The sequence below is a fragment of the Amblyomma americanum genome, chromosome 9 (genome assembly GCF_052857255.1).
Source record: "Amblyomma americanum isolate KBUSLIRL-KWMA chromosome 9, ASM5285725v1, whole genome shotgun sequence".
In the NCBI taxonomy this organism is placed as follows: domain Eukaryota; kingdom Metazoa; phylum Arthropoda; class Arachnida; order Ixodida; family Ixodidae; genus Amblyomma; species Amblyomma americanum.
The window spans coordinates 146,144,733-146,287,872 of NC_135505.1; the positions used below are offsets into that span (position 1 = coordinate 146,144,733).

The 143,140-nt window shown below is 47.8% G+C and overlaps 4 protein-coding genes across 8 annotated transcripts; 1 reads left to right on the forward strand and 3 right to left on the reverse strand.

Moving 5' to 3' along the window:
* Positions 1-40,994: 40,994 nt before the first annotated feature.
* Positions 40,995-70,996, reverse strand: LOC144104770 (phospholipid-transporting ATPase ABCA3-like). The gene is made up of 14 exons (XM_077637950.1): positions 70,847-70,996; positions 69,605-69,760; positions 66,873-67,083; positions 64,788-65,040; positions 64,009-64,061; positions 62,888-63,332; positions 60,272-60,693; positions 56,917-57,042; positions 56,221-56,403; positions 52,850-53,340; positions 50,308-50,495; positions 48,392-48,565; positions 46,397-46,616; positions 40,995-41,414 (listed from the first exon to the last, which is right to left on the reverse strand). Exons 1-14 carry the CDS (start codon positions 70,889-70,891, stop codon positions 41,154-41,156), a joined length of 3,228 nt encoding a protein of 1,075 aa, XP_077494076.1. The 5' UTR covers positions 70,892-70,996; the 3' UTR covers positions 40,995-41,153.
* Positions 70,997-71,967: 971 nt separating this feature from the next.
* Positions 71,968-109,303, reverse strand: LOC144103766 (phospholipid-transporting ATPase ABCA3-like). Its single transcript, XM_077636420.1, has 10 exons — positions 109,091-109,303; positions 105,369-105,811; positions 101,988-102,317; positions 98,578-98,666; positions 81,563-81,712; positions 79,275-79,518; positions 78,573-78,764; positions 75,670-75,848; positions 73,258-73,386; positions 71,968-72,135 (listed from the first exon to the last, which is right to left on the reverse strand). Exons 2-10 carry the CDS (start codon positions 105,667-105,669, stop codon positions 71,968-71,970), a joined length of 1,782 nt encoding a protein of 593 aa, XP_077492546.1. The 5' UTR covers positions 105,670-105,811; positions 109,091-109,303.
* LOC144104768 (uncharacterized) lies at positions 94,219-97,445 on the reverse strand. 2 transcript variants are annotated; one of them, XM_077637948.1, is made up of 3 exons: positions 97,186-97,445; positions 96,215-96,412; positions 94,219-94,812 (listed from the first exon to the last, which is right to left on the reverse strand). In XM_077637948.1, exons 1-3 carry the CDS (start codon positions 97,250-97,252, stop codon positions 94,325-94,327), a joined length of 753 nt encoding a protein of 250 aa, XP_077494074.1. In that variant the 5' UTR covers positions 97,253-97,445; the 3' UTR covers positions 94,219-94,324. The 2 variants fall into 2 exon arrangements, with proteins under 2 accessions (XP_077494074.1, XP_077494075.1); XM_077637949.1 differs by lacking the exon at positions 94,219-94,812 and adding an exon at positions 95,373-95,988.
* Positions 109,304-110,933: 1,630 nt separating the features above from the next.
* Positions 110,934-117,114, forward strand: LOC144105712 (uncharacterized). Of its 4 annotated transcripts, none has more exons than XM_077638818.1 (4): positions 110,934-111,644; positions 111,815-113,669; positions 113,840-114,074; positions 116,797-117,114. In XM_077638818.1, the coding sequence occupies exons 3-4, from the start codon at positions 113,949-113,951 to the stop codon at positions 117,055-117,057; spliced, it is 387 nt and encodes a 128-aa protein (XP_077494944.1). In that variant the 5' UTR covers positions 110,934-111,644; positions 111,815-113,669; positions 113,840-113,948; the 3' UTR covers positions 117,058-117,114. The 4 variants fall into 4 exon arrangements, with proteins under 4 accessions (XP_077494944.1, XP_077494942.1, XP_077494941.1 ...); XM_077638816.1 differs by having other exon boundaries at positions 111,815-113,264; positions 113,435-114,074; XM_077638815.1 differs by having other exon boundaries at positions 111,815-112,859; positions 113,030-114,074.
* Positions 117,115-143,140: the final 26,026 nt, after the last annotated feature.

Genomic DNA, 143,140 nt, shown 5'->3' on the forward strand with positions numbered 1-143,140 from the left:
AAACACCATGGCAGAAAAATGCAAAGGCTGCAGTGATGTCGCTCGTTGAGGGCCAACTTTACGGCGGGGAAACTTCCCTTGACAATGGAGCAAAAGCTGTACAGAGCCGAAATACTCCCTCTCTTCCTAGTCTGCGGAGTATAGTGCCTGGCTGCAGGTTATAACAGTTTGTAGCGAAATCTCGTTATTTAAGGCACGTTTCTAACACAGGGGTCAAATTTCAACTTCGTAGAGTCGAAACAAAAACAGTTTGGTTAATTATAGCGAATGTGCTTGACACGTCTTGTTGCTTGAAGCTTCCATAGATGGCGCCAGCTTGCAATTTAAAACGCAGTTAAACAAAAATAAAGAAAAGAAAGCCGAGTGTGATGGGAACTGCCTCCACCCCGTTTGAAAGGGAACGCTCCTACCTTCCATCCATCCATTCGTGAAGCAACCCCGCAGAGCGCAAGTACAGTGACTAGTGCAATGCCCCATGATGCCAGGAGGAGGAGGAGGAGGAGGAGGAAAACTTCAGGAGCAGGACGCTCCGCTCTATACAACCCTTCCTTCATTGCCAAAAAAGTTGTCGCCGGGTATAGTCGCAGCGCAAATATAACAGCTAAGAGACACCTTTAGCATCCCGTGTTACCGTTACCGCGGGTTACCGGGAGCCCGCCCACCGCCACTCCACACGCGCTGATTAGTCGCGAAGCGGCTGCCGCGCGCGCGGCTACCGGGACAGTGGCGTCATCTATCGCCCTCAAGGCGATTTGCGCATGCGCACTGATAGCGCGCGCAGCAGCCGGGTACCTGGCGCCATCTGTTGCCCTCAAGGCGATTTGCGCATGCGCACTGATAGCGCGCACACTGACAGCACTGATTTGCGCATGCTGACAGATCGCGAAGTGACTGGCACGCGCGCAGCTACCGGGACAGTGGCGCCATATGTCGGCCACAAGGCGATTTGCGTATGCTCACTGACAGATCGCGAAGCGGCAGGCGCGTGCGCAGCTTCCGGGTACCTGGCGCCATCAAGGCGGCTTGTGCATGTGCACTGACAGCGCGCGGGCTCCCGGTACTCCGGTAACGGTAACACGGTACACGGTATACTAAAGGTGCTTAACGAGAAACACCAAACAGGAAGGAGACACGACACGAGGCTAACGCGAAATCATTATTGCCCAGCACTGTGCAGTAGCAATCGGAAAATAGAAAAGGTGGGGATCAACGAATAGAAGGGAACAAAACCAAAGGCTCCGCGAACTAGCATACGAATTTTAGGGCTGTGATATTTTTTTTCTGGCATCACAACGAGTACCCTCTATTGCCATTTATAGATACCTACATATTTAAGATTGATGCCGTAATTTTTGCACTATTTGTAAAATAGTTATGATGGCTCGAAGTGTTCCCCGTGTACGCGACACGTGATGAAATGAAAAACTATGACAAGTGAGAAAGGCCGGCAGCGCAAGTTATGAAATCAGAACTACTATCGAACCGATATGATCCCGTAGTCGAAATAAACGAACCTGTTCTATCGGCTCACAACCTCAACAGTTCAGTGGCTTTTGGCGCCCGAGTTCATGATCTCTGTGATTTAAAGGGACGTTTGAGGCCAGTCTATCGACTCGCCTTTTAGCGAAAATCTCTTCTGTGTCTATTTTGGGGTTCCGACGTCTAAGCCAAAAACACATTTATTCTTGAGAAAGTTGCATTTAAAACTTTTTACGCCTCTGGCGACACATGCGCAGTTTATTCCCGAATTCGACCGCTTATGACGAGACGTGAATTTCATTTTTTGGGTCCTTTCTATAGGTTATAAAAACAGTTTTCGGTGAAAGTGAATTTAACTTAAATTTTTCCAATCTCCATTTATTGAGCACTAAGGCTTTCTTATTTCATTTTCAACCCTGGCTGCCGCCACCAAGTTTACTCACTTCCTATGAAAATCGAGATATGGAACGCGGATGTTGTTGACATCGCTTGCAGACTAGCGCGCCGCCGCGGTTGCTCAGTGGTTATGGCGCTCGGCTGTTGACCCGAAAGACGCGGGTTCGATCCCGGCAGCGGCTGTCGAATTTCGATGGAGGCCCGTGTACTGTGCAATGTCAGTGCACGTGAAAGAACCCCAGATGGTAGAATTTCCGGAGCCCTTCAACACGGCTTCCCCCATAGCCTGAGTCGCTTTCTGAAGTTACACCCCCATAAATTAACTAAACTTGCAGACTGGCAAGTCTTCTACCTCCACAGTGATTACTAATCTACGCAGACACGGGCAAACGGAAGTGTATGGCAGGCGTAGTACAAGCGGGCGAAGCTGGCGTCGAGCGGTCACTTACGGGTCGCGGACCTGGAGGTCTTCTTCCTCTTGCGCGGCGCATTCTTCTTGGAGCGCTTCTTGGGCTTCGCGGGGTCCGCGCTGGACATTCCCCGTCGTTGGGCGACCGACCTGTGAGTGGCCGCACTGTGTGAAAGCGGAGGACCGGAGTCGACAACCCTCGTCGCGCAAATCTGCTCCTTCTGCTTATTCGCAGCGCCGCCTCGTGGTAACTAGCGCTTCTCTTCGTCTTCTTCTCCGCGGGCAGAAGCGGCCGTTTTTCCGCCGTGAAGGTGATAGGCGAATGAATGAATGAATGAATGAATGAGTCAGTGAATTGGTCGGTGAATGGGTCGGTGAATGAATGGGTGAATGAATGGGTGAATGAATGGGTGAATGAATAGGTGGATGAATAGGTGGGTGAATGAATAGATGAATGAGAAGGAAGAAGCTCAGTCCTGATTTCGAGGAGCGGAATGAGGGTCAGGGATTAAAGGAATAGAGGGGACAGCGCTTTCCGATTATGTTAACGTTTGTCCGGCAGCGAAAGACGTATTTATGGCCTAGAAAATTGGGTTCAAAAAATTATTCCCTCTAGTCGATTGAAATTCTTTTCGTCCTTACAAAAAGAACGGGTTGCCACAGCTTCGAATGGAATGACGGTATGGTAGTGATCCGAAACTATCACTATACTACCGATACTATCGGTAGTTGAGTCACTTTATATTGAATTATCGATCATAACAAAAACAATCGGCAGTACTATCGACAGAATAAGATGATCGCTCCATATTGTGACTTGCGCGCACATGTTGCGTCCATGTGACCACCCGTGAAAAGATAATCACAAGTCTCTATGACTTCAAAATGTTCTTGTTCGTGACAGCATGCAGCAACGGCTTGGACAAGCTCATAAAACCTAAGTTTTTGTAAAACTTAAACTGCCAGACAATAACGAGAACTTGGACATGGTATATAATCTCTTATGCGGCACTTCGTGCAAGGGAGCGAGTGTATTCTGATTGTTTACTTATATTCAAGCGAAGGTACCTACTCCAATGGACGCACGGAGTGTTGTGTCCCGCTTGCAGCGCTCGCTTGTGGCTGGTCGCTCACAGCACCCATTCACTGCCGCCTTCCCCCACTGTTGCCCTCAGGTTTTCCCAATGAGCTGTAAAAGCAGGCCAGGGACATTGTTCTCCTGCAGAAACTTGCTCATTTCGGTCATCACAGCTTTTATATCCAGAAAATCAACTGCGGAGTTAATGCCCCTGAGTACAGCGTGTTCTGCAATTAAACGTCGACGTAGAATCCTTCTTTCAGGCGCCGCGGTGGCTGTGTGGCTATGGCGCTCGGCTGCTGGCCCGAAAGACGCGGGTTCGATCCCGGCCGTGGTGGTCGAATTTCGATGGAGGCGAAATTCTAGAGGCCCGTGTGCTGTGCGATGTCAGTGCACGTTAAAGAACCCCAGGTGGTCGAAATTTCCGGAGACCTTCACTATGGCGTTCCTCATAGCCTGAGTCGCTTTGGGACGTTAAACCCTCATAAACCAAAACCATAAACCAAACCTTCTCTGAGTTGAACCGGTGAATTGTTCGAGCTCAAATATCGGACAGATATGACGTATTATCGGCGCCACAGGTGAAATTGCTGAGAGAATGGCTTGTTTTGTTTCGTCGTCGCCACGGACGATGCGAATATGCAACTCCTTCTGATCGATTTATTCCACTAGCCCAAACAAATGGGGTATAAAGCGATTTTGCCGACCAAATGCCATGTATGTGCGAAATTCGTGCTTGTAAAATCCTTGGGGTTAGTTGAGAGAAGCATACTACGGAGCACGTTTATTTACGGAACAGTCTGTATAAAATTTCCATTGTCGCTGATAACCGTAGCCGTGGCCTGGCGGTTTGAGCATCCGCCTCGCATTCGGGAGGTGCGGGGTTCGATCCTCAGTGCCACCGGGTACCCCATGGTGATACAATGGGTGTACAAGCTTTCACCTGGCCTGACGCTCGGCCTATTCAGGGTGAAATACTTGTGAAATGGGTCGTTGACCCCACCTTGAGAAGAAGAAAAAAGCTTGTTCCATGGAGCTCTTCGTCCACTGATGTCCTTGCGCCATAAAAATCAATCATCATAATCATGTTTGCCAATGGTAGCGGGATCCAACACAATGAAAGTGGCAAAAAGCTGCCGCGTCAAATCAAGAAGAAAAAGAAGCTTTAATTCAGAAATAGAGCACGATGTGTACACTGGTCTTGCAACTAAGAGGCACCAGATTAAGACAGACTGCGTCAGAAGCCCGTAAAGTAATGAATGATGCTCTGCGTGAAGGTCAGGCTAACATGGTGCTATTTTATGCACAGGTAAAGCACAGTCGAGTCAGTCGTTCGGCGTTCAGTTCCTTTCCTTCTTTTGACTGAAAGTACGTTTATTTTGCCTAAAAGCGAGTGCCGTGGGCATTCCTTATAATATCAAGGCAGCTTGATTTGTACTGACTGAAGAAACAGTAAAGACAAATAGATCCAACATTATACTTGCACACAGTTGTCTGCGATGTGCCGGTTGGCTCGAGGGCTAGATGGAATTCAAGCGGTGTACTAGCAAAGAGCGCCGAAAAGGCACTGTTTAACTATCGAAGTCTAGCTGCCCGGGCCACGAATAATCGTAATTCTCTTCGGCTCCTTCTCTTTCGCGCCGACATGACGTAGCAGGCCCACTCGGCACCGAAGCCCACCAGGGAAGCGCAGACACCGGCCAGGTAGAGGTAGAACACCCCGTGCACGTCTTGGATGCCGAGTGCATCCACGTGGTCCTCTTCCTCCTGCAGGCAGCGGGTGTAGTTGATGACTCGGGTGTCGATCATGCGCTCGAAGATGTGGCTGTCGATCATGTAGCGGGCCCTGGGTCGGAGAAGAAACAATGGCACCGAGAAAATGAAATAAAACTCATGATTCACCGTGCTTTTATAATGCAATAGCACCGTTGGCCACTCTATAAGGGGCGCACCCGCTCAGCTTAGCTATGCATTAGGGTCTATTCCAGTCGACCTTCCGGAAGCGGGCCGAGTGGGTGAGGGAACAAACGCGGGTTAATGACATCCTGGTCGAAATCAAGGGGAAGAAATGGCCTTGGGCAGGGCATGTAATGCGAAGGCAAGATAACCGCTGGTCCTTAAGGGTGACGGAGTGGATTCCAAGGAAAAGTAAGCGTAACAGTGGGCAGCAGAAGGTTAGGTGGGCGGATGAGATTATGAAGTTTGCGGGCATACGGTGGGCGCAGCTGGCAAGGAACAGGATTATTTGGAGAGGCATGGGAGGGGCTTTTGCCCTGCAGTGGATGCAGTCAAGCTGATGACGATGATGATGAGTCGACCATCCGAAGCAAGTTTTCTTACTGCGCGAAGCCGACCAGCGTGTTTTGAAGGGGGGATTGGGATTCAGGTCCTGCATTTTGATTGGGTCCCGACGGATATCATCATTCCTCGCTGGTTCGGATGGCTGATCCTGATAGCCGATTGGGATACGCTATTAAACAGTGATATCTGCATTAAGTTTTTTATGCGCTGAAAAGAATGATGAGTCAAGGGATCGTAGCGACTAATGTAAAAGAAACTGACGGTCTCAACTTTGGAAGAGAGAACGCGGACAGTGCAGATTGAAGCGAGAAATACTTAGCAAGAAAGTGGACTTGTGTAGGGCAGGTAAAACGCGAACCGGGTAACCAGTGGTCTCCTGCTATAGCAGAATGGAAAGCAAAGCACAGGATGCGAGGTTGCAGGGGATCACGTGGCGCTATCACTTTGCAAGCTGTGTCAGGACAGGACGGTTGCGGCTGGCTCGAGACATGGGTTATTCGAGACAGCACAGAGAGGCCTTTCTATTTCAGCAAACTGGGGATTGTGATAGCGATTGTTGTGGGGATGAAACATTTACAGAGACGTGCTACTGTTTCTCAACTGGGTTAAGGATCGCGCCGGTATATTTCTGATAGTGCGTAGCGGTTTCGTGCTATCCAAAATAACTGTCCTAAATGCGGAATTGCGGCGCTGGTAGCATCCTAATTTGGCGGAAACCTCCGGCTGTAGAGCGTAACCTTGAAGTCTGGGTGCAAGAAAGCGCCGCTAAGATTTGCAATTTGTTTTATGTATATGTATATGGCTGTGCGCCCCCTTGTCATCTTCCCTTGATAACGCAATGCATATTATCTTATTAAACGAACTAGGTACACAAGGTCGTTCTCCAAGAACTTAAGGGTGAGCGATCCCACAGGGTGCCGCGTTGTTTGCCATTATGAATAAGCACGTTATCTGGAACGTTTCATGCCGTGTAAAAACGGCAGTGCCCTCTACATTACGTGCAGAGGTGGCCGCTCGCCATGTCATTGCCCATCTGGGTGTAGAGGTAGTGCCTGAGCTAACAACTGTCACATTGCTGTGAGCTGCGGTCATTCACCGCTGCTATATATGTCCGTTTTCCTTTTTCTCCCTCCCTCCCTCCCTCCCTCCCTCTCTCTTCTTCATTGTAGGGTAGCGAATCTGGATCTGATTTTCATTTACATGCCAATGCCGCCCCGTTTTCGGCGGTGCAAGCTAGTCCGCTCGGCACGTGACAAAGAAAAGGAATCAAATAAAAAAAGCTTATTTCGTGCCGGTCCATATACTGCTCTGGCTGTTCTCATTCTGTTCATATACTTTATTCTCTCTTCACCCAACGTGACTCATACTCTCGTACACGACTGCCTCTTGCGGGATTCCGGGGCGTCTACGCTTCCTAGGTTTTCTCGAGGAACAAGAGACCTAGATTCCTGGGTAGTTGTGAAGAGGTGTGCAGGAGTTTACATTGTATAAACAGAGCAGCCAAAATTCGTATACTCTCGCTCTACTATGCTTTGCGGCATGTGCTCTCAGCAGTGCGAACATGCAATACGGCGAAAGCCGTTGCTCTGAGCCCACCCTGAGCTTACTTGTTACTGAAGCCCGTTATACTTTTTGGCAGCGATCAAAAGGGCCATGAGAAGAATAAAAGCTCATCGTAGAGGGAGGGATGGAAACAAGAGAAAAAAGAACTTAATGCAAAGCTGCAGGAAAGGCAACAAAAAGCAGAAAGCCAGAGAGAAGGAAGATTCGCGGATAGCCGAGGAGGGAGTTTCGTGGCGCCGTCGTTTAGCCACTGCAAAGGAGAGTACAATGCTAGGGGAACTTTGCTTGTAACGGGTGCTGAGCCCGCTGCAGGTGTAGCACTGTTGGCGATGCGGAAGGAGCTCGCCGCGCTCTCGGTCACGAGGTTCAACGTTGCCGTAGAGAAGACTCATATCGACATCGACCGTGAACAGCCCTCGCTGAATATTTTAACCTATCCAGCCTAGTTTAACCAGTAATTTTTTTCGATCGCCTCCCACCCCCACGACACACTTAGCTCATCATTTCTATCCTCTGTCTTCCTTTTCATCCCCTCCGCAGGTGTTGGGTGGCCAATCCGACGGCCTGCCTGCTTGACCACTCAGACTTTGACTTCCTTTTTTCACGCATCTTCCCTAAGCCTCGATTACAAGGCATTCGCTTTATCACTTAATGTTTCAGAAAACCACAAGTATCATAACCCTCTCTTGCTAGGGCATTAATCTCTGGTGGTACCTCTTCTCGATGGCTTCTCGCACTTCTGGCGGAAGGTCCTTGCGGTGGAACATGCCGACCGAGGTGAGGGACAGCGGATTTCGCACCACGTGGAAGCGGCACCGCCCTTCCCGTTGACTGAAGCGCGCGTTGAGCAGTCCCTTGAGGTAGGTCAATGGCAGGACGAACACGTGAGTGCGGGCCTCGACCATGTCCAGTATGGACGCCGCCACTTGCGGGGACGTGAGAGAACCCCGCACTGGCTGCAGCCGGGGCAGCAGGCTCCGGAACGTAGGGTGTTCTGGGCGCTGGGGAAAAAAAATTACTCAGTACAGTGAACTACAGCGCTTCTGTTATGTTTCTTTAGCAATGCCGATAATCCACTGCATAATTGCGTCCGGATATTGTCGCCAAGTGTTCTGGCAATATTCAAGACTTCCTGAATGCTAATTTTTAGTTTCTTTTGAACGATGTTCACTCTACCGACGTACATGCAAGTCGTAGAAAGTATGAAATGAAAATTGGTTTGGGGGGAAAGCAAATGGCGCAGTATCTGCCTGACATCTCGGCGGACACCTGAACCGCGCCGCAAAGGAAGGGATAAAAGAGGGAGTGAAACAAGAAGGAAGAAAGAGGTGCAGTAGTGCCGGGCCCCGGAATGATTCCGACCACCTGGGGATCTTTAACGTGCACGGACATTGCACAGCACACGGGCGCTTTTAGCGTTTCGCCTCCATCGAAACGCGGGCGCCGCGGTCGGGTTCGAACACGGGTACTACGGATCAGTAGCCGAGCGTGCTAACCACTGAGCCACTGCGTCGGGTCAGAAACTATAGCAATACATTATTTTTTAGACTTCTCCAGTACTGTAAACGCAATTAAGAGAATGGACTCAGGTTGAACATCGTTATGACGAAGTTGAAACGGTCCGACGATTACTTCGTTATAGGCGTAGGAACTTCCAAGAGGAATCGTCATTCTTTCAGTAAATCCATTATTTTGTTATAAGCTGCTTCGTGATAAGAAGATTGGACTGCACTTGCGAAGTAGAATGGAAGATGCATGGTTTCTCCGTGAGCAACATAGAAGCGTATGTACATATGCCAGTACATCTTTTCGATCGTGTTTGTATCTAAATTGTTCTTGAGCACCGATGAACGAATTTTATTATTTTATTCATGGAGCATAGACGCTGTTAAACACCACTACTAGGCTCTTCACTCACCACGAAACCGTCAAAAACGTTATTGGTAAGGTGTTAGTAGTGCAGAGGCATACATTACAGATGGTTCCAAATCTAGCGTCTAGGCAACCACGAGCATGAATCCGTTTTTTTGGATCTTAGCTTTCTGCCGTTCTTGACATTATACGGAAGTCATCCACTCATCGCTACAACCGAATCCTCACGTTGAAGAAGCGTTCGTGGACGCTGCCCTTCTCGGCGGCGATCCGGAGCGCCGGGAATCGCAGCAGGTCATCCACCGAGTCCACGTGGTCCTCCAGGTCCCTGACGAGGAGACTCCCCTTCAGTTCCCCTCCTAAGCTGGACATCAGCACCAACATGGCCAGGAACCAGAAGCACAGCAGGACACGTCCGAACTCGCTCGACGTCTTCTTGTTGCAACCTGCGATTTAGAATTTGTCGTGGTTCAGTGTAAATGCTTCCCCACGTCATCAGTAGTCCTATTTGCAGGCAGGAGGATTGGATTTGCTTCCACGTACCTTGCGGAAGCATGAACTGCAGATACACCCACAGCCGGTCCCAGTAATCGCCTAGCCCAGCGGCGACGCCAACACCCGACGAGAGCATCGTTAGGAGAGACTCGCCAAGCGTCGACACGAGAGCCACAAGAAACCAGCTGAGAAAGATCGCCATCCACACCTGAAAGACACGATAATGCGCGTTCAGCGGGGTCTCAGTCTTCCTGGTCATATCAGGGCCTCTTCTTTCACAGTGACAACGCAGACCAAAGTCTACAAGAGCTGAGGGAGTACATCAGTACGCTAGTCAAAGTTTGGGCGCAATGTGACTTGTCTTCATTTGGCTCCGTACGAAGACAAATCGCTGTTCCGAAACGCTGCCTAAAAAATTAAATGCCCCCCCCCCCCCCCCCCGATTCTTGCTCAATTATGCTGTAATGTAATGTATCCTATCTTCCTGCCCTGTCTCCGCCGTGGTTCTCACACTCGAGGCGCACACGGGCAACCGGCAGAAACAGTGTGGCAAAGAATGCATCCATAAACTTCGCTACTATTTTGCTGGCCGTCTGCTCGGTTGAGGGTTAGCCTTCGGTAATATCATTAGCTGTTCGACCAACCAATCTGGCGAGGCGTACGCAACAATTCGCCGTCAATAAACTGTAAACGCACTGTAGCGCATTCACAGATCATTGTCCACTGGTGCAGTTCGATTCGCAGCAGAAGTCTTGGTTTACAGACAAGACCGCTGCTGCAAAGTTGCCGACTTAAGGCGTGGTGGCTGATACATCTGTTGGAACCCGAGGCTTAGACGAAATAAGCGTAGAATTTGACACTGTACATGAAAGTATCCACTGAAGCACTGGGCAGCAGTGCACTCAATGGGATTCATACGAATGCTCGCCTCATGCAGAGCTGAGTAATTCCGCACAGCTGAGTTAAAAGCCCGCTGTCGTTTTATTTGCACTAACCCTAAGATCCAAGTAGAGTCTATCAGCAAACATAATATGCATGTGAGATGTGAGGCATAAGATACCGACAGTTATGTTTGAATAGAATGCTTGAAACATATGAAAAATTGAGTATTACAACGAGCTGAGTGCTCTTTGAAACCACGTCCTTTGCCCCCGATGTTTTTTCATCATAATGCATTACTGTCCTGTGCCGAAAGCAAAAGTGTCAGAGCAATAAAAGCTGCGTTTTTACGGAGGAAAAACGCTAAGGCGCCCGTGTGCTGTGCGATGTCAGTGCACGTTAAAGATCCCCAGGTGGTCGAAATTATTCCGGAGCCCTCCACTACGGACCTATTCGTTCCTATCTTCTTTCACTCCCTCCTTTATCCCTTCCCTTACGGCGCGGTTCAGGTGTCCAAAGATATATAAGACAGATACTGCGCCATTTCCATTCCACCAAAGACCAATTAATTAATAATAATAAAAAGGCTTCGCGTCTTCAACCTTTTCCTGAAAGGCGTTGACGAAGCTGAAGGGATCCACGGCTTTGCGCGGGTGCGGCGCCAGGATGGTGGAGTAGCCGAACACGTAGGGGTAGAAGTTGGACGCCTCCAGGCGCTCAGCGATCAGACCAGCCGGGCCGATGAACAGATCCACTTCCTGCAGAACACCAGTAATGACTGATGGGATACCTCCTCTTTCTGTGCATGAAATACTGACCATGGTCCAGGCTGTTAGCGAGTGATATTTGATAAGCCAAGATTAAACATCCAGAATAACCACTGATGTTGCTCTCTCACCACAAATCGTCGGTGAAAAGAATCAGGGCCTTTATCGAGCCGAATCCACTGACGTGCCTGCTGACCTGGGACTTCGGCGTGCGGCGTGACTTTCTGCGGATTGGAGGTTGCCTGTTATTACTCTATACTGTGACTCTAAATGTTAACTGCAAGTATCGTATGGTTTTCAAAAACTTTGGTAGGTTAAACTACTAAGCTTTCTTCAAAACTCTGCGGTGATGATGTTACTGCCTATTAGCCAATCAATATTTACCTGGGTGACGCCGGAGGCCTTGTTTTTTTAGTCAGGATTGGCTAATGCCTTATGCTTTGCTATTTATTGCCTCAACGCGACTCAGCCTATGAGGGACGCCATAGTGAAGGTCCTCAGAGATTTCGACCACTTGGGTTCTTGAACGTGCACTGACATCGCACATTACACATTACACGGGCCACTAGCATTTCGACCTCATCGAAATTCGACCGGCGGGGCCGGGATCGAACCCGCCTCTTTCGAGTCAGCAGCCGAGCGCCGTAACCATTGAGCCACCGCGGCGGCTTCGCGACCACTCAATAATTTAACTGCCTCCTGCCAGAGTGCTCAATTTGCTAGTCATGTGGGAAGGTTGTCATGATGCCACAAGGTCACGTGATTCAGGTGATGCACGTAGGTTACAGGAGCCGTGTTTCCAGGTTTAATTAAATCGCATAAAAGAAAGCGTGCAGTAACAAGCCTGGAGCGCTCCGTGTGTGTGGTTTAATTATCATCCGGCGCTTATCAAAGTTGCATTCAGTTCCGCTGGTGCTTTAGACGTTCCGAGGGAAGAACTTTTCATAGTAGTTCAGTGCGTGGAACTATATGCGTTAAGTATCGGTGCGCTGCTCTGCGCGGTGCCTGAAGAAGACTGATGAGCGTGGGCGGACCTTTGCTTCAGGTTACGCAGCTGTGCCAACCTCTGTTTAGAAAATGTTTATTTGTAAACATATCTACCAAAACGGAGCAGAAACAGCGGCAACTACACTTGTCATAAACACATGAGTCCATGAATAGATGCCGAACCCAAAACGTGACTAGTATAAGACGAAGTCTTTATATCCAAGACAAGTCGCGCACATGTTGTGCACGTGTGAGCATGTATAGGCAGCTGCTAGCGTCGTGGTAACACCTGTAAGTAATCGCGTGTGCTATGTGGTTGCTATTGGCCTTCTATTAAATGAAATTTCTTGAATCGTTTCCTTTCTAAAAACAGCTCTTGAACATTGCGAATAAAAAACATCCGCCACAGCGGCTAAGTGGTTAGAGCGCACGGCTTCTGATCCGGAGTACCCGGTTTCAAACTCCACCGCGGCGGCCGCGTTTCGATGGAGGCGAAACGCAAAAGGCGCCTGTGTGCTGTGCGATGTCAGTACAGCACGTTGAGGATACCCAGGTGGTCGAAATTATTCCGGAGCCCTCCGCTGCGGCACCTTTTTCTTCCTTTTTTCGCTCCCTTCTTTGTCCATTCCCTTATTTCGCTATTCAGATGTCTGCCGATACGTGAGACAGATACTGCGCCATTTCCTTTCCCCAAAAAACAAATTTAATTAATAATAATAATGATTGGTTTTGGGGGGAAAGGAAATGGCGCAGTATCTGTCTCATATATCGTTGGACACCTGAACCGCGCCGTAAGGGAAGGAATAAAGGAGGAAGTGAAAGAAGAAAGGAAGAGATAGGTGCCGTAGTGGAGGGCTCCGGAATAATGTCGACCATTTGGGGATCTTTAACGTGCACTGACATCGCACAGCAGACGGGCGCCTTAGCGTTTTTCCTCCATAAAAACGCAGCCGCCGCGGTCGGGTTTGAACCCGGGAACTCCGGATGAGTAGTCGAGCGCCCTAACCACTGAGCCACCGCGGCCTGGTAAATTTAATTTTCAATTTTCAAAAAACAGACAGGCGTAATTTGTAAGCTTATGCTGCAGTGAAGCAAATTAACGCGACTCTAACGCGTTGTTTAACGGTGCAGGGAAATCCACTAACATCAAGCGTCTGCCATTTTCCACCTGACAGCGAAGAGTTGACAACATTGTAGGATCGCATGAATGTATCGGAAATGAATCGGCATGCTCATTAAGCAGCTAGTGCAGGTTCACACACCTTTCTCTGCAGCATTCCGATGGCTCCGGTGAAGCTTCCGTTCACTTTGTAGCCCCACTGGCCATCGCGGGGAACAGACAGCACCGGGCTGTTTTTGAACAGCAATAACACGAAAAAAATTAGCAGACTGTTTAGGATATGGCTGAGCGTGGAATATCGTGATCGTGCAGCAGCACTAGTTACGCTGAGCACTTACTATTCTTACGTGCTGAAAGAATTTGATCTAAAGGCATTTAACATAAATGCCTTTGATTTAAATGCCTTTGCCCGGAAGGCATTTACCATGAAAGCCTCACTCTAAGGCCTATACCCGGAAGGAATTTACCATGAAAGCCTTCACGCTAAAGGCCTTTACCATGACGCCTTTATCCTAATGGCGTTTGACCTAAAGGTCTTTACCACAAAGGCCTATTATCTATTGACCTCAAGAACTTGACACTGAAGGTATTTACCCTCAAAGCCTTAATTCACCCAGGTATACCGTTCCCCCAGGCCTGCCAAGTGTACATACATTGCAGGTTGCTCACGACTCTGTGGGCAGGTGGGCGGCCTGCCACAAAGCAGGATTCAGGAACATACGTATGGGCGTATGTACGAAATCGGAAAATGCGCCTAGTAGTGCTGAAGCCTGTTTCACATGGAAGCGAAAATGCCAGCGAATCCTGTCGCCGCGACGTAAAAACCTGTTTCGACCCGTCGCGGCGGCTCGGCCGGCCAGAGCGAAGGGGTTCCAACAAGTTGGAAATTTTCGCAGTGACAGCGCGATAGCTCCGCCCTCTGACCAATGACTGCACGGCGGAAAAGCCACGTGGCAAGAAGAGGATTCGTGCGGGAAAGACAAATGTTTCACTACACGTGCTTCCGACACGCTCGCACGAACTTTAAAAAAATTTTATTGGCATCAACATAAGAAGTAGTTGATATTTAACAAAGAAGAGTTCTTTATTCCTTAACAAAATTTTAGCAATCTTGGGAAAATAATGCATGAATATTGTCCACGTTGATGGTTGAAAACCACCGGAACCAACCGTGACTCGTATTCTTTGCCAGCAACACTGGGATTCGCAGCGGCAGTAAATGCTCTGGAGCGACGCATGTGAAACGGAACCTTGCGAAAAGCATCGCTGCGCCGAGCCGCTGGTCGCTCAGTTCGCTCAATCGCTTGCATGTGAACCGCCCTTAACGCACTGAAAGACTGTAAAGCGTTCAAGTATATTACATCTTGTTTACCAAAAATGCTCTACGTAAGTTAAAAGCAGCACATGGAACTTTCAAATGTCATTCGAGTCTGATCATGCATAAAAATAAATTAATAAGTTGGAAGACAGCAACAATCTCGCAAAACCTTGGGAGAAGGAAACTGTGCAATTTGCGTTTGAGGAATGGGATGAGCGTGTACATGAATGCACTTTCCCCCTTCCTTATACCGCCACCCCTTACACCCCGCCTCATCACACTCGCATACAGGCGATTGTGAGGGTGACATTGTGTAAACGACTTGCATGCAAATACCTCAGACACGAAACACGCGACAGAAACCGAACAGTAGCGCAGTCGGGGCTTACTTAAAGCAAAACACTTACATATGGGTGGGCCGAACTGCAAGGAAAAGTTGCCCTTAGACTGCTTGGCAGGCCAGCAACAACTGCCTTGGAGCGGCGACAGCATTCGTTTCAAAAAAGGAAAAATACTGGAAATAACCGCATACTTAGCGCTACGCTATTTGCCCCAAGGAAGAACTATTACGTTTTACTGGAATTGGAACGAAACAGCGCGAAAACACGGGACTACAGAAATGAACAGACACAGCGCTGACTTACAACTGGGTGTATTTTGTGCGAGAAAGCATTAAATACAGAAAGCAAGCACAAGAAAAACAACACACTACTGATATCATTTGCCAGTATCCAAGAAAGCTGCTTCTTTCTTTGATAAGTGAAGAGACGGTTCGCTCAAGCATTCACCTCGTCTGTGGTGGATGATAAAAGCTTCATATATCTTCATTTGTATCGGGATTTTATACGTGCGTAGCACTCAGCACTACACTAAATGAGGAATGCAACCACATGTAGTCACGTGTTTGGGAATAGCAACAAGTTTGCTATTCAAGTCATTTGCATGCTCTCGATCTATCGTTAATGCAACGACAGGTCTGCATCCGTAAGAAGGTCCCAAAGATTACATTTTGGAAATCGTCGCTTCAGTGCTGAAACCACATTTATTTCAACGAGTGGATTTTTGGTGCATGCACATTCTTTGATGCCCCTTGCTGTGTAATCATCCCCGGTAGAGCGATAGCGTCGCCGGGACTACCGCGATAGCTGGCTATGAGATAAATCCCGCCGCTCGGCCATCGAGCCTCATTTCACTACGGGCCGTAATGGAGTAAACCACGAGTAAACCAGGCCTTGTCTGCTGTTCCTGGACAAAAATTTACATTGGCGACGACTGTGGGGTTCTGACCAGTTCTGCGGCAGGGCAACAAGGCGATGCGTGGTGGCACCTCGAGCCCTTTGACGAGTCTTCGAGCGACTGGCCGTCGTACGAGGAGCGCTTGACGTTGTTCCTTCAGGTCAACCGTATCGCCGTATCGAGGTCGACAAGGTACATGTTTTTTTTGTCTCATAGGCCAAAAGACGCACAGCCTCCTCAAGTCGTTGACCGCGCTGGAATTGCTGTCAGGTAAAGGTTTCGACGTGTTAAAGAATGTTCTAGGTGACCACTTGTCACCAGAGCCATCGGTAATTAGCGAACGCGCAAAATTTCACAGAAGAGCGCAACTCAAGACTGAATCGATTTCCGAATATGTTGCACAGTTGTAGTCGAGGGTTTGACGGCATACCGTCTGGTCAGGAATCATGTGAAGAGAAGTGCTGGTAACTGGCCAAGGGCCAATAAACGTGGAAATACTGACGTTTCGGGAGCAGTCCCGAAGGAGACGTGGTGCTCTCGAGACGTCAAAATTTCCATATTTATTGACCTTGGCCAGTGACCAGTACTCATCATCATCATGTTGCACAGTTGCGGAAATTGGCACGGGCATGCAAATTTGAATCCGCCCTAGATCAGTCGCTGCGGGACTGTTTCGTCTGCGGTCTGCGCAGAAAATACATACAGCGCGTGTTGTTCACGGAGGATAACACGCTAACCTTCCAGAAAATTGTGGAATGAGCACTAGCAACGGAAGCGACGAAAAAGAGCGTGGCCGAAGAGCATGCCTCTAAATCGAGCGTACCGGGCGTTCACAAGGTCAGAGCGGCCGGGGAAATTAATATGACGCGGCGGGATTGTTACCGCTTTGGGTAGGCGAAACATGTAAGCCGAATCTGTCCGCACATCGCGGACACCTGTTACAAATGCGATAAGAAAGGATACAATCAGAGAGCGTGACAAGGTGACAAGCAGTGAAAGACGGAGGGAGCACTGCGGAGCTCGGTGAAGATGTTCGTTCCCGTTCAAGCTTCTGTTAGCAAGAAGGAAATTTTGAAGCAAAAAGCTTCGCTACGCTAGGTAAAGTAGTCGTCGCTTTGGCCGGAGAATTAACTTGAACGACCATCAGCCCAACCAAGGATAGCCGTTTATGACCATATGTGGTACAGTTATGGTGTCAACCCCTTGACTCCTGACCTTGACCCATGACTTTTAGTTGACCTTTGGGATTGGGTGACCTTTTGGGTTGACCTTAAGAACATTCAATGGGTGATGTGAAGCCACGTGATGACATCCGATGGGGGTGCCGTAAGACTGTGATACCACTTCATAGTCACGTGGGTATACATAGAACGGCTGGCGCGAGCGTGTAGCGGAGCTGCCAAGGACGAGCCTCAGACGTTTAGCAAGCGTGTTTGCTTTTGGCTGAATTCCAGGGTTAGCCAAGTTAAGCCACGGCCAATTTTTTTTCGCCCGGACTGGATCCGATAAAAACTTCGATGCTTGCACGAGGCGTACCCTTGCAAACGGAGCTGGATACGGCGGCTACTGTGTTCGTCCTGTCTTTGCATCAGTTTCCTCAGATGTTTCTCTCGATCAAGGTCGTGCCAACGACGCTCAAGGTGCTGACGTTCGAGGGAGCCGTCGTTAAGCCTGTCGTAGTTGCTCACGTTGCCGTGCGGTACGGACGGCAGAGGGCCCAGCTGCCTCTTTACATCACGAGAGAAAGGGAATGCCGGGAATGTCGGCAATGGTTGCAAGCCTTGCGGCTCGACTGGAGCCGCATCTTCCACCTGAACGCTAATCCCAGGTCAGACGGCTCTGCATGTTCCAGTCGAAGCGCCAGGCTGCGGGGCCTTCTGGACACGTACCCGAGTTTGTTTAAGGATGACTTGGGGACAATTGCAGAAGAAAGAGCAGAATTGTCACTAACAGAAGATAGCGTGGCTTAATTTATGAAGGCAAGAAGTGTGCCTTTTGCCTTTGAAACCTACACTCGAGACTGAACTTAAGAAGTTGGGAGACTTGGGAGTCATTTCACCAGTCACGACACGTCAATATACCACGCCGGTTGTACCAGTAGTCGAGAAGGACGGTGGCATAAGGCGATTACAAGACCACCCTCAATCTTTGTCTTGAAACTGACCATTACCCACTTCCGAGAGTCGACGAGTTGTTCTCAGCACTCGCAGGGTGCCAATAAGTTTCCAAGATTAACCTCAACCGAGCTTATGAGCAAGTGATAATGTCGGAGTCCTCAAGAAAATAACTTGACCCTAAGTACTCAAAGCACTTTTTTGCAGTAAACAGGCTGCCGTTCGGAGTTTCGTAGGCACCTTCCATTTTTCAAAGAATATTATGGGCACAATGCTGAAAGACCTGAAAGGCATCAGCTGCTATTTGGAGGACGTTTTCATCACCGGAAGGACGTCGTACGAGCATTTTACAAACCTAGAAGGGGTCCTAAAGCGCTTGACGGAGCGCGGAATTCGGGTAAAGAGAGAGAAGTCTTTGTTTCTCCAAAGAGACCGGCGGTATCTGGGTCAAGTTACCAGCGCAGCAGGTGTCAGCACAACGCCAGAGAAGATAGAAGCGCTGATGAAAGCTGCCGCGTTTACAAGCAAGCAGCAGCTTCAATCGTTTCTGGGCATCGTGAATTACTACGGGAAGTTTTTACCACGATTGTCTACTATGGCGAGTCCTCTGTACAAGCTGCTGCGTCGCGAGCAGACATGGTTTGGGGATGAACCGTGTGAAGTGGCGTTCGAGGAAATAAAAAATGCGTTGGCGTCATCCTGATCCTGGTGCATTATGCCCTGGTAAACTATTGCAAGAGGCATGTGACGCGTCCCAGTATGGCGTGGGTGCAGTGCTGTCTCATGTTGCTGAAGATTGAAGCTCTCGCCCTGTGGCCTATGCGTCGCGCACACTGACTGACGCCGAGAAAAAGTAGTCAGCTAGAAAAGGAAGCGCTTGCCATTATTTTTTCTATCAACAAGTTTCATTTCTACATGTACGGAAGATGCTTCACGTTGGTTACGGATCACAAGGCATTACAAAAATTCCGGGGGCAGAAGACCGGCATTCCACTGATTGCGGCAGCACGTTTACAGCGATGGGCTGTCACGCTGTCCGCTTACAAGTACTCTCTGGTGTACAAAAAGTGCTTGTTCACAAGCATAGGCTGGCGATCGGTCTTGCAAGATGCGAGCGTAAAGCCATTTTTCGACCGACGTTTGCAGATCAGCGTGCATCAAGGGTTCCTCGTGTATGGCATGAGGGTTGTTGTCCCGTCCCCTCCGCGAGAGTCCGTGCTTGACGAACTGCCCCCAGGTCATCCCGGCATCGCGCGGAGCAAAGGACTGGCTCGCAACTACGCTTGGCGGCCGTCGATTGATGCAGACTTGGAAACAAAGGTACGAAGTTATCAAGCGTGCCTGGAACAGCGGAATGATTCATGTAAGGCACCCCTGAATCCTTGGGCATGGCCGACTGCACCGTGGAGGCTAATACACCTGGACTTGGGAAAGTGAGGAAAAATCGGGCGAGCCACATTGTAAATGCCAGCTCACGTCAACACAGAAACTTACGTGACGTTCAGTCCTCGGGCGATGAGTGCCAAGATCTCGGCCACCGGTCCAGACAGGTGGTGGCCGTTGTCATCCTGGAAGGCCTCGATGAACGGGAACATCTGGACAAATCACGCGCCATACAAGAGGGATGGAGGTGAGAACTGCTTCTGCGCTATTCGAGTTAATGCTCTCGGTCAAAAGGCTCTGCGGTTTGGTGTACATTATGATATGCGTTGCGTTTTTGATTCTTGGTGCTGTTCTTTCTACAGGGGAGGTGTTGCATATACCTAATGCTTGGGATGATCCCCACAGAAAAAAAAGGCACACCGACTACGTAGGAACAAAATACATTGCAACAAAGGAAGGAAAGACAGGGTCGGTCTGTATCGTGGGGTGTTTTTATCACTGTTTTGCTTGCCATCTTCGTTACTATTCAGAGTTGAGTCGTGCATCGCCAAATCAATCCGAATTGAACGCGATGAACAGCTGCCTTTTTTTTTTTCAGGACTAATTTTTACGGAACGAGCCTAGACATATACCATAGTCGCCTTAGAAAATTTTAATGCAGGCTTGTTTCAAGGGTAGACAGATTATTAAAGTTTTCAGCTAGAACAATTTCTAACACACCCAAATAGCTTCGCTCTAGGTGCGATAGCTGCTAACTTGCAATAAAATACGGTTCGTAGTGCCTCTGTAAAGCGTGCTCTGCCGCCTACAAAACTTTGTGGAAAAGCGAACTTCAGCGCTTAGCGTTGATAGGTAGCGCCGAATAGCTGCGGCTCGACCAAGTTAACCTGAATGGATTCATTTTTTTTCCTTTTGCACATCACCACCCCGCATCTCGTTAAGAATCAAATTAAATCAAATTTTATTCATCTTCTTTTAGTGCATGGGTTTTTTCCTGTCCAACCTAAGCGCAGCATGCTTTGTTGTTTAGGATGTACTGTGAATCACCGAATGTGTAGAAAAACTCATATACAAAACAATGACATTAGGCACACTAGTATAAGCGTGTTATGCAACAATTTTGTATACATATTTGGCAAATAGGAATACAACTCAAACGAAAACGAAGCTTACCTTTTCTGATCGCCTCAGGAGACACAACCGACATACAGTGGTGGTTATTCTGCACTGGCAATAGCTATGACGCCGCTAAATTAAGTTTATCCTGGCACAACAGCGTGGTTTGAAACAAAAATTTCTCCCTCTGGGAGAAACTTCCCAGTATAGCCGCTTACAATACTGCGACTAATGCGCACTTTCCCGCGTACCGCCAGAGATTGCTTTGAGACTTCGCACCAGCTAAGTTACTGCAGGAAGAGGCTTATGAAGAAAAAGTGTGGGGTAGTGACAAGTAAGGGCAGCACGAATGGGTGATTTGTGTAAGCGCTTGTTTGACGATCACAACGTGGCCACAACGACAGCGAATTTCACATAATCGCAATACAGCGACGAGTGCGTTGCGTTAAAGGCACTTCGAAGTTTCTGAAAGTGGCGCAGCTAAAAGGAAATATTGGCTATTGTCAAAGCAAAAGTCTCGACATCGATTGCAAAGCTGAAAGAAAATGACCGTAAATTGAACGCAGGTATGAAGCAATAGCGGACGCAGGGCATGCAGGCTTTGTTCAGGCACTTAGGATTGAATGCAATGGCTCTTCTTCAATGCTCGAAATATTGTCTTGGCGTAAACAGCTCGTCGCTTTTCCGTGGTTTTGTGCGCCTAATCTGCAGGGGTCGTGAAACAAGTAGGTCACTTCCTCACGTTTTGGTAGACGACTCGAAGGTATCCCTGTTCCGTGCTCGCGTTAGCCGGCGCGTCAACTTTCGGGAAGAACATCTTTGATTAGCCTTGGATGTCCTGAAGCTGACGTGACGGTTGTCGAGGTAGTGCTTTGACAGGGCGCCGCGGCGCTTACCCTGGCCCGAACTGACGCGCCACCTACCACGCGACCAGGCGTAGCAGCAATGTCCAAATGACGCTAATTTCGCTGTTCTGCTGCCTGTCGTTTTTTGCTCAAGTAAGGGCTTTGTTTACTGAAAGCTGCTATGAAGCCTGGGAAGTGCTTTTGGTAGGCAGATATCTCCGCTGAAATCTGGCGACTTCTGAGGTCATTATAGTAGTAGTAGTGGTCCATAGGAACAAACGGGCTCTTTAGACAAACTCGTCCATACGTTTTTTTTTTCTCCTCTTGTTGTCGTTGGTGTGTCTCGAGACCATAAATCCTTGTTTCTAACCAAATTAAGTACCCTCTTCTCTAGTAAGTTTCATTCCTAATGCTTGGGTAGTTAATTGTGATGCCTTTCCGTTGTTGAAAACCGGCCACAACTTTCGAATATTCTCCGAAGCAGGTCCTACTGTACAGTTAGATTGCAAGCTTGAATTTGGCGAATGACATATGAATGTCGTTATACATACGGGTCATTATCTGCAGTGTGGTTAAAGCTGCAGGAGGTAAGATTATTGACCGCTGGCCTACTATCCCTTCTTCCAACAAGCTCTTGTTTTGCGTGCGTGGCTGAAATAGCAAACATTTCAAACGCTACTGCGCACACTCCGTTATGAATCTACGTACCCCATTAGACAGCCCAACATTAGACAGCCAAAAAGGAAGAAAGGGCTCAGTGAAAAGGTACGTGGTCGGATTCCCTGCTGCCAGCTTCGTCAATAGTCATCTGACGCACAGGCCACAGTAACAAAGTGATGTTTTGTGGTACACAAGTCTGCTAAAAGTGAGGGCCCAAACATTGCGTTGAAAGTGCGCAGTTGTGGTTTTCAAGAAAACGTCACGTCACATGTTGCTAAACGCTTCAAGCGCTTTCGCACGTCATTTACGTCAGCCAAGAAACCTGCCCTGCAGCGTCCTTTCCGTTGTTATTGCGTGAGCAGTAGCTAGAGAGCACTTATGCAAAAGAGCCTTCCAAACCATTATGGTACCTTCAGCACTTAGACAAAAACAATAAGTTCGCGTTTTCATCCGCTTCGTACACCGATGAGTTCGAACTCGTACAGTGGGAGGGGCTAAAATGATAGGCATCATGCAGACCATGAGCTTTAATGACTCCTCTGTCCGTCGATGAAGGGCGCTGCTACTTGCAAATGGCCCCATTACATTCTTGGCATTGCCCACCGCAGCGATCATTATAGCCTAATGAAAACGTACGCCTTCTGCCCCGGGAGACGTATTAGTTCTCGGCCTTCATCATAGAAGCGATGGTCAGCGATAGGTTACGAAATGCGCCTCTTGTCTTCTGGCCGACGACGTTTAATGTCAAAGCGGTCGTTTACTTATCATTTAAATATCCTTCATATGAATCGTCTTTAAATATGTTCTTCGAAAGGCGCTGACGGAACATTATCTGTTTTTTTTTTAACCAAAGCCTTGTTTTTGATTTTCTGCGTTAGCTGTAAGACAGTTTGAAAGTTTCGACTCGTTCTTACTTTCTGTTTTTCTTCTCGTCCGAATTTCGTTGTATTGGTCCATGCGCTCCCCCCAGCGGACGCCAAAAAAACACAGACGAACGCGAGAAACGAACTTGCGCACGAAAAAGCTCGAGCCGCTACGTCTCCCTTCAATGGTTTAGCGCGAGACAGCCCCTAAAGTTGTGACGTCATGGCTATCGACCAATGGCAGCTCGCGCTGCCTTACGATTTGGCCGCTTTTAGAAAGACAACCCGAAAAACATGAAGTCATGAGGAAGTGACTACAAGAAGGGCAGTGCTGAATTCACCACCGAGTTTGTTTATTTCACTTGACATTCACGCCAGCAGGCAGGCTCATAGTTCCGCCCATTGGACGAGGACCAGGTTGTCCAGCTGAACTAGAAACGATACTGAGGTATCTTGAATGGCAACCGAAGTGAAACAAACACTCGCTCGGAGATTTGCGAAGTTCAGCGAAGCGTTCGTACCGACTAACATTTACTATGTCCTTTCCTGCTGGAATTTATTTTCTCAGCGCCCTCTTTAAAACAAGATATGCACAGAACTGTCTCGATCAACTAGTGCACTGTGAACACTAAACTTTATGCTGCGAAATCCCCAAAATTAGGGAACTTACGAAACTCACCCAGCTTGCAGTTTTAACTCAGGTTGCGTATTATGGCTTACGTACGATTATTCTGAAAATTAGGGAGTAGTTAGAAAAGAAGAAAAAAAAAGCAGGAATTAACGAATAAAAGAGATGCGAAATAATGGTTCGGAGTAGGAAAATAAATTCTGAGTAGCTAACTTACTCGTGCTAAGTTTAGAAATTATTTGAAGCCATGCTCCTCTTTTTTCCCAGCAGTCTTGATGCCGTGTGCTTGAGCGAGAGTCGCCATCACGTTTTTAGGACTGCTAGGCGACGCTCTTCCGTAAGTGTCCGGGGAGAAAAAAGTTGCAGCGAAACTTAGCGGGGTCTCCAACATTTAGCTTAAACGGGTGAGAGAAATTTTCGGCATGGTATAGAGCGCAAAGAGGGCTGAAAGTTTAATACGGATTTATAGAGTGCACGAACAGAGGTAGAAGAAACTCTCGAAACGGTTACCGATGTTTGCGGCGGTGACGTCACTTTGTTCCGACCACTTCGCGTGTCGCGTTAGCAAGGCGCCTTGCAGTGACGTCATACGTCACTGGCTGCTGGATCACAGGACTAGAGCTGTCATGGTCTTAATGACGACCAGGACAACGCGTCATTGTTTCATTTTCATCTGTGGAATGTCGAGCGCGCCATTTAGAAGTGGCGATTTTTCTATTCCTGTGTTACGACAGAAATGACAAAACAGCGGTGACAGATACTGCACATCAATACTTTGGTGCAGTAGTTGGAGTGAAAAAATAAAAATAAACGCGTAATCATAAAAAAGGGAGTCATAACGTGGCAACAGTGAACTAATCAACGTGCTTGTAAGACGCCTGCAGCGAACACTATCGGATAGGCATTGTAATATATAATGGGAACGAAATATCATATGAGAATACAGTAAAGGAAAAAGCAGCTCAAAAATGCCCATTTGCCGTTTCTTTTTTCAGGCATGCTGATTTGGCCGCACTTGATAGATATAAATACATTTTATAGCCTGGTGCTCCACTGTGATTTCACATACGTTTTCAGCTTGTAGCACAATAGATGACAAGCTGCGAAATACACTACTGGTTTCGTACGGCTGTCGAGTAGGATTTCTCAGGCGGTCACTGGCACCGTTCTAATCGTGCACACTTGCAAACTCCGGCAAAAGCGACAACGTTGTCGTGGATATTGGCTCCAGTAAAGAACTATAAACTTCGTACGAAAATTATGTCCCGGCCATTTCTTTTTTTTATTTGAAAAAGTGCCATATTCTGCTTTGCCTTGTGATAGTCGTACATCGGTTCTCTGCCTAGTTTTCTATGCGTCAACAGCTTTTTAAACTCGCAACACCATCGCTTCTCGCAACGAACCTAATTTGTGTGTGCCTCTTGCGTATGGTATTGCGTGCAATGCCATTCATGGTATTGCGTTCATGCTTGCTGGCTGTGGTTTATTTTCCGCTGTCCGGGAAATCCCTTGATCAAGAGGCAACAGTTAACCAGCTCCATAATTACTGCCATCAGCCAAGCTAAGCTCGTTGCAGGACAGAGCTGTGTGTTACTGCAAGAAACTCTCTTCCCTGTGCCTTTTTCTGGGGCCTGGTACGTTGCCTTTTCGTTGACAGTTCGTTACGAACTTTATAATTGGAGGTTATTACGTTATGAATACCTTAGGAAAAGTTAGTTTCAAAATAACGATATTTCGCAATTTATTTTCTGTTTTGTCTTATGAGGTTTAATGTTCCAAAGCGACTCAGGCTATGAGGGTCGCCGTAGCGGAGGGCTCCAGTAATTTCGACCGCCTTGGGTTATTTACGTGCACTGACATCGCTCAGTAGACGGGCCTCTAGCATTTCGCCTCCATCGAAATGCGACCGCTGCAGCCGGGATCGAACCCGCGTGCTCCGAGTCAGCAACCGAGTACCAGCCACTGAGCCCCCGCATGGCGCATATTTTCTAATTTTGTTCCAGTATGTTTATTATTTCGTATCAGCCCTTATGTCAGCATCCGCGAAGTATTGCTGGCCTTTAGAACTGATCATGTTAGTATAACTCCGTGAAGGTGCTCTACGACCACGATTGTCCGTTTTCGGTTGTTGCGATTCTTCTGACCGCATGACGTGTTTGGGCGGTGCCCCCGCAAACCCTCAATCATGCAAGTTTTATCGGTGTTGCGTTTTTTATGGTTTTGACTTGTTTCTGCGAAGGAAGGCTCAGTGCATTTCTTAAGCCTTCACCAAAAGCTATCACTGGGTTTGCGACGAAATCTTCATTGTGCAAATCGCTAAGGCAGCAGTCCGTGCAGTTGGTACTCCTCTGTTTTGATGAAACATGGAAGCAAAAATTTCAATCTTTCTTTCTGCCTCACAGCAGAAACGAAGGGAAATCGTAGGCTGGAGTGAATTTAATTTTGGTATTTTCAGGCGTATGTTCACATGAAAAGAGACATTTATGAAGGCAGCTTGTATTTTGGCTGTAAGGCTTTTCAACTTAACAATATCAGCAATCCCGGCATGAGAGAAGGCGACGAATTATCTAGCAAAATTAGCTGAATCATAACATATAGCGAAACTAAGATATTTTCGTGAATTCTGCAGCTTAGCCATATAAAAGGAGTTCGTTGTACAAATTAGAGTCAGTACATTATGCGGATAAACCGTTACAAGCGTGTATTAAAATGAAAACCTGTCCAGTGGACACAAACTTTTCGGCTGAACAAACTCAAGTCGACGAAAATGAAAGTATGACGCAATTTTTTCATGGATGCATTGTGTACATCGCAAGTGCAGTGAAACGTGCCACAGAAAGACAACTTTATTTGCTATGGCGCCTGCTTGCACCGAACTCTTCGTGAATAAGGCCCTTGAGCATCGCCACCAAGAGTAGCAGGCCCACTCGTCACCGAAGCCCACCAGGGAAGCGCAGACACCGGCCAGGTAGAGGTAGAACACCCCGTGCACGTCTTGGATGCCGAGTGCATCCACATGGTCCTCTTCCTCCTCCAGGCAGCGGGTGTAGTTGATGACTCGGGTGTCCATCATGCGCTCGAAGATGTGGCTGTCGATCATGTAGCGGGCCCTGAATAGAAGGGGCAGAGGATATGCACTTTCTGGAAAGGCTGAGAAAACTGAGACGACCAAAAGCAGTCTAAGAATAACGTTCGCGTCCTCTGTGCCAATACAGCGTAGATATCTGTCGATTGGTGTCAGTTATAGTTATGTCTCTGTTGGGTTTCTTAAAGCATTGGCGTGGGCCGCAGGTAGTCTACCACTATGTGAAAGCGCTGCTGAGGTCAGATTAGGGCGCCAGATTCTTGACTTTTATCTTAGAGTTTATTTAATAGTACGTTCTCACCAATTAGTGAACACGTGACTTCAGAAAAGTTTTTCAGTGTAAATTTCTGTGCGTGTGTGATCAGACAGGCAGTGCTTGATAATTTGGGCGAGGAAAAATTTGGCCATCATTATCCCAGTTGCGTTTCTGGGCAACTTCGTCAAGGAGTAAGAGTTTGGAAGCGCTATTGTAAAGAACAAAAACCACAAAAAGAGACTGGACAGAGGTAGGTGACAGCACAAGTTGTACCAACACTAGCACGCTAACGCTAGCGCGCTAACACTAGCAGCAACTGTTTTTGTGGTTTTTATGCTTTACTGGCTTGCCAACTGGCCTGCAGTTATGCCATCCTAAGTGTGAAAGCGCACCTGGTTGTGCGGCAAGTCGACTGCTCAATTAGGTGCCTTCTTTCAATTTCCTTTGCTGTCTGACGAATTCTTAGCGTGTTCTGCACTCTCTGGACAACGTAATCCGCTGCTGCTGCAGGATATTGATTTAGGCGGTAGGTTCAGGCGGCCTCTGCAAGTCTGTGTTGCCTTCATCCTGGAGATAGCGTTTTGCTGTGCTTTATCAGCTACGCAATGCTGAACAAGCAAATAAAACTAGCGCTCCGTACGTAATTCATTCCTTCGAATGAATTACAGCAAGTAATTTTCGGTTGCGGTTGAAGGATACGGACGGCTTTTTATTTTCACAATTAATGAGAGGTAAAGTAAAGAATGACTTCCTGTATTTTAATTTGTGCCCGTGGAATGCCATGCGTATTCCCTCGTTATCGCCGACTTGCAGCCGTACCTTTTCTCAATAGCTTCTCGCATTTTCGCCGGCAGGTCCTTGCGGTGGAACATGCCGACCGATGTGAGGGAGAGAGGACTGCGCACCACGTGGAAGCGGCAGCGTGCTTGGCGAGCACCGTAGCGCGCGTTGAGCAGTCCCTTGAGGTACGTCAGCGGCACGAAGAACACGTGAGTGCGAGCGTCGACCAGGTCCAGTACAGATTCGGCAGCTTCCGGTGACGTCGTCGAGCTTTTGACCGGCTCTAGCCGGGGCAGGAGGCCCCGGAACGTTGGGTGCTCTGGTTTCTGCACAGGTGCGGCGAATATGCAGTGACGCGTGTACCTGCGCGCATTTCCAGTCACGTGATGTGCTTGAGCGACCGAACAGAAAACTAAGCAGAAAATGTTTTCAGCGTAATACAGCGCGAAAAAATGGGACAGATTAGAAGAGAGACACAGTCGGGCTCGTGTTTTGTGCTTTTGTCTTGCGCTTGTGAGAAGGCAGATGCAGTCAGTTTCGATAGAATCATGCACCAAATGTGGCCCGTCCATTTTCCGCAAACCTGAAGGTATTTTTTTTAGAGGGAACAAAAGTGTTGGCGGACACGAACAAAAATGTGTAGGGACAACACACAACGCAAAACAAAATGAAGACGGGGCAAGAGGGGAGCGTCTGTCCGTTAGCCTCGAAAAAGTTAGTCCCAGTCCGCTGTGGCTAGCGCAATGAGGCTTCTAACCCTTGCGGCGACTTAGCACCCGTTCAGACCCCAACCCCTCGTATGCGAAGCTGCTCTCTGAACAGCGATGGCTGATCAACCGGGCCTGAAAGGACGGGCGCTGTTACATTTCGTCTCCATCACGTTGGAGAGGCGTCCTCACGTTGAAGAAGCGTTCCAGGGCACTGTCCTTCTCGGCTGCGATGCGCAGCAGGTCGTCCACCGAGTCCACGTGGTCCTCCAGGTCCCTGACCAGGAGGCTGCCCTTCAGTTAGCCTCCTAAGCTGGACATGAGCACCAACATGGCCAGGAACCAGAAGCACAGGAGGACACGGCCGAACTCGTTCGTCGTCTGTTTGTTGCAGCCTGCGGTGATTAGCGTGGCGTCGTGTACGCGGTCCAAAAGAGGTCGGCAAGGGTTGAATGCCAATTACAAGGTGAAAGAAGGAAATTAATAGAAAGGGATGAAAAGATCAGCAGTTCAACAGTTCAAAGTTAAACAGGTCAGCTGCCACGACAAATCACAGATAATGGACGTAGTACTAATAGCGAGAAGTGAGTTCAACTATATCTAACTCAAGATATTTGCCAAGGAGAGTATGCTGAAGTGAATCGGTCGGCACAATACCTATATATGTTCTCCCAACTACGTCGCGACCATGGTGGCCAGAACTGTCGTACTACGAAACTGTGTCCTCGCACAAAAGAGCTTTCTGTCATGCGAACACACATTTTTAATCTTTCGGACGCATTTTTTTATGCGCAAAAATTAGCCAAGGTTTATGTCTGCTTAAGCTGACGTGTGCGGTGCGAAAGCGCGGTCACTTAAATGGTGACACCACAAGCGACACTATAGCAACGAGGTGGCGCAAATCTCAAAGCTGTGAACTTCTTTTCCGAGGGTGACCCGGACCAAATTTTTGGAAATGATCTGGGTCAAATTTGGAGGTCGCCATCGGGTCGAGCATGGTGAATTATGGTTGAACATCGATTTTGGTTCAAATCGGCCAAGGTCAAATTTCGGGGGTGGCCGGGGCCAAAATCTTGCCGCCTGGCGTCATGGTTGCTATGACAACGAGCGATGCACAAGCAAGTGCATAAGCAGGATCCAAGACGCACAAGCAAGATTTCTGCTCGGCTCTGACGATCGCATGAGTGCTCTCGCTCTAAGTGGTCGCGACGCGGCGCGCAGTGGTATACGTGCGTGAAGACCGGCGCTGAATTATTTCGCAGTACATACCTTCTAGCAGCACGAACTGCAGGTAAACCCAGAGGCGGTTCCAGTAGCCTGCGAGTCCCAGCTTAGAGCTGGAACCAGGAGGGAGCGTCGAGAGCAGGGACTCCCCCAGCGTGGACACGAGGGACACTAGGCACCAGCTCAGGAATATTACCAACCACACCTGGGCGGCGAAATTTTAATTTCATTTCATTTATTTACCCGCAAAACATCCTGGAAAGGTCACGGCTAAAAGCTGTTGGAACAGCTTGACGAGGTCTAGGAACCCTAACACTTGGCAGTTGGCGGTGTAACTCACTCATGTTACGACAACAAAACAAACAAGTTACATGGTAATTAACAGCAATAATCAAGCTAGAGAATGGAAACAGTTGTAGATATATATAACGACATGACAGTGCATATGCAAATATAGTATGAATGTACAGCCGACAATCAAGAGTTTATTTGTAAAGTGTGCCTAAAACGTACAACTTATCTACTACACTACAACAACTAACTAGAACACAGCTTACTCCAAATATACAAAAACGACTCACGTGACCTTGATAGAACTCATTAAAATTCTGTCTATTCCATATTTAGAAAAAGTGATCGAACACCATCCAGCACCACACGATATTACCACACCACCGCTGATACCACAGTATCAGCACCATACTCTGTTTTCGAGGCTGTATCTGTGCTGTGCCTCGCTAACAGCATAATGCGCATAAATAGGTTGCAGAGATCGCCGACAAGAGGCGTTCCTTCGTGCCGGTCTGTATTAACCTCCTACGTGCAGTACAGTTGGTGTCGTACTTAGAGGGAACACGGTATCGCGTGGAGGCCGCGATTCGCGAAGCGCTATCGTCTATAGTCGGCGAGATTTGGCGGCACTAAGCGCATGCGCGGAAAGAGCAGCCGGTCATGCTCACTGCGCACAAACCTTTGCCACCGATTCTCGCCGGATCTCGGAGGCAGCGCTTCGCGAAATGCGGCGTCCATGCGATACCGTGTTCCCTGTAAGTATGACACCTACTGTACTTCAAGTTCCTCAGCAGGGTCGGGTAGTGGAATGCTTCCTCTTTGTAGAGTCAAAGCAAGTCGGCTCGCTTTTTTGCATAACTGCGTCTCAGGTACGCTGAGGTTAAACATGCCAGACTGTGTTACGCCACATTGCACCAGGAAAACTCGACACACACACCCTCACTCCTTGGCCCCAATTTTTGCACGAACCAATACCTATAAGCATAGTTTTTTTCCCAGGACTACCAGTGAATGGAATTCCCTGCCTTCGCACACTTTCGCAGCCTGTGACTTTGTTAAAGAACTGGAGCGTCAATTTTTGCGCTGTTAATTGTAGTTCGCTCGTTATGAATTTTTTGTGTGAAATTTGTTTCTGAACAGCTGTATGCTTGTTATATGGGTACTCATGTTTTGCCGCGGATGCCCCTCCTGCCTGGGCCATGTATATGTATGGTCTGCAGTATCTGAAAAAAAAAACAGCAGGGGAAACTACTGCTCATGGAGTGGCTATGAAATTCACTCGTGAACCATTCTGAAGAACGGAACGCACACATTGTGTTGGTTTTGAAAAACAAGCTACCTTAAGGGCGCACCAAAGAGGATTCTGAGCTCGTCTTTTTACCGCGGGAAATCGATCTGCACGCTTCGAGCATTCTTAGAAACTTTGAATTATTGTATGCTGCAACCAATTTTCTTATTAAATCGGAATAACCGTCCCGGCTCCCGCCTTTTTTTTTAATTCTGACCTTTGAGTGTAAGAGTCAACCAACGTGTGGAGTGCCTTTCAGCTTTTCGATTTCACTTTTATTTTGTTTTTTAGGCTTTTGCGACTGAATAGTTTGTCGCAGCAAACATAGCCGCAAATTAGGCCCTCGAAAATAAGAATAAGAATGGCCTCTTTACTTTCGCAAATCGCTCGACGTATTACTATATACGTATCACTCCGCCGATTGCAGAGCGGCAAGCCGCCACGCGACTTGCTGAAAGGTTCTCCACGCGTTGGTTGACTCCTGCAGCTTTCGGAGGCCAACTAAAGGAAAAAGGCGGAAGCGAGGACGTTCAATCCGATTTCATGGGAAAATCGGCGCATCAGGACAATAATTCAAGTTTACAAGAATGCTTGGTGCATGTAGATCGCGTTCCCGCGGTAAAAAGACCAGCTAAGAATCCTGTTTGGTGCACCTTTAAGTTATGAAAAATGACTCCGTCACAATCTCCAAGGAGATGGAAAAGCGTCCTTTATACTTCTTAGTGTGCAAGTGTCCTGGCTTTAGCATAGGAACGGGCTTGGGAAGGAGCTCAAAGGGATCAGAAAAACGGAAAAAAATTCCGCTGTCCCAAACTCCTCCTTGTTCCCATAGCCCCACCCATAATTCCTATATCCCACCCCAACCTGCTGCTTCCTATAGGGAGATCAGGGGAGTCTCCCCGGGCCCGCTTCTCCGGCTGTGGGTCGCTTTAGCAGCCATTCCCACATTGATTTCTTTCCTCCTTCGGGTGGCAAAATCCTATTTGCCCAAGGGCCACATCGTTTATGTTACTATTGAGATTGTACCCGCGATACTTTAGTGGTGCGGCCGCCGCGGTGGCTGAGTGGTTATACATGGCTTGCACTGACGTCGTAGCTAGGAACCCTAGGATACTGTTCCGCCATGTTGGTGCAGTCACAGCGGCCGTCGACTTTCGACGGCGTCGCGATGGCTATCTGCACTGTTGGATGCTCCAACCGCACTTGTTGGGTGAAATCAACACTTTTTTCGTATCCCAAAGGTCATCGAGCATCAAGGTGACCTTACGGAAACTTTGTGCGCGAAGTGACGGGAGGCGTGGCTGGCTCGGATAAAACGCGCCGAGCTTAACACCGAAAGGACGGGCATACGTGTTTGTGGCGCCAACTTCGTAAAAGGTAAGTCCGTCGCATATGCACAATGTTTATTTAGGTGCATGACGTGTAAGCACAGCGGAACATCTCATTTTAAACAAATTTCTCTTGCATTTTGTAGGCAGACCATCAAGACTGTGGGAGGAGACGGACCCGGACTGGGCCCCTACGCTTTTGTTCGGCTACAGCGCAAAACATGGTGATCCCGTACGCCACACTCGCACGGCAAGACGACGGACACAGAAACGTGTGGCTCAAACGGAGCATCAGGCTGAGAATTCGGGAATGGAGGCAACGAATCTGGACGTCGTTCCCGCTTCCCCGTCGTCCTCGGAGCACGACGTCGGCGTAGAAGAATGCGAAACAGGTGAACATCTCTTTTATTTTGTGCGTTTGCGGCCGGGTGTGGTGAAACAAAAACATTGGGGAGTGGAGTTTATTTTTTTCATTTGTGTGGGGCACCCCCAGATGTCACCCTCCTGCTTCTTTTCCAGCCAGGAGCCTATCTACTACACTGCTTCCCCCCTCCCAACCCTCACATCTCAAGTTAATTTTTTTTGCAGCACATGAACTACACAACAAAATTCATTTTCTTGCAGGGATTGCAGTCCAGACCGACATTTATATTTGCGACATGGAAGCATTCAAGAACAAATGTGTGACACTCAATGAGCGTCTATACACTTCTAAAAATGAAAAAAAAGGTGCTGGAGTTGACAGAGATGCCTTAAATTTAAAAATTGAGTTGACCGAAGTTCAGGACCGACATGGCCCACCCTTAACAAGGGGTTTCGCTTGCCTCCGAAATTCGGGTGGCCCATCATGATTTCCGAAAATATTTTGTGCTTAGCAAGCCTAAACCATCGGCCATTTCTTGTGCTCTGCTTCTATTGTCCTTGGGCTCAGCAGTAGTGTTCTAAACACTGGGCCACGGTTACACATAGACACCAGCAAAGACTAAGGCCGGTGAGGACTGATATCTGCTTTTCTTGCATATATGACGCAAGTCAGTAACGTTAACATCAACAGGGAAGTTTATTAGCCTATGTGCCGAAGTATGACTGCTGATAAGTTCAAAGCAGCAGCATTAACCTCATTGCTAAGCTATCTTTGAGAACGCTTATAAACGATCAAGATTTACAGAAAAATTTTTCCAAAATGTAAGTGTTTTTTAACTATGTTTTGACCAATCTTCAAACGTGAACTCATGTTCGCTGTCTACAGTTAACTCTTAGTCTAGTGCTTGTGCTTCCTTCACATATCATGGAGAATAATAATAATAGTAATAATAATTGGTTTTGGGGGAAAGGAAATGGCGCAGTATCTGTCTCATATATCGTTGGACACCTGAACCGCGCCGTAAGGGAAGGAATAAAGGAGGGAGTGAAAGAAGAAAGGAAGGAGGTGCCGTAGTGGAGGGCTCCGGAATAATTTCGACCACCTGGGGATCTTTAACGTGCACTGACATCGCACAGCACACGGGCGCCTTAGCGTTTTTCCTCCATAAAAACGCAGCCGCCGCGGTCGGGTTCGAACCCGGGAACTCCGGATCAGTAGTCGAGCGCCCTAACCACTGAGCCACCGCGGCGGGGCCATATCATGGAGAAGCGATTACAAAAAAGCGATTACTGGATGCAAAAGCAGGCCACACAAGGGCAGGCTTGCTTTCTTGATGGACAGGAGGCGGGGGGAGGAGGATATGAAGAAAGGAAGGGCGCTGCAACTGTTTCCCTTCAGTTCATCTGGCGCCATGGGGAGAAAGAGGACAGCGCCAAGGAGGGAAAGGAAATGCCACTAAGACGACGAACGGTAGGGTTGGAACCCGACCGCGGTGGCCGCGTTTCTATGGAGGCGAAACGCGAAAGAAAAGGAAATGAAAATTGGTTTTTCAGGAAAGGAAATGGCGCAGTAATTGTTTCACATATGTCGGTGGACACCAGAACCGCGCTGTAAGGGAAGGTATAAAGAAGGGAGTGAAAGAAGAAAGTAAGAAAGAGGTGCTGTAGTGGAGGTATCCGGAATAATTTCGACCACATGAAGTTCTTTAACGTGCACTGATATCGCACAGCACACGGGCGCCTTTTGCGTTTCGCCTCGATCGAAGTGCGGCAGCCGCGGTCGGGTTCAAACCATGGTACTCGGGCTCGAACGCGATGAAAGCGCGAGAAATGAGTACGAGAGTACATACACTCGCCGCGGTGGCTCAGTGGTAGATGGACGTCGCGAAGTTCTACGCTGCGCCTACGAAGTGCAGTCTAGTGCTAAAACTCTTATCTGCTCTGACCTGGTAGAATTTTAAGTAAAGGACACTGAAGCTGAGTTTTATTGCGATTGCAGGTTCAGATGCTGAAGTAAATAATTATTTGGGAATTTTTTTTCTTTACAATAGGGTCCCAACTACGTGACGGTTAAATTGTGCAGTGTACGTGAATTCCTGAAGTTCTTGAGCCATTCATGTTATATCTCAGAGATAGGCGGCTCCAAATATGCGCACACACATTTTCAGATTTTTCTGGATAGTAGAACGTAATGGTTGCTTGAAAAGACTAGGAGAAAATTACGTATCTCTCTGAGGCTTCTGCCACTAAATGGCCGTATTACGCGCTGTAGCTTAAATGTGGTCCTTTTTTCTGGGTGTGAACAGGCACGGCGCCACATGATCCTGTTCCGTTCGTGATGCTGGAGTGACGGTGGAATTTCGAAACAGTTTTCCAAGCCCGTTATGGCGTGGAATTTTATTTATTGGATCATATACCTTTCTCGTAATATTATTAGATCCTACTTCCCCGCAGTCACCAAGATCACTCGACAGATCAATCCTGGCGAAAGCGGGGGTTGGCTTATCTTGTGCCCATGACGAAGGACGAAAAGAATTGGAAAGGAATGAATTTAATACTCTAGATTACTCGGGATATGTCAAAACTGTCTGCAGACATCCGAATTACATTGCCCTTCAAGAACAGCTAGTAGGTTTTGTACCTGTGCCATGCAACGCCGGACAAGCCGGACATTCACTGGTTTGGAAAGACAGAACCTCTATTAGGTTTTAATCGGCTGCCCGCGCAGTGCATCGGTGGCAACCCCGACTTACTTGACTTTCAGTCCTTTGGCGATGAGCACCAGCATCTCAGCCACCGGTCCGGACAGGTGGTGGTCACCAGCATCTTGCGAAGCCTCGATGAACGGGAACATCTAGGATGGAATATAAGTACCAAAATGGCTGCTTGCCATAGATGTAAAATTTCCCTGTGCATCAGTTTTTTTTTTCGAACTGTTCTCTCCTTTCCTTGGCTTTGTAACACGCTTGGACGAAGAAACGAATGCAGTGTTTAGACAGCCTTCTCATCATCATCATCATCATCAGCCTGACTAATGTGTGCTACGCACCTGAATGAAAGTAGCGCAGTAAATATCAATCCAGTATCTCACGCAGTCGAAAATATATCCTGTTTCAGAAGCTGCAAAAACGGTTATCTTTGGAACGGGTCGTAGATTTCATTCCGGGCCAGTAGTCGCCCTTGAATAAACGAGGTACTGACGTTCTGGCAGACGACGCGAATGTGCCCGTGTTCTGTGGTGGCGTTAGCCGGTGCATCGACCCTTGGAAAGAACATCACCCCTGGCGGCAACCCCCGATTCGTGCACGTTCACGCAGCTGGTGAGCAGGGCTGGAACTCTTGCGGAGGAGGATGTGAAATGCCTCATTTATACGCGATACTCATTTATACGCGGAAACGCAGGGACTCTGTCCGCAGACCGAGCCATGCCAAGCACGATCGTCGCTCCGAAGATCGCAGGAGCTTTGAACCTGCGCGCAGTTATATGGGAAGAGTTAAGTCTAGCATTTGATTTGCCTACTGTTGTATTCTCAAGCTCAATATGCACATCTTTCTATTTTATTATGTCTATACTCTCACACAAATGACCATTACTAGGCGTCTCTAAGTTGAGTAACCATTTTCTTACGACTCTATGTTGCTAGGAAAAAATCACTTTTAGATGCCTCATCTCTCGTAGATCGGTCATTGGCGAGACTAATCGGGGCCGGCCCCAATACAAAAGCAATACTTTCTTTGCGCTGTAAATGGGGCTGTCATCGCGCGTTTTGGTTTTTTACATTATCTTTCCTATGTCGCGGGATCGATCGGCCATGCGCCACGTGGCATGCCGAGGACATATTTTTACTCTTTTTTCCTTCTGGGTTGAAGCTAGTGCAGTCTACTGAATACGAAACGCATTCGTTCGATTTTCTCAAAATTGTTGCTGAGGTTTTGCACTAAAAGACTGACCTTTAGGATCGACGAGTGCTCCGGCTGAGTCATCGCGATTATTTGGCCGAGTTAGACTGCGGGCTCTCGGGAACAGCGTAAATCAAAGTTATTCGGTCAAATGCATCGCGAATATTGAAAACACGTATTATTGCACTCAGCGGAAGAGACCGATAAGGATCCAGGCAACTAACAACGCAGTAACAGAACAAACCTCTGTGTATCGTAATTGATTTTGAAGAAACAAAGCAGGTCGACCTATTCATCTCGTACAAGTGGAGCATCGTATGACTATTTTTTAGTTATTTATATCGTTTGGCCTAACGTTCTGCCCAAAGCCTGGATCGTTTTCGTATCGTTTCCGGCTTTGAGCAAGAGATACGGCCGACAACAAGGCAAACCACCCGATGTCATCTGCACACGAATACTGAACGAAAATTCAATACGCTCGGTATTCTATATTAACGCTAGGAATAATGCTGGCATTGACACTCAATTGAAAGCTCCCGGCAGCGGCGGTCGAATTTAGATGGAGTCGAAATGCTGGAGGCCCGTGTAGTGTGCGATGTCAGTGCACGTTAAAGGACTCCAGGTGCTCGAAATTTCCGGAGCCCTTCACTACGGCGTCTCTCATAGCCTGAGTCGCTTTGGGACGTTAAACCCCCATAAACCATAATCCAATGAATTGCAAGCACCTCAGTCGCGTATATCTCAAACACACCTTTCATGCAACTTAGCGTGTTCAAAAGACTGCTTTAGCAACAGCATTTTTTCCTTTCTTTGCATTCATATTTGCTTTTTTATATTTCTTGCCGCTCCTGTGTTGGGCTTCTCAGTGAGAAGGAACGAATGGAGTGGTGTATGAAGCATGTGGCCATTGTTCTCTTCCCTTCGCTCCCTCCTCTGCCTTATGAAAGGAAAATAATGCCCGCATCCGCTTTTCCAACTTTGAGAACGGAATGGAGTGATGATAGAATGCGATAGGCGACAGCACTGGGCACCCGGGCTTCAAAGATGCCTCCGATGTTTGCGAGCTCGGTAATCTGCAGTTGCCTCCCTATGCTCCGCGTCTGACTGTACAACTTCCGACGACCATTAAAAAGCGGTTGATGACAGTGGTCTGCCCTGTGTGGTGTGCTTGAACCGAGGCGTTCCGAACAAGTGTTAAGACAGATGTTGCCTCTCACTGGCAGCCACTGACAGTCATTGTGGCATCGACACCACAATCTTGCACTAATATGAGAGCAGCTGTCTGCGATCACGAATATTGGAGTGATTGTAATGGAACCACTGAGGAAGCTTAGAGTGCTTTCATGCCCGTAGTGCAAGGAGGTATAATAAATTAATATCAAGGTGCGGGCTAGAAGGCGATTCATCTTTAAAAGTGGCAGCAAAAAAGAAATGTGGACGAAAATGCAGAAAAGTGGACAGCAGGACGAACGCTGAATGAGCTCTTGTCCGACAGTTGAAGAAACGACAGTTTAAAGACGCCGGACAAAAGATGCAAAGTGGCAGCTCATTTTACAATAGGCCGAACGTTGCCAGAATTCGCCACAGGGTTTCCATCTTTTTAGTAATTTTCGCACAGAGCGATGCAGAGGCGCTCCGCCCACCACACCTGGGAAGCTTTATATTGACACTTACAGCTTTATATTTACAGAGGAGGAAAAGATTCTCTTCGCAGGCAACCTGCGCATCGATTTGAATTATAGTTGTCGCCGTGATGGCTCAGTGGTTTTGGCGCTCGGCTGCTGACCCGAAAGAAGCGGGTTCGATCCCGACCGCGGAAGTCGAATTTCAATGGTGGCGAAATTCTAGAGGCCCATGTGCTGTGCGATGTCAGTGCACGTTAAATATCCCCAGGTGGTCAAAATTTCCGGAGCCCTCCACTACGGCGCCCCCATAGCCTTAGTCACTTTGGGATGTTAAACCTCATAAAATCAAACCAAACCACGGCTGCATTGTGAGATATTTCGGAGCCAGACTCTCCGTTTAGAAAGCTGCGATACGAACCGGGAGTTGAGACCGGAAGCTGGTGCCCTGGTATACCGTTGCGGATGCGCAGTGCGGAAGATCTTGCGCTGCCAAATCTCAGGGCGCTGATGCTCCGGTTGGCACAAACATGAGCGTACACATATGGCGAGGCGGATATCAACGTGACCATGTGCTTGAGCGCCGCGACAGCAACGCTTTCGAACGCGGAATTCAGAAAGGTAGCCGCTTTCGATGGTGTCGCTAATGGACGGGGAGAAAAGAATCAAAAGGGCGCTGGCGGCAAAATTGGAGTGGTTTGTGGACGCTCATTTATGTCGCGGGAAAGCTGATGAACCAGTTTATTTCTCTTAATTCCCTCGTGGCCAGGCCTTTGGAGAAATTATCAAGCTGAGGTAAGGCAAAATTAAATTTCAATTTTATTATTTTTCAGAACTCTGCAATAGACCAACATTGATCTGTTATGTGAGCATGATGCTGTGGCGCTTCTGTCGAGGCTGAGTCGACTGGTGGTGTAAAATGTAGGGTTAGCGTTCATAGGAAAACAGGTAAGCATAAGTTTTAAAAGCACTTTTAAAAGCATAAAACGCCATCTCAAATGCGGTGTATTCCGAAAACGCCGCGATACGTGAATGTGCAAGTCACCCCTGGCTGGGGTTACGAGGGTGGGAGCCCGGCCCATACAAACGCATGTTTCATGTTTGTGGTGTTTTCCTTTTGTGGGCGTCCTTTTTGCGCTACCTTTTTATTCGAAGCAAACCTTCCCGAAATATTTCTCTCGTCTCGGAGAGTATCCATGGAGGCGGCCATTGGCTAAAATTTGAGAAGTGCTTCGAATGATAGCTATCGTTTCAAAATGCCACGATGAATATGCGTTGTGAATACCGGCATATCCCCAAGAGGCGCTCCTACGATACGTGGCATGGTCGCTGGGGTATCGAATCGCACTGCTGCTTGCGTACGCCGATTTTGCTGCTTAGCACCGTGGGGGGAATAACTAAACAAGCAATAAAAATTACGCTGGTTTATCCCAGTTAAACCTAGTTATACAAGCGAAAGCTCTGTTAAGCTTGGCTACGCATGGTTTGGCTTAGTAAATCGTATAAGTTAATCATTGAAGGAGTCGGTCCAGCGCGCGCCTCACCATAGCGAGACAGCGACCGAGCGCCAGCGAAGCAGATACCCCCTCCCCTCTCCGCTAGTCACGTGGTACAGTAGCGGCGAGGCTCCGAGCGAGCGCAGCTGATGCGCCTCTCCACAGCGAGTCACGAGGTATTACGTCACTTGCCACACCCCCACTCCGCCGGCTCAAGGTCACACACGCAGAGCCAGGTGACCTTGAGGGTTGTAGTGCGAAGAGTAGAGCTTTCGCTCTAAAAGCATGGAAAGCATGTGACGGCGTTCGGGCTAAGAGAGGGTTCATCGTTGAGGGAAAGCGCAGGGGAGGAAGAGGAGGAGGAAAAAATTTTATCGCAAAACTATCTCACCCTCTTGAGTGGAACCCTCGATGCAGGGCTCTATGTGCCGTCGTGATCAAGCGTACCAGCTGGAGCAGCTGTCGCTGGTCTCATGGGTTCGTGCAGGTCACAGCGGTCTCAAGAAGCTCCGAGTCCATGGGCCCGTTTGCCACCGCTATTTTCTCGGCACGCTCGACAAGCAGCATTAGGCTCCGGCGTTCGCGAGCGCCCATTATATTAGCATACACGATGTTGGTGTATACATTAAACGCCGAAATGCGGAAGGCAGTTCAAGACACTCGTAGCACAGATGAAAATTTATTTTTTAAATGATGCAAGAAATATTTTATGTTGAAGTTTGCCTCAGTCCAAACTGAAATATTTATTTATTCATTAATTTATTCAAAAACACTAAAGACCCACCGGGGGCATTGCATTGCTCATTGCTCAATGGCACTCGGGTACAAGTCCTGAAACATAACACAAATTCAATAAACTTTTATTCTCGCAAAGAAAAACGAAAAGAGCTGTTGCAAATGAGCCAGCTGACAAAGAAAATTTTGTTACCGAAAATGCGAGGATTGCAGATAAGTCAGTAATGCTGACTGAAATAGCAAAACCTTATCATGGCGACCCCGCAAGGTGACTCACTTTGTTGTTTTATCGGCAAGGTTAGGGACGAATTTTTACCCATTCCTGTCCGGGCAAAAACAGTGTTGACCTTATTGGCGTGATTGACGCGATGTGAGGCATGAGGTGGTGGTAAAATATGCGACCAGGCAAATGATGTTTTGCTATGGTACAGGGCTTGTGGTTAGCTCGTCCTTTATTCGGAGGGCTATGCTTGCCGCGGGAGAAGTCTCATCAGCCACTCTAGCTTTCCGATGGACGAGCAAGCACACAAAATTACGAAGAGCGAAGCACTCAGTGGGGCCTCCAGGAATCAGGAAGCGACGGCTGGAGCAGCGGGTCCTGGTGCAGCCGCAGCTTCGGGCCGGGAGGGCACGGCAGTCACCAGCTGCTGCTGAGGGGCGTTGCCCAAAGCGCCCTTCTCCTGTTCCTTGGCGAACTGCAGGAAGATCTGCTCCAGCGTGTTCTCGCCCACGATGGCGTGCTGCAGTCCCAACTCTTCCTCCAGGCGGCACAGCCTGCGAAACAGCTCACTCCATGGCATCCGCTCGGTTAGGTGGTAGCCCCGCACGTTCTGCGAAAGATAGTCATGATTATGATCCTGCTGAGCTAGGTGGCGCTGCGATCGTTAACCCGTGCAACTGAAACGCTTAGCCGGTGGCAACTTCACCTTAAGCAGTGACGAGACTCTGAAAAAAGGACGGGTACTGCATGGGCTTAGCGTGGGCATAAAAGGCCTTTCTGTCGCGCTTGTTCATGTAGCGCCAATTTTAGGTTAGGATAGGCTAGCTTGAAAAAGCAAAGCTCAGACAACCGCAAGAAAAATTCGTAGCTATACGAGGTGTACCAGCACAAAGTAACCAAGCTTTTGAAAAAGACGAAGTATCCTAGCCCAGTGGCATCAACTGAGTGTTGTTGTGAGTAGCGAGGTTTAGGCTAAATACTAATTATCTCAATTTTATAAACATTGGCTTCAGGAAGAAAGAGTCAACTCAGAAGTAATAGATCGCCCTAAGAAAGAGCTGGCTGAAACATTTGCACCAGGACGCCATCTACGCAGCTTTTAAAAAAAGCTGCCACCTGACAGCAGCCGGCGTGTATCTCTCGCCCAGTGCAGCTGTAAAGTCCCGTCCGAGGCAGAATTAGGAGAAAAGTGGATTTTATCATCTGAGACACATTTTGGGAAGCTGTATCAGCACCGCTGTCACGGGGGAACTTTTGTATTTTGCGAGCTTTCTGTAAAGTCCGCTAAAAAAGAACCACTCTGGGTAAATGGTACTTGGTAAATGGTAAATGGTGCAAACATCTCGGCCGGCTGTTTCTCAAGACGATATAAAACTTCCTCATTATCAAATTATTCCGAACATAAATATTTAATAAGTTAAGCAGTTGGTCTCTCCTTATATAAAGACGAGCTGCCCGCTCCAAAATATCCCCAATATCTCCTGTACGTACATCTTCGTTTTTGCAGCCGGCAACTAGCCGTATAGTTCGGTGACTGGTTGTCAAAATGTTCGCTATTTGAATTAAAACCTATCTCCCATGTAAAGTCTCCTCAAGGGTCACTTTCAAGATAATGACCTAACTTGACCTAACCTCTTTTTACAAAGAAGCAATTCATCCTAACCACTTCCCCTGGTTCAGTGCGCCTGCGACCCCCTGGGCAAGGAATGCTGATCCCCTTCCACCTAATGGGTAAATGGTAAATTGTGCAAACATCTCGGCCTGCTGTTTCTCAAGACGACATAAAACTTCCGCAGTATCACATTATTCCGAACATAAATATTTAATAAGTTGGGCAGTTAGTCTCTTCTTATATAAAGACGAGCTGCCCTCTCCAAAATATCCCAAATATCTCCTGTACGTACATCTTAGTTTTTGCAGCTGGCAACTAGCTGTCTAGTTCGGGGACTGGTTGTCGAAATGTTCGCTATTTGAATAAAAACCTATCTCCCATGTAAAGTCTTCCCAAGGGTCACTTTCAAGATAATGACCTAACTTGGCCTAACCTCTCTTTACAAAGAAGCAATTCATCCCAACCACCACCACTGGTTCAGTGCGGCTGCGACCACCTGGGCAAGGAATGCTGATCCCCTTCCACCTAAAAGCCCAGACTCGGCGTTGCGAAAACAAAGTTGCCCCTCTCCTGCTGGGCTAGTCTCATCCTCTCTGTAGACCGCAGCGGTGGCCAAGTGGTCTGAGCATCCGCCTCGTATGCGGGAGGTGCGGGGTTCGATCCCCAGTGCCGCCGGGTACCCACCGGTGATACAATGGGTACAAGCTTTCCCCTGGTCTGGTGCATTTAGGGTGAAATGCTGGGGAAATGGGTCTTTGACCCCACCTTGAGAAATCGAAAATACCTTGTGTCATGGCGCTCTTTGGCCTCAGATGCCCTTGCGCCATAAAAATTAATCGTCATCATCATCATCATCATCATCCTCTCTGCGTCCAAGAACGATGAAGCCGCACACATTCAAGCGAGACCAATTCAATGGCTTATTCCTTATGTGAGCATCGCCTGTCGTATGACCACTGTCGCCTTTTCAAACAAGGAAGTGTCTTTTTTTTTGGGGGGGGGGGCGATAAATTGTAGCAATCTTACCTATTACTTATCCGTACCTTAAAGCCCCATTAAACGGGCATTAAATGAGGGGTTTGTTTTCTAGCAAGTTACTTATGGAGTCAATTATCTCAGAATTCGAACTTGAGCACAGCGGCGTTGAGAAAGTCATTCCAGTCCCTTGCAGTGCGAACAAAAATGACCGCTTCTGTCCGGACAGGGGAAAGGCAGACGGTATTTTCTGGGTTCTGCGGTAGCGGCGCTGCTAAGATAATCGTGAAGTGGACGATAGAACTTATGAAGGAATGGCGCAGTCTTGCAATTTTATGGCGGCTTGCTTGGCTTGTAAGGGGAGAATTGCGTTTTAGTTCCTTGTACGACGACTGCTTCAGTGGCATTTGTGGTCGCCGCCGCGTGCATTGCCTCCACGGTTAGCGTGCGCAAAAAAAAAAAAGACGAAGACGCAGAGAGGAAGACGACCACATCTTCCCATCTCATGCGAAACACATGCCAGCAAACATTTTAAACGGTATTCTCTCGGATCACATAGAGAAATACCCCCATCATACGGTGCTTGCTACCGATGCCTCCGTCAATTGCCAAAAAGGTGCAGTTGGCATCTTTTCGCAGGATTTGGCATGGAGCTATTCTGTCCGCATCCCAGATTATATTCCTATATTCTTTGCGGAATTTTTGGCTCTTGGAATGGCCCTTCACAAAATTCCATGCCATGTGTCTCATGTTATTATTCTCGCTGATTGTTTGTCAGCGTTAGTCTCCCTTGACACTTCACAAGAAGATTTTTTGAGCCGTATCCTGCGATTTTTTGTCCCGTGCACACTGAAGGTGGTCCGTTTTGTCTGGGTCCCTGGCCATGCTGGTATTCATTTAAATGAGGTGGCTGATTACTTAGCAAGGTCGGCTCTTGACGGGTCGGTGACACATCCCGTCCCGAATTTCAACCTGCTGGCGATTTCCAGGTTTCAGCGGTTCCTACATATATCAGCCAGGTTACGAGATCCCTTACTAAATACCACTGACTATCAGCACTTAGCATATAATTGGAACGTCCGTTCGTGTAAATCCAGGCTGTGTGAGGTAACAATGACGCGGTTGCGGTGCAGGATTCCAAGTTTGAATTTATATCTATGCAGGTGTGGATTGACACCGACGAACCTATGTGACGCATGTGCGAAAGTTGAATCTTTAGACCATTTTCTCCTCTACTGCCCAAAGTTCGCACTTCAGAGAAAGATTTACCTGGAGGTCCCTCTCTCCAGGTTAGGGCTCCCTTTATCTTTGCCAGTATTAGTATCGTTTGGTGCGAACGCCAAGGGATTTGCATTGGGTTCTATTTGTGGGTTTCTCCACGATTACATAATTGAAACTGGTAGGTTGATGTGCTAATTCTTTTAAAGTTCTACGAGCTCTTCTTTTTTCACCAAAATGTTGTCTGTTATTTAACTGTCAATATTGTTCTTTTGTTTTTATACATTGATTTTTCAAAATTCACGATTGGTGCTACAATTTTGTCGTCATCTTCCATGGAAACTTCTTTGTTTATTCAACTACACCTTGGCCAATCCCCCCGCGTGGGTATGTGCCATATACCTGGGGTGAAGAACAAGAAGACGAGCGAGTATTATTATCGTTTGGTGCGAATGCCAAAGGATTTGCATTGGGTTCTATTTGTGGGTTTCTCCACGATTACATAATTGAAACTGGTAGGTTGATGGGCTAATTCTTTCAAAGTTCTACGAGCTCTTCTTTTTTCACCAAAATGCGGTCTGTTATTTAACTGTCAATATTGTTCTGTTGTTTTTATTCATTGATTTTTCAAAAATCACGATTGGTGCTACAATTTTGTCATCTTCCATGGAAACTTCTTTGTTTGTTCAACTACACCTTGGCAAATCCTCCCGCGTGGGTATGTGCCATATACCTGGGGTGAAGAAGAAAAAGAGAGGAAGACGAGCGTTTGTGTAATGTTGTCGTCGTCTTTCTGTCTTCGTCATTTTTGTTCGCGTTGACCATGAATACGTATCAACTAGCCCAACTTCTCACGTTAACGCATTGTTTCAGATTAACGGCCTGAGGGGCGAGTTGGTGCATGATGAAATGAACGGCGGCGCGAACAAGGGCACTAGCAAGGTGTCTCTTTCTTGTTAGTGTCCTTGTTTGCGCCGCCGTTCATTTCAGCATTGTTTCCGCCTGCGGTTAATTGCCATTTCCTTATTTGTTTTGCTTGTTCTTTCTGCGTGTTTATGTTTAGTGTCTTTTTTTCTTTTACGAACCTTAAGTTTCAACTCAGTGCCTGTGCCATCTAGTCCGGCCGTGGAACTCTTGTCATGTTGTTCGGTCGTGCCCCGTTGAAAATTGAACACTAGTTTTTGAGGAAAGTAAATGACACAGTAACTGCCTCGCATATATCGGTGGACACGCGAACCGCGCCGTAACCGAAGGGATAAAGGAGGAAGGGAAATCAAAGGAAGGAGGAGGTGCCGTAGTGGAGGGCTCCGGAATAATTTCGACCACCTGGGGATCTTCAACGTGCACTGACATCGCACAGCACACGGGCGCCTTAGCGTTTTTCTTCCATAAAAACGCAGCCGCCGCGGTCGGGTTGGAACCGGGGAACTTCAGATCTGTAGTCGAGCGCCCTAACCACTGAGCCACCCGAAGCGATAAAGGAGGAAGGGAAAGAAGAAAGGAAGGAAGAGGTGCCGTAGTGGAGGGCTCCGGAATAATCTCGACCACATGGGGATCTTTAACGTGCACTGACATTGCACAGCACACGGGCGCCTTTTGCGTTTCTCCTCCATCGAACCCGGTACGTATACTATGGCTCAGTAGCCGAACGCCTTAACCACTGAGCCACCGCGGCGGGTCAGTGGTACACCGCGTGCCCTGTTCCCTTTTGCGCTTTATGAGACACCATCTTCCCCGGTTCCAGCGCTGTAGTTATGGATCGCGGAGATTGAGGGCGGCGCATATACCTCGTGCTCCTCGGTGACCGTGGCTCCCGGGAACTGCTGCTGCACGGCCAGCGTGACTCGCTGTGCGTCCGCGGCGGAGGCCCTGTCGTGTCTCAGCGCCAGCTCGAGTCGGAAGCCCTGGCCGAACTTCTCGCGCAGGTGCTGCAGCGTGCCCAGGCACATCATCTCACCCGCCGCCATGATGGTAAGGCGGTCGCAGGAGAACTCGCACTCCTCCATGCTGCGAGGTGAGGCGTGCGTCCGTAAGAAAACGTTCCCGCCCCCTCTTTTAAATAGCTGCCACGGCCACTTAATTTCAAAACACATTTGCAACGTAGCTCAGCGGCATGGAAACAAAATGAATTGCCTAAGAGCAGGATTGCTAAAAAGTGAAACTCGTGTCTTAATACTTGCTGTGGTAACTTGCAGAAAACTTGTTAATGAGTTACAATAGGTGGCGATAAGCAGGATGTATTTTATACGTCCTAATAATTACTATTTTACACGTCCTAATAATTACTGAAACAAACAAAAACGCATGATAGATATCTGGCGACACTCTTTGCCTGCAAGTGATACCATGTCTATGTGTTCGCAAGAGCAGCATCCTTGTGGTGATGACATATGTCAATGTGCTTTCAACTGTGCAGTAGTTTAAACGTAGTCGGCGTCAGCTGATGAACGCAGCTACAAATTCCCCTCAAAGGGGGTTCTCCAACCAATGTTGCCGACCATTTTCAGTACGCCGCAATAAATTGCCTTGCACCTTTGAGCGTGGCATTACAGGTGGCTGTCACGGGCAAAGTGGTTGACTGCTAACTTCTATAACAGGTCGACGCCGCTCTTAGTTGGGATTTCCAGGGGAGGAAACTCCGGTTAGTTTCGGTTTCAACTTACACCAATTCTTACACTAATAATTAAAAATTAGCTGTGGTTTAAACTTTGGTTAACCCTGCTGAGAAACGAAAGCTGCCTTTGCATGACTGCGTTCATAAACGCCACACACACTGCCGAACGGATTGTCTGTAAAGCGTCGACGGTGGGCAAATAATGATGACGTCAGTAGTTCACATGACCTGCCACGTGACACCTGTCACGTGATTACACTGACGTTGCCCTCTTGAATACGTAGCGTAGTGTATTTTTCCTTTCAAAATGGTATGATCGCTGACCGCGCAGAAAGCGCGATTGGCAGCGGCGGTGGCCGAATTTTCTTAGGCATAGGAATACGATCATAGAAGGTCGTATTCCTATGACAACAGCATAATCTTACCGGTACTCACCTACGGGGCAGAAACGTGGAGGCTAACGAAAAGAGTTCAGCTTAAGTTAAGGACAACGCAGCGAGCCATGGAAAGAAAAATGATAGGTGTAACGTTAAGAGATCGGAAGCGGGCAGAGTGGGTGAGGGAACAAACACGGGTTAATGACGTCCTAGTCGAAATCAAGAGAAAGAAATGGGCTTGGGCAGGGCATGTAATGCGAAGGCAAGATAACCGCTGGTCCTTAAGGGTAACGGAGTGGATTCCAAGAGAAAGTAAGCGTAGCAGGGGGCGGCAGAAGGTTAGATGGGCGGATGAGATTAAGAAGTTCGCAGGCAAAGGGTGGATGCAGCTGGCAAAGGATAGGGTTAATTGGAGAGACATGGGAGAGGCCTTTGCCCTGCAGTGGGTGTAGTAGGGCTGATGATGATGATGATGATGATGATGATGATGATGATGATAGGAATACGAATCTGCTCTATTTTCTCCGGCGGTGGTTAGAACCTCGCTTGGGGATTTTTTTTTCGGCTGGATACCATTGTCATTACGACGATACGACGCCAGGTTGGTCCTTCCGGCCGCTACGTGAGGAATTGGCGCTGTCGTCTGTATTGGCTGATGGACAATGGTGTGTATAGAAGATTCCTACCCCTGGCCTTTCTTTGAAGGGAATTTGCCGCTGTGTTATGAAGGCGCTGTTGTGCTCTGTCACTGGCGGTGTGTACACGTAGAACATGCAAGGGGCGGCACCCACTTGTGCGAGGTGAGCACGAAGGCGGTGCTGGACAACTTCTGTATGGCGGCGATGGCGCGGAAGATCTTGTTTCGCGACACCACGTCCACCCCGGCGTACGGCTCGTCCAGGAACACCAGCGGAGAGAGGCCCAGCAGCGCCGCGCCGATGGACAGCTTACGCCGGTTGCCGCCGCTGCAGTATTGAAGGGGCTCTGAAACGACTTCCGAGGAGAGCACATTAACTCGCTTAATCACTGCGCTGTGTTGCCATGAAAATTGGAGCCAAATAATACTTTTCTACACGCAGCAGACGACCCACAATCGCGCGTCAAAATTGGCGAGCCCTTCCCGGCGATCTTTTCATGCTCGCACCCTCCTCCGTCCCCCGCATCTGCGTAGACATGGTGAGAGGTGGCCATTGGTTAGATTCTTTCAGACCTCAGGCAGCTACCCTGGCTGCGGCCAATAAGCCGCGTAGCTCCGGCGGGTCGGAAAGCTCCGCTCTCAGAGGAGGGTCGGCGAAGGAGTGCCTATCTTCGAGCGTGCAAAAAGCGACGAGAGGAGAAAGGCGCGAAGACGCTGAAATTCAAATTTTAACTACAGATAACTCAGCTTTTAAAAAGCGCATTTAAAAAAATCCTTGCCGGACACTATTCGTGAAGCGGCGTGCTTCAATATCCCAGGAATGCCGCGACTTCATTACAGCCCCCTTCACAGCCCCTTTAAGCGCCGCTATACACATGATTTGTCCCCCGTTTATGCGCAAAGCAAAGGTGGCCAACGGAATAGAACGGGACCTGTCGGTGCTTCTGGCGAGATAATTGTGGATAAGAAGGGGATGGAGGGAGTTCTTACATGTGCACTAAGGAGGAATTTGAAATCGCGGGAACTCGATCTGCTGTCTCTGATCATTCTTAGAAGCTTCGAATTATTCTTCTGTGCGGCAAATTTCTTTATTCTTCCTCACCTCCGAAAAGAGGACTCGGCACACGCGTGGAGTGCATTTCACCCTGTCCCGTGGCGGTTTCCCTTTCGCTTTTTTTGTTTCTTAGGTTTTCACGAATAAATAGTTTCAGTCGCAGGCTACATACCGCCAATCAGGCCCCCGGAAATAAAAATACGCGTGGGCTCTGATTTACGTATACCGCTCCGCCGATGGCAGAGCGACAAGTCGCCACGCGGCTGGCTGAGTGGCACTCCACGCGTTTGAAGACTCCTCTTTCCGGGGGTCAGTTAAAAAATAAAGCGGGAGCCAAGAGTTTCAATACGATTTAATTTGGAAACCGCCCGCACAGGTCAATAATTAAGTTTCTATGAATGTTCCGGCAGTAAACAGATGAGCTCAGAATGCTCTTTAGTGCACCTTTAAGCATGTTAGCCAAAGCAGCAGGCTCATATTGGGACCAGTAGGAAAGGGGGGAACCTGCCATGTAGTTTTTGACTGTACTGAGGGAGCGATCCCGCTGATTTGTTCCCTAAATCGTAGATGCTTAGACGGCCGGAGACATTACAGTACACAGTCGAACCCATTACACATTAGCCGCCGCAGTGGCTCAGTGGCTACGGCGCTCGGCTCTGAAAGGCGCGAGTGCGATCCCGGTCGCATTTCGATGAAGGCGAGATTCTAGACGCCCGTGTGCTGTGCGATGTCGGTGCACGTTAAAGATCCCCACATGGTCGAAATTATTCCGGAGCCCTCCGCTATGGCACCTCTTTCTTCCTTTCTTCTTTAACTCCCTACTTTATCCCTTCCCTTCCCTTGCGGCGCGGTTCGGGTGTCGGCCAATATGCAAGACAGATACTGCGCCATTTCTTTTTCTCAAGAATCAACGTTCATTTTTTCAAGAGCCTAAGACATTTTGCTCCTGCACCGTCCTCAGATGATCTGCGCACACTCTGAGAGAGAGGTTCCGAGTCAGTAAGACCGGTGCGCACCTGTACACCCCGCACTCCTTGCGGGCGTGCTCCTTGAGGTCGACGACAGACAGCAGGCTGTCGACCATCAGTCTAAGGTCGGCGTCGCTGATTCCGCGTAGCCGCCCCACCAAGTACAGGTACTCGTACGCGTTCAGTCGGTCCAGGAGCCCTCCCAGCTGGAAGCAGTAGCTGATCTGCGACTGCCACTGCGGCAGAAGACGAAGATTTAACGGGGCAGTCACCAGCTGACCTCTCCACAAACATTAGCGCCCGGCGAGTGCCGCTAAGCCTAACGGCCTCTCACGCTCTGTTCTCCAGCCACTCGGTCATTCTTTCTTACGTCACGCATGTCGTCAACGATGGATGGATGGATATTGCTGAACCCTTTAAATCGGGTGGTGGTTCAAGCCACCTAGCTATGACTTGGACATTCTACTCTTGTCTTGATTTTAGCCACGAATCAGATAACCTTCGCTTGGTTACTTCTACCCGCTTAAAATCTACTTTCCCTTCACTGTCCTTAAACCCCAATGCCTTGGATAAATCAGCCCCGCTGCTTTCCACTGTAGGGTGAAGCCCTTTACAGAAATGTATGAGTGTTCAGCCGTTTCCTCTTCCTCTCCACGAGCACCGCACAACGTGTCTATCTCATGGTACCTGACTCTATATGTCTTAGTCCGCAAAACTCCAGTCCTGGCCTCAAACAACAAAGAGCTTCCCCCACAATTATCATAGATATTTTCTTTGGCAATTTCCTGCTTAAAGATCCTATATGAACGTTCCCAGTGCCGATTTCGTCAGCATCCCTGTTTTCCACAGAGCTCTCTCTGTTTCTTTAACCTTTTTCTTAACCGATAATTGCTGATTTGCCCCCCTACTGCTGTCCAGATATTTGCTTGTCAATTCTCTAGTTCGCGTTCTCCTTTTCGTGTCAGCATTTCTTATGTACAGGTATCTGAAAACTTTCCTAGCCCACCGCTTTCCCCCCATTTTTCTCTATCGCCCCTCAAATGCTTTCTTACTGCTGGCTTCTCTTTTTAAATGCGCCACCGGTTGGCATTCAAAGGAATTATATCGCCTGTTTCGAAATCCTGGTATTCCCAAGCAGCACAGGTAATTGGCCCAATATTGGAATTGAATGGTATCACATTGCTTCTTGGTCGCGCCGGCCTTTGCCAGTATATTTCCAATGTTGGGCCGATTATCTGTGCTCATGGGTTGTTTATTCCCGTGGTGCGCTCAACCTGACGCCGATCTTCGTGCAGCTTGCAGCGAGCGCTGTTCATCTTCGCTTTGTCTCCAGCTCTTCGCCGTATTTAGCCGCCGCGCACTTTGTCGCCTCTGTCGCCGTAGGCCCATACGTTGTTGGCGGCCAACTTGAGGTCATTCTAATGATTCGTGACTCCCTACCTTGAAGCATACAAAGTGAACAAGGCAGGGGGATGCTTCAGGGTATTTGGCAGCGTTTGGACAAGAGGACTTATCTTGCCCAGAAGATGTTGTTGTTGTTGTTGAAAACGTTGGCAAGCACCGTGAGGCTTTCCTCTTCGTTGTTCGCTTCGTGTGAGTCAAGAAACCATCTGCCTGCCATCTCTCTACCACTACCCAGAAATTTCGGACAAATTTGAGCGGGAAACCTTTTATGAACGGAACCTTTTTTTTCATATAATGTAAGATTTTACTATAACAACCAATATATCTGCATGTCACCCAACGGCAGACTTGTATCTTTTTTTTCTATTCACGTTTTTGCTATCGTCAACAGCGTTCTCCATTGGTTTTATATGGAAGTCTTCCTAACTGTTCAATGCGATCGTTGGAATTTTTGCTGCATACCAGAACAATGGACCATTACCTTCAATATTTTCATGTGTCTTACAAGTAGTACTGAGTGGTTTATTAAAATATTAATAGAAAAGGCAGGAAAACATTTTTGCTAGCCCCGGCACCTGCCATCGATACTGAAACACCTGAGCTAGGGCAGCGGAAATAAAGGATAACAGGCAGAGTGGAGAAATTAATTTAAAGAGTTGAGGGGACAGGAAGAGAGGATACGGGGGGAGAAGTAACATCCACAAAAACTATTTACACAATAATAAATATGTACTATCAGCAAATAATGAATCTCGAACGATACAATTGAGCCCCGATCAGCAAAATAAGCTCTTAGGCAGGGGAAGCTTAGCACAAGCTCGGATTATTTGAACTTCGAAATCGCGATGACTCGTCTTCAGAAGTTTTAATCAACCACATTTCTCTTTCCTCTCCAGGAGCTAACATGTTGGCGTTTTGAGTCTCCACCTCAGTTTTCTTTTTCGCGTTTCATTCGTTGCTGCGCGCGTGATTAGTTCATGACGAAGCAATAAAAACACACGCGCACAGTACTATGTTCATTACACCTGGAGTGGGGCGTCCAGCTTTTCATCGTCCAGGGAAGCACTCGCGGAGCGTTCGGTCACTTACACTTTTTCAATTGAAAATTTTTGCATGACAAAACTTGACTTGATAACTTGAAATGTGTTAAATCTTGGGGCGTCTCCACTAAACACATCAGACCAACCTGGCGCGTGTTCCCGCTAAGCCGGGCCTTGGTTGTATAGGCGTCCCCGTACGAGGCGCTCGTCAGCTTGGCCAGCATCTGGAACGTGGTCGTCTTTCCGGCGCCGTTGACGCCCAGCAGGCCAAAGCACTCGGAGGGCCGCAGCGCTAGTGAGACTCCCTTGACCACGTGCAGGGCATCGTAGCGCTTGTGCAGCCTCCAGGCGACCAACGCCTGCTCCCCGAAGTCCCCGTTCTCCTTGAGCTTGTTCACGAGCTTCCTGTGCTCCTCGACGTCGTCGTCCAGCTTCGACTCCTGGGGCGTGAAGCTCGTCGCGGGGAACAAGTAGCCCGAGATCAAGAAGCTCATGGCTGCGAGCATGGCCAGGCCTACGCCCACCATGCACAGCAGCTCTGTGCCGATGCTGTCGGGGCCTAAGGCCAGCGGCGGGGTGAAGTTGCAAAAGCCTTCATCGCCGTCGTCACGGCTGCCACTGGTGCCTTTCGAAAGCCCTGTGGAGTTAATATTATCATCATCAATCAATCATCATCCAACATCCACAGTCATCAATCATCCATCATCCATCATCCAAGGTCAAGCAGGCTTTGGATGAAGATCGGCGAAATCGATGAGTGAGAGCTCTAGCGTTATAGCGCTAAAACTGGTGGGATTTAACCGCCGCGAGGATGAGTGGCTATGGTGCTCGGCTGCTGTCCGGAAAGACGCGGGTTCGATCCCGTCCGCGGCAGTCGAATTTTGATGGAGGCGAAATTCTAGAGGCCCGTGTACTTTGCGATGTGAGTGCACATTAAATAACCCCAGGCGGTCGAAATTTCCGGAGCCCTTCACTACGGCGTCCCTCATAGCCTGTGTCGTTTTGGGACGTTGTTAAACCCTGTAAACCATAAACCAAAACTGAGAGGACACTTAAGCTCCGCCTTAAGGATATGACGCAACAGCGTTAATAGGTTAATTAATGCTCCTGTATGCAGATTTCGTCGTTCTCTTCTTTACATTCATAGATCTCTGGGAGTCGTAATACCATCCCTGGCGTAGCGGTGCAGCGCTTGAGCGATGCGCCACTGCCATGGGATTACAGGTGCTGCCATCGGTGGGGCTTTTGTGACCCAGGTTTCGCCTCTCGAACAACCTCTCTGGACCAGTGTTTAATTGAACTGCCACGGTGGGCAGTTAGCTCACCGTCCAATGGGCCGGCAGCGATGAAGTCGCAAGGTCACTTAATCTAGGTTGCTCCCTAGGTTGCTCCCTAGGTTGCTCCCTAGGTTGCTCCCTAGGTTGCCCCTAAGTTGCTCCCTAGGTTGCCCCATAGGTTGCTCCTTTGGGGAATTTTCGCTCGCAGCCAACGACGCCGACGCCGGCTTTTCTGCAACACGGGGCCCGTAAAACTATCGTCTTAGAAATTGTGATAATGAGTTAGGAATCGAACCCGTGGCCCCTGAGTATCAAGTTTCACTCTACCCCTAAGCCACTGAGACTTTCTTATCTTAGGCCACTGAGACACGTTAGTTCGGCTTGGCTAAACGGCGACATTGCCTTTCTTGTTCTGTATCACGGGGTCTAGTACGCCTACTGAATTATGTCAATGAATGTGTGTAATTTTAAGGAGGTACTAATCAAGAATGTAGCTAATAACCATTAACACTCCCGCATCATATATCCTTATGGCGGAGCGCCGATCTCCCCCCTAATTTTGCTGCGTTTGATAGGCTTAATAGAGCGAAAGCCTACGATGAGATTCAAAGGCAACTTAGTTCACTCGTCATACAAAATCTTTCGCTACGCTTTTTTTCTTTTTACATAGACTTCTATATCCAAGGCGCAACAATGAGGGGCGAGTCAGTTGCTCATCGTTGTCAAAGAAACTTTGCGCGATGAAGACACGGACAAGGCGGCGAACGGGACTAGCTTATGCTCACAATTTATTTTTAGTGGGAACCGTGCCAATTATTACAGCCTTAAACATGTGCGAACTACGCATCATCCGCCCATGGAGTAGTCATTCGCGCATGTCTGTAGTGCTTAATTAAAAAAAATCACATTGCAGTTACCATTGTGAAAAGCGAATTCAACAACAGCCGCTTCTAGCGGTGAATATGTTATTGTATTCTACATTCATGAATATTCATGCGCTAGAAGTGGGAAGTCAACACGTCAATCTAGGGGAGTCAGTGACCCCGTATCCGGGCCACGAGAGTGAAATAGCCAGAAGAATAAGATTGGGATGGAGCGCATTCGGCACGTTATCTCAGATCATGAATGGCCATGAAGCAATATCCATTAAGCGAAAAGCATATAACAGCTGTATCTTACCTGTACTCGTATTTGGGCCGGAAACGTGAAGGCTAACGAAAAGGGTTCAACTTAAATTGAGAACGCAACGAGCTATGGAAAGATTTAAAAGAAAATGACAGGTGTAACGTTAAGAGACAGGAATAGGGCAGAGTGGATCAGGGAAGAAACGCAGACTAATGACATCCTAGTCGAAATCAAGAAGAAATGGGCTTGGACAGGGCATGCAATCGATGAAAAGACAACCTACGGCAGTTAAAGGTAACGGACTGGATCACAAGAGAAAGTATGCGTAACAGCGGGCGGCAGAAAGTTATAGGAGAGTGAATAAAATTAACTTTTCGGGGGGTATATGGCCGCCGCTGGCACAGGAAAGTATTGATTGGGGAGATATGGGAGAGGCCTTTGTCCTGCAGTGGGCGTATTCAGGGTGGTGATGATGATTTGTAGTTTCGTCTATTAGAGTGCGGACGACTTCCATGTGCTGTCACTCGTTACGACACTATGTTCTGACCACTCAGCGTGGGGCATTGCAATGACGTTATGCTTGACGTCACTGCGTATTGATCAATCACCTTCGCGCTGTGTTACTCCAACGCCAGCGCCGCGGAACCTGTATGCTTGCCTTTAACAGCTGTTGTTGTATAATTAGTTATTAGTGTGCGCTAATCCTGCAGTGTTTCTGCGAAAACAATGAGCGTGAAGACATCTAGGAAGACGACGACGTAAAACACGCTCGATTTTTTTCGTCCGCTGATTGGATCGTACTACTATCATTCCTGGTGGAGCAGGATGGGAGATGAGGTAATTACTTAATACAAAAGGTTTGCTGGTTTTCTTTTTCGGTTAGGAGGGTGTGATACTTAGCAAAACAGCACGTAGGGTAACAGGATACAGACAAGGAAAAACAGAGCCCTGTGTTTGTCCTATCATCCGGCGCGCTGTTGTGCCAAGAATCACGCACCAATTCGCCCAGATACTTCCAGTGATGTAGTTAAGAGGGCAATTAAGATGGAATTAAGAGGGGTGGGGGGGACTCTCCGAGAATCAAAATAGGTTTGTGCAAACACTGCAGCGCTCACCCGCGCTCATTTCTGCCTCCACGACCTTTGACCGCCGACACAAATCCGCGTTCATGTCGATTCTGGTGATTTTCTCCAGACATCGTAGCATCGCGTAAGGCGGGAACAAAGAGAACAGGTAGCGCAGGCCATCGATGTCCAGCGTGGCGTGTACGGCCTCAAAGGAAGCGATGGACATTATTCCTGCGATTGACAAGAAAAAAACATAGATGGAAAATCCGTTCATGTTACCCTCAGTAGGAATATTAGCTTAACATCATATTCGCAAACAAGGAAGTCGTATACTGGTGTGATCTGATTCTTTACCTTGTCCGCGTAGGCTGAACGAAGAAGTACAGGTGTGAGGTACATGAATTATTACAGAAGGGGATCCCACAGGGAAACTCAGGGGGACCTCCTGTTATTAAAATTATACATGAAGCAAGATAAACATATGGCAGATAGCAACTGCATAGCGGTACACAAGTGCAGTGGGAAATAATAACCACAGCAAACAGTTTGATTAAGCATGCAAAATTTGACGAATACATTTTACAAACACAAAAAAGACAACACAATACTATACACAAGCACTCATAGGCAATTGAAGTCGTACACAATAATTACAAGGTTCATTGGCGTTGTAATTCAGGGTAATTAAACAGTACATAGTTTTCAAGAGGTCTTCATAGCTCCGTAACCGACGAGTCTCCTTACCGCCTGCGTACACTACGAGCACTGTGTTGGCCATGGCTTTTCCGGGTGACACTGCCACCTCGGCCACCAGGTAGGCCAAGCCGATCACCGACGGCGCGAAGCAGGTGAACGACAGAGCCATGTACCCTGCAACAGGGGAGACCATACCCGATAATTCAGGACAAACGCAGTTTTGAAAGGGAGATAATTTATCAGCGCAATTTTTTCACATAATTTAAGATTTCACTCTCATCATCATCGCCAGCCTGACTACACCCACTGCAGGGCAAAGACCTCTCCCATGTCTCTCCAATTAACCCTATCATTTGCCATCTGCTCCCACCCAATGCCTGCAAACTTCTTAATCTCATCCGCCCACCTCTAACTTTCTGCCGCCCCCTTCTACGCTTATTTTCTCTCGAAATCCACTCCGTTACCCTTAAGAACAAGCGGTTATCTTGCCTTCGCATCACATGCCCAGCCCAAGCCCATTTCTTCCTCTTGATTTCGACTAGGATGTCATTAACCCGTGTTTGTTCCCTCACCCACTCTGCCCGCTTTCGGTCTCTTAACGTTAAACTTATAATTTCACTATAACAGTCAATATGTCCGAAGATCACCCCACGGCCGTCCTGTTTTTCTTTTCAGTAATGTTTTTGCTATCGTCAAAGCCACTTTAAAAGGAAGATTTTGCTACATATTTTTTTATTTATTTATTTCCACAATACTGCAGACCCTCATTTGAGTCCAGGCAGGGAGGGCAGAAAAATACATTCACTCAACACAAAAACAGTTACATCGTAAAACACACAACAATAAATTGTGCAATGTAGTACATATATCTAAATAGCTCACAGAGTGCCTTGTCAAAATCAACAGCCGATATCACCTGTAGAGGCAGGGCGTTCCATTCGTCAATCGTTTGTGGAAAAAAAAGAAAATTTAGAAGTGTTAGTATGCGCGAAGAATGCACGAATAAATTCAATGTTTCCATAACAGTGTGTTGCAATTTTACAATTTTCAAAATCTTTGTCCGAGAATGTTAGACATGAACCTTTAAGAATTCAGTTCAGAGGACGGTTCACTGTGAATGCGCCTATTGGAGAAAAATCGAAGCTCAATTGCTTTTAGTTTTTTAATCTGGAGCTGATGGAAACGCCCACTGGGTAAAATGCGATTTTTACCCAGCTAACGTTCTCTGACTTCCACACAAGCGTTTAGCATAAAGTGGCCGACAGGTGACATGCGAGTCGATATTTCAGTAGTCAAACTTCGCTATAGCAAGACGCTTTATAATGAAATATTGGATATATCGAAAAAAATGCGTTTTTTACGAACTAAATTTTTCCTACCACGGGATATAACGAACCTCTAACGAACTCCACTAGACATATCGGGCTGGCTGTCGATGTGTAACAGTGCCGAACACTTCCGTGCTGATTCTACATGGAAATTATGTAATCTCCTCACATTACCTTCTCTCTCGTGCAGCGCACATAACGTGGGGAAAACTTATACCGCCTCAAGCAGGGCCATTGTCTGGAGCCATCGTCAGCTACGACGCGCGATTTGGCACTGGCCCTTACAAAAAAACTTTTACAGTCCATAAACTGTCCATAGACTTCTGTCTATAAAGTAATAGGCTGTCTATGGACAAGCCCTAGAGAACAATGTATAGGCAATACAAATCTTATAGACAGTCTATAGACAATCTATAGATTTATGGCCATACACTTTAAATCGACTTTTGTCTATAGACACTCCATAGATTATGAATAGACACTCCATAGATTATGAATGGACAAAAATCTATATGAAGGCAATATAGTTTATAGGAAGTCTATAGACAGTTTTATAAGGGGGCACTCGTTTCTTCGCCGAAAATTCTCCACAAGATACTTCCGGCATGTAGCGAAGCGGCCCGTAACGGCTTCAGCATGCAGAAAACTGAGTTAAATAGTTTGAATAGGCCTTTCACTATGCGCTGAAGCCCATGCGGCCCGGGGAAGAAATTTGTATGTTCGTCTATGGTTGTTGGTGTACTATTCTGCGGCGTGCTAGGTGTTCGGTTTTCGCCTAAGTGCTCCATTTATTTGTTTTGAATGTTCCCGCTGCGCGCATTGGCGGCACACTAAACATCAGCAATATATTGTCCTCTATCAGGTAAGCCCGCTGGCATGTGGCACTTGCAACCAAGTCCGTGTACCGCTATAAGGAAGCAACGGCTATACCGAAGAAATCTCAGGCACCCCTTCGACATCGTTGTAACCATGTTCAACTGTATTCAGTGCACATGCTACGAGTAGCTATGGACTTCTTCATGGATCACCGCAGTGTCTTCATAGCTATATCCAAGGAAACACCTTCTGCTGAATAAAAAGCTTTACCACGTGTAACCATGCGTATGAAGCTATCGCGTACACAATAGGTTTATGTACTGTGCGATGTCAGTACACGTTAAAGAACCCCAGGTGGTCGAAACTTCCGGAGCCCTCGACTACGGCGTCTCTCGTAACCTGAGTCGCTTTGGAATGTCAAACCCTCATAAAGCAAACTAAACCAAACACAATAGATTTAACCGGAGCTAAACCAGCAGCAATTTTTTTATGACGCCGGGCGCTGTCGTACACCACCGAGTTTCTTCGATGGGTTTTTTAATGGCTTTCATGGTGTCGCGATAAAAACAGCGCAACAGACGAGGATGATATATAAAAACAACATAAATGCCATCAGATTCAGTTTTAATTGTGCCTAATAACGAAATCATTTGAAAAAAAGGACGCAAGACCATCGTTTTTCGTTTTAGGTATCCTCCTTTCCTTCGTCATTTATTTCCTTCTATCTTTCATTCGATATACATTGCATTCACAAATAAAACTGGTTCATTTCGTCCCTCAGCGCTTTTGTTGTCTTTTTTCTATCGTGCTCGTCGCGCTGTTTTTTTCCGCGCTGACGCTTTTGAAACAATTTTAACCCGCCGCGGTGGCTAAGTTGTTAGGGCGCTCGGCTACAGATCCGGTGTACCCGGGTTCGAACCCGACCGCGGCGGCCACGTTTTGATGGAGGCGAAACGCAAAGGCTCCCGTGTGCTGTGCGATGTCAGTGAACGTTAAAGATCTCCAGGTGGTGGAAATTATTCCGGAGCCCTCCACTACGGCACCTCTTTTTTTTCTTTCTTCTTTCAGTCCCTCTTTTATCCCTTCCCTTATGGCGCTGTGAGGTGGGCTATGAAATAGGAAGTTTTGGGGGATACGGTGGGCACAGCTGGCAAAGAACAGGGTAAATTAATTGGAGAGACATGGGAGAGGCCTTTGCCCTGCAGTGGGTGCAGTCAGACTGATGACGATGACTAATGCGTACACAGAAGCTGACATACCAGCCGTCTTTAGCTCGTAGTCCGAGAAGACGTAGTGAAGCAGGCACCAATGGCCCATGACTATCGCGTAGTGGAGCATGTCGAAGAGGGCGTGCGTGACGATGAAGAAGGCCCCCGAGATCCCCGTCATCAGCTGGACGTCTCGGGCGCCACCCAGACGCTCGGCGACCGGGAATGCGGCGAAGCAGGCGAAAACCAGGGCGTACGAGAGCGCCGGCAGCAGGGGCCAGTACACGGTGCCCCACATGGTCGCCAAGGAGCCATAAAGCAGGGCGTCGCCCGACGGAAGCTTGACGTACGTGATGGCGGCGTCGATGCGCGCCAGAGGCTGAGCAGTGCCTGCGCGCAGCTCAGCCGCATCCACGAAGTTGATCGCCAGGGGGAGCGCCACCGGTCGCGTCGGGTTGACGATCAGTCGCACCCTGTGAACCCGACACGACGCATTGCGCGACAGAGTTCGTTCATTTGTAGTTGCTTATTTGCAAAATGTTTTTCAGAATACAAAACAGTTGCTGGACTCATAGCCATTGGCTAGTAAAGGGTCCAGTGATGACATATGAAACAAATTCTAATACAGCAGGGGAGGAAAGTAATTAACAAATACAAAAGTAATTCTTGATGCACACAGCATAGGCAATGCAATAATATTGAGTCACAGTTTCATTTAAACATTACAATAGTTTTCAAAGCAAAAATATACAGCTTTCACAGAAACTTCGTTTTGACGAAAAAGAACTGGTCATAGACAAATTTGTCAGGTTGTTCCATGGGAAAGGCGGACTTCTGTAATCTTTTTGGTGCTCTTTGCATGCAGTATGTTTGTTGTAAGTGGAACAACTGCCTTTTCTTCTTATTACACATAGCGCCATCCTCTTCCAGTTGCAGCGTGTTGCTGATTACCTGGTCTGGTCAGTTTCTTTTACGTGGAACGCATCCTGTAGACGTAGTTTCTCTGATGCGCGTTCATCGCAGATCAGAGTGCCATCCTGTTTTTTTTCTTCCTGTTACACAAAGCTTTCTGTCCTACTATTTTGGAAGCGATGTGCCACCACTTTGTAATCTGAGCTCTTATCCTCAGTTCCACATAGGCTTGAGTAATTCACGTATGTTGTGACTAAAACATCTGATACACAAATCATTTCTGGAACGACGTTCCTAAGGTTGCTTTGAGTGGGATGCGAACCTTGTAGCAATGTAGGGGGTGCTTCACCTAACACTTAATTTTAAAAACTATGGATTTTGAGTTAGACGAGCACTTTTTTTTGGCATAGCATTGTTAGTCGTGTTCTACATCATAATACAGCAAAGATGTGTTCACTAGTAGTTTGTTTAGCTAATATTGAGTTAACTTTTAACTAATACTGTTAGGCTCCTTAATAACTAAGAGGCGCGTAGCCTACCCTAAGTAATATCCAGATCAGTGTTTAGAATTTTGAAAACGCAGTTACTCTCTTCACTGTGACCAAAGAAAATTTGGCTATTTCGACGAGTTACGTGCATTGGAGAGGTTGCTGTGCCTGCAAGCTTCTCGAAAGCGCATGTAATTTGGCGCGATGTAGCCAAAATTTGTTGGGCCACAGGACCGAAGGTAACCGCATTTTCGAAATTCTAAAAACCGATATGGATATTACTTACGGTGGGCTACACGCCTCTCAATAGTTGAGGAGCCTAACCCTAATATTCAAAAAGTTAACTATTCAGTATTATATAACCAGCCGGCCAGTTAGCACGCCTTAGCTGTATTATGATGTACTACACCAGCGACAGTACTATGCCAAAAAAATCGCTCTTCTAACTCAAAAAATCCCATTTTTAGAAATGGCATAAATTCTTCGGGTGAAACACCCTGCATTTGCTTCATTTACGCGGAACCCATTGGCTTTAAATGGAAAGCTTGTGAGATGGCGGAAACTGGATTTTTTTCCGCCGCGGTCATCCAGCTGGATTTGTAGAAAGCATTCGACCAAGTTGACCGGTCGCCCCTCTTTGACCTGTTAAAGACAAGACAAGATTCTTGGTTGGGTTTGACCTCATGAATTAGTGCTTTCGCGCTAAAAACGATATACAGGTATCGCTATCGTCTGCACTGGCAGTTTTCGCAAGTACACTAGCGTGATGCCACGGCACTTTTTTTTCCCTGTTGTTCCTTGACTCACGGTTACATTTGTATTCGCGTCCGAACAGTGATTCCTGAGTCCTTTACAGTCCTGACGTACGTCACCGGTTTGAATAGAGTGGCGCGAAGAGTTGTTGCATGCACGGAAGAATGAGCGAGACTCAGAATCTGGAAGAAGTACGCGGAAAGCCCAGGAGTCCATTCCTGGATTGACAACTACTCCTTTATCTAAAATCTACTCCCCGTTAGGGAATATCCCAAAGCACAGTGGTGGGTCAACAGCGCAAAAGCACACACAGACCAAGTAGGAGACGAGACACACAAACCAGCGCTGATTTGTGTGTCTGTGTGATTTTCAGCGCTGGTTTGTGTGTTTCGTCTCCTAGTTGGTCTGTGTGTGCTTTTGCGCTGTTGAACCACCATTATGCATCACCAACTAGTCCAATCCGCAGTTCTCCCAAGAAACGTCGCACTAGAAGCCAGGGCCACCTCGAACTCACGCGTCGGTTTCGAAGCCGATCGCAAAGGGCAACGTGCGAATGTAGTGGCCGAAGTCTGCCAGATACTCGTTTCGCAGCGCCTCGGTGACGTTGTCGACGATGCGGACGCTGCAGCCTTGCGACTCCACAAGCACCCGAAGCGCGGCGCTGACGTCCTTCGCCGCTGGCGCCTCCTGGACGATGATGGTGGCCTCGGGGAAGTGGGTGGCCAAGCGCAGCTGCATCGGCAGCGTGGCGCCCACCTCGACCTCGTCAATCTTCACGGACGGCGTCGGCAGGGTGATCACCACCAGGAGCAGCAGCAGCAGCGGAAGCGCGAAGCCGGACAGCAGGAGGCCCCAACTTCGAGCCAGGTAGATGAGCCGCTTGGCCCACAGAGCGTAGAAGCAACGCCGCAGGGTGCGCTCCTTAGAGATCGGCCGGCACACGGCGGCGATGTCACTCTCTGCGGGGAACGGAACCATGGAGCCGAGCTGCTTTAGAGCGAAAGCTCTACTCTTCGCACTAAGGCTCCCAAGGTCAAGTTTAGTGCGCGTTTGACCTCGAGCCGGCTCGGAGTCTCGCCGCTGCTGTACCACGTGGCTAGCGGGGTTATAACAGCTGCATCTCTGGCGCTCGGTCGCTCAGTTTCGCCATGGATGAGGCGCGCACCGGACCAACTCTGGCGCCAAACTATGCGTAACCATGCTTAACAGAGATTTTGTAGCGATAGCTACATTACGCTAGCATTTCGAGCCTTCAGCGTGGCTGCGCCGTCACGCCGTCACGTGGTTGGTCACGTGATGCGGAGCAGCTGCCGGTGGCGCGGCGCCGTGGCCCATCACGTGGTTGGTCACGTGGTTGGTCACGTGACCAAGTTGTAGCTATCGCGTCACTCCAGGTTTAACCAGAGCTAAACCACCGCCAATTTTTTTCCCCCTATGAGGCTTCCAATGCATTAATGTGATCAGAAGTAATGCTTTCAGAGTATCCTTGCGCCGTACGAGCAATGAGCGCTGCGATGACGGCTCCCAAGAGTGTACAACCTGGTCGTGTCATACATTAAACTTTTGGCCTCATAGAAAGAAGCTGAAAAGTCCAAGTATTGTCCTTTTCTCGGCGCACCGTATAAGGCGTCTTACCATCTACAGGTTGATCTCGCTGTTTTCCCCCTGGTGCCCAGTCCATGTTTATTCTGCAAAACGAGAAGAGATTGAGCCGAAGCATTTCAGTTCACCGCCTACTTCCAAGCACTTCCATCATCTACTTCAAAGCTTTAATCGGCAACTTCACAATACTTTCACTGCTTAATTCATGACACTTTCGCCGCCTACTTCTCAAAATTTTGACTGCTTACTTCACAACACTTTCGCCGCCTGCTTCTCAAGACTTTCACTGCTTACTTCACAACACTTTCGCCGCCTACTTCTCAAGACTTTCAATGCTTACTTCACAACACCTTCGCTGCCAAAGTCACATTTTCGCCGCCTACTTCACAAGACTTTCGCCGCCTACTTCACAACACTTAATATTACTATTCGAGACGCTAAATGTGCCACACGGCATAAAACAGGATTTCAGCAACGAACGTCATAAAACGTTACAAAAAAGGCATGAAATCCGATTATGTGTATAAAGTCACTGCCTACTTCTCAACACCTTGAGTGATTACTTCACAACACTTCCACCGCCTAATTCACATCTCTTCTACCGACTGCATCATAACACTTTCGCCCCCTACTTCGCAACATGGAGGAGACTTGCGAAGAACAACCAACTTGAATGCTTGCACGTGCTTCTTATGCAGGCAAGTTCATTTGACAGAAGAGATACCTGATACAGCCATCACCTCATATAGCTACCAAAGGGACGTCTGACACTCGAGCTCTTAAGGAGTTCTCGCTCCGTTCGCTCGACTCACTTGAGGTAGACGTCCTTCATCGATGCCACGGTGACCCCCATCTTGGCGATGCCCAGGCGGTCGGCCGAGCCCTCCAGCACCTCGAACATTTGCGGGAAGTTCTTGTGGTCCAACGTGTGCAGCGTAATGACAGTTTCCTGCTGCTTGTCTTCGTCCACTTCCGCAGTGGGCGCTGTCTCCCTGACCAATGCGTTGACGCCGTTCAGGTTGAACACGTTTGGAACCTTGACCAGAGTCAGTTTGTAGCCCACCCCTGGAAACATAGGCCAGGCTGCAATCAGTAGGCTACGCCTGGTACAAAGGGCTTTTGGGACATAACTAGAATTACCCGCCGCGGTGGCTGAGTGGTTAGGGCGCTCGGCTACTGATCCGGAGTTCCCGGGTTAGAATCCGACCGCGGCGGCTGCGTTTCGATGGAGGCGAAACGCAAAGGCGCCCGTGAGCGGTGCGCTGTCAGTGCACGTTAACGATCCCCAGGTGGTCGAAATTATTCCGGAGCCCTCCACTACGGCACCTCTTTCTTCATGTCCCATCTTTATCCCTTCCCTTACGGCGCGGTTCAGGTGTCCGCCGAGATGCGAGACAGATACTGCGCCATTTCCTTTCCCCAAAAACCAATTTTCGATTTTTTACCTAACCAGAAAGAAGCTTCCCGCTGGTTGTGAAAACAGTAAATGATAAGTAGAACGACGGGAAGTCGACGGGCGGAAATAGAGGCACATGGGCGCTAACTAGCAGTGGATTTTTTTTTGCAGTAAGGAATAAATTATCGGGGGTACTTAGGAAACTTACTTGCGGGTAATGAGAAAGGCTTGCAGTTCTAATTTCATTTTGAATTCATTCCAATTATATCCTTGCCTTATTCTATTGTTTTGCAGTTGGTGCAGTTTTAAGTACTTTAAAATTTCCTATTTTTCTGCCTTTCATGTTGTCACACCGTTCCGACCGATCGCCACACTATTTTTGCGACGGCCATGATGCAGGAAGACTTTCATTACAGGAAAGTCCGGGCAAGCGCTCCAGGTTACCTGGGCGCATGGCTTTGTTCCCACGTGGGACATGGCTACGAACATTGGAAAATTACACGTCATCCATGACGTAAGAAAGAGAGCGACCGAGCCAATCAGAACGAAGCAAAGAATGAAACGCTCGCTGTGCATTTGAAACAATATCATCCCGAACTATCTTTCCAGTCATTCCAATGATTGCTTGAAAATAGTCAACACTGCACAAATGTGTGAGGGACTATTTGCCGTCATCCTTGGCCCTGATTGGACGTGAGCTCTACCTTTCACAACGCTGCAAACAGCTTATGAGATGAAGTCTAGGCTTAGCGTCATTGGCTGAACGATTTCCCGAATTCCTGCTAATGATCCGTTCACCGCTGTGCTTACGCACGTGGCACACATAGAGGCAAGCGCTGTGTGTGTGCATATTTCACAGTGTGCTTTGTAACGGGGGCTTTGTCTGTTGGCATAGTTCCTAGAGCATTGTGTGGCGCTGGTTTTTACCTGTGGCTCTTTGCTAAAGATAGAAAACTCGGGCACCTCACATGGCCGGAGTGCGATTAAAAAAATACTTCAGTTGATAGGCAAAATCTCACTAAAGATGTGTGGCTTACTGCACATTTGCCATCGTCGGTCGTTCGACTAATCTCCTTAATGAAATTTGCGTCTGAAACTACGGTTCCCATTCGGCGTGCCATAAGAACTACGATTGCGGAATGAGTTGCGCGGGATCGGCCTATTGACGTCTTGATGGTGATGAGGATGTGGAGAGGGAGTGGATTTTTATGGCGCAAGGACATTTGCGAAAGAAAGCCTTGGCACCAGGTATTTTTTGTTTACTGGAGGTAAGGTCAAATCCCCATTTCCCAAGAATTTTACCCCGAATGAGCCGATGACCAGGGCAGGGGAAAGCTTGTACCCATTGCGTCACCCGTGGGTACCCAGAAGCCCTGGGGATCGAACCCTACACTTGCTGCCTACGAGGCGGATATGCTCAAACCACTAGGCCACCACTGCTGTCCCCACTGACGTATCCTAAATGAATCGACCACTGCTTTAGCGTGACAACTTGGCGTACCGCAGGCTCTCTTGAGGAACGCTGTGGAGCCGCTGCAGACGACTTTTCCGCCAGACATGATGATGACGTGGTCCCCAATGGCGTCGGCCTCGTCCATGTCGTGGCTGGAGAGCAGGATGGTTCTCTCCTTGGCCACGTCCTTCATGACGTCCCACACGGTCCTGCGCGTCTCGGGGTCCATGCCCGTGGTCGGCTCATCCAGTATCAGCAGCTGCCGCAGAAGTAAGGAGTCTATTCAAACGTGAACTCTCTGACCACGGTATTCGTGATTAATATGCCTCCGGCACGTCGGCTTCTTTTGCCGGAGAAATTAACTATTTTCCTTAGGATATATACTATTGCTGCCAATTTTATGACAGGAAGAAGCTAAAAACTTGTTGACCTGAGGACGTAAAGAAACTTGCACGACAATGGTACGATGCAAGGCCTTAGGTGACATATATTTCAGCCAAACCGACAAAGTGCACAGGTCAAAAATACTACACTAAGCTAGCTGTAGCCCTGTAGAGGGCTTCGGGTTCATTTCGACCACTGGGGTTTGTTAACACGTACTGACATCACACAGCTAGCATAAAAGCTTTTTTTTTTTGCATATGGTCTCGATCGACATGCGGCGGCCGCGGCTCGGATTTGATGCCACGACTACGAGCTCGGCAGCCGAACGTCTATAGTCAATGAGCCGCCGTCGTGTTTCGCTGTTTTCGCATAGTACGGCACTTGTTCTTCGGTAACATGAACCGATGGAAGTCAAAAGATGGCAGAGCAGAAACTCGCATCCCTTACAAAAATTTATTTAGACTGTCCATAGACTTCTGTCTATAAACTCTATAGACTTTCTACAGACACACCTTAGAGAACCTCTATAGGCAATGCAATTTCTATAGACACTCTATATTGTTTACATTTATGGCCATACAGGTTTTGTAGACTTTAGTTTATAGACTGTCTATAGACTATGGTTAGACAAAAACAAATATACACATATATATATATATATATATATATATATATATATATATATATATATATATAGGAAGTCTCTAAGAAGTCGACTTTCTATAGACCATTTTTGTAAAGGATAATTCACCGGAATGTCGGCGATGGCGAGTTCAAAAGACGCAGACTTGACTGTGCAGCTCCAGCCAGAATTGACTGAAGAGCCACGCTTGACTTGTCTGCCAACACGTTCACACCGGCCGTCAGTCCCTTAATTGTGTGAGCTTTGATCGATCAGACACTAACCACAGAAGGGATCCACCCGCACACCCTGACCGTTCGCTGGGAGGAGTAAGCGCTGCAGTTATCACCAGACCTGCCTAGGTAGGTAGAGGGATAACTGGGGTAAACTTTCTTTATCTTCGGGGCGTTGTCTCAAATGCTGATAAGATTATGCAGATGCACTGTAGATGCATCGAGATCTTTCGGACAAGCGCGAAAAAAAAAAGATAGCAATACGAAAGCGTCCTTGCTTTACAGCGAATAGAGCTTTGGTTTAGCCATAGTCCTGCATTCTGCAGTGGAATCTGCAGCGTTAGCTGTAAGACCTTATTAACTCATTGGTCTATTTTAATTGAGCTTAGTTAATAGATTTAACAAATTCTTATTCAGTTCACTTTAATTGCCACCTGTCAACCGTTGCAGGTGGTGACCACCTGGCACGGTTAGCAAGTGTAAAAAGGGGAGAGAGGGACAAAACTCTCTCCACGTTTAGGGGAGAGGGTGGAGAGGGAAAATGCGAGAGGGCAGAGAGCGAAAGGGTTGGAGGAGACGGATGGCCAGATCACATTTCGCTGATCCACGTGAGCACTGTTACGCTTTCTCTTGTGGCTGGTGATCAAAATTCAAATGGCCGAATGCTGGACTGAATGGCTAAAGCCGAGCTAAAACAGCTTTGGATGATTAATGCATTAAGCTGATGAGCTTAGCTCTGCAATTATTTTCATTCTTTCTAATACGTTAGCATCAGAAGTGTCTATGCAGGCGGAAATGGCGACCGCCGTATGTTAGTAGCCTGCGGCAGGTTGCCGCCCCCATCGAGCTACAGACGAACTTCGTATACTAACTACTTAGTATAGTACATCGGGTATAACGAATCTTAGTATGGCATCTATGATATAACGAACCTCAGAAATCGGATATAAAGAACTTTAGCGTGTTAACCTCGGATATACCGAATCTATGTATGCCAGCTAGAATACAACGCCCTCTCGTGTGTTATTGGTTTCAAATATAGCGGACTTTCGCGTGTTACACTCGGATAAACCGAACTTTCGTGTGCTACATCGTGTACAATGAACCTAAGTATGCCACCTCGGTTGTAACAAACTTAGTGTTGTGACCGGTGTCACCGATCTGTTCAGCCGGAACTGTTTAACCTGCAGGTTACACAGTTCCGGCCGAACGGATCGGTGCTAGGATATAACGAACTTTTAGTATGCACCAGGGATATAACGAGCGTTTGGCTGCTAACGCAAACGAGCCACAAAGTATCGCCTAAGAGTTTCTTTGTATCTATTTTCCGCCAAAAATCGTGCCGTTGTGCTTCCAGCAAGTGAAAACTGATTCGCTCAGTGATGAAAAGCTCTGCGAGGATCTCTTCAGCGTGCGCCGTTACAGTGTTCGCTTCTGCTCATGGACACGGCGGCTGTGAGGTGCGGTAGCAACGTCGTTCGGCACAATTGAGCGGCGGTAGGAGGACTACACCGGTGCGTGTAGTGGGCAAGGATGCTCACATCGGGTTTGGAAACCAGGGTGATGGCTATGCTCAGCCTCCGCTTCATTCCTCCGGAGAGCTCCTTGGGCCTGCAGTGGGCCTTGTCCTCCAGTTTGACCACACTCAGCGTGTTCTTGATGGATTCGGTCAGCTCTTGGGACCGGCCTCCTTTCAGCTGCACCGCATGGAAACGACAATTAGAGCCTGACGGCAGTTTGTAAAGAAGACACGAAACGAGCACTCGCAAAACAAAGAAGCAAACAGCATAATTGTTTTCGCCCTCTTTTGTCACGCAGTCGCTAGCCTTAGCAAAGTGATTGAAGAGGGCGCTGCGGGAACTGCAGTCATCGACCACTATGTCACAGAGGCAGGGGACAGTTCGCCCCACGCGTCACTTCTCGCTCTTCCAACTCGTGAATATCGCTTCTAGCTGGCCCACATGTCTCGAGAAATAACTTTTTGCTATCTAGAGAGCCCGAAAGAGGGACATAATCGTGGCGTTGTCAACACAGTCGAGCGATCTGCTGCTCCGGCGTAGAACTCGCAAATCGATTCTTTTTTACAGTCATTTTAAAACTGCGCCAGAAGACGGGACGACAAGACAAGACGAGGCACAAATAGGGCCACACTGCGCTGTGTGTGGTGAGGTTTGTGCCTCGTCTTGTCGTCCCGTCTTTTAGCACATTTTTAAAATGACGCGACTCAAGAACCAACTAGCCCAACTTCACGCCTTACTTCTCTTCTACAAGACGCCTCTAGCCACGCTTCCAGCTTCCACAGGCGTAAGTGCCGGAGACTCGACGCAGGCCCAGGAAGCTCACCGAGCCAAACTGAAGCTCGTTTTAATGTATCCGCCTCGTCAATGCGAACAGACCAGCGTGACCGTCGAGCGCTAAAACTAGAGCTGGTTATGGCTGTGTTGATAGATGGCGCCACGGGACATGTGCTCGCTGGTGAAACGAGCGCAGCGCTGTCTCCACACTTAGTGCAACCAGGACTGCGTGTGCGCCTTTCAGGATGCAAGACTGAACTTTTGCTTGGGCGCCGGCTTCGCCCATCACGTGATTCCGAAGACGCATGCGCCACTCCGATGGCAGTATAGCTCGTACCCACCAGGGGATGACTGCAAGTTTCGCCGAAGTTCGTTTAGGTTCGCCTCATGTTCGCATCCGTGCGGTTCCTCCGTTCTGGCGCCAATGTCGCTCGTGGCATCCCGCCAACGGGAGCTAAAATCATTTCATGTTTATAAGATCGTATTCACCGATCCGAAGTAGAGCATGTTCTGGATGCAGGTGAGGTCCTCCATGAATATGTCCGTCTGCTGGCAGAAGCTGACCTTCTTGCGGACCTCGTCCCTCTGTGTGGCCACGTCCAGGCCGCATACGCGGACCACGCCGCTCGTCGGGGCCTGCATGCCTACAAGGCAAGGCCATTGCGGGAGAGAGTTGGGAAAACAAGTCTGTCGTTCGACCACGAAGGTTGGATGCTTGTGCAGCGTGTTAAAGTCGGATACAACTCAAGTCTGCAGCGAAGCTCTGCCCACATTCATGACCTCCGCAACAAAAAAATTGTCCGCTGTTAAAACTCTTCTTGTTACCCAAACGAGAAGTCAATCGCGGGAAAAAAATTAAGATCTAGAGTTTTGATACCCGGCTTGTTTAATAAGGTCAAACATTAAAAAGCTGGTTTTATTTAATGTTGTGACAGGTCAGCGGAGTAATAAAGGACGCCGCAGGCCAGGGCCCAGTGTTAACGACTGCTGTTTTCTTTAAGTTGTATCATATTATAGCAACTATTCCGACTCGAAATAACAGCACAGCGCTATTACGTCCGCGCTATCTACGTCAAAAATGATCAAAACTACAGAAACGTAGAGTGACGGAGGCTATGCGCGTACGCGGTTCAATGTGCCTCTACCACGTCTTCTGGCATAAACCATGCCATGGTCTAAGCCTCTCTTCGGTAGCGAGATTTTTCTTGCGTTAGCATTAGAACCACCATGTCGGAAATATCTGTCCGTCCGTCAGTCTGAAGCCTTGGTTGAAAGGTGGCAAAAGGACGAGAGGGAAATCCTCCTCTCTATTTCAGAGGAGGATAAGGAAAGGAGAGGAAGGACGACGAGAGGGCGGAGTGTGGCGGAGAGCGGAGAAGAGCTACGGTGTGTCCCACCGTGATTCACGAACCGTTCAGCTGCAGTGGCTGCTCCGTAAAAGGGGGGGGGGAGGCAGGGGGAACAATAATGCTAACACATTCTCTACCGCATCAATGATCCCCTATAATTTAATCTCATCTCTCTTTTCAAGCGCACAGTCTGAAGAAGCACAAATCACAGCTCCAACAGTTGGCCACCTAACTGCAATGCTACTGCGACTACCTTTGCGGTCAAACCATCCAAGCTCGGTGGCACCTGCGCATAGACTGCGGGCACTTGCCAGTAAGGATGCTCATGAGCGTGGTCTTGCCAGCACCGTTGTGTCCCAGGAGCACCGTCACATTGGACTCGTACACCACGAAGTCCAGGCCATTCAGGGCTGTCTTCTTGCCGTACACCTGGCAGCGAGAAGCGATGCCAGATTTACACGACTGAGGCCTTGCAGCTTTAATGCCAGTTCACTGGGACTAGGGACTTGAGCTTAGCGAAGACACAAGATAGGCGTATAGCGGATAACGGGATGTCGGCTGCGCACGTGCTATGGCAGGTGCGCGCCCCATCTGGCAACGTAGCTGCCATTACGCGCGCGCAGTCAGGCTCCCGGTAGGCCCTTATAACTCTAAGGGGATGCGTGTTCGCTAAGCTAAAGCTCTCAATTGCTACGGTGAGTAGAAACGTGGTTCACGACTGTTGCTATGAGAATATTTGGACGCAGCTAGCTACAAAAAAAGCGAATCGGCAACCAAGAGTAGAGAAATGTGGGGCTAATTATAACATATTTCTTTTATAATAAATTTTAATAAATTGTGTTTCGGTGGGAAAATCTTGACTGATTTCCTATCTATCAACCCATATAAAATTAAACCATTTCCTTGGTTTTAGTGACTGTGCTTCCTACATACACAAAAAAATGAGCGATATAGATGAAGCTACGAATCCTGATTAGGCCGTCTATAAGATCTATACAAGTATAGCCCACGCTTAAGGTACAGAAGGCATCTACGTACAGCACAGCTGGAATCGTATAAAACAGGGATTAAAATGGCAATATTGCAGATCAGCAGACTGTGATGGGGGATGCTGGAACAGAATCGTGGTACCGCACAAAACCACCGGTTTTATCATGTTAGGTAGGAAGGTTCCGAACCAGGTGCTCGAACTCGTCATGGCTGAAACCTTCAGAAATGGTGCCGCCTGGTCTCCGGCGAAAAATTGTCTACGACGCCTCCTGCCACACAGCTCCCTCTGTGGCGAAGTGCGGAGCAGTCGAATTTATTGCCAGTAATTGAGCTGTTAACTTTTTTCAACTACTGCGAATGAAGTGTCGTAACGTCATGTTGTGAGTGTAATGGGGAGGCTTTTGTTCTAGGTTCATTGTCGTCAAACAAAACAGAATGCTTGGATAAGCCGGTGCTTGCGTCACAGCTGTGCTCGTTTTCACCAGTGGTGTTTTTTTTCGCCGTGGTGCTCCGACTATTTTCTTGTTTTCATGCATTTCTTTTTCGCCTCTAGGCCCGCACCTTGACGAGGTCCTGCGTGATGATCAAGGGACGTCGGCTTGGCGGGAGCTGCTCGAATCGACGGGGGTCCTTCTCGGCGGCGCTGACGTTGGCCGTGATGTCCACTGCCGAGGGGTTCCAGTAGCTCGCCTAAGGGCAATACAGGAGGCAATAAGAGGTAATTCTACACTGAGGCCACCACGACGCAGTTCGCCATGACGTCGATGGCTGCGCAAACGGACGGAGCAGCATTGAACTGCTGCAAAGCACGCCACATTAGGCGAGAACAGCGAACACACCGCCAGCATATAGTCCCTGTTTATTGTCAGTACTCACCAGTAACTTGTTTTTTTTATCGAAAGCAGCTTTAAGACTCCCTCCTCAGCGGAAGTTGCAAACCTACACTATACCGTCAACATCCGGTCACGTGTCGTCAAGTGAACAGCGTCAGACAAGTGATCATGCTCCAGATTTAACTACCATGGTATTCCTGGTTGCCGAAAATAATGATCTAAAAGTTTACTGTAGTTCCTGGGCTTTGGCACAAAAACAGCCAGCAGCACGGCGACATCTTTCGCTCAGTTTACGCTTTGGTTCATAATGAGCTAAACACTTGGAAAGCTTTTCGCTCACGACATCACTGAAGTACAGAGGACGCTGCAGTGCTCTTTTTAAAGCAATAATTGTTAGGCGCCCGTCCTTGGCTTGCACGTCGGTGTCGGCGTAACCGATGGGCATGACATCTACCCACCGGGTGGATGTTATTAACGCACTCACCGTATGTGACGGTCAACCTGGGTCGCATAAGCCTACGGGTGGCTCCGTTTAGAGCAGGCGCCTGTCAGTGCAGGGGTGCACCGCTTGACCACAACACTATAGCTGTCGCTGAATCTCGCTTTACATAGTCGTAACCGTCCTGTTTTTTTTTTGTTAGATATACAAACAACCACCAATTTGATGCAGGCTACATTTCATTACGGAAAAATTCAAATATCAGTTGAAAATCCGGACGCTGTCGCAGGTTCAAAGCAGTATTAAATATAACACGCGTGACCATGGCGATGCGGGCCGATCGAGGGTTTTCGGCTGTCGTAAGAGTTGAAGCTGCGGGAAATATCTTCAATGTTAAAGACAGTAAGAACTCTAAGAGAAATGCCAGCACTTTTAAAACTGCCACATGTGCGCAGGCACAGCAGAGAATGCTTCCAGTATTTAGTATACATCCACTTGCGTCTTATCGGCTCGCATTCCCATGGGTTTTTATGTTTCCTTTCAAGTTAATTCCTCATGTACTTGGCTATCTGTGGTGTGCTATGCTCGGCGATAGTTTTTCTTGGCAAGGAAGAAAAAACTACAGGAGTGGAGGAGAAGGAAAAAGCCTTTCTTCGGGGTCAGCGCTAAAGTCCAGTTAAAAGTCTTGCGCCGCTAAGGCCCGCTGATCATCTGCCGAGCCCGAGTGTAGCCAATCCACTAAGAAGGAAGGGGGGAGGGTAGGAGAAAAAAGGAGAGGTAATGGCAGTGTTGCATGAGTACAGAATGTATCTGCCCTCATCATCGGACAGTTGGGGCAGTGAGGTGTGTCACGCCATCCGAAGTTGGCCAGTATTAGTGCGGTGGGGAAAATCTTAGCTTAAACTTTGCGAAGGACGTGTGCTTGTTCCGTGTTGAGTGATAGATGAGGTTGCGGCAATCTTGTGCAGTTTTTCCTGGTGTTCTTGTGGTGGTTAACTACTTTCTATTGGTATGTTGCTTGTTGTATGTTGCGAATAAGGCGCGCCACCACTTCGCCTTTCACTCCGGTTCGAGGCGCTGTTTTCAAGGCTCCGTTTTCAAGCTATCATAGCATGTAATAATGGTTTCTCTTACTTAGCAGCTAATGTATCGTCAGTGAAACACTTGGGCGAAGTCTATGGTAGAGTTTCTATGCGAATAAACTCTCAAACTATGTGACTAAACACTACAAGGATGCTCCAGTGTGTTTTGATGCGGGCCAACGGCATTTCTCCGGCAATAACCGGCAAGTAATAATTGGTTTTGGGGGGAAAATAAATGGCGCAGTATCTGTCTCATATATCGTTGGACACCTGAACCGCGCCGTAAGGGAAGGGATGAAGGAGGGAGTGAAAGAAGAAAGGAAGAAAGAGGTGCCGTAGTGGAGGGCTCCGGAATAATTTCGACCACCTGGGGATCTTTAACGTGCACTGACATCTCACAGCACACGGGCGCCTTAGCGTTTTTCCTCCATAAAAACGCAGCCGCCGCGGTAGGGTTCGAACCCGGGAACTCCGGATCAGTACCCGACCGCGGCGGCTGCGTTTTTATGGAGGAAAAACGCTAAGGCGCCCTTGTGCTGTGCGATGTCAGTGCACGTTAAAGACAGAAATCCGAAGTTTTTGCGCATCCACCTCCTTAAGTACCTGCTTCTCCTCTCACCATGAGAAAGAAGAAAGGGTTCTGCGGGTTGTTCGTGCTCCAAGGCAGAACCTTGGAGAGGTACCAGGCCAGCAGCATCATGGCAGCGTCCGATGCCAGCATCACAGCCCACAGTTCCAAGATGGTGACGTTGTCTCGTTCCAGCACCCTCCTGGCAACGAGGGACCATCCGGCGCGTCCTGCGATGTCGACCATTCGCAGAGCCAGATATCGGAAGCGATTATTACGGAAACAGCTCTCAAGACAACCTGCTACTTGGGCACAGTCAGATAATGTCACCAATTGTCCACTGAATACCGGGTGTTTCAAGGAAGACTTTCAAAAATTTTCAAAGATAGGCTTTTCGGGGTAAAAGTACGGCTTTTTCGGCATGGTATTACCAGCGTTGGTGGATACTAGAAAATCGGTCTATTGCCTAAGTAGTACACTGGTTAACTAATTTCTTATAACTAACTTATTAACTATCACACATAAACAACTGGTTGCAATTGGTTATTTATAGCCGGTCGTTAGTAATAGCCATACGAGTTTTTGGATTTCGAAAACACGATTACCCTCGCCGCTTTGGTTCGACAAAATTTGGCTGCATCGTGCGAAAATACATTCCCGTTCAAAAGTATGCAGGCAAAGTACGCTTTGCGTGCATCCTTTCGAAAAGGTGTGCAGGTAAAGTCGAAAATCCAAATTTTGTCGAGCCACAGCGCCAAGGGTAATCGCGTTTTCGAAATTATATAAACTGATATGGCTATTACTAACGACCAGCTACAAATCTCAAATTGCAACTAGGCGCCTAACTCAATGATTTTATAAAGAATCACCGGTTTTCTGGTGTCCGCCAACACTGGTAACACTAAGCCGCGAAAGCCTATTTTTACGCCAAAAAGGCTACTTTTGAAAATTTTCCGCCGAGCACCCAGTATGTGGAACTGGAGTCCAAAAACTCGAAGGACAGTGAATTACCATTAGCTGCGGGAACGCGATAGCATAAGAGCCTCACTGTGAGCTGCCATGCACGACTTCTCCACCTGCCAACCGTGGCACCTGACACCTAGCTACCAACGTGGCAGGTGTCAGGACGCAGCTGGCAGTTGTCAGGACGCAGCTGGCCAACTTCGGCAGGTGACAGGGTTCTTCCTATGGCAGCCACCTCCTTGTCTCTTCCTCTCTTCCTCTTTTCCCCTATAAGAGCAGAGATTGATTGCCTTCTCCCCATTTCGCCACCTGGCTCTTCCATGTAACACCCGTGCAGGTGGTACACCTGTATACCACCCTCGTCACCTGCCAGATGGCAGTTGGCAAAGTGTGACACCATCGGCGGGTCTGGGGACGTTGGGCCTTAATGATATCGCATGATGTACGTTTCCTGAAGCAGCATCGACAGGATTGAGATGAAAACCGGCAGAGGTGAGGAGTTTTCTCACTATGAGTAGATTATGAGACTGGGGTTATCTGAATCCGCTCCACTGCGGACGTCTGGCGTTACCTCTTCCTCTTGATGCGAGTCGACAGGCCCATACTGTTTTCTATTCACTGTCCTGTAGGCACTTGCACTTACTATTCCAGCTCAGAGCTTGGAAGCTACAAGCGCAAGGTGACGGCTTTCATTGGCGTGATGTTTTCACGCACTCGCGAGTCACACATGATTTTTTGTTTGTTTTTCTATAAGAGCACCACCACTGTCACTTGGTGTTGTATAAAAACATCAAGTGGCAGTGGTGGTGGTTATAGTGTTGTTATTTAGAAATGAGAAATTATTGAAGAAATGAACGACAGCAGCAAGAATTGGTACTCGTCCTTCGGGCACCTAGTTCAGTTTAGGTTATGCGAGTTTAATGTCCCAAAGCGACTTATACCCGTGTTACACGGGTGTTTTCAGCGGCAGTTCAGTTGACTCTCAGTTGAACTGAACGGCAGTTAGCGGTGTTACACGGCAGTGCTAACTGCCGTTGAAATATCTTGAAAGAAGTTAGGACGGCGCTAAAACGACAAAGACAAAGAGGCACGAACACAACAGGACGGGCGCCCGTCCTGTTGTGCCCGTCCTGTTGTGTTCGTGCCTCTTTGTCTTGGTCGTTTTAGCGCCGTCCTAACTTCTTTCAAGATATGAACCAACTAGCCCAAATCAAAGTACTTCGTTGAAATATCAACGGCAGTTGAGTTTGACTGAGATCTGGGATCCCAGTTGAACGGCCAACTGACAAAATGGCGTCCTGCGGACCGAAAAACTTGCCCTTTACTGGCCTGTCTTGGCTCAGTGTGCTTAGCACCCGCAAATTTTTACCGCAAAGCAAAAAATACACAAAAAGGATTGTCTCTGTAGTATAGAATATATTTCCACTACAATCATTTACAAGAAAAAAATGCACACACTGCTTTTTTCTTATTTACACTTCGCTCTAGACGCGAGGTCATGTGGTTAGATTGCTAACTGAACTGAACGCGAAGTGCTCGTGTAACAGCTGGCGATTCCAACTGAGCTCAACGGCAGTTGAAATCCTCAACTGGCGGTTAACTGAACTGTCGTTGAAAACGCCCGTGTTACACAGGTATTAGGCTATGAGGAAAGCCGTAGTGAAGGAAGCCGGAAATTTCGACCACTTGGGGCTCTTCAGCGCGCACTGACATTACACAGTACACCTAATCAGCGGTTAGCGAGAAATAAAACAAGCCGTGAGGCCTTCCTCACGGTCTGTCTCGAATACGCTGCCAGAAACACTTACAGAAGGTGGCTGAAAGAAGTTCGGTGTTAAGGACGAGCAAAGGATCGAGTCAATTTATTTAGTCACCTCTTCGGGTAAACATTCGGTGCTGACTTGTGTGAAAGAAGTGTCTACGAAACAGCCCAGTGTGCGCTGCGTGTGCAGGTACGAATACCTGTGTACTGTCCCGCGACCTCCACTGACCTTCGTAGTCCCTGGCGAGGAAGATGATCCTCAGGACAGAGGCTGTTCCAGTGTGTGGCAGCACCCCCGACCGAATTTTGGTGCCTCTGGGTGCCAGGATGTACTCCGGCACGGTCACCAGCTTCTGTCCCCACTCGATGAAGAAAGGCGCGACTATCGTGGTGAGGATTCCCACCAGCTGTCCCGTCCAGCCTGGGCGAAGAAGGGCGGTGAGACAACCTCCAAGCACCCACTCACTATAGTTGCGCTTCGCCAGTGGTAGCCCCGTCAGAAACTTGAAAATCTCGCAGTAAGATTAACGCAGCGCAACGCAAGATTAGCTGAGACATTGCGACAGCGTAAGAACCTCGTTGTGAGCTGCCATGCACGACCATGCCATACTACAGTGGAGAGGGGTATATTCCCTCTCCCCTATGCCACGTTCGAGCAGGTCGCAGCTGGCTCTTCGGTGTAGCAACTTTGGCAGGTAAAAAGTGTGGGCACATGCGGCTCTTGTGTTGTCGCGGCGGAAGCCAGGGTTGTACAAACCTGCCAGTGATGCGGGAATGGAAATTCCGCGCCATATGGTACCGGAAACGGACATCCCGGCGTATCTGGATTCATGTATCTACTCCTGTTTCTACAGCAAGTTTCGGCTAGATTTGCTCAGTCTCGAATCTGGTACTACTAAAGAACTCTTCTCGCACCCACGCCGATGCTCACCCTCGGGAAACACCCATGCGAGCATCATGGCGAAGAGCGTGTGGCCGATGTGAAACATGCCGAACGAGGCTGCCAGGAGCGATGGGTCGATGTCGTGTGCGTACGGAGTCCCGGAGTCCTTCAGCTCGCGGATGTACATGACGGCGATGACGGAGGCCCCTTCGAAGACGGCGAACGTGATCGCGGTGAGGAAGTGGCCCACGAAGAACTGGCCGCTGGACAGTCCCATGATTCCCTGGTGTTCCTGGAATACGAAAGCACTGAATTGAGCGGGCTTTGATAGGGCAGCGAATGCGACGTGAATATTACACTGCTTGGAGCAATTCCAGAGGTGGAGTAATTACTCATTAGCCTCCACATGAGCACAGCCTTGTTGTTACAGACGAAGCTACGAAGCTTTATCAGAAACTTCGCAGTGGAAGAAAAATTCCTCCTGGAATCACACCCGAGACCATCGCCTGTCAGGAAAGTCGTTGTACCAGCTAAGCTGATTCTGGTCAATTTTTGTGGCGCAAGGGCATCTGTTGCCAAAGAGCGAAGTCACAAAAGGCATTTCCGTCTACACAAGACTGGGTCAAAGAAACATTTCCCAGACATTTGACCCCAGATAAGCCGAGTACAAAGGATAAAGCGTGCACCCATTGTGTCACCAATTTGTACGCGGGGGCTCTGGGGATTCAACCTCGCACCTCCTGCATGCTGGGCGGATGCTCAGACCGCTGACCCAGCACCTAAGCTGACCAGGGTAGCTAGCAGACGGTAGGGCGAGGCGAAACTGACCAGTGACGTGAAGTGAGAACGGCGTCTGGACGCACGTGACCCCGTAACATACCTACCCGACCTCTCCATGTTTTGAGTTTCGAGGCTTCGGATTCGGACAACTGCGACGTGTATTCCATCCCTTCTGACTTAAACGAAACGCTACGCGTCGGTAGCTAAAGTGTGTGATCGTCGGTCTGCTACGGTTGTACTCACCGAATGACATTTTCCAGGACCAAACGCTGCTGGAAGTTGAGTGTCATGTGAGATACAACCAGTTCCACTAGATTTGCTTGCAATACTTGCACGGAACAACCTCGAATTCCTTGAAAACGCCCTACATGGACAGCGCAAGCTGTTACAAATAGGAAACGTGCACCAAGTTTTGCCGAAGCAGCAGTCCCTTGTATTCGAGACTACTCACCCTCCATTTTTCATTTTGAGCACCACTGGCGTTGTGAAAAATACCAGCACGTGAAGGAATTCACAAATTTAAACAAACATAAGAAATTGAATTAAAGATATCTTAATTTAATCGTACTGGGTGCGTTAGAATAGAACACATTTTTCTCCTGTGCTCGAATTGTGGCGTTAGGAAAATGGTTTTCAGCGGCTGTACGAGACACCCAGGAAATTTTAGGTGTTTAAGCGGGAGCCGAATAGAGCGCGATTTTTATTGGCGCCAGCCATTTGCGGGGACTCTAGTTAGAGCGGAAAAGTTTGCCGTCGTCTGAATCCTCGGCAGATATAATATGGCCGCGAATATGTCTACTGTTTGTTTATTCATTCTTCGAAGCTTGCGGCAGCACTACGTGACAATACGTAGGTTTCTGTGGGAGATGAAACTCGCGGTAAACTCCGGTACTCTAGCTCCGTCTCGCTTAGCACTGACAAAAATTTTTTTGCAGTCTATGGTGTAAGTCTATCGACGTTTTATAGAAAAATCCTGTAGTCTACCCTACAGACAATGCAAATCCTATAGGCAGTCGATAGTCGTTACAGAAATGTATGGCCATACACTTCCAGTACACTTTTGTTTATAGACAGTTTATAGGAATAGACAAAAGCAAATACCTATAGGGAGGCAGTAGTCTATAAGAAGTCTACAGAATTTCTCTAGACCTTATTTATATAAATAAAGGTATTGCGAGGAAGAGGTTATGAAGAAAGGAAAGGCGCAAGGCGTTTCCAAACTGTAGTCTCGTCCAAGAGCGCAAAATACGTTTTCGCCGACTGTCATACTCGGCGCATAAACGACAATAAGAACACAATGATATCAAAACAAGTTATCCCAGCTATCCGGGCAGATCTATTTGCAATTACTGCAAGGAACCACCGAGGAACCCATTGATCTCTCTAAGACATGCTGCACAGAGATATCAGCGCCAATTACTCTCCTCGCGTGCTATTGTTCTTCGCGACAAGCAAATTAATGCCGCAGTTAGCCGCCATTTTACTGGTTTTCCTGGCTCGAACGCTTTCTTCAGGTCGCTAACGGAGTACGCGTAAGTCGGCGAAGCTGCACTCACCGCGAGACCGGAGGAGAATTCGTACTCGATGGCGCCGATCCTCCGCAAGAGCGGAACGAGGAAGGCGATGTACACCCCCGAAAACAGGGGCCCCAGGTAGTTGACCGTGAGGCCGTCGAACGCCCAACCCGGCAGGCTTTCCACTTTCATCTGCCGGGAGAAGAATAATATTGCCTTGGAAGGGGCGCGCCTTACCAGAATTTCTTTTGACAGTCTATAGACTGTTCATAAGACTTTTTCAGCTAAGTCTGTAAACAACCAGTAGGTTCATAACCACACACTTTTAGTAGGATTTGGTCTACAGACAGTCTATAGTGTATGAAATTTCTTTTCAGTCTATCGACTGTCCCAAGACTTTTTCAATGAAGTCTATAAATAATCTATAGGTTCATAACCCCACACTTTTAGTAGGATTTTGTCGACAGACAGTCTATAGTGTATGAAATTTCTTTTCACAGTCTATCGACTGTCCCTAGACTTTTTCAGTTAAGTCTATAAACAGTCATTAAGTTCATAACCACACGCTTTTAGTAGGATATTGTCCACAGTCTATAGTGTATCAAATTTCTTTTCACAGTCTATCGACTGTCCGAAGACTTTTTCAATTAAGTCTATAAACAATCTATAGGTTCATAACCACACACTTTTAGTGGGATTTTGTCTACATACAGTTTATACTCTGAAATTTCTTTTCACAGTCTATCGATTGTACCTAGACTTTTTCAATTAAGTGTATAAGCAATCTATAGATTTATAACTACACACATTTAGTAGGTTTTTGTCTATATACCGTCTGTAGTTTATGAATAGGCAAAATGAAATATGTATAGGAAGGAATGCGGTTGTAGTCTAGATCCTACAATATGTGCAAATGTATATAGAATAGTAAATACATACAACCATATCATGTCCAAATATTATTTATGTGCACGAATGTATGTTTCTTCTATGTAATATGTTTTGTTTTTCAATTGTGTACTTAACAGCGAACTGTTATGTAGCCGTTTCAGTCGCTAGAAAACTGCCTCTTTGGAGGGGTGGTGAGGCTTGTCAAAGCGGTCGCGAGGACTGCTTTTTCTTGTCGCCTTCAGTTCTTTTGCAAAGAAAACTGGTTGATTAGTTGCTTGATTGATTGATTGATTAGGGAAGTCTGTACAAAATCAATTGACCATTTCTATAATAGGCGCATCGACAACCCACCCCTTGTGGGCGCCCTACGGATGATAAAAACAGCCGGCTTGCTTGAGCCTCGATTCGCACCTAGGCCTTCTTGAGCAGCAAGCCGAAAATGACAGCCATCTGCTGCGACCATGCTCGCGACATTCTCGTGTCTCGTTAATTTCGCCGTTCCCCCTGCCTCCGCTGTGCCCCGTTGAGCCCTCAGCGCGCGCCTTAGCAAAAGAGGTGTAAATGTGAAATGTCATTATAATGCGACACCGCTAGAAGCCCCACCACACAAGAAACACGGCGTGGTTAGTGATAATATTCGCTGACTGGTCGAGGTCAGTGATGACTTCAAAGGGTCACGTGGATGGCCGAGAGCTGATAGGTCGAAGGGGAGGGTGGCGTCATGAGATCACGTGACAGTTAGGGCCGAGTTGGCCAATTGCGCTGGCATGTGACATGGCAGAGCAATGATTTGCTCTGCCGGGTTGTGGTACGTCATGAAACCACGTGATGTTTGCCGATTTTGCAAGTGCACTTGGTTATGTGCAGACGTGTCCAGAGTGTAGACAGGAGTGGCGTTGTCTTTTAACGTTGAACTCGCGAGACGAAGCGATTTAGCTAGGAATAGTCGAGCGCTCTCAAATAGACACTGACTTTACGTGTGGCTGAGTTATGCGAGCTAAATTTGGGACCAACACGAAATCTTGCCCTGGAAAAATATCAAACAAGAGTGTAGGTTAGGGCAATCCATAAAGATTGAAAAATTGAAAAAAAAAAAACTGGCATTGGCTTAATCTGGCTAACCCTGGAATTCAGCGAAAATCAGTGCACGTTAAAAAACCCCAGGTGGTCCCCATTTCCGGAGCCCTCCACTACGGCGTCTCTCATAGCCTGAGTCGCTTTGGAACGTTAAACACCCCTAAACCAAACCAAAATAATTCAGCGAAAAGCAAGCTAAGCTAAGCGTCTCAAGGCTCGTCCATGGCAGCTCCGCTATACGCTCGCGACAGCCGTTCTATATACGCCCACACGACCACGTAGCTGTGATGTGGTGTCACATGGTCTTACGACACCCCAATCGGATGTCATCACGTGGCGGCTTCGCATCACCCCGTCAGATGTTCTTAACGTCGCAGGTCAACCCGAAGGTCAGCCAATGTCAAAGGTTGAAAACTAAACATTTTGACAGATTTGCCTCTCTGGTTGGGTGTGAAGACTTATAGTGAACTGCACATCTCCAACCAAAAATTTTAACTTAACCCAACGTTTCCAAGCCGACTCGGCTCCTTCATCAGGGGTGACTGAGGGCAGTAGCTAGCATCTTTTAAGTATGGAGGGGTGGGGGGGAGGGGGGGGTCAAAGGAATGACAGCTGTGACGCGAAAGACGCGGAGGAGGGGGTTGAGGCTGTTAGTCACGCTGGCGCACTACAGGGAGGTGGTGAATGGCGACTTTTTTTCGTTTAGTCGATGAGCGAAGTCCCTGGGCATATACTGGGGGCAGGTTTCCTTTTGTGCGGTTGATATTATTTGGGGTGGTTTGGATATGCCAGGATTCCAGAAGGAGCCTCTTGTGGTAATTTGTTTCGGTTCCCAGGATGCGGGTCTCTTCAAAGTTGATTCTATGGTCGGAGTCCTCGGAATGTTCGGCTACTTGATTGCGCTCTCTTGTGAATTTGCGGACGTCGTTTTTATGTTGCCGAATCCTTTCTTTGAAATTTTTCGTTTCGCCGATATAGCTTGCGTCCCAGTCAGCGCATAAAATTTTGTAGACAATGCCTTGGGCTCTCTCTCTCTCTCTTGGTGGCCGGTCTTTGGGAACAGGTAGGCAACTCGCGAGACGAAGCGATTTAGCGAGGAATAGTGGAGCGCTGTTACGCTCGACTATCACTCTCAAATAGCTCACTGTTGCGCATTTTGTCTACAGACAGTCTATAGTGTTTGAAATTTCTTTTCACAGTCTATCGACTGTCACTAGACTTTTTCAGTTAAGTCTATAAACAATCTATAGGTTCATAACCGCACACTTTTAGTAGGATATTGTCTACAGGCAGTCTATAGTCTGAAATTTCTTTTCAGTCTATCGATTGTCCCTAGCCTTTTTCATTTAAGTGTATAAGCAATCTATAGATTTATACCTACACACATTTAGTAGGCTTTTGTCTATAGACCGTCTATACATGGCTTGCACTGACGTCGTAGCTGGGAACCCTGGGATACTGTTCCGCCATGTTGGTGCAGTCGCAGCGGCCGTGGTGCACTTGATGCAATTCGCGCGTACGGTGTACTTCGACGGCGTTGCGATGGTTATCTGCGCTGTTGTTGGATGCTCCAACCGCACTTGTTGGGCGAAATCAACAAACACAGACTTTTTTCGTCTTCCAAAGGTCATCGAGCATCAAGGTGACCGTACGAAAGCTTTATGCGCGAAGCGACGGGAGGTGTGGCTGGCTCGTATAAAACGTGCCGATCTCAACACCGAAAGGACGGGCATACGTGTTTGCGGCGCCCACTTCGTAAAAGGTAAGTCCGTTGCATATGCACAATGTTTATTTAGGCGCATGACGTACAAGCATAGCGGAAAATCTCATTTTAAACAAATTTTTCTTGCATTTTGTAGGCAGACCATCAAAACTGTGGGAGGAGACGGACCCGGACTGGGCCCCCACGCTTTTGCTCGGCTACAGCGCAAAACATGGTGATCCCGGTCGCCACACTCGCGCGGCAAGACGACGGACCCAGAAACGCGCGGCTCAAGCGGAGTGTCAGGCTGAGGAGTCGGCAACAGTGGAGGCTACGAATCCAAATTAACATTGGACACATCTCTGCGAAGGCACACGTCACTGTCGATCCTGTCGCGCTACCGGACCGTCGAAAACGGCAACAGCGATGGCTTGATCAGTTAAGGCGGGCCATAAAAACTGCGCGACGCGATAGGCGACACCTAAATTGTTGGTCGGCAAATCTGTAGCGAGCGATAACAATCTCTTCACTCGTGACCGTTTCTTTTTTGCGCAATAACTTGTTGGGTTTCCAAACTAAGATAAACCAGCAACGGTTCCTTTCATATGCCCATAAAAATAGAATAACTCGTGATTTAATCTGAAGGCGTCCAGGTTCAGTACATATGAAGAAATGAATCACTAGCCTGACAGTTTGTAAACAGTTCTTTTTAAAACTTTACTGAGTGATTGCTTGCACTCAGTCACTTGTGGATTTAATAACCGTTATTTCTTTACTCTAATCCTTACAAAGATCAATGCCCTGCGGCTTACCTCTCCAAGTAGAAGCACCTTGTCCCCTTGCAGCTGTTTTGCCGACAGTCCCTTCACCCAGCCGCTAGTGAAATAATTATGCGCCTCGGTGGACTTAAACGCCTTCATTTCTTCAAGGGTCAGAAAGCTTGCAGAAAAAACAAGGTAATTGACGATGTCACCGTAACAAATCTCTGGAAATATGTCGACATCGCTTGTGTCCGTTCCCGGCCGCAGCATGAACGGGTCGATATTATCGCAGAGACGCACTTTTTCCGCATACCGAACGCGCTCCGACCCCGTAAGATCTAAGCGGTAGGTAGCGTCTAACGGCTGCTTACTGAGAAGCGGCGGAATGCCACACAAAAGGCAACAAAATTGCACGTGTTACCAATAGCGAGGAAACGCGTGCGACCCGCACTCCACCGACTCCGCACAGACTGCACCAACATGTCCGCCGCAGCGCGCGCCGCCGGACGTGACGTCACATGCAAACCATGTATAGTCCATGAGTAGACAAAATGAAATATGTATAGGAAGGAATGCGGTTGTAGTCTACATCCTACAATATGTGCAAATGAATATAGAATAGTAAATATATACAACCATATCATGTCCAAATATTATTTATGTGCACGAATGTATGTTTCTTCTATGTAATATGTTTTGTTTTTCAATTGTGTCCTTAACAGCGAACTGTTATGTAGCCGTTTAAGTCGCTAAAAAACTGCCTCTTTGGAGGGGTGGTGAGGCTTGTCAAGCGGTCGCGAGGACTGCTTTTTCTTGTCGCCTTCAGTTCTTTTGCAAAGAAAACTGTGACTGATTGATTCATTGGGGAAGTCTGTACAAAATCAATTGACCATTTCTATAATAGTCGCATCGACAACCCACCTCTTGTGGATGCCCTACGGATCGCACTGTTGCGCTTTGCCTACCTGTTCCCAAAGACCGGCCGCCGAGAGAAAGAGCCCAAGGCATTGTCTACCAAATTCCATGCGCCGACTGCGACGCAAGCTACATCGGCGAAACCAAAAATTTCAAAGAAAGAATTCGGCAACATATGGTGAATTCCAATCGCAGGCCCGGAGCGCTCTGCACGCTCCGTGACAGAGCGCCTGAATCCGGCGCAGAGCGCGCGACCTGAAATTGCGATTGGAGTACACTTGCTCTGGCCAGAGCATACAGGCCAGAGCATGTAGGGCGCCGCTATCGCCGCTGAATAAGAACGTCACGCAAACTTCCGGTCGGATCCGCCGATTTCGGCGGAGCAGTCCCGACTGCTCCACGGAGCAATCTCGGCTCGGCAACCGCTCCCTGTCTACGGTTGGAAGACTCGATCCGTGCCTCAGATCTGCGTTTGGAATACAGTTGCTCCGAAAAGAGCAGGAAACGTTGCTCCAGAAGTGCTCCAACTCTGCGATTGCAAGTCACCAATAAAAACGACGCCTGCAAATTCGCAAGAAAGCGTAATCCAGTAGCCGAACATTCCGAGGACTCCGACCATAGAATCAACTTCGAAGAAACCCGCATCCTCGTAACCGAAACAAATTACCACAAAAGGCTCCTTCTGGAATCCTGGCATATCCAAACCACCCCCAACAATATCAACCGCACAAAAGGAAACCTGCCCCCGGTATGGACCTCCTGCATGTTTGTAAACAAACGAGGTGGCGCTGCAGTCGCTAGCGAGCTCGTGGTAGGCAAAAGGTCGGGGAGTGGCGTCGCGGATAGGTGTTGAGCGCGGGTTTTCAAAGCTTGCAGGCACGTTTCCAGTTTCTGCGAATCATAGCAATGGTCGATGCTTCCAACTTAGTAATTTGTCGAATTATACGAGCTCGCGTTGTCCACGTGCGGCCTATAAAGAGAGTTTGCCACTGTGTATTGTATATATGGTTAGTAGTAAACATGTAGAAAGCGTTCCTGCCGTTTATTTATGCGCTAGGCATTGAATAAAACAAGTTTTGACACTCTGCACTAGCCGGAATGATTTTACTTCGGGCCAGTAGTGAGGGGAAGTGCTGGCGTTGTTTCGTCGGAGCAGACATGCGCTCATCGTCTGCTGACATACGTACGTGTCGCGCTGCGCGAAAAGTGGGGACAGCGTCGTGTCCCCGATCTCCTGTCTCGCTTAGTGCTGTTTTTAGCCGCATGACCACGCACCAGCCAGGCCGACTTGTCCTCTTGTTGAACTGGTCGATTTGGTGAGAATTTTTGATTTCTAGAATTATTTTCTTTCCTAGCCCTGAAGTCTAGTTTCGTGACGAAAAATTATAGCAAAATATTGAGTACAAATTTATAAATTACGCTTTTTAGAAGTGTGGTCGTCAAAAATTGTGAGGTAATTTCATTGATTTCAGTGCCGCATTTCTTTCACCAAAGCGAAAGCGAAGATGCCATAAACGAGGGAATAACCTTTAAGGTTCGTTTTCTGACCTCTCACATTTTCTGCGACTGGATCACTCACCTTCGTAATTCGCATGAAAATCAAATGATTCCATTTGTCGCAAACTATTCCTGAGACGTTGAGGAGCGTAATAAATCTCTCGATTTTTTTCCCTACACGTGCAGTACTGTGTTAGTTATTTTTTGTAAGAAGCGTTTTTATGTAACTATGCATGCATAAGTACTGATCATATAGAAAAAGAACTAATCGCGTCATCATACAGAACGGGGCTTTATGTACATGCTGGCATAAGAAAAACTGCGCACTATCTACTCAATTATTTGAGACCTAGCTTGGGGGGACTTGACGACGGTGTTAATTATAATTACCCAGAACTGCACCAGGTATAGCTATAAATAAAAGGAATTACTGAAACTAGCGTAGGAATTCCATATTTGCACAAAGTTAGTTACATATCGCATGCATGAATAACGAAAACACTTTTCATGCCGCGTCACCTCTCAATCTCGCCACGTGTCTGTTAATAGCACGCCTGCGGCTGCTTCTTTCCAAACAAGCTTCGCGATCATGTGCTACCTCATGAAACATGACACATGCATGATGCAATGAAAAAGTATATGGCGTTTAGCACACTTAAGGTACGCTATTCTAAGCACACCAACGCGACCGCGCAAGATTGACACAACTTACCAGACTTCTTTCTACTCGAATGAAATAATTACGTCGTCATATCAAGAAACAGTTTCAAGTAAATATTAAATGTCACAAAACGCGCCATTAAAACATGGTGTGCTATTAACAAAAAAACGCATTCCTTGGGGGCGAGTGAACCTGTCGGCGCCCCGTGCTCTCCGGCTCAAGGTGATAAGTACGTACGTGTGCAGTTGCATATGTCTTTTTTTCCTTGAGCAATTATCAGCCTACTATCCTGAAGTTCAGGTGAATGAACGCAGTAACTTGCATGCTATTAAGTGCATTGAGTGGCAGTGCCTATCGACTCCCAGACTTCGCGCTTTACTACCGTGGCCCAATGCCTGTTAGCCAGTTTCCGAATGCGGCATTTATGCGCGAGAAACCTATCGCGGCTAATTTAATATTTTTTATGCTACTGCGCGGATCCAGCAGTGACGCAGCTGGTGAATATATGCTGCTTCTGCAGTGCACAGGCTTGAAGCAGCCGCCGGTAACTGCGGCAGCTGCGGTAGGCACGGGCAAGCGGAACCTGTTTTGCCTACCATGCGAAAGTCGCTGCTAACGTCAGCGCCACCGCATCTTCGTGACGTCGCGGGGTGAAGGAGGTCCATATGCCCAGGGACTTCGCTCTTCAACTCAACGAAAAACTCGCCATTCACCACCTCCCTGCAGTGCGCCAGCGGGACTAACACCCTCAACCCCCCCCCCCTCCCCCGCGCCTTTCGCGTCACAGCTGTCATTTCTTTGACCCCCTCCCATCCATACTTACCCCCGAATGCAGAAATGTAACTTGGCTCGAACTTAACTTCCATCAGTCTCAAGTGAGCTCCATCGTGTTTCATAAACCGAACTCGGCTTGAAGTGCGACTTGCAACCGGCTTGGCTCGATCCTAGTTCGGTCCAACTTCAAGTCGGCTGAGGAGCTTGCTTGAAGCTGACTTCGTTGTATTTTCCAACATGGCCACCTACCGATCGGACGTCGCGCGGAGGGTAGCTGCGTTCGAGTTCGCTTGCCACGCCATGGACGTAGTATTTTCTGAGGCCCATTCGTTGCCGAAGATCCCACGGCCAGCGTTACAAGATCGGGGGAACCCGATGGAGCTCTACGACGACGAGCAGTTTCTCGCCCGCTATCGGTTCTCCAAGAACGCCGTGCGGGAGCTGCTCACCGTGTTGCCCCTGCGTGAAAGCCCCGACAACAGGGGACCGCCTATTCCTCCGATGCTGCAGCTACTCCTGGCTTTGAGGTTTGATGGGGCCGGTACTTTCCAAACCGTCACCGGGGATCTGGTGCGGATTTCGCAGCCCACGGTGTGCCGCGCAGTTGGCAAGGACACCTTGCTGATTGCCAAGCACCTGCGCCCGATGCTGGTGCAGTTTCCAGCCGTCTCGCAGTTTGGAAAGCTGATGCGGGACTGTTATGAGATCGGTGAATTCCCTGGTGTGACCGGCTGCATAGATTGCACGCATGTCCGCATCAACAGCCCGGGTGGCGCAGATGCGGAAGTCTACCGAAACCGCAAAGGCTATTTCTCCATCAATGTGCAGGTGAGCAATGAAAATTGAAATTCTCTGAACAGTTGCCACTGTTCAGCTCATTCGTATTCGTTCGCGTCGTGTACGTGCTGTCATTTTATTTATTTCCCCGCGGTGCTACGAACGTACAGTCACAAGATTACTTGCCCGAAAGAGGCGGGTTCGATCCCGGCCGCGGCGTTCACATTTCGATGGAGGCGAAATGCTGGAGCCCTGTGTACTGTGCGACTTCGTTGCACGCTGAAGAACGCCAGGTGGTAGAAATTTCCGGAGCCTTTCACTACGGCGTCCCACATAGCGAAATGTGTCTCTTCGGAATATGCGATCGAGGCCCAGCATTTTGTTTTAGTACTGCTTTATAATGTAGCTTTGTACTCCATGAAGAGTGTAGCTTCGTTCTCCATGCTCCATGAAGAGTAGCACTACATTCTAGGCGCTATATTACCACGCAATCACTGTGCAAATTCACCGCAAGGAAGGTTAGTTAATGTTTCCAATGACAGTGCATGACAAAGTTGACAAAGCTTGACCACACTTTCAAGCTGTGGCATTAAATCAACGCAATATTCCTTTATACGTGCAGGTACCAAAAAGCCCACATAAAGACACGGAATGTGGTCGAAAGGAAATTCGGTGTCTGGAAGCGCCGCTTCCCTTGTCTGGATATGGGGCTCCAGCACAAGCCGAAACAAGCTGCAGTGATCATCACAGCGTGTGCAGCCCTGCATAACTTTGCATGTTTGATGAAGGAGCCACAGCCTCCTATTGAAAGCGCTCCCATCCAGGACGCTCCACCGGCTCGCACCAGCACGACAGCAGCGAGGCGGCCAGAGCACCTGCCACCTGTTGATGCTGTCAGCGACAGCTTGTCGGGAATGCAGGCACGACGGGTGCTCATCCATAAGAGCTTCACATAGGTAAGAAATGCACAGTCCTCAACACTGTCCCATGCATTTTGTATAAAGCATGTTTATAATGCGCACTTGCTCATGCTACCCGTATCCCAACTTTTGTGCAGGAACTAAAGAAATGTTAGAGCAATGGGAAAGACTAGCAGCAGTTCAAGCGGCGGGACGAAGAGGTCGACGAAGTGCAGCTGGGGATCCTGAGTGACTCCTGAGAGTGTGCTCATCATGACGCTCTCTGATCTACGACCGCAGACCTTCACTGCGAATACACCCCTTTACACTAGAATTTTTTCTCAGCTTCGGAAGCTTTTAAGTTGCGAGCTTGTTGCATTAACAAACTGCTACTCTTCCACTTCTAGGTTCTGCATTTCTTGCTATAGTGTTCTATTTCAAATGCTATTTTTCAAGAACGCTGTATTGATCTTGCAGGAGGCGAATACCAGAAAAGCTCTTGTTGACCCTGCTGCTGAGGGTCTTAATGGCGCTCAGTTCATTTGTTTAAGAGCTGCTGCCTTGGCGGCTTTGCTTACACGCATGTGAAAAATTACCAGATTTGGTAAAGTACAACAGTTAGGCCTTAGGTGGAGCAGTCGCAGGGCTTGTGCACCTTTCCACAGAGCAAACATTTGTGTGGCTGCTTTGGTAGCGGCATGGAATTCAGGTTCCTCACAGCAAGTAGTTCTGCTACTTCGTCTTTTCTACTTTCATTCGGCTTGCACTTCAAGCTTGGGCTCTTGCATGTCTTCCATGTGTTGAGTATAAATTTGTTTTTATGTCACAATTGTAATGACAAAGAAGTGCCCATGTGGCAGCGGGACTGCTCTCGGCGAGCGCGTGCTTCAGGTTGGTGCTGCTGGAACCGTTGACTGTCTGTGAACGCTGTTCTGCGCTTTATACTTTCTGCCCGGAAAACCCATTGCACAATCATTAATTTCAAATATCCCTTTTACAACAAAACGAGACGTTCCCGATTGCCTACAAAGATGAAATTCCAGATCACTGCGAAGTTTAGTTTTCTGGCTTGCCAACAGAGGTGTGTTATGAATCAGTTATTAAATTTCTCACTTTTTTTTTGGCTGTATTGAGGTAAAAAAAAACATGAGTGTATTCTTTTCATTTGGTTTGCTTTCAAGATGGTGTAGAACGGTCGAACCTTCAGCTGTCACACTGGAGCCTTCTTTTCAAGGAACGATGCTCGAGTGGTTTGTTGTGCATTGTCGCTCTCTCTCGTCTCTGTTCAAAGTGGGAGTTGGTTGTTGTCATAGTATGGTGCAAAAGGTCGATTCTTTAGGTCTGAAATGGGCTTCCTGACATGATCCACATGCCTCGTCCAGCTCAATCTCTTACAACAAAGTTGCATAACGGGCAGTAACTGGCACAGAGAAAGAAGCGAAGTTCACTGCAGCATATGTGCGGAGAGGATTCCAGGCATTGTTGTGTCATGGTGAAACATGCCAACCTACAGTGTGTGACTTGTGAGCATTTTTAATTTCCAAGTGTAAAGGTCATGGTCGTACATAGAACTCATGTAACTGTTGCTAAGGCTACACAATCTGTCTGCGAGCAGTTGCACTCAATATTCATTGTTCTCGAGCCAAATGCACCTGGTGTTTGTTAGGTGCCTTGCTTTGCATGGCTGAATACAAACCCTAGATCATAAAGTGAGTCGTCATGAGCCAACACCAACAGTTAGCCGAGATCATTGTGTGCGGGCACTACTGATGTTAGGGAACGCCTTGCTGCCGCAGTCATGGTGGACCACTGAAAGATAATTTATGACCCCAGTAGTGTTTGCAACATTTTGTTTTGTGGGTTCAATGAATGGTTTGTGATATGACTAAGTAGCTACTTCTAGCTCGCAAGTGTTGTAGTGAAATCTTTTACATGCAAACACTTGGACTAGCGGTTCTTTTGATTTGTACATGCAGTTACTGGTTGGCTGTCACAGCTTAAATCTGGCTTTGCATTTGAGCCGGCCTTCTTGGAACTGTACTGATTCCACTCATCGAGAACTGGCATGTTTTGAAATTGTTACATGGTTTGGCGAGGTTCGAAATAGCAGAACGTGGGTGCCATCAGCAAGTGTTTTTTTGATGAATGCTTCTTTATAGTCTTTTTTTGTCATGCCTAGTGCGGCTTGTCACAGGAATGTGGTGGCCATATTTTTGAAGCAGTAGATTACTTCAGCAAAGCGGGAGTCTGTGGCATTGTATTGACCCAAGCTATGGGCCCACCTTGTAGACGGCATAGGAGGAATCGCATTCTTTAAGGGTTTCGGTTCTTGAGTAGGAGGCACTAGCTGCGAGGGTTTAGGTTAGATGAGACAGGAAAGATAATGGAAGGAGTAGAGAGCGGTGTTGGCCTTTGAGCATTTATGTGGTGTTGACTTGCGTGAGCCAATATTGTTGACTTTTTATACATGAAAATTTTAACAATGTGGCCTGCAATTTTCCCTACTGGTTGGTTTTGCAAGCAATGCCAGGGGAGGTTTTTCCTTCCTAGAGCAGCCATATTTGTAGCATACAGCAATGCGTATTTCTATGAATAAATTGCTGTTTGCATCCAAAGATCCATATAGCCATCGCAGCAGAAGTACCACGCAACCATCCTACCTGCCTCCTGCTATGCGATAGCTTGTCAGACTTGCATGCAAGGTGGTGACGGGGCTGTATGTCTGTTCCCACCGAGTCATGTGCTTAAAACGGTACATGTGCAAATGAAGTGTAGTTATGTGGATTTGCCACATAATATTTGTGCAAGCATTCACACAGCATTCCAGTTTCATTCAGTCATAGGCACCGTTTATTCTGGTGCCTCTCGCAGCCTACGAAGCTCTTCAAGTTTGATTTGTTTTTCAATTTCTAAGATTTCCAATTCCAATTTTTTTTTCTGGATATCAAGGAGTTTTTTCTCCTGCCGCTCTTGCATAATACCGTTGTGGTCCTCTCGCATCAGCAGCAGACACAGTCCATGCTCTTCGCGCAGTAAGACCGCTCTATAGTCGTTCTCATCTGCCAGAGACCTTTCGAAAAGGGCCATCCGCCCTCTTGGAGCCCTGCCAGCGTCACCGGTGGCCACTGCTTCAGCAGTAGTGGGACCAGCGGCAGCTCCAGAAGCAACTGTAGCACTGCTGCAGCCTGCTGCAGCTGTGCTGGAAGCATCAGCAGGTTGCACAGCAGGAAAAAAGAGATTGCTCTCCTGCTCAATTGCTTCTGGAGTTGCCCCACCCTTACCAAAAGCAGCCGTTGGTGACTGCGGCTCATCCACGAGCGGAGGTTCCCAGTCGTCTTCTGTAATAAAGAAAAGGTAAAAATTAGTTGGACAAATCTAAGCTTACAACACATTAGCTGTCTGCCTCAATAGCACAGACTGTTGGGTCAATTGGTGAAGAGAAATTATAACGAAAGCTTTATAATGTTCTTATATAAGGCACCACTTGCCCTTCTCGGCGCCAAATAGCTGCCGTTGTTTCTGGGGGCCCCAGTTTAGTCATTCTGTTTTGTTCTGCGATATTCCTCACCTTTCACTCTGAATTATGCCTGATGACCTCACTTTATTTTTTTCTGCTGATACAATAGTGATAGCCACCCAGGCCCCGAGTTTTACACATGTGGTTATCCTCTAACTCTGCACCTGCAGCTTTTTTGCTCTTTCAATGGGTTTCTTTTTAATTTTAGTATATTTGCTAGTTTGTACTCATGCGTGTCCTCTGGCCCAGGGAGCCAGTTATACGCCCTTCCTTTCTTCAAAATCATCAGCGTCTAGAACTTTGTCAATGCCAATGAACGCCGACAGCTTTCACTTTGTATATTCTTGCGTAGCTGAGCTAACCCACTTTCATTTTTTTTTGCAAAGGTTTCCTTGTAATGCCTGCCTGCTTGCTTCGCCGCATATATGCGACACCAATGCCAAGGTGAGGCATACAAGAAAGGTGACAAATACTGCAGCCTGAGCCTGAGGGCCACAGAAAACATGTGCTTCGAGTGAAACCTCTGCATTGCAAAACTAACAATTTCCTTGAAACTAGCAGCCAAATTCGAAAAGGCTTCGAGCATTACACATAGGCAAGCTGCACCATTATTCACAACAAGAATGTTGTTACCTTATCCCTGGAGCACCATCATGTACAAGTACACAGAAATATGAAAATTTATGTGAAGGAGTGCATGCATAATGAAACTGCATTAAAGTTGGCATTCGTTTAAAGTGAGGCAGGAATGGCAAACAAGACTCAAAAACATCATCAGGAGAGAATGTCGTAATGAATGCAGTTCAGGTTGCAGCACTGAATGCTTGCTCCCTCGGTGTCCGACGGTTAACCAACTCCTCGCCTTCCGCTACAGGAACACAGCATACCATTCACATGAATGTAAGCCGTCAAGACAAAATGCCTTCAGAGTGCTGTCCAACAACATGCAGCTTGGAGCAGGTCATCCTTTCGCACTGTCAACCAATGCAGCCTTTATCTGCACAAACATTCAGCCAACCACATGTAGAGCAGCTTTCCACAGTGTTGTATTAAATGAGATTTTTATAATTTGTTGTAGATGAACTGTACAGTCCTCATAGCAGGTTCAAGGCAATAAAAAACATTGAAACAGCGTCAATTGACAGTATACGCTGCCGTTGTCATCAAAGGAATATAAAGAGAGGAGTGCTGTTTTTCTACAACATGCAAAGTGCTTTCTTTACCTGCGTAATGGAATTCTTCATTGCCTGCTCCATCCACCATTGGCTGCAACAATCTTATAACAGGCAAACTTGCCACTGGTGGCAGGTTAATGCCTCCATCAGAGTCAGTCTGGTTGCCTACCCTGGTCATTATGTGGCTGGCAACAGCAATGACTTGCTCACTTTGAGCGCTCACAGTGCATTGAGCTGACCCTCCTCCTGAAAAGAAAAAAGACACCGCACACAGTGAAGCTACTCTTAATTTATAGGCAATGCGCCATTAAAATATTTTGTTCATGAAGTGCCACACAGAAGCAACCAAAGGCACACCAATGCATGCAACTGTGTGTTGTTTTCGCTACGTTTTTGTGCCACCCGTCCCAGCAGTGCCAGGAATGAGTAAAGGTAGGTAGTTGTATGTACAGCCTTCCGGATATTCAATAGTACCAAGCAACTGTCAATAGCGCGGCAAGTTTCCTCATGAACATGAAGGTCGCCAGTGTAGACACCGTCTGATCTACGGTGCACCCAATTTGGCTTCGCGGCGCGATAGTATGCGAATGGTACCAACTCCGAGCAAAATCGTCCGTTGTCAGTTCGCTGCTGGCCTGGCGCGAGCCCTCCGTCCCACTGCACTGCCCGCTCATCATAGTCTTCTATGCAGCAGAAATCGCATGCCTTCGTACTGACTTGAATGTAGCAAACATTCTCTGTAGTTTTTAAAAATTACGGAGGCTGTACAGGATACTGCTTGGGCATTATTTACACGATTAACGCAGGCTGCATTCATCTGCGTTTGTAAATAAAGCAGAGTACACTGCACCGAAATGTTATTACGTGCCCATTTACGTGTTATCACACTGTTCCTAAAAAACTATGCATTCCAGTCCACGCTGCTTACGCCGACCGAAGTAGAATAATCATGCCCTTATCCATGGCATACAAAGCATGCAGGAACAAACATTTGTAAACGGCCTGCAAGCCGCGCTCACCTGTCTTGTGGCGATCTTTTTTCCTCGCGTCCTCTTCCTTGGACTTTTGTTTAGGTTGGCCCAGCATTTCTTGAGCTGATTGGGGTCACGTCGGGTCACCCCGTGATTGCTGTCAAACAGCCCGGCAATTTCCTTCCAAGTGGCGTTTTTTTTTTTTGCCAGCGACGACACACCGTTTTTTTTTTGCACTCTAATATATGCCGACGTGCGTTAACCAAACACAATAACAATTCCTTTTCCTCGAAAGTGAACTGAGGCGCTGGTCCCCGCTGGGAGCAGGAAAAGCATGAGAAAAAACTGGCTATGGCTCAACTAGGATTGGCTCAATGTGGAGCACGTTGCCAGCCAAAAACGTCAATCAAGTGGAAGCAGCGGGTAGCACTGAAATGTAGTTTTTATTGTTAGCAATTTTATGCAGGTCACTCACACCTAGTGCCTGTTTATGACTGCTGAACGAGATGCGTTGTTTTATAGGAGCAAAATGGGCATTATTATAATAGATTGTTCAATACTCTCATCCCCAGACGAGCAATGCGCCCTCGCTTTCAAGCACGCGCTTAACTTGACGAAGCAAGTCAGGTTGAGCATCTATGAAACACGAAACCCAACTTGGCCGTTCTGAAGCCGCCTTGGCGCTTCGACTCGACTTGCCGAAGTTGAGTCGAAGCGCGAGCCAAGTTACATTTCTGCATTCGGGGGTTAGACGCTAGCTACTGCCCTCAGTCGCCCCTGATGAAGGAGCTGAGTCGGCTTCGAAACGTTGGGTTAAGTTAAAAAAATTTTGGTTGGAGATGTGCAGTTCATTATAAATGTCATAGGTCAACTAAAGGTCATGGCTACAGATCAGGAGTCAAGGGCTCAACACTATAATTGTACCACATATGGTCATACACGGCTATCCTTGGTCTATCTGCCACGTAGAATGCGTAAAGGCATTTGGCGCCTTGACGATGAACAGAAACTTAGTTAACAAATCGATTGAAGTATTCCACAATTACGCTATTTCGACGAGTTACGTGCACTTGGGGAGCTGCTTTGCAAGCTAGCTTCTCGAAAACGCATGCTTGTTGGCATGATGTAACCAAATCTTGTTAGGCGACAGCGCCGGGGTTAACTGCGTTTTTGAAATTCTAAAAATTGATATAGATATTACTTATGTTGGGCTACAAGCCTCTTCATTAATAAGGATACGAACAATAATAGTTAAAAGTTAACTCCTCAATATTAATTAAACAGCTTAGTAGTTAGCATGTCTCAGCTGTACTCTTTTGCGCTACATTGCTGTACAAACCAAAAAGGCCTATTTTTCATTTTTTTAAATGCAGAACATCTTAGGTGAGACACCCGGAATACCAACCAGCCCGTATGAGCCCTCCTCTGCGATAATCTCACCTGCAGTTTGCTTCCCGCGGCATTGGCAGCTTCTCTTCTCAATTCCGTATGTGCTTGCTCTATGATGTACTCATACTTTATAGCCCAGCCTGAAAAGAGAAATCAGGCCTTCGCGTATCGAATGAATTAACGATCGAGTCGTCTGTAGCAGGACTCAACGTACTCGTCTACAGATATGTTTTATTTATTTTTTAGACTGGGAAGTTCCTGGTAGTGTCATTGCGTATCTGTCCATCCGTAACGTGATGAAAAAGGCATAACATCAAAGGTCCGAGAAACTGTCTTATTCAAGTATTACCAAACGAAGACATACCTCCAGTTTCACAGCGCGTAGACAACTTGCACGTGACATAAACACTGAATAACTCTCATAGATAGTCGCACGCATGCATGGACAAAAATTACACCTATGTTGTATCGAAAATAACTGCAACTGAACTGAGACATCAAGTATGTGAATGTTCATCTACGAAGCACGCAAGCACTAATAAGTGAAGCAGCTGCATTCATGCAGCTGCTTTACTTATGCAAGATATGCGCTAAAAGCGATGAGTGTAATAGTGTTCGAGCAGCTTGCAGCATGGGTAATTAGCCCAATATTGGAAAGAATTGTTTTTACATTGGCCCTTTGTAGGACCAGCCTTTGCCAATACATTTACAATATTGGGCCAATTACCTGTGACATTGGCATTTGTTGGGCCTGCCAATATTCTTCTTAAGGGCAACAGAGCGAAAGACGTGCACAAAAGGAGAGGAAATACACGAGTACCAACTCGCCTGTTTAGCTATAATGCCAATCTAATATAGGTGGCAAAACACATATCTAGAACGACCGAACTGTTTTCTGCTGCTCCCAAAGCCGCTGCGACCAGGAAGACAAAAATTTACTACGAAATCTTTTTTAACTGTACACATTTACATCCAGTTCATTTTTAACTAAATGTTATCGCTACATATCGTGCGTTCAGCCCGAACAACGCCAAGAACATGTTGTAAACAAACGTTTTGCCCTTTGTACAATGTCGTTAAAGTGCCAGTCTTCCATGAAAAAAAAAAAGGCGATAAAATTTTCTTTGTAACAAAAAATCTCATGGTCTCCTGTTCGATTGCATGAAAAACGCATCGCGCTACGGCCTCTACTTACTTAAGTTTTGCTTTTCTTTATGTGTCTTTTGTATCACCTTGTACAACCACTTTTATAGCAATATCACCTGATAGTCAGCCGTTTGCTTCGTCAGCGCCCGAGGACGGAGCAAATTGGAAAACTTGGCGATAGTTCTCGCATGTGCACGAAACGCAGGAAAATTTCTGAGTCGGTCTGGTTGGTTCATGTTAAACGCTACGATGAAACAGCGCTGACGGACGGGCCGGAAGAAGGAGACACAGTCAGCGCATGTGTCCGTCAGCGCGGTTTCGTCGTACCATTCAATGGAACACAGGGCTGAACAACTGTCTTCTCCTACGACTATCCTAAAGTTGCATACAGCCTTCTATTCTTTCCTTCGCTTACCGCATTGCTTGATACACAAGATGTATCACCTAAGCCTTTACACACCCTTTAAAAATCGGCTTTTTGAGTTAGAAGAGCGTTTTTTTCGGTGTTGTACTGTCACCGGTGCAATACATTAGAATACAGTTAAGACGTGCTAACTAGCAGGCTGATTAACTAATATTGAATAGTTAAATGTTTACCTGTTACCGTTAGGCTCTTCAATTATTGAGAAACGTGCAGCCGACTGTAAGTAATATTCATATCAATTTTTAGAATTTTGAAAACGCGGTTACCCCCGGTGCTGTAGCTCCAATAAATTTGGCTTTTTCGACAAGTTACGTGCACTGGAGAGGTAGCTTTGCCTGCAAATTCCTTAGAAGAATATGCATTTTGGCGCGATTTAGCCATAATTTCTTGGGGCACAACGCCGAGGTAACTGCGTTTTCGAATTTCTAAAATCTGGTATGGATATTAATTCCGGTGGGCTACACGCCTCTCAATAATTAAGGAGCCCGACAGTAATAATTACAAAGTTAACTATTCAATATTAGTTGACCAGCCTGCTAGTTAGCACGTCCTAGCTTATTCTGGTGTACTACACCGTTGGCAGTACTATGACAACAAACCGCTGTTGTAACTCAAAAAGTTTAAATGTTCAAAAATTATTCTTAAGTGAAACACCCTGAATATTCAGAGCAAACGACGTGGTGTCAACAGCTAGCAACACGCTTAGTGTCTCTAGCGAGTCTCTAAATCATAATTTTTGCTCGTTCATATATGAGAGAGACAGCGTAGCGCTGTCCGCAATCTGCTACTGCGAACAGATTCCTCGCGGCGCCAGCGACGCATGCGCAGATGGCCACGAGGGGCACGCACTTAAACCGCGCAGGCGCACCTTGGTTCCCGTGGAATCTGATCACGTTAAAGGATAGCGTGATGTCGAGTCTCCTTTTTTTTTTTTCAGACGTTTACAGGGACTGTTTTCACCCGCGTTTAAAAAAAAAAAAACGCGGGTGAAAAAGAAGAAAATTAGGCGAATGAGATTAATGCGGTACAGTATGCGTTAGCATTAGTGTTTCTCTCGCACGGAGCATTCGCTACCGGGTTCATACCATGCGAGTAGGTGGTGTGATACAGTATGTCAATCGCAGTGTGACGCGCTCTGCTCCAGCTTCAATCCAACAATTAGTGCGACTCTCTCCGACTTTTTGCCTCCCACCCTCCTTTCGTCTCCTATTCCCTCCTTTCCCCTGCAAGTGGGCCGGGAATTTCTGTGAACTGTGCCACCTTCCAACCGAGGCTTCATACGGATGAACGAATTTTCTCGACATAGAGGTTCTAATGCTAACGCATCAAAAATTTTAATTTCAATATTAACGCTCCTAAATACCTCTGGTGATAATAAGATTTCGGTGTTGTGTATCCCAAACATAAGCGAAGCAATGAATTGAGGGGCTGCGCGTTACTTTGGGAACAGCCTAGCAGACGACGGTCGGCCTGGCCTGTGCGTTTGGTGCACACGGCAACTGTACTACATGTTACACGCAAAACATACGTAATCATGGAGGTTGTTTAAAACCTTAAATGCATTCTGCATTAAAAATATGCCACCCTTCTCACCTTTAGTTTGATGTACTTGAGCAACTCATTTGTAATTCCCTTGCTCTGCTCGACTGAATTTTGTTAACTGTTTTAAACGGGTTCTCTCTTGATTTTGCTTATGGTATTCGTTGTCCTCATTGCTATAATGGTAGGTTTCTATCTTTTACTAAATTTATTTTTTGTTGTTGTTGTTTCAACCTTTTTGGCTTTGTTCATGTATTTTCTATGTACGTTGCCCTTCCTTTCCTTATGTAATACCCTGTAAAATGTCGTTAAGGGTTCAATAAATGACGATGATGAAGAAGCTGTCACGCACCTAGTACACCGTCGTCGTAAGCCCTATCCAGCGCAGGGTTCCCGCTTGAAAACCTTTTGGTTGGAGCGTAGACTGTGTACGTAAGGTTGACGTCACCGTCAGCCTGGCCGCCCAGAGAGATGCAAAGCGGGTTCCTGGTGTACATAAGGGATATGGCGGAATCGCTGGGGTTTTTGCCCATCTTTTTTTGGCTGGAAATGAAGTCGGACATGAACGTTCCGAATTTGGTGACGAACTGCACGCACGAGTTGGCCACCTTGTCAGCCTGGTTTATCGGGATGTACGTCACTTCTTCGCTTCTTAATGGCTTTTTCGCTGATGGTCCGCCATCTGCATGGTCCGAAGTTTTGTACAATAAAATTAGCGTAACTCCTGCGATGCACATTTAGGGAAGCACTGATGAAAGAGAACGCAAGCTAGCTAGCACTCAGCGTCGACAGATGCCGCCTCTGTGTGCACCATACATGGCAAAATTACTTTCCGAAAGTAATTAAATTACATTACTAATTACTTTCCTAGAAATCTCGCAGAACTAATAAAGTTCATCACAAATTACTGGCCTCAAAAAGTAATGACATTACATTACAATTACTTGCCTTAAGGGGGGACACTGGTCTTAGATCTATTTTCCTTATTTTTGGTCCAATCCTAATGAAACTGTATGAACTTGCTCAGTTTATTTTACTATGAAATTTCATTATTAGTTAATTCATTAGTTCCTAAGATAATTAATTTTAATTAGTCATTTATTAGTATGTCGGTACAAAAAGATGGCTCGATAAAAAACAATTTTTAACCCATGGCTACATAGTATCATAGTATAGTAAGTAAAGAGTGCAATAACAAAAACATTTTTTTTATTTTACCATCATTAGTAATTTTACGGCACTTAGAATAGCAGCATTCAAAGTCTGAATATAGTGCATCGATAAACTTCGTAAAATTACAAATTCTTGAAGCGTGATGGAACGATTGTGCTTCGATTATTGCATACATTGTGCCTTCAGCTTCTCTAAGCAAACAATATGACATGTCTATCTGTCCTAGACATTGAGATGTTGACGTACTAAAACAGCCAGGTGTCGAAAATTTTTACGGTGTTAAATCGCCTGCTACTTAACAAATTGAGACCACACAATGATCTAAATTTAATATTATGGTCAAAATGCTGATTTACTGGAGGAGAAAACTGGTAGAGTTGAAGAATAATAGCTATAGGCTCCAAAAAATGTCATTTTAAAAAAAATGATTTTTGAGTCGTTTTTTGGTCCCAAAGGCCAGTGTCCCCTCTTAAGTAATGAAAATTACTTTAAAGTTACGTTTTACTTTCGACTCTAAAAAAAGTTGCGCATTGGTCATAGCTCCTGCAAAATTTTCACATAATTTTGTTCTTTTTTTCGCACCGCCGCTAAGCTTGAAAGTGGGCGCCGGAAATATTTTGCCCCTCTTTGAAGAAAGGTAGCCCTAGTCCATTGAACAGCCGCTTTGTTGACTTACATGAGGTCTTTCTTGTATCACTCTTCAATCAGAAGTGCGCCGTTCAATGCGTAATATGGTCCCACCATCCTGATTTCGCAAAACTTTGTCGTCCGCGTCAACAGCGGGAGTGCATTGACTGCTTAATCACGCTCACCTTCCCGGAAGCGCACCGGGGCGCAGAGAACCTGCCAATTCTGCTGTTCAATTGATTCGTTCTGAAAGCAAGTTGGCGGAAATAAATTGCATGTCGCGGTGATGCTCTTGCCTGTGTTTCCCTTAATTTAAAAATAGGGCTTCAAATCCGGCCACAAGAGCTAGTTTTCCAGAAAACTCGCAACCAACTTTCTTAGACGACGTCAGTTCAGACTTGTTATCAGTGCGGTGATGTGACAGTATGCTGTGGAGCAGTCTATAGACTTGCTCAAGAACTCGCAGTGCCTCTGCGCGAAGGTGCCATGCGGCATGCCTTGGTCATGGAGCACTCCTGGTGGTCCTGCGGCGCGTTTGTGTTTGAGACTGTATGCAGTGCAGGAGGACGTGTGGCAGTCCTGCGGCTGCTACGCAGACTCATCATCAAGGCAGTGCTGATGCCCGCACGCGCATCGCCTCTCGTCCGCCGCTTCCCTGGAGTGTTGTCTATTGCTGGGTGCGCGCTTTAAAGACGAACGCCTTATGTGATCCATTAGCAACGATAACCAGCGTCGTTCACAGCGTATAGGAAAAGTGTTCCACAACGGCCAATGACGTCATCAGCGAAGAGAAAAGTTTCTTCCGAAGGTGCGGATAATCGAACCAAGGACCTTCAGATTTCGAGGTGAGCATGCAACCCACGGGCCACGAAAACGCGTTGGTTCTTGGCGAATAATTTATAATTTAATGAATGTACTGCCTTATGACTGTATGGTAATGAGTAGGTGTGTCATTAGAAAATAAAAATATATGAATTAAAAATGAATGTTTTCGCCTTCAAAGCATGGAAATAGTCTTAAGTGCCGTCCGTAATTTACTCTTGCTCATTAGACGCTCAACCCCACAAATGCGAGGCCAAAGCATGACAAATACATGGAAGCACGGACTCATTATTCAGCAAAAGTAACTTCGCTAGTAATTACTGTCGCCGTGAAATTAGTGCTCCAAAGTAGTTTATTTCATTACTAAATTACCAGCCCAGAAAAGTAACGAATTACGTTGCACATTACCATTAGAGGTAATTTATTTACGGTCATGTCTGGCGTGAACCCTCTGCTCATGATGTGGTACAGTTTTCAGATAGCCAAAGCGAGCTAAAACTCGCAGAAGTCTACGGGAAGGAAGCAACAAATACTGGATTCAAGTTCAGTGTTGAAAAGTAGGGCGTTATGGTATTTAACAATACTGGGACTGGAACAGTATCAATACAGGGGGCGTCGAATATACCATGTGTAGGGAAGTACACTTATCCGGACGCATGGTTTAATGAAGGAAGGGACTATTTAAAAACCCATGAGGTACATCCCAAGACTAAAGAAAAAGGAGTGCGGGTGTAATTGAACATAGAGCCCTGTGGGGATACAACAGATATGAAGTAATACGAGGACTGCGAAAGGACGTAATGGTTCTAGGACTGAGTTTTGCGAACTAGGTAGTGTTATTGAAACCGAAGTGCTGAAAAGTCTAGACGCCAACCAAACAACAGTTGGCAGGTTCTCTCTAGGGGCTTATGAAAACACATCAGAGCCGCACAGGGGGATATGGGTTGGTCGTCCCTTGGAGCGCGGGAAGCACAGAGCAAGGTACTGTTTGAGGAGAGACTCAGTGGAATGGACGTGAGGAGGAGCCAGAAAAAACAGCCGGATTATGACGAGCCTGGTTCGTCCAAGTTTTCTTAGGGGTTACGCATAGCAGCACCGTGAGTGCACGCACCTTTTTCGCTGTCGTTTTTCCTGTGTTTCTCGATGTAGGCCATGGCGGCGCGCACGAGCTTCTCGTTTCCGCTTCCGCCGGGGCCGAAGAGCACGTGGCCGGGCATTTCGGGAACCAGGATGTCGTCGGCGTCCTGCCGGACCGACTCCTCGCTCAATGGCTGCGGGGGGCCCTCGTTTTGGAGGGTCAGGTAAAAGAAGAGCGCCACCCAGAGCAGCTCGAGCGCCGTCGATATGGGTCGTCGCAACACGGCTTGCACGTACAGGGTGCGCCACAGGAAAGTGGCGACGTTGTGGCCCATGGCTCCCGTCACTGGGACTTTGCTGCGCCGCTACCACGGGAGTCCCAGTGCTGCTAACTCTTGCCCACAGGTGCGTGACAACCAGCGCGAATGATGTCAGTGGTGCAACCGGTGGTTTGATTGCAGCGTTATCCGTGTAGTCCTGCGAAACCAATCGGAGCATCAGGTAATCATCAACATAACTCCAACTATGTCCACCATCATCATCGCCACCAGCCTGACTACGCCCACTGCAGGGCAAAGTCCTCTCCCATATGTCTCTCCAGTTAACATTGTCCTTTGCCAGCGGCGGCCACCGTATGCCCGCAAACTTCTTAATCTCATCCGCCCACCTAACCTTCTGCCGCCTCCTGCTACGCTTGCCTTCTCTTGGAATCCACTCCGTTACCGTCGCGGACCGGCGGTTATCATGCATTCGCTGCCCATTTCTTCCTCTTGGTTTCGACTAGGATGTCACTAACCCGTGTTTGGTCTCTCACCCACTCTGCCCTCTTCCGGTCTCTTGACGTTACACCAATCATTTTACTTTCTATAGCTCACTGCGTTGTTCTTAAACTGAACCCTTTTCGTTATCCTCCACGTTTCTGCCCCATAGGGGAGTACGGGTAAGATACAAATGTTGTATGCTTTTCTTTAGGTACACTCACCCATATCTCTCCAATTAGCCTTGTCCTGTGTGCCAGCCGCGGCCATTTTATCCCCGCAAACTTCCTAATCTCAGTCGTCCACCTAACCTTCTGCCGCACCCGGCTGCGCTTGCTTGCCTTCACTTCAAATCTACTCAGTTACCCTGGACGACCACCGGTTATATTGCCTTCGCAGTACATGCCCTGCCCATGCCTATTTTCTCTTTCTAATCTTATTCACGTCGTCATTAACCCGCATTTGTTCCTGGACCCACTCTGCTTTCTTCCTGTCTCGCTTACGTCACACATCATTTTCATCTTCATAGCCGGCTTCCCTCTCCTCAGTGTCATTTCAAGCCTTTTCTTTAGTTTTCAAGTTTCTGTTCCATAGGTGAGTACTGCCAAGATACATTTACATCAGGTGAATGGGCTCGAAGTTTTTGGGCGCTGATATTATCGCTGTGAAAGTTTCTTACAGGTGTAATGATCATGCAAATGAATCCAAAGCCTTTGTGCATTGTGACTAACGAATGAAGTGACACTTTTTCACGTATAGTTCAGTTTTGGCAGATCAACGGCAATGAGCTACTCTTGTGACGTCACAATGAAGCAGCTGCAATGTCCGGGATTGCATGGGCTCGGAAATGACTGACCCGAAGAGAAAATTAGCCTGCTTGCGCCTTTACCTCAACGCATCGGTAGGCAACCTCTCATGTTCCTTGTCGTCACCATTTTTCTATATACAAGAGGACTAATATTACGGTGGGGCTAGTAAATACACTAAATATAGTAAGAATAGAATACGAGAGCATTAGATGCAGCGTTGCTGCTGCATAACCATGCTCTGAGTTCGCCGGTAGCCAGTTCAAAGTCAGTCTAATTTATTTCAGCATCAACGTCCACTGGACACGTGTTATGTTGAGGAGCTGCAAGCAAAAAACCTAAAAGAGGCTTGACAAAGGCCGGCGCCCCGTTTGCAGGTGGCATAGCGGCGCAAAAGCTGGCATGATAAAAATGCATTCAAGTTGCACGCACAAAATAAGCAAAAAATTAAAAGCACATGACACCAAAAACAAAACTAACTACAAGTACATCAACATTAAGGCAAGAATTACAGTGCAAGTGAAATAATCTGCGTGCCTCGCCGTTTCCCGCTGGCACGCTCTCCTCTTGCTTTTTTTAGTTTTGACTTTTCGCGACGTTGTCACGTGACCTTGTGACGTCGTCGCTCTCTCGACCAATCAGCAAATTTTGTGACAAACGCAGGACGCTCAAACTCATGCTGTTCAGTACCGGGCGGGCAGGCGACAATTACATTGAATTTATTTAAATAAAAATTCCCACCTGCCATGTCGTGTGACCAAGGCCATAAGGTCACGTGACCTCTCTCTACCATTCAGCGAGGTTCGCGACAGATGTGAGACGCGAAATCACGTGATGTGAATTATATTCATGATGATGATAGATTTTTATGGCGCAAGGGCGTCTATGGCCAAAGAGCGCCATGCAACAAGGTTTTTCCTTCTACTCAAGCGGGGTCAAAGACTCATTTTCCAAGCATTTCACCCTAAAGAAGCCGAGCACCAGGCAGGAAGAAGCTTGTACCCATTGTGTTACCGGCGGGTACCCGGCGGCACTGGGGATCGAACCCCGCACCTCGCGCATGCGAGGCGGATGCTCGAAGCACTGGGCCACCGCTGCGGCACAATGTTAATTCTATTGCTGTCTCATCAAAATACTGACAACTAAAAGTGTCCCAGTCTGTGCCAACTATACCCGCTCTCTACAGGTGCATTCCAAGAGGACCCGATCTTTAATTCCGCTAGGATGGCGCGTTGCTCGATGTAGAGTTTAGTGCAGATGGTGACGTACAAGCTTCTCGCTGGCCGCTACTGCAAATCGTATTAAACGCCGCCCCACTCAATTCCTGCGCTTGAAACTTCCTCTAAGGTGCCCCATGCGCTGAGGAAACAAAACATGTTCTTTTAACGCGATATAAGGAGCTCGTATCGTGGAAAATCCGGCGTCGGCGTCGTTGACCGTAAACGAAGAATCCATGAAATATCCTCGGAAAAGCAACCTAGGGGGCAGCTTGGCAATCTAGGTCACGTAACCTCGAGGCGTCATCAGAACCTGCCCATCGCATTGTGAGCACACTGCGCACCGTGGCAGGTGGCAGTTAAATTAAAGATTGGTGGAGAGAGGTTGTTGGGGAAGCAAAACCTGTGTCGCACAAGCCCGACCGGTGGCAGCACCTGCCATCGCAGGGCTGTGGCGCATCGCTTAACCGCTGCACCACTGCTCCAGGAGGGGTATGAGGACTCCCAGAGACCTATGAATGTTAAGTGGAGAAGGAATATTTCTGCATATTCGGGCATTCCGCATATGGGAACAAAGGTGGGTTAATGACATCCTTGTCGAAATCAAGGGCAAGAAATGGGCAGGGCACGTAATGCGAAGGCAAGATAACCGCTGGCCCTTAAGGGTAACGGAGTGGATTCTAAGAGAAGGCAAGCGTAGCAGGGGGCGGCAGAAGGTTAGGCGGGCGAATGTGATTAGGAAGTTTGCGGGCATACGGTGGGCGCAGCTGGTAATGGTAAGGGTTAATTGGAGAGATATATGGGAGAGGCCCTTGGCCTGCAGTGGGCGTAGTCAGGCTGATGGTGATATGGGCAACAATCAAAGCTATCGCATCATATGCTTAAGGCGGCGGTCTTAAGTCGGAGCCCTCCACTACGGCGTCCCTCATAGCCTAAGTCGATTTGGGGCGTAAAGCCCTGTAAAACCCAACTTACGTTCACACCCTGGAGACGCTGGCAGCCTCGTCTCTTTCTTCTTCTGCTCGCGCTTAGTTCGCACGTATGCACGAGACGTCGAACGCTGCGCACCGGCGCACATCTTTTTCTATCTTCACAGCTCTAGCTTGGCGCTATCTCCCCTCTGCGCATTTTGCCGTGAACCTGAATCAATAGATCATAGTTGGCTCTATTGACGCCTTTTCACCTCTGAGTAGGTTACTGGAGGAACCCTTGCAGCATCTCGGCCTTGGTTAGCGTATCCCGTTCTTGTTATCATTTGGCTCCACAACACTTGGGCTCCGCCACAGGTATGTTTGTTCCGCTGATCAAAATTTCTTGCTGGAATATCATTGACTGCCTTGCTAAACCTTTCAATATATTCTTTTCTTTGTGGTAATACATTTCGAAATCAATTTATCTTTTTGTATTTTTATTCAATCTCGTTTTTTTTTCATTTTAAGACCGCGCACTACTCGAATTACAACCCAGTAGTGTTGCTCTGCCGCTTGCGTTTCATCTTCCCTGTTTATTAGTTTATTACCACTATATATATATATATAAATTTTTTTTGAATAGCGATCATGCCTGCCGATTCTTGGCCGATTCTGCTGTGTCCATGTGCGCCATCTTTTGCTAGGCCAACAAAAACATCTTTTTCAGCAGCGTTTTCTGATGGCCTTGTTAGTGGTTGTGACGAAAAGCATTTATTAGCTGAAAAGCGTGTCCGCTAAATGCGAAGAGGGGCTCTTAGTTCAGGAGTACTGAGGCGGCTTTTAGTAGCTGGCGCAAATCGTTTATTTTCAATACCTGTACGAAGATGCGAGGATGGGAGGACAAAAAAGACAGCATTGTCTGTCTTTTTCTTTCTATACGCCCTCGTATTCTCGAGCAGATTTTGGAAATGAGCGCATTTTTTCACTGGCTAATAACTTTTTAGATCTTCGGATGCTCCCTTTACTTAGTAAATCGCAGTAAAAGCACTTTCCGTAAACACCTCATCGTATGCATAGGTGGATGCTTGGATTGTATTTACTTCATGGCGACCGCTGGCATCTTGCTGCTTATGCGCCTGACAGAGGACGTCTGTTTGTATGTGCTTGTCCCACTGAAAACCCTAGTGTACCTTATCTGAAAGGGGGGGGGGGGGGTCTTTTTTTTCGCAAATGTGCCCTTCGACATAAGAGTGTTATAAGTACATGTGCAAGCCGGTGTCGGCTAGAAATGCCAACAAGGCCCGGTATTGGGACCCATCGGTCCAGATTCTAGTGTCTGGTGGTCGGCGAGGGTGGTAACTCTGAATGCCCAAGTGTCGCTTGCGTGCCTGCCAAAGTCCAGGGCGAGTTAGCATAAAGTGACATGACGTCGAGTAAGTAGCAGAAGCGGGGGAAAAGGGTCAGTTCGGAATTTTAAGGAAGCCCTGACCGCCGGCGTTAGCGCAGTATCCTTCCTGATTCTCCTAAACGCCACCTCTTCACGGCGAGTTAAATCGCCAGGAAGGTTGAATCCACACGGTGGAATTCAAGCACGCGTGGAGCGGCAGAGAAATTCCTTTTTAAGTAGAACGGCGTCTCCTGCGGATAATTTCAGTATAGGAAGCAGGTATGCCACTTCCAGCGAATGCAACGCACTGCCCGCATCCCTCAGATGGTGCTTATTGCGTCCAGCCTTTTAATTAGGACAGGACATGGATATCATTTCACGATGGTGTGCACATCGACAACAATTTCCAGGGGTCAGGCTACGCGCCGTAGAGCCCCTACTGCTTGTGTTGAGTCTGTATATAGAAGGCAGTTCAGTGGAGTGTAGAGGAGGTCCTTTAAAGTGGAGAAAACGTCACGAATGGCAATGAGCGGTGCTAAAACAGACGGAAGCGGCATCTCTGAAGTAGGAGCATATCTGTCGTGGATTGGATTAGCTGGACAGAGGAGACTGGTGTGCAACACCTGATCTTTTGCGGTTGCGTCCACGTAAGCTTTAACTGTGCCTATGGAGTCTGCTGGGAGAGCAGGCTCTGTTTCCCTCACTAAACGAAGAGCGTTGCGCGTGACACGTGGGGGTCGGTTGTCGTTCACCTGGGCATGCTGCCAAGGAGGAGGATCCAAAGGCGTTGCGTGAAGAAACGGAGAAGTAGGATCAAGTAGGGCAGATGCTGCAGGGGATGCTGATACGTTCAGGCTGCGGTGGCCGGTGGTGCTGTCCTAAAATAGCATGGACGCCCCGGTCACGTAGACATGCTGGTTATTATGGGGCACATGCGTCACACCTAGTGGCACATGCGTCGTACTTGGACAGGACCCAAAGCCAGCGTTTGTGCAGTATTCCAGTGCAGGCCAGCCTGAAGGAGGATGAATAAGGCACTGGGCCTACTCAAGCGAGGCCGCCGACTGGGGTGCGGTCGGTATACAGGAACAGGTGCAGGTGTGCCATGGATAAGATGGCGTGGTATTGGCCGGAGGATGCTGCTGATGGCTCATCTCGCGCCAACACGTGCACCAGCCGGCGGACTGAAAGGCACGAGCGTCAGCACCTTCGCGACAAAGAGGTGACGCAGGTGAGTGTACGTGGACATCGTTGCAATGCTGCCGAGCCTGTAAGTGTGGTGGGTGGTGGTGCTGTCCTTACGTAGTATGGACGCTCCGGTGAAGTAGATATGCTGGTTATAGTGGGTAGAGTGGCACATGTGCCATACTTGGACAGTAAGTGAAACCAGCTTTTGTGCAGTATTCCAGTGCAGGCCAGCCTGAAGGAGGATGAATAAGGCACTGGGCCTACTCGAGCGAGGCAGCCGACTGGGGTGCGGTCGGTATACAGGAACAGGTGCAGGTGTGCCATGGATAAGATGACGTGGTACTGGCAGGAGGATGCTGCTGATGGCTCATCTCGCGCCAACACGTGCACCAGCCGGCGGACTGAAAGGCACGAGCGTCAGCACCTTCGCGACAAAGAGCTGACGCAGGTGAGTGTACGTGGACATCGTTGCAATGGTGCCGAGCCTATAAGTGCGGTGGGTGGTGGTGCTGTCCTTACGTAGTATGGACGCTCCGGTGACGTAGATATGCTGGTTATAGTGGGTAGAGTGGCACATGTGCCATACTTGGACAGTAAGTAAAACCAGCTTTTGTGCAGTATTCCAGTGCAGGCCAGCCTGAAGGAGGATGAATAAGGCACTGGGCCTACTCGAGCGAGGCAGCGGACTGGGGTGCGGTCGGTATACAGGAACAGGATCTGGTGTGCCAGGGATGAGATGGCGTGGTACTGGCAGGAGGATGCTGCTAGTGGCTCATCTCGCGCCAACACATGCACCAGCCTGCAGACTGAAAGGCACGAGCGTCAGCCCCTTCGCGACAAAGAGGTGACGTAGGTGAGTATATGTGGACATCGTTGCAATGCTGCCGAGCCTATAAGTGTGGTGGGTGGTGGTGCGGTCCTTACGTAGTATGGACGCTCCGGTGACGTAGATATGCTGGTTATAGTGGGTAGAGTGGCACATGTGCCATACTTGGACAGCAAGTAAAACCAGCTTTTGTGCAGTATTCCAATGCAGGCCAGCCTGAAGGAGGATAAATAAGGCACTGGGCCTACTCGAGCGAGGCAGCGGACTGGGGTGTGGTCGGTATAAAGGAACAGTATCTGGTGTGCCAGGGATGAGATGGCGTGGTACTGGCAGGAGGATGCTGCTAATGGCTCATCTCGCGCCAACACATGCACCAGCCGGCAGACTGAAAGGCACGAGCGTCAGCACCTTCGCGACAAAGAGGTGACGCAGGTGAGTGTATGTGGACATCGTTGCAATGCTGCCGAGCCTATAAGTGTGGTGGGTGGTGGTGCTGTCCTTACGTAGTATGGACGCTCCGGTGACCTAGATATGCTGGTTATAGTGGGTAGAGTGGCACATGTGCCATACTTGGACAGTAAGTAAAACCAGCTTTTGTGCAGTATTCCAGTGCAGGCCAGCCTGAAGGAGGACGAATAAGGCACTGGGCCTACTCGAGCGAGGCAGCCGACTGGGGTGCGGTCGGTATACAGGAACAGGTGCAGGTGTGCCATGGATAAGATGGCGTGGTACTGGCAGGAGGATGCTGCTGGTGGCTCATCTCGCGCCAACACGTGCACCAGCCGGCAGACTGAAAGGCACGAGCGTCAGCACCTTCGCGACGAAGAGGTGACGCAGGTGAGTGTACGTGGACATCGTTGCAATGCTGCCGAGCCTATAAGTGTGGTGGGTGGTGGTGCTGTCCTTACGTAGTATGGACACTCCGGTGACGTAGATATGCTGGTTATAGTGGGTAGAGTGGCACATGTGCCATACTTGGACAGTAAGTAAAACCAGCTTTTGTGCAGTATTCCAATGCAGGCCAGCCTGAAGGAGGATAAATAAGGCACTGGGCCTACTCGAGCGAGGCAGCGGACTGGGGTGCGGTTGGTATACAGGAACAGGTGCAGGTGTGCCATGGATAAGATGGCGTGGTACTGGCAGGAGGATGCTGCTGGTGGCTCATCTCGCGCCAACACGTGCACCAGGCGGCGGACTGAAAGGCACGAGCGTCAGCACCTTCGCGACGAAGAGGTGACGCAGGTGAGTGTACGTGGACATCGTTGCAATGCTGCCGAGCCTATAAGTGTGGTGGGTGGTGGTGCTGTCCTTACGTAGTATGGACGCTCCGGTGACGTAGATATGCTGGTTATAGTGGGTAGAGTGGCACATGTGCCATACTTGGACAGTAAGTAAAACCAGCTTTTGTGCAGTATTCCAATGCAGGCCAGCCTGAAGGAGGATAAATAAGGCACTGGGCCTACTCGAGCGAGGCAGCGGACTGGGGTGCGGTTGGTATACAGGAACAGGTGCAGGTGTGCCATGGATAAGATGGCGTGGTACTGGCAGGAGGATGCTGCTGGTGGCTCATCTCGCGCCAACACGTGCACCAGCCGGCAGACTGAAAGGCACGAGCGTCAGCACCTTCGCGACGAAGAGGTGACGCAGGTGAGTGTACGTGGACATCGTTGCAATGCTGCCGAGCCTATAAGTGTGGTGGGTGGTGGTGCTGTCCTTACGTAGTATGGACGCTCCGGTGACTTAGATATGCTGGTTATAGTGGGTAGAGTGGCACATGTGCCATACTTGGACAGTAAGTAAAACCAGCTTTTGTGCAGTATTCCAATGCAGGCCAGCCTGAAGGAGGATAAATAAGGCACTGGGCCTACTCGAGCGAGGCAGCGGACTGGGGTGCGGTCGGTATACAGGAACGGGATCTGGTACGTGCCAGGGATGAGGTGGCGTGGTACTGGCAGGAGGATGCTCCTAATAGCTCATCTCGCGCCAACACATGCACCAGCCTGCGGACTGAAAGGTACGAGCGCCAGCACCTGCGGGACAAAGAGGTGACGCAGGTGAATGTGCGTGGACATCGTGTCAGTGCTGCCATTCATTACGAAGATCGTTCAATTTATTATAAGTACTGGGGACAAATGAGCGTAAGAAAAAAAAATTTCGGATAAGTTGATGGCAACTTTGTGGGGATGATCAACGCCACGCTATATGTTATAGGCTCTATAAAAGAAATTGCTGTGTAGACTGGAAGGATAATATAACTTGCGAAATAGGGTTAGCCGTTAAACCTTTCGTCACGAAGCCAATGCTTTAAGACTCCAATTAGCTTTCAGTTCAGTTATACTTGCTCCTCGGTTAGAGTTAGAAAAAATGAAACGTGTGGGGTTATTTTGAACACATTCAGGTGAAGTAATTAAGTATTCATGGCTAGGATCCCGGAATGCTGTTGTGTATTCTAGCTTTGGAAGTGTTAATGTTTTTTGAAGAACTTATTTCAAGGACGACGCTGCGCGAGAAAAATTACATCGCAGATAAGGTAAAGTTTTGTCAGCGTTAGTCATTATGTAATCAATGTGAAGTTTTCAATTTAGGTTAAATGTAATGTGAATGCGTATGTACAATTAAGAATTCACACTTTCAAGTGCAATGTCATATAGACGGAATAAGGAAGAAGGATTAGCAGTACGGGATGCACGCATGACGTTGCATTCGTTAATGTTTAGTTCCATGGAAGCCACGAAATGCCTCTGCCTGTAATCTTGTTATAAGCAGTGGGGCTAATCCCAGCCACAAATCCGAGGTTGCTGTCACTGTGCTTATATCGTTTTCTGTGCGTTTCCCTGTGGGGTTTGGGGGGGGGGGGGGGTGCAGGGGCCAAAAAGCAATTACCCTCTGACTGCACCAATTATCTATAGCTGTAAGGATGCCATGTAGAATGTTACTATCATTATCGTCCTTAATCTCGCGAAAAATGAGTCATCGGCGATTGAATGTATGTTAGATGACTGATAAGAAGGAAGATCATTGATATAAATTAGGAACACTAGAAAGTACGTTAACAAATGATGAGTTGTAACCGTTAGCGGCGACAAATTGTGAACGATTAATGAGGCAGCATTCCATCTATTTTAAGAAGTGATTGTCAGTATTTAGGTGGCATAATTTATGAAGAAGGAAATGATGGAAAAATTGATCAACTAATTTCCGAGAGGTCTAAAATGCAATCAACGACTGATGACTTGTCAAGTATGTGGTGTAAGTTTTTTGCGAAAGAAATTTGTCGAGTGTAATATGCATGACTTGCGGAAATCATGTTGACCAGACGAGAAAAACGAATGGCCCTCGATAAAGTTTCAAAGTGTATATTCTCAAGCAGTTTACAACATAGATACATATGGGGCGATAATCAGCAGCAGAAGTCTTGCTCCCAGATTGGTGAAGTGGGACGATCTTCATAATTTTTCATTTTCCAGGTAGTGTGCCTGTGTCCATTGACTGTTGAAATATGAAAATTAAAAGATCTGAGCTATAGATACAAGTATTTTTAAGAATTCAGTATTAACGAAATCTTATCGTATTAACGAATCGTATCGATCGTTGAGAGTATTAATTAACCGAAAAACACCAGCTGGGTACAGTCATTGGGGTCGTCACAAAGTAACCATGATTATGTATATATGGATGACGAATGCAGATGTAAGATGGAAAAATAACAAAAGTACCTTTCAATTACGCAAATGGGTCAGCATGCGAATTTATAAAAAACGATAGGATTGCTAGCTGTGGAATTAATGACTCGTAATAATATTCTAGGATTTGTTTGTAGCATGTCCGGTACGGTGTTACACAGGAAATGGTCTCCGGCATTTCTTAGGACCGTTTTGTATATTTTGGAGGTGTTTTGCGAGCAGCCCAGCGCGAGTTAGTTGGTGAAAGTTTTCTGCTGCGATGCAGTCCCTTTTTCTTGTGAGACATTTTTTTATATCTATATATATGCACATTGTGCCCACCGGGCCGTGGCAGGTGGGAGCTCAGTTAATGACTGATCGCGAGAGGTTGCTTCGGAAGCGCAACCAGGGTATCGTAGACCCCACCGATGGCCGCAGCTGTCATCGCAGTGCAATGCCGCATCACTTAACAGCTGCACCTTTGCGCCAAGGGTTGTACCGGGACTCCCAGCTGTCTATGAATGCAAAGCAGAGAATGACCAATTTCACGTATATGCGCATTAACCCACTATCGCTATCCGAACAAGTTCAAACTGTGAACAACGGATCCAAACACTGGAACCGCAGTAAACTCCGAAGTGCTAACGTACCTAATTCGCATTTGGCCTCACTATAGAAATCGATCGTCAGTTTTGTTTCTTCCCCAGTTCGTCTGGTCGTCCACTTCGGCGGATATTGGTCGAACGCCCGACATTGCTCGCTACACATCTTCAGACCCGAGCAGCCAAGATCTCCACCGCTTCCAAGCTCTGCTCGTGTCTACCGTCACCACCCGTCCCGAAGCGAGCCAATGGGCCGGCCCCACAAGGCAACAGCCCAAGAAGGGAGGAGCGTCGAAAGTACGTCATGTGAAAGCCTGCCTCCTAAAGACTACACCAAGCAAGCACGAAATGCAGCCATCATTCTAACCTGACCCTCATTAATAAAGTCTCGCCCTGGGTGGTTTCCACATCGCATAATAAATTTTCTAATAAAATGTCCTCCCTAAAACTAATCTGTTTGGTGAGTATTCAACCACAGGCCTATTGTTCGCTGGCATCCAGTCAGCTTGAGCCTGCCGTGGTTGATAGCATACAACACACAGGTCCCAATGCACGACTGACGAAATAAGATAGAATATGAAAACACTCCAATATTTACAAACTGCCGAGAGTAGGTACCGGCATATGTAACTGGAATTTTTTCTAAATACAAGTAAATTTGCGCGTAAGAAATGTTGACTCATAATTAGTTTACCGAACCTCAAAATTGCTTCTAATCGTGAGCGCACTTGGTGCCACAAAGCCGACTCAGCCCCACAGAAGTGAGAGCTATCAGCTAGTGCCCTGTACGGAATGGGAACTGGAGCGCGCTTTCAAGCCTGAGGCATTTGCGTCTCTAACGCCACCCACCCACTTAAACTTCCAAGAAATTCAAAAGCTCGAATTTAGCTCAACCAGGATTCTTCAATAGGTGTCAATCGCCACAGGGGCGGAAGACTTCAATAGAAAAATCGCCCAAATCACTCGTGCCTAATTCCAAGTATCTACGGCCTCCCTTGCACTGACACTTAGTTGTATGCGCTGAACATGACTTTCCAAACATCATAACAAGCTTTGGCCTTTATTAATGCCACTCATCAGAAAAAGTGTAGAAACGACAAAGCCGCTCGCGATCAGTGACTGCTTTTTGATGGAGTCTAATGAGAGCGCACAACCGATAGAAATCGGCAAGCGTCTGTGACGCCACCTGCCTCCGAGTACTCGCTGCCCTGAGTTATTCACGAGTGCACAAGTGACTCAACCGCTCAACCAGGAAGGAATCCTTCTTCGAGTGCACGAAAATCGGCATGAGGCTTAAAGGGTCATTTTTTTAGCGCTTAATTTCTGCTTAACTGAGATCGCCTCCGTTGTGAATATCAGCCGAATAAAATGAAGGCGAATAGACCAAAACTCTTACAGGAAAGTTTGCTTTTATTCCATCGGCAAATGTGTGAAATTTGACGAAACGACGAAACTCCTGGCGATCGGCGACTCATTTTTCATGGAGTCTAATGGGAGCGCGCTGCAGTTAGGAAAGCGCAAACGTCTGTTACGCCACCTGCCGCCGAATACTCACTGGCCTGAGTTAGTCACACGTGCAGAAGTGGCTCAACCAAGAACGGCTTTAGGAATTCTTCTTGGAATGCCCGAAAATCGGCATGAGGCTTAACGGGTCATTTCTTTAGCGCCTAATTTCTGCTTATCTGAGGCTGCCTCCGTTGTAACTATGAGCTGAATAAAAGGAAGGCAAACAGACCAAATTTCTGAGAGGAAAGTTTGCTTCTTTTCCATCGACAAATGTGTGAAATTTGATGAAACGTCGAAACTGCTGGCGATCGGCGACTCACTTTCATGGAGTCCAATGGGAGCGCGTTGCAGTTAGGAAACGGCAAGCGTCTGTGACGCCACCTGCCGCCAAATGCTCACTGGCCTGAGTTAGTCACGCGTGCACAAGTGGCTCAACCAAGAACGGCTTTAGGAATTCTTCGAATGTCCTAAAATCGGCATGAGGCTTAACGGGTCAATTATTTAACGCCTAATTTCTGCTTACCTGAGGCTGCCTCCGTTGTAACTATGAGCTGAATAAAAGGAAGGCAAACAGACCAAATTTCTGACAGGAAAGTTTGCTTTTATTCCATCGGCAAATGTGTCAAATTTGATGAAACGACGAAACTGCTGGCGATCGGCGACTCATTTTTCATGGAGTCTAATGGGAGCGCGCTGCAGTTAGGAAATGGCAAGCGTCTGTGACGCCACCTGCCGCCGAATGCTCACTCGCCTGAGTTAGTCACTCGTGCACAAGTGGCTCAACCATGAACGGCTTTAGGAATTCTTCTTCGAATGTCCTAAAATCGGCATGAGGCTTAACGGGTCTTTCTTTAACGCCTAATTTCTGCTTACCTGAGGCTGCCTCCGTTGTAACTATGAGCTGATTAAAATGAAGGCGAAATGACCAAATTTCTGACAGGAAAGTTTGCTTTTATTCCATCGGCAAATGTGTGAAATATGATGAAACGACGAAACTCCTGGCGATCGGCGACTCATTTTTCATGGAGTCTAATGGGAGCGCGCTGCAGTTAGGAAATGGCAAGCGTCTGTGACGCCACCTGCCGCCGAATGCTCACTGGCCTGAGTTAGTCACTCGTGCACAAGTGGCTCAACCATGAACGGCTTTAGGAATTCTTCGCATGTCCTAAAATCGGCATGAGGCTTAACGGGTCATTTCTTTAACGCCTAATTTCTTCTTACCTGGGGCTGCCTCCGTTGTAACTATGAGCTGAATAAAAGGAAGGCGAACAGACCAAAATTCTGACAGTAAAGTTTGCTTTTATTCCATCGGCAAATGTGTGAAATTTGATGAAGCGACGAAACTGCTGGCGATCAGCGACTCATTTTTCATGGTGTCTAATGAGAGCGCGCTGTAGTTAGGAAACGGCAAGCATCTGTGACGCCACCTGCCGCCGAATGCTCACTGGCCTGAGTTAGTCACGCGTGCACAAGTGGCTCAACCAAGAACGGCTTTAGGAATTTTTCTTGGAATGCCCGAAAATCAGCATGAGGCTTAACGGGTCATTTCTTTAACGCCTAATTTCTTCTTACCTGGGGCTGCCTCCGTTGTAACTATGAGCTGAATAAAAGGAAGGCGAACAGACCAAAATTCTGACAGTAAAGTTTGCTTTTATTCCATCGGCAAATGTGTGAAATTTGATGAAACGACGAAACTGCTGGCGATCGGCGACTCATTTATCATGGAGTCTAATGGGAGCGCGCTGCAGTTAGGAAACGGCAAGCGTCTGTTACGCCACCTGCCGCCGAATGCTCACTGTCCTGAGTTAGTCACACGTGCACAACTGGCTCAAAAAAGAACGGCTTTAGGAATCCTTCTTCGAATGTCCTAAAATCGGCATGAGGCTTAACGGGTCATTTCTTTAGCGCATAATTTCTGCTTACCTGAGGCTGCCTCCGTTGTAACTATGAGCTGAATAAAAGGAAGGCGAACAGACCAAAATTCTGACAGTAAAGTTTGCTTTTATTCCATCGGCAAATGTGTGAAATTTGATGAAACGACGAAACTGCTGGCGATCGGCGACTCATTTATCATGGAGTCTAATGGGAGCGCGCTGCAGTTAGGAAACGGCAAGCGTCTGTTACGCCACCTGCCGCCGAATGCTAACTGTCCTGAGTTAGTCACACGTGCACAAGTGGCTCAACCAAGAACGGCTTTAGGAATCCTTCTTCGAATGTCCTAAAATCGGCATGAAGCTTAACGGGTCATTTCTTTAGCGCATAATTTCTGCTTACCTGAGGCTGCCTCCGTTGTAACTATGAGCTGAATAAAAGGAAGGCGAACAGACCAAAATTCTGACAGGAAAGTTTGCTTTTATTCCATCGGCAAATGTGTGAAATTTGATGAAACGACGAAACTGCTGGCGATCGGCGACTCATTTTTCATGGAGTCTAATGAGAGCGCGCTGCAGTTAGGAAACGGCAAGCGTCTGTGACGCCACCTGCCGCCGAATGCTCACTGGCCTGAGTTAGTCACGCGTGCACAAGTGGCTCAACCAAAAACGGCTTTAGGAATTCTTTTTGCAATGCCCGAAAACCGGCATGAGGCTTAACGGGTCATTTCTTTAACGCCTAATTTCTGCTTACCTGTGGCTGCCTGCGTTGTAACTATGAGCTGAATTAAAGGAAGGCAAACAGACCAAGTTTCTGACAAGAAAGTTTGCTTTTATTCCATCGGCAAATGTGTGAAATTTGATGAAACGACGAAACTGCTGGCGATCGGCGACTCATTTATCATGGAGTCTAATGGGAGCGCGCTGCAGTTAGGAAACTGCAAGCGTCTGTGACGCCACCTGCCGCCGAATGCTCACTGGCCTGAGTTGGTCACGCGTGCACAAGTGGCTCAACCAAGAACGGCTTTAGGAATCATTCTTCGAATGTTCTAAAATCAGCATGAGGCTTAACGGGTCATTTCTTTAGCGCTTAATTTCTGCTTACCTGAGACTGCCGCCGCTGTAACTATGAGCTGAATAAAAGGAAGGCGAACAGGCCAAATTTCTAACAGGAAGGTTTGCTTTTATTCCATCGGCAAATGTGTGAAATTTGATGAAACGACGAAACTGCTGGCGATCGGCGACTCATTTTTCATGGAGTCTAATGGGAGCGCGCTGCAGTTAGGAAACGGCAAGCGTCTGTGACGCCACCTGCCGCCGAATGCTCACTGGCCTGAGTTAGTCACGCGTGCACAAGTGGCTCAACCAAGAACGGCTTTAGGAATTCTTCTTGGAAAGCCCGAAAAGAGGCATGAGGCTTAACGGGTCATTTCTTTGACGCCTAATTTCTGCTTACCTGAGGCCGCCTGCGTTGTAACTATGAGCTGAATTAAAGGAAGGCAAACAGACCAAGTTTCTGACAAGAAAGTTTGCTTTTATTCCATCGGCAAATGTGTGAAATTTGATGAAACGTCGAAACTGCTGGCGATCGGCGACTCCTTTATCATGGAGTCTAATGGGAGCGCGCTGCAGTTAGGAAACTGCAAGCGTCTGTGACGCCACCTGCCGCCGAATGCTCACTGGCCTGAGTTGGTCACGCGTGCACAAGTGGCTCAACCAAGAACGGCTTTAGGAATTTTTCTTGGAATGCCCGAAAATCGGCATGAGGCTTAACGGGTCATTTCTTTAACGCCTAATTTCTGCTTACCGGGGGCTGCCTCCGTTGTAACTATGAGCTGAATAAAAGGAAGGCGAACAGACCAAAATTCTGACAGTAAAGTTTGCTTTTATTCCATCGGCAAATGTGTGAAGCTTGATGAAACGACGAAACTGCTGGCGATCGGCGACTCATTTTTCATGGAGTCTAATGGGAGCGCGCTGCAGTTAGGAAACGGCAAGCGTCTGTGACGCCACCTGCCGCCGAATGCTCACTGGCCTGAGTTAGTCACGCGTGCACAAGTGGCTCAACCAAGAACAGCTTTAGGAATTCTTCTTGAAATGCCCGAAAACCGGCATGAGGCTTAACGGGTCATTTCTTTGACGCCTAATTTCTGCTTACCCGAGGCTGCCTCCGTTGTAACTATGAGCTGAATAAAAGGAAGGCAAACAGACCAAATTTCTGACAGGAAAGTTTGCTTTTATTCCATCGGCAAATGTGTGAAATTTGATGAAACGACGAAACTGCTGGCGATCGGCGACTTATTTTTCATGGAGTCTAATGGGAGCGCGCTGCAGCTAGGAAACGGCAAGCGTCTGTGACGCCACCTGCCGCCGAATGCTCACTGGCCTGAGTTAGTCACGCGTGCACAAGTGGCTCAACCAAGAACGCCTTTAGGAATCCTTCTTAGAATGTTCTAAAATCAGCATGAGGCTTAACGGGTCATTTCTTTAGCGCTTAATTTCTGCTTACCTGAAACGGCCCCCGCTGTAACTATGAGCTGAATAAAAGGAAGGCGAACAGGCCAAATTTCTGACAGGAACCTTTGCTTTTATTCCATCGGCAAATGTGTGAAATTTGATGAAACGACGAAACTGCTGGCGATCGGCGACTCCTTTTTCATGCAGTCTAATGGGAGCGCGCTGCAGTTGGGAAACGGCAAGCGTCTGTGACGCCACCTGCCGCCGAATGCTCACTGGCCTGAGTTAGTCACGCGTGCACAAGTGGCTCAACCAAGAACGGCTTTAGGAATTCTTCTTGGAATGCCCGAAAATCGGCATGAGGCTTAACGGGTCATTTCTTTGACGCCTAATTTCTGCTTACCTGGGGCTGCCTCCGTTGTAACTATGAGCTGAATAAAAGGAAGGCAAACCGACCAAATTTCTGACAAGAAAGTTTGCTTTTATTCCATCGTCAAATGTGTGAAATTTGATGAAACGACGAAACTGCTGGCGATCGGCGACTCCTTTATCATGGAGTCTAATGGGAGCGCGCTGCAGTTAGTAAACTGCAAGCGTCTGTGACGCCACCTGCCGCCGATTGCTCACTGGCCTGAGTTAGTCACGCGTGCACAAGTGGCTCAACCAAGAACGCCTTTAGGAATCCTTCTTCGAATGTTCTAAAATCAGCATGAGGCTTAACGGGTCATTTCTTTAGCGCTTAATTTCTGCTTACCTGAAACGGCCCCCGCTGTAACTATGAGCTGAATAAAAGGAAGGCGAACAGGCCAAATTTCTGACAGGAACCTTTGCTTTTATTCCATCGGCAAATGTGTGAAATTTGATTAAACGACGAAACTGCTGGCGATCGGCGACTCATTTTTCATGGAGTCTAATGGGGGCGCGCTGGAGTTAGGAAACGGCAAGCGTCTGTGACGCCACCTGCCGCCGAATGCTCACTGGCCTGAGTTAGTCACGCGTGCACAAGTGGCTCAACCAAGAACGGCTTTAGGAATCCTTCTTCGAATGTCCTAAAATCGGCATGAGGCTTAACGGGTCATTTCTTTAGCGCATAATTTCTGCTTACCTGAGGCTGCCTCCTTTTTAACTATGAGCTGAATAAAAGGAAGGCAAACAGACCAAATTTCTGACAGGAAAGTTTCTTTCATTCCATCGGCAAATGTGTGAAATTTGATGAAACGTCGAAACTGCTGGCGATCGGCGACTCATTTATCATGGAGTCTAATGAGAGCGCGCTGCAGTTAGGAAACGGCAAGCCTCTGTGACGCCACCTGCCGCCGAATGCTCACTGGCCTGAGTTAGTCACGAGTGCACAAGTGGCTCAACCAAGAACGGCTTTAGGAATTCTTGTTGGAATGCCCGAAAACCGGCATGAGGCTTAACGGGTCATTTCTTTAACGCCAAATTTCTGCTTACCTGAGGCTGCCTCCGTTGTAACTATGAGCTGAATAAAAGGAAGGAAAACAGACCAAGTTTCTGACAAGAAAGTTTGCTTTTATTCCATCGGCAAATGTGTGAAATTTGATTAAACAACGAAACTGCTGGCGATCGGCGACTCCTTTATTATGGAGTCTATTGGGAGCGCGCTGCAGTTAGGAAAATGCAAGCGTCTGTGACGCCACCTGCCGCCGAATGCTCACCGGCCTGAGTTTGTCACGCGTGCACAAGTGGCTCAACCAAGAACGGCTTTAGGAATTCTTCTTGGAATGCCCGAAAACCGGCATGAGGCTTAACGGGTCATTTCTTTAACGCCAAATTTCTGCTTACCTGAGGCTGCCTCCGTTGTAACTATGAGCTGAATAAAAGGAAGGCAAACAGACCAAGTTTCTGACAAGAAAGTTTGCTTTTATTCCATCGTCAAATGTGTGAAATTTGATGAAACGACGAAACTGCTGGCGATCGACGACTCCTTTATCATGGAGTCTAATGGGAGCGCGCTGCAGTTAGGAAACTGCAAGCGTCTGTGACGCCACCTGCCGCCGAATGCTCACTGGCCTGAGTTAGTCACGCGTGCACAAGTGGCTCAACCAAGAACGCTTTTAGGAATCCTTCTTCGAATGTTCTAAAATCAGCATGAGGCTTAACGGGTCATTTCTTTAGCGCTTAATTTTTTGCTTACCTGAGACTGCCCCCGCTGTAACTATGAGCTGAATAAAAGGAAGGCGAACAGGCCAAATTTCTGACAGGAAGGTTTGCTTTTATTCCATCGGCAAATGTGTGAAATTTGATGAAACGACGAAACTGCTGGCGATCGGCGACTCCTTTTTCATGGAGTCTAATGGGAGCGCGCTGCAGTTAGGAAACGGCAAGCGTCTGTGACGCCACCTGCCGCCGAATGCTCACTGTCCTGAGTTAGTCACGCGTGCACAAGTGGCTCAGCCAAGAACGCTTTAGGAATTTTTCTTGGAATGCCCGAAAATCGGCATGAGGCTTAACGGGTCATTTCTTTAACGCCTAATTTCTGCTTACCTGGGGCTGCCTCCGTTGTAACTATGACCTGAATAAAAGGAAGGCGAACAGACCAAAATTCTGACATTAAAGTTTGCTTTTATTCCATCGGCAAATGTGTGAAATTTGATGAAACGACGAAACTGCTGGCAATCGGCGACTCATTTTTCATGGAGTCTAATGGGAGCGCGCTGCAGTTAGGAAACGGCAAGCGTCTGTGACGCCACCTGCCGCCGAATGCTCACTGTCCTGAGTTAGTCACACGTGCACAAGTGGCTCAACCAAGAACGGCTTTAGGAATCCTTCTTGGAATGCCCGAAAACCGGCATGAGGCTTAACGGGTCATTTCTTTAACGCCAAATTTCTGCTTACCTGAGGCTGCCTCCGTTGTAACTATGAGCTGAATAAAAGGAAGGCAAACAGACCAAGTTTCTGACAAGAAAGTTTGCTTTTATTCCATCGTCAAATGTGTGAAATTTGATGAAACGACGAAACTGCTGGCGATCGGCGACTCCTTTATCATGGAGTCTAATGGGAGCGCGCTGCAGTTAGGAAACTGCAAGCGTCTGTGACGCCACCTGCCGCCGAATGCTCACTGGCCTGAGTTAGTCACGCGTGCACAAGTGGCTCAACCAAGAACGCCTTTAGGAATCCTTCTTCGAATGTTCTAAAATCAGCATGAGGCTTAACGGGTCATTTCTTTAGCGCTTAATTTCTGCTTACCTGAGGCTGCCTCCGTTGTAACTATGAGCTGAATTAAAGGAAGGCAAACAGTCCAAGTTTCTGACAAGAAAGTTTGCTTTTATTCCATCGGCAAATGTGTGAAATTTGATGAAACGACGAAACTGCTGGCGATCGGCGACTCCTTTATCATGGAGTCTAATGGGAGCGCGCTGCAGTTAGGAAACTGCAAGCGTCTGTGACGCCGCCTGCCGCCGAATGCTTACTGGCCTGAGTTGGTCACGCGTGCACAAGTGGCTCAACCAAGAACGGCTTTAGGAATTCTTGTTGGAATCCCCGAAAACCGGCATGAGGCTTAACGGGTCATTTCTTTAATGCCTAATGTCTGCTTACCTGAGGCTGCCTCCGTTGTAACTATGAGCTGAATAAAAGGAAGGCAAACAGATCAAATTTCTAACCGGAAAGTTTGCTTTTATTCCATCGGCAAATGTGTGCAATTTGATTAAACGTCGAAACTGCTGGCGATCGGCGACTCCTTTATCATGGAGTCTAATGGGAGCGCGCTGCAGTTAGGAAACTTCAAGCGTCTGTGACGCCACCTGCCGCCGAATGCTCACTGGCCTGAGTTGGTCACGCGTGCACAAGTGGCTCAACCAAGAACGGCTTTAGGAATTCTTCTTGGAATGCCCGAAAACCGGCATGAGGCTTAACGGGTCATTTCTTTAACGCCTAATTTCTGCTTACCTGTGGCTGCCTGCGTTGTAACTATGAGCTGAATTAAAGGAAGGCAAACAGACCAAGTTTCTGACAAGAAAGTTTGCATTTATTCCATCGGCAAATGTGTGAAATTTGATGAAACGACGAAACTGCTGGCGAACGGCGACTCCTTTATCATGGAGTCTAATGGAAGCGCGCTGCAGTTAGGAAACTGCAAGCGTCTGTGACGCCACCTGCCGCCGAATGCTCACTGGCCTGAGTTAGTCACGCGTGCACAAGTGGCTCAACCAAGAACGGCTTTAGGAATCCTTATTCGAATGTTCTAAAATCAGCATGAGGCGTAACGGGCCATTTTTTTAGCGCTTAATTTCTGCTTACCTGAGACTGCCCCCGCTGTAACTATGAGCTGAATAAGAGGAAGGCGAACAGGCCAAATTTCTAACAGAAAGGTTTGCTTTTATTCCATCGGCAAATGTGTGAAATTTGATGAAACGACGAAACTGCTGGCGATCGGCGAGGAAACGGCAAGCGTCTGTGACGCCACCTGCCGCCGAATGCTCACTGGCCTGAGTTGGTCACGCGTGCACAAGTGGCTCAACCAAGAACGGCTTTAGGAATTCTTCTTGGAATGCCCGAAAACCGGCATGAGGCTTAATGGGTCATTTCTTTAACGCCTAATTTCTGCTTACCTGTGGCTGCCTGCGTTGTAACTATGAGCTGAATTAAAGGAAGGCAAACAGACCAAGTTTCTGACAAGAAATTTTGCTTTTATTCCATCGGCAAATGTGTGAAATTTGATGAAACGACGAAACTGCTGGCGATCGGCGACTCCTTTATCATGGAGTCTAATGGGAGCGCGCTGCAGTTAGGAAACTGCAAGCGTCTGTGACGCCACCTGCCGCCGAATGCTCACTGGCCTGAGTTAGTCACGCGTGCACAAGTGGCTCAACCAAGAACGGCTTTAGGAATTCTTCTTGGAATGCCCGAAAACCGGCATGAGGCTTAACGGGTCATTTCTTTAACGCCTAATTTCTGCTTACCTGAGGCTGCCTCCGTTGTAACTATGACCTGAATTAAAGGAAGTCAAACAGACCAAGTTTCTGACAAGAAAGTTTGCTTTTATTCCATCGGCAAATGTGTGAAATTTGATGAAACGTCGAAACTGCTGGCGATCGGCGACTCCTTTATCATGGAGTCTAATGGGAGCGCGCTGCAGTTAGGAAACTGCAAGCGTCTGTGACGCCACCTGCCGCCGAATGCTCACTGGCCTGAGTTGGTCACGCGTGCACAAGTCGCTCAACCAAGAACGGCTTTAGGAATCATTCTTCGAATGTTCTAAAATCAGCATGAGGCTTAACGGGTCATTTCTTTAGCGCTTAATTTCTGCTTACCTGAGACTGCCCCCGCTGTAACTATGAGCTGAATAAAAAGAAGGCGAACAGGCCAAATTTCTAACAGGAAGGTTTGCTTTTATTCCATCGGCAAATGTGTGAAATTTGATGAAACGACGAAACTGCTGGCGATCGGCGACTCCTTTATCATGGAGTCTAATGGGAGCGCGCTGCAGTTAGGAAACTGCAAGCGTCTGTGACGCCACCTGCCGCCGAATGCTCACTGGCCTGAGTAGGTCACGCGTGCACAAGTGGCTCAACCAAGAACGGCTTTAGGAATTTTTCTTGGAATGCCCGAAAATCGGCATGAGGCTTAACGGGTCATTTCTTTAACGCCTAATTTCTGCTTACCGGGGGCTGCCTCCGTTGTAACTATGAGCTGAATAAAAGGAAGGCGAACAGACCAAAATTCTGACAGTAAAGTTTGCTTTTATTCCATCGGCAAATGTGTGAAGTTCGATGAAACGACGAAACTGCTGGCGATCGGCGACTCATTTTTCATGGAGTCTAATGGGAGCGCGCTGCAGTTAGGAAACGGCAAGCGTCTGTGACGCCACCTGCCGCCGAATGCTCACTGGCCTGACTTAGTCACGCGTGCACAAGTGGCTCAACCAAGAACGCCTTTAGGAATCCTTCTTCGAATGTTCCAAAATCAGCATGAGGCTTAACGGGTCATTTCTTTAGCGCTTAATTTTTGCTTACCTGAGATTGCCCCCGCTGTAACTATGAGCTGAATAAAAGGAAGGCGAACAGGCCAAATTTCTGACAGGAAAGTTTGCTTTTATTCCATCGGCAAATGTGTGAAATTTGATGAAACGACGAAACTGCTGGCGATCGGCGACTCATTCTTCATGGAGTCTAATGGGAGCGCGCTGCAGTTAGGAAACGGCAAGCGTCTGTGACGCCACCTGCCGCCGAATGCTCACTGGCCTGAGTTAGTCACGCGTGCACAAGTGGCTCAACCAAGAACGCCTTTAGGAATCCTTCTTCGAATGTTCCAAAATCAGCATGAGGCTTAACGGGTCATTTCTTTAGCGCTTAATTTCTGCTTACCTGAGATTGCCCCCGCTGTAACTATGAGCTGAATAAAAGGAAGGCGAACAGGCCAAATTTCTGACGGGAAGGTTTGCTTTTATTCCATCGGCAAATGTGTGAAATTTGATGAAACGACGATACTGCTGGCGATCGGCGACTCATTTTTCATGGAGTCTAATGGGAGCGCGCTGCAGTTAGGAAACGGCAAGCGTCTGTGACGCCACCTGCCGCCGAATGCTCACTGGCCTGAGTTAGTCACGCGTGCACAAGTGGCTCAACCAAGAACGCCTTTAGGAATCCTTCTTCGAATGTTCTAAAATCAGCATGAGGCTTAACGGGTCATTTCTTTAGCGCTTAATTTCTGCTTACCTGAGACTGCCCCCGCTGTAACTATGAGCTGAATAAAAGGAAGGCGAACAGGCCAAATTTCTGACAGGAAGGTTTGCTTTTATTCCATCGGCAAATGTGTGAAATTTGATGAAACGACGAAACTGCTGGCGATCGGCGACTCATTTTTCATGGAGTCTAATGGGAGCGCGCTGCAGTTAGGAAACGGCAAGCGTCTGTGACGCCACCTGCCGCCGAATGCTCACTGGCCTGAGTTAGTCACGCGTGCACAAGTGGCTCAACCAAGAACGGCTTTAGGAATTCTTCTTGGAATGCCCGAAAATCGGCATGAGGCTTAACGGGTCATTTCTTTGACGCCTAATTTCTGCTTACCTGAGGCTGGCTGCGTTGTAACTATGAGCTGAATAAAAGGAAGGCAAACAGACCAAATTTCTGACAGGAAATTTTGCTTTTATTCCATCGGCAAATGTGTGAAATTTGATGAAACGTCGAAACTGCTGGCGATCGGCGACTCATTTATCATGGAGTCTAATGGGAGCGCGCTGCAGTTAGGAAACGGCAAGCGTCTGTGACGCCACCTGCCGCCGAATGCTTACTGGCCTGAGTTGGTCACGCGTGCACAAGTGGCTCAACCAAGAACGGCTTTAGGAATTCTTGTTGGAATGCCCGAAAACCGGCATGAGGCTTAACGGGTCATTTCTTTAACGCCTAATTTCTGCTTACCTGAGACGGCCCCCGCTGTAACTATGAGCTGAATAAAAGGAAGGCGAACAGGCCAAATTTCTGACAGGAACGTTTGCTTTTATTCCATCGGCAAATGTGTGAAATTTGATGAAACGACGAAACTGCTGGCGATCGGCGACTCCTTTTTCATGGAGTCTAATGGGAGCGCGTTGCAGTTAGGAAACGGCAAGCGTCTGTGACGCCACCTGCCGCCGAATGCTCACTGGCCTGAGTTAGTCACGCGTGCACAAGTGGCTCAACCAAGAACGGCTTTAGGAATTCTTGGAATGCCCGAAAATCGGCATGAGGCTTAACGGGTCATTTCTTTGACGCCTAATTTCTGCTTACCTGAGGCCGCCTGCGTTGTAACTATGAGCTGAATAAAACGAAGGCAAACAGACCAAATTTCTGACAGGAAAGTTTGCTTTTATTCCATCGGCAAATGTGTGAAATTTGATGAAACGACGAAACTGCTGGCGATCGGCGACTCATTTTTCATGGAGTCTAATGGGAGCGCGCTGCAGTTAGGAAACGGCAAGCGTCTGTGACGCCACCTGCCGCCGAATGCTCACTGGCCTGAGTTAGTCACGCGTGCACAAGTGGCTCAACCAAGAACGCTTTAGGAATTTTTCTTGGAATGCCCGAAAATCGGCATGAGGCTTAACGGGTCATTTCTTTAACGCCTAATTTCTGCTTACCTGGGGCTGCCTCCGTTGTAACTATGAGCTGAATAAAAGGAAGGCGAACAGACCAAAATTCTGACAGTAAAGATTGCTTTTATTCCATCGGCAAATGTGTGAAATTTGATTAAACGACGAAACTGCTGGCGATCGGCGACTCATTTTTCATGGAGTCTAATGGGAGCGCGCTGCAGTTAGGAAACGGCAAGCGTCTGTGACGCCACCTGCCGCCGAATACTCACTGGCCTGAGTTAGTCCCGAGTGCACAAGTGGCTCAACCAAGAACGGCTTTAGGAATTCTTCTTGGAATGCCCGAAAACCGGCATGAGGCTTAACGGGTCATTTCTTTAGCGCATAATTTCTGCTTACCTGAGGCTGCCTCCGTTCTAACTATGAGCTGAATTAAAGGAAGCCAAACAGACCAAGTTTCTGACAAGAAAGTTTGCTTTTAATCCATCGGCAAATGTGTGAAATTTGATGAAACGACGAAACTGCTGGCGATCGGCGACTCCTTTATCATGGAGTCTAATGGGAGCGCGCTGCAGTTAGGAAACGGCAAGCGTCTGTGACGCCACCTGCCGCCGAATGCTCACTGGCCTTAGTTAGTCACGCGTGCACAAGTGGCTCCACCAAGAACGGCTTTAGGAATTCTTCTTGGAATGCCCGAAAATCGGCATGAGGCTTAACGGGTCATTTCTTTGACGCCTAATTTCTGCTTACCTGAGGCTGCCTGCGTTGTAACTATGAGCTGAGTAAAAGGAAGGTAAACAGATCAAATTTCTGACAGGAAAGTTTGCTTTTATTCCATCGGCAAATGTGTGAAATTTGATGAAACGTCGAAACTGCTGGCGATCGGCGACTCCTTTATCATGGAGTCTAATAGAAGGGCGCTGCAGTTAGGAAACGGCAAGCGTCTGTGACGCCACCTGCCGCCGAATGCTCACTGGCCTGAGTTGGTCACGCGTGCACAAGTGGCTCAACCAAGAACGGCTTTAGGAATTCTTCTTGGAATGCCCGAAAACCGGCATGAGGCTTTACGGGTCATTTCTTTAACGCCAAATTTCTGCTTACCTGAGGCTGCCTCCGTTGTAACTATGAGATGAATAAAAGGAAGGCAAACAGACCAAGTTTCTGACAAGAAAGTTTGCTTTTATTTCATCGGCAAATGTGTGAAATTTGATGAAACGACGAAACTGCTGGCGATCGGCGACTCCTTTATCATGGAATCTAATGGGAGCGTGCTGCAGTTAGGAAACTGCAAGCGTCTGTGACGCCACCTGCCGCCGAAAGCTCACTGGCCTAAGTTAGTCACTCGTGCACAAGTGGCTCAACCAAGAACGGCTTTAGGAATTCTTCTTGCAATGCCCGAAAACCTGCATGAGGCTTAACGGGTCATTTCTTTAACGCCTAATTTCTGCTTACCTGAGGCTGCCTCCGTTGTAACTATGAGCTGAATTAAAGGAAGGCAAACAGACCAAGTTTCTGACAAGAAAGTTTGCTTTTATTCTATCGGCAAATGTGTGAAATTTGATGAAACGACGAAACTGCTGGCGATCGGCGACTCCTTTATCATGGAGTCTAATGGGAGCGCGCTGCAGTTAGGAAACGGCAAGTGTCTGTGACGCCACCTGCCGCCGAATGCTCACTGGCCTGAGATAGTCACGCGTGCACAAGTGGCTCAACCAAGAACGGCTTTAGGAATTCTTCTTGCAATGCCCGAAAACCGGCCTGAGGCTTAACGGGTCATTTCTTTAACGCCTAATTTCTGCTTATCTGGGGCTGCCTCCGTTGTAACTATGAGCTGAATAAAAGGAAGGCAAACAGATCAAATTTCTGACAGGAAAGTTTGCTTTTATTCCATCGGCAAATGTGTGAAATTTGATGAAACGTCGAAACTGCTGGCGATCGGCGACTCCTTTATCATGGAGTCTAATGGGAGCGCGCTGCAGTTAGGAAACGGCAAGCGTTTGTGACGCCACCTGCCGCCGAATGCTCACTGGGCTGAGTTGGTCACGCGTGCACAAGTGGCTCAACCAAGAACGGCTTTAGGAATTCTTCTTGGAATGCCCGAAAACCGGCATGAGGCTTAACGGGTCATTTCTTTAACGCCAAATTTCTGCTTACCTGAGGCTGCCTCCGTTGTAACTATGAGCTGAATAAAAGGAAGGAAAACAGACCAAGTTTCTGACAAGAAAGTTTGCTTTTATTCCATCGTCAAATGTGTGAAATTTGATGAAACGACGAAACTGCTGGCGATCGGCGACTCATTTTTCATGGAGTCTAATGGGAGCGCGCTGCACTTAGGAAACGGGAAGCGTCTGTGACGCCACCTGCCGCCGAATGCTCACTGGGCTGAGTTGGTCACGCGTGCACAAGTGGCTCAACCAAGAACGGCTTTAGGAATTCTTCTTGCAATGCCCGAAAACCTGCATGAGGCTTAACGGGTCATTTCTTTAACGCCAAATTTCTGCTTACCTGAGGCTGCCTCCGTTGTAACTATGAGCTGAATAAAAGGAAGGCAAACCGACCAAATTTCTGACAAGAAAGTTTGCTTTTATTCCATCGGCAAATGTGTGAAATTTGATGAAACGACGAAACTGCTGGCGATCGGCGACTCCTTTATCATGGAGTCTAATGGGAGCGCGCTGCAGTTAGGAAACTGCAAGCGTCTGTGACGCCACCTGCCGCCGAATGCTCACTGGCCTAATTTAGTCACGCGTGCACAAGTGGCTCAACCAAGAACGGCTTTAGGAATTCTTCTTGCAAGGCCCGAAAACCGGCATGAGGCTTAACGGGTCATTTCTTTAACGCCTAATTTCTGCTTACCTGAGGCTGCCTCCGTTGTAACTATGAGGTGAATAAAAGTAAGGCAAACAGACCAAGTTTCTGACAAGAAAGTTTGCTTTTATTCCATCGGCAAATGTGTGAAATTTGATGAAACGACGAAACTGCTGGCGATCGGCGACTCCTTTATCATGGAGTCTAATGGGAGCGCGCTGCAGTTAGGAAACGGCAAGCGTCTGTGACGCCACCTGCCGCCGAATGCTCACTGGCCTGAGTTAGTCACGCGAGCACAAGTGGCTCAACGAAGAACGGCTTTAGGAATTCTTCTTGGAATGCCCGAAAACAGGCATGAGGCTTAACGGGTCATTTCTTTAACGCCAAATTTCTGCTTACCTGAGGCTGCCTCCGTTGTAACTATGAGCTGAATAAAAGTAAGGCAAACAGACCAAGTTTCTGACAAGAAAGTTTGCTTTTATTCCATCGGCAAATGTGTGAAATTTGATGAAACGACGAAACTGCTGGCGATCGGCGACTCGTTTTTCATGGAGTCTAATGGGAGCGCGCTGCACTTAGGAAACGGCAAGCGTCTGTGACGCCACCTGCCGCCGAATGCTCACTGGCCTGAGTTAGTCACGCGAGCACAAGTGGCTCAACGAAGAACGGCTTTAGGAATTCTTCTTGGAATGCCCGAAAACAGGCATGAGGCTTAACGGGTCATTTCTTTAACGCCAAATTTCTGCTTACCTGAGGCTGCCTCCGTTGTAACTATGAGCTGAATAAAAGGAAGGCAAACAGACCAAGTTTCTGACAAGAAAGTTTGCTTTTATTCCATCGGCAAATGTGTGAAATTTGATGAAACGACGAAACTGCTGGCGATCGGCGACTCCTTTATCATGGAGTCTAATGGGAGCGCGCTGCAGTTAGGAAACGGCAAGCGTCTGTGACGCCACCTGCCGCCGAATGCTCACTGGCCTTAGTTAGTCACGCGTGCACAAGTGGCTCAACCAAGAACGGCTTTAGGAATTCTTCTTGGAATGCCCGAAAATCGGCATGAGGCTTAACGGGTCATTTCTTTGACGCCTAATTTCTGCTTACCTGAGGCTGCCTGCGTTGTAACTATGAGCTGAGTAAAAGGAAGGTAAACAGATCAAATTTCTGACAGGAAAGTTTGCTTTTATTCCATCGGCAAATGTGTGAAATTTGATGAAACGTCGAAACTGCTGGCGATCGGCGACTCCTTTATCATGGAGTCTAATAGAAGGGCGCTGCAGTTAGGAAACGGCAAGCGTCTGTGACGCCACCTGCCGCCGAATGCTCACTGGCCTGAGTTGGTCACGCGTGCACAAGTGGCTCAACCAAGAACGGCTTTAGGAATTCTTCTTGGAATGCCCGAAAACCGGCATGAGGCTTTACGGGTCATTTCTTTAACGCCAAATTTCTGCTTACCTGAGGCTGCCTCCGTTGTAACTATGAGATGAATAAAAGGAAGGCAAACAGACCAAGTTTCTGACAAGAAAGTTTGCTTTTATTCCATCGGCAAATGTGTGAAATTTGATGAAACGACGAAACTGCTGGCGATCGGCGACTCCTTTATCATGGAATCTAATGGGAGCGCGCTGCAGTTAGGAAACTGCAAGCGTCTGTGACGCCACCTGCCGCCGAAAGCTCACTGGCCTAAGTTAGTCACTCGTGCACAAGTGGCTCAACCAAGAACGGCTTTAGGAATTCTTCTTGCAATGCCCGAAAACCTGCATGAGGCTTAACGGGTCATTTCTTCAACGCCTAATTTCTGCTTACCTGAGGCTGCCTCCGTTGTAACTATGAGCTGAATTAAAGGAAGGCAAACAGACCAAGTTTCTGACAAGAAAGTTTGCTTTTATTCTATCGGCAAATGTGTGAAATTTGATGAAACGACGAAACTGCTGGCGATCGGCGACTCCTTTATCATGGAGTCTAATGGGAGCGCGCTGCAGTTAGGAAACGGCAAGTGTCTGTGACGCCACCTGCCGCCGAATGCTCACTGGCCTGAGTTAGTCACGCGTGCACAAGTGGCTCAACCAAGAACGGCTTTAGGAATTCTTCTTGCAATGCCCGAAAACCGGCCTGAGGCTTAACGGGTCATTTCTTTAACGCCTAATTTCTGCTTATCTGGGGCTGCCTCCGTTGTAACTATGAGCTGAATAAAAGGAAGGCAAACAGATCAAATTTCTGACAGGAAAGTTTGCTTTTATTCCATCGGCAAATGTGTGAAATTTGATGAAACGTCGAAACTGCTGGCGATCGGCGACTCCTTTATCATGGAGTCTAATGGGAGCGCGCTGCAGTTAGGAAACGGCAAGGGTTTGTGACGCCACCTGCCGCCGAATGCTCACTGGGCTGAGTTGGTCACGCGTGCACAAGTGGCTCAACCAAGAACGGCTTTAGGAATTCTTCTTGGAATGCCCGAAAACCGGCATGAGGCTTAACGGGTCATTTCTTTAACGCCAAATTTCTGCTTACCTGAGGCTGCCTCCGTTGTAACTATGAGCTGAATAAAAGGAAGGAAAACAGACCAAGTTTCTGACAAGAAAGTTTGCTTTTATTCCATCGTCAAATGTGTGAAATTTGATGAAACGACGAAACTGCTGGCGATCGGCGACTCATTTTTCATGGAGTCTAATGGGAGCGCGCTGCACTTAGGAAACGGGAAGCGTCTGTGACGCCACCTGCCGCCGAATGCTCACTGGGCTGAGTTGGTCACGCGTGCACAAGTGGCTCAACCAAGAACGGCTTTAGGAATTCTTCTTGCAATGCCCGAAAACCTGCATGAGGCTTAACGGGTCATTTCTTTAACGCCAAATTTCTGCTTACCTGAGGCTGCCTCCGTTGTAACTATGAGCTGAATAAAAGGAAGGAAAACAGACCAAGTTTCTGACAAGAAAGTTTGCTTTTATTCCATCGTCAAATGTGTGAAATTTGATGAAACGACGAAACTGCTGGCGATCGGCGACTCATTTTTCATGGAGTCTAATGGGAGCGCGCTGCACTTAGGAAACGGCAAGCGTCTGTGACGCCACCTGCCGCCGAATGCTCACTGGCCTGAGTTGGTCACGCGTGCACAAGTGGCTCAACCAAGAACGGCTTTAGGAATTCTTCTTAGAATGCCCGAAAACCGGCATGAGGCTTAACGGGTCATTTCTTTAACGCCTAATTTCTGCTTACCTGAGGCTGCCTCCGTTGTAACTATGAGCTGAATTAAAGGAAGGCAAACAGACCAAGTTTCTGACAAGAAAGTTTGCTTTTATTCCATCGGCAAATGTGTGAAATTTGATGAAACGACGAAACTGCTGGCGATCGGCGACTCCTTTATCATGGAGTCTAATGGGAGCGCGCTGCAGTTAGGAAACTGCCAGCGTCTGTGACGCCACCTGCCGCCGAAAGCTCACTGGCCTAAGTTAGTCACTCGTGCACAAGTGGCTCAACCAAGAACGGCTTTAGGAATTCTTGCAATGCCCGAAAACCTGCATGAGGCTTAACGGGTCATTTCTTTAACGCCTAATTTCTGCTTACCTGAGGCTGCCTCCGTTGTAACTATGAGCTGAATTAAAGGAAGGCAAACAGACCAAGTTTCTGACAAGAAAGTTTGCTTTTATTCCATCGGCAAATGTGTGAAATTTGATGAAACGACGAAACTGCTGGCGATCGGCGACTCCTTTATCATGGAGTCTAATGGGAGCGCGCTGCAGTTAGGAAACGGCAAGTGTCTGTGACGCCACCTGCCGCCGAATGCTCACTGGCCTCAGTTAGTCACGCGTGCACAAGTGGCTCAACCAACAACGGCTTTAGGAATTCTTCTTGGAATGCCCGAAAACCGGCATGAGGCTTAACGGGTCATTTCTTTAACGCCAAATTTCTGCTTACCAGAGGCTGCCTCCGTTGTAACTATGAGCTGAATAAAAGGAAGGAAAACAGACCAAGTTTCTGACAAGAAAGTTTGCTTTTATTCCATCGTCAAATGTGTGAAATTTGATGAAACGACGAAACTGCTGGCGATCGGCGACTCATTTTTCATGGAGTCTAATGGGAGCGCGCTGCACTTAGGAAACGGGAAGCGTCTGTGACGCCACCTGCCGCCGAATGCTCACTGGGCTGAGTTGGTCACGCGTGCACAAGTGGCTCAACCAAGAACGGCTTTAGGAATTCTTCTTGCAATGCCCGAAAACCTGCATGAGGCTTAACGGGTCATTTCTTTAACGCCTAATTTCTGCTTACCTGAGGCTGCCTCCGTTGTAATTATGAGCTGAATAAAAGGAAGGCAAACAGACCAAGTTTCTGACAAGAAAGTTTGCTTTTATTCCATCGGCAAATGTGTGAAATTTGATGGAACGACGAAACTGCTGGCGATCGGCGACTCCTTTATCATGGAGTCTAATAGGAGCGCGCTGCAGTTAGGAAACTGCAAGCGTCTGTGACGCCACCTGCCGCCGAATGCTCACTGGCCTGAGTTAGTCACGCTTGCACAAGTGGCTCAACCAAGAACGCCTTTAGGAATCCTTCTTCGAATGTTCTAAAATCAGCATGAGGCTTAACGGGTCTTTTCTTTAGCGCTTAATTTCTGCTTACCTGAGACTGCCCCCGCTGTAACTATGAGCTGAATAAAAGGAAGGCGAACAGGCCAAATTTCTGACAGGAAGGTTTGCTTTTATTCCATCGGCAAATGTGTGAAATTTGATGAAACGACGAAACTGCTGGCGATCGGCGACTGCTTTTTCATGGAGTCTAATGGGAGCGCGCTGCAGTTAGGAAACGGCAAGCGTCTGTGACGCCACCTGCCGCCGAATGCTCACTGGCCTGAGTTAGTCACGCGTGCACAAGTGGCTCAACCAAGAACGGCTTTAGGAATTCTTCTTGGAATGCCCGAAAACCGGCATGAGGCTGAACGGGTCATTTCTTTAACGCCAAATTTCTGCTTACCTGAGGCTGCCTCCGTTGTAACTATGAGCTGAATTAAAGGAAGGCAAACAGACCAAGTTTCTGACAAGAAAGTTTGCTTTTATTCCATCGGCAAATGTGTGAAATTTGATGAAACGACGAAACTGCTGGCGATCGGCGACTCATTTTTCATGGAGTCTAATGGGAGCGCGCTGCAGTTAGGAAACGGCAAGCGTCTGTGACGCCGCCTGCCGCCGAATGCTCACTGGCCTGAGTTAGTCACGCGTGCACAAGTGGCTCAACCAAGAACGGCTTTAGGAATTCTTCTTGGAATGCCCGAAAACCGGCATGAGGCTGAACGGGTCATTTCTTTAACGCCAAATTTCTGCTTACCTGAGGCTGCCTCCGTTGTAACTATGAGCTGAATTAAAGGAAGGCAAACAGACCAAGTTTCTGACAAGAAAGTTTGCTTTTATTCCATCGGCAAATGTGTGAAATTTGATGAAACGACGAAACTGCTGGCGATCGGCGACTCCTTTATCATGGAGTCTAATGGGAGCGCGCTGCAGTTAGGAAACTGCAAGCGTCTGTGACGCCACCTGCCGCCGAATGCTCACTGGCCTGAGTTAGTCACGCGTGCACAAGTGGCTCAACCAAGAACGGCTTTAGGAATTCTTCTTGGAATGCCCGAAAACCTGCATGAGGCTTAACGGGTCATTTCTTTAACGCCTAATTTCTGCTTACCTGAGGCTGCCTCCATTGTAACTATGAGCTGAATTAAAGGAAGGCAAACAGACCAAGTTTCTGACAAGAAAGTTTGCTTTTATTCCATCGGCAAATGTGTGAAATTTGATGAAACGACGAAACTGCTGGCGATCGGCGACTCCTTTATCATGGAGTCTAATGGGAGCGCGCTGCAGTTAGGAAACGGCAAGTGTCTGTGACGCCACCTGCCGCCGAATGCTCACTGGCCTGAGTTAGTCACGCGTGCACAAGTGGCTCAACCAAGAACGGCTTTAGGAATTCTTCTTGCAATGCCCGAAAACCGGCCTGAGGCTTAACGGGTCATTTCTTTAACGCCTAATTTCTGCTTATCTGGGGCTGCCTCCGTTGTAACTATGAGCTGAATAAAAGGAAGGCAAACAGATCAAATTTCTGACAGGAAAGTTTGCTTTTATTCCATCGGCAAATGTGTGAAATTTGATGAAACGTCGAAACTGCTGGCGATCGGCGACTCCTTTATCATGGAGTCTAATGGGAGCGCGCTGCAGTTAGGAAACGGCAAGCGTTTGTGACGCCACCTGCCGCCGAATGCTCACTGGGCTGAGTTGGTCACGCGTGCACAAGTGGCTCAACCAAGAACGGCTTTAGGAATTCTTCTTGGAATGCCCGAAAACCGGCATGAGGCTTAACGGGTCATTTCTTTAACGCCAAATTTCTGCTTACCTGAGGCTGCCTCCGTTGTAACTATGAGCTGAATAAAAGGAAGGAAAACAGACCAAGTTTCTGACAAGAAAGTTTGCTTTTATTCCATCGTCAAATGTGTGAAATTTGATGAAACGACGAAACTGCTGGCGATCGGCGACTCATTTTTCATGGAGTCTAATGGGAGCGCGCTGCACTTAGGAAACGGGAAGCGTCTGTGACGCCACCTGCCGCCGAATGCTCACTGGGCTGAGTTGGTCACGCGTGCACAAGTGGCTCAACCAAGAACGGCTTTAGGAATTCTTCTTGCAATGCCCGAAAACCTGCATGAGGCTTAACGGGTCATTTCTTTAACGCCAAATTTCTGCTTACCTGAGGCTGCCTCCGTTGTAACTATGAGCTGAATAAAAGGAAGGAAAACAGACCAAGTTTCTGACAAGAAAGTTTGCTTTTATTCCATCGTCAAATGTGTGAAATTTGATGAAACGACGAAACTGCTGGCGATCGGCGACTCATTTTTCATGGAGTCTAATGGGAGCGCGCTGCACTTAGGAAACGGCAAGCGTCTGTGACGCCACCTGCCGCCGAATGCTCACTGGCCTGAGTTGGTCACGCGTGCACAAGTGGCTCAACCAAGAACGGCTTTAGGAATTCTTCTTGGAATGCCCGAAAACCGGCATGAGGCTTAACGGGTCATTTCTTTAACGCCTAATTTCTGCTTACCTGAGGCTGCCTCCGTTGTAACTATGAGCTGAATTAAAGGAAGGCAAACAGACCAAGTTTCTGACAAGAAAGTTTGCTTTTATTCCATCGGCAAATGTGTGAAATTTGATGAAACGACGAAACTGCTGGCGATCGGCGACTCCTTTATCATGGAGTCTAATGGGAGCGCGCTGCAGTTAGGAAACTGCAAGCGTCTGTGACGCCACCTGCCGCCGAAAGCTCACTGGCCTAAGTTAGTCACTCGTGCACAAGTGGCTCAACCAAGAACGGCTTTAGGAATTCTTGCAATGCCCGAAAACCTGCATGAGGCTTAACGGGTCATTTCTTTAACGCCTAATTTCTGCTTACCTGAGGCTGCCTCCGTTGTAACTATGAGCTGAATTAAAGGAAGGCAAACAGACCAAGTTTCTGACAAGAAAGTTTGCTTTTATTCCATCGGCAAATGTGTGAAATTTGATGAAACGACGAAACTGCTGGCGATCGGCGACTCCTTTATCATGGAGTCTAATGGGAGCGCGCTGCAGTTAGGAAACGGCAAGTGTCTGTGACGCCACCTGCCGCCGAATGCTCACTGGCCTCAGTTAGTCACGCGTGCACAAGTGGCTCAACCAACAACGGCTTTAGGAATTCTTCTTGGAATGCCCGAAAACCGGCATGAGGCTTAACGGGTCATTTCTTTAACGCCAAATTTCTGCTTACCTGAGGCTGCCTCCGTTGTAACTATGAGCTGAATAAAAGGAAGGAAAACAGACCAAGTTTCTGACAAGAAAGTTTGCTTTTATTCCATCGTCAAATGTGTGAAATTTGATGAAACGACGAAACTGCTGGCGATCGGCGACTCATTTTTCATGGAGTCTAATGGGAGCGCGCTGCACTTAGGAAACGGGAAGCGTCTGTGACGCCACCTGCCGCCGAATGCTCACTGGGCTGAGTTGGTCACGCGTGCACAAGTGGCTCAACCAAGAACGGCTTTAGGAATTCTTCTTGCAATGCCCGAAAACCTGCATGAGGCTTAACGGGTCATTTCTTTAACGCCTAATTTCTGCTTACCTGAGGCTGCCTCCGTTGTAATTATGAGCTGAATAAAAGGAAGGCAAACAGACCAAGTTTCTGACAAGAAAGTTTGCTTTTATTCCATCGGCAAATGTGTGAAATTTGATGGAACGACGAAACTGCTGGCGATCGGCGACTCCTTTATCATGGAGTCTAATAGGAGCGCGCTGCAGTTAGGAAACTGCAAGCGTCTGTGACGCCACCTGCCGCCGAATGCTCACTGGCCTGAGTTAGTCACGCTTGCACAAGTGGCTCAACCAAGAACGCCTTTAGGAATCCTTCTTCGAATGTTCTAAAATCAGCATGAGGCTTAACGGGTCTTTTCTTTAGCGCTTAATTTCTGCTTACCTGAGACTGCCCCCGCTGTAACTATGAGCTGAATAAAAGGAAGGCGAACAGGCCAAATTTCTGACAGGAAGGTTTGCTTTTATTCCATCGGCAAATGTGTGAAATTTGATGAAACGACGAAACTGCTGGCGATCGGCGACTGCTTTTTCATGGAGTCTAATGGGAGCGCGCTGCAGTTAGGAAACGGCAAGCGTCTGTGACGCCACCTGCCGCCGAATGCTCACTGGCCTGAGTTAGTCACGCGTGCACAAGTGGCTCAACCAAGAACGGCTTTAGGAATTCTTCTTGGAATGCCCGAAAACCGGCATGAGGCTGAACGGGTCATTTCTTTAACGCCAAATTTCTGCTTACCTGAGGCTGCCTCCGTTGTAACTATGAGCTGAATTAAAGGAAGGCAAACAGACCAAGTTTCTGACAAGAAAGTTTGCTTTTATTCCATCGGCAAATGTGTGAAATTTGATGAAACGACGAAACTGCTGGCGATCGGCGACTCCTTTATCATGGAGTCTAATGGGAGCGCGCTGCAGTTAGGAAACTGCAAGCGTCTGTGACGCCACCTGCCGCCGAATGCTCACTGGCCTGAGTTAGTCACGCGTGCACAAGTGGCTCAACCAAGAACGGCTTTAGGAATTCTTCTTGGAATGCCCGAAAACCTGCATGAGGCTTAACGGGTCATTTCTTTAACGCCTAATTTCTGCTTACCTGAGGCTGCCTCCATTGTAACTATGAGCTGAATTAAAGGAAGGCAAACAGACCAAGTTTCTGACAAGAAAGTTTGCTTTTATTCCATCGGCAAATGTGTGAAATTTGATGAAACGACGAAACTGCTGGCGATCGGCGACTACTTTATCATGGAGTCTAATGGGAGCGCGCTGCAGTTAGGAAACGGCAAGTGTCTGTGACGCCACCTGCCGCCGAATGCTCACTGGCCTGAGTTAGTCACGCGTGCACAAGTGGCTCAACCAAGAACGGCTTTAGGAATTCTTCTTGCAATGCCCGAAAACCGGCCTGAGGCTTAACGGGTCATTTCTTTAACGCCTAATTTCTGCTTATCTGGGGCTGCCTCCGTTGTAACTATGAGCTGAATAAAAGGAAGGCAAACAGATCAAATTTCTGACAGGAAAGTTTGCTTTTATTCCATCGGCAAATGTGTGAAATTTGATGAAACGTCGAAACTGCTGGCGATCGGCGACTCCTTTATCATGGAGTCTAATGGGAGCGCGCTGCAGTTAGGAAACGGCAAGCGTTTGTGACGCCACCTGCCGCCGAATGCTCACTGGGCTGAGTTGGTCACGCGTGCACAAGTGGC

Excerpts from the sequence above, each read along its gene's own strand:
- LOC144104770 (XM_077637950.1), bottom strand. The coding sequence starts at position 70,891 with ATGGAGGACCTCACCTGCATCCAGAACATGCTCTACTTCGGATCG. Across the intron at positions 56,404-56,916 it reads GCTCGTAGTGTACGCAGGCG|GAATAATGTCCATCGCTTCC; the intron begins GTAAGGAGACTC and ends TGTCAATCGCAG. Across the intron at positions 50,496-52,849 it reads TTAGCGGGAACACGCGCCAG|TGGCAGTCGCAGATCAGCTA; the intron begins GTTGGTCTGATG and ends CTTCTGCCGCAG.
- LOC144104768 (XM_077637948.1), bottom strand. The coding sequence starts at position 97,252 with ATGCTGGGCCAACCTAAACAAAAGTCCAAGGAAGAGGACGCGAGGAAA. Across the intron at positions 96,413-97,185 it reads AAAAGATCGCCACAAGACAG|GAGGAGGGTCAGCTCAATGC; the intron begins GTGAGCGCGGCT and ends TTTTCTTTTCAG. Across the intron at positions 94,813-96,214 it reads TGAAGAATTCCATTACGCAG|AAGACGACTGGGAACCTCCG; the intron begins GTAAAGAAAGCA and ends TCTTTATTACAG.
- LOC144103766 (XM_077636420.1), bottom strand. The coding sequence starts at position 105,669 with ATGGGCCACAACGTCGCCACTTTCCTGTGGCGCACCCTGTACGTGCAA. Across the intron at positions 102,318-105,368 it reads GAAAAACGACAGCGAAAAAG|ATGGCGGACCATCAGCGAAA; the intron begins GTGCGTGCACTC and ends CGGACCATGCAG. Across the intron at positions 75,849-78,572 it reads CCTCGCCAGGGACTACGAAG|GACGCGCCGGATGGTCCCTC; the intron begins GTCAGTGGAGGT and ends TCGACATCGCAG.
- LOC144105712 (XM_077638818.1), top strand. The coding sequence starts at position 113,949 with ATGGATAAGATGGCGTGGTACTGGCAGGAGGATGCTGCTGGTGGCTCA. Across the intron at positions 114,075-116,796 it reads GCGACGAAGAGGTGACGCAG|TTCGTCTGGTCGTCCACTTC; the intron begins GTGAGTGTACGT and ends TTTCTTCCCCAG.